This window comes from Heteronotia binoei, chromosome 1 (assembly GCF_032191835.1).
Source record: "Heteronotia binoei isolate CCM8104 ecotype False Entrance Well chromosome 1, APGP_CSIRO_Hbin_v1, whole genome shotgun sequence".
NCBI classification, from domain to species: domain Eukaryota; kingdom Metazoa; phylum Chordata; class Lepidosauria; order Squamata; family Gekkonidae; genus Heteronotia; species Heteronotia binoei.
Window position 1 is genome coordinate 32,975,402 of NC_083223.1, and position 142,072 is coordinate 33,117,473.

Here is a 142,072-nt window from a genome sequence, read left to right on the forward strand (position 1 = left end):
ACAGAAACTACCTGCTCGATTTAAATTGTCCTATCAAGTTCCTAATGCCAGGAAAGACAGAAGGCAAAAGAAGAAGGAGATGGCAAAAGATGAAGTGGCTGGACAGCGTTATTGATGAAACAAACACAAACTTGAGCAGACTTCGGACGATGGTGGAAGACAGGAGGGCCTGGCGTGACTTTGTCCATGGGGTCGCAAAGTGTCGAACTCGACTGTGCAACAGAACAACAACAAATCAAGTTCCTGGTTTTGAGCACAGATTCTTCTTCGTAGCTAAGAAACTAGATGGAATTTGCTGAAGCATCCTCTGTTATAAGGAAGGAGATCGAGACACAACAGTGCTCGACCCCCTTCCAGCCTTCGTCCCATCCCAACGGTGACAGGTAGTGGGGCCAGGTTGAATTACTCGCCTCCGTCACTGGTGTTATGCAACGCCAGGTCCATTAATAATAAGACCTCTGTCCTGCAGGAGTTCCTGATTGAACAGGATATGGACCTGGCTTGCGTGACCGAGACCTGGGTGCGCGAAGGGGAGACGGTAGCTCTCTCCCAGACCGTTCCCCCGGGATACTCGGTCTTTCACCAGTCACGGACTAGCGGGCGGGGGGGCGGGGTGGCACTCTTCATACGAGAGGCTTACTCCTTTAGGGCTCTTCCGGCCCCAGAGATCCCGGGCGTTGAATGTGTTGGCCTGATGTGGGATGTTGGGGAGGGGTTGGCGATCTGGCTGGTGTACCGACCGCCTAACGCACCGGCCGGCGCCTTACCATCCCTGGTGGAGGCCGCGGCGGGCTGGGCGTTGGAGCACCCAAGGCTTCTGGTCTTGGGTGACTTCAATGTCCATGCCGATGACGCGGCATCCAGCCAGGCGATGGACCTGGTGTCATCCATGGCGACACTAGGACTCTCCCAGGTTGTTACAACACCCACTCATCAGGCGGGACACATGTTAGACCTGGTCTTTGCGGCCGGAATATCAGTGACTGATATTGCTATGGAAGCAGTGCCATGGTCAGATCACTTTGCCCTCAAGGCCCGTATGGAGGTATCACCCAAAACCCGTTTAGGCGGAGAGCGTATTTTAGCTCACCCGCGGAGCCTGATGGACCCGGAACGGTTCCTAACGGCTCTACGGGATACCTGGCCCACTGGTGATTCCCTGGATGGTCTGGTAGAGTCCTGGAACAATGGGCTCTCCAGGGCCATTGAGGAGATCGCACCCAGGCGCCCTCTGCGCCCCCGCCCGAAACCGTCACCCTGGTTTAACCGGGAGCTGCGGCAACAAAAGCGGGGGCTCAGATGACTAGAGAGGCAATGGCGGCGTACTTGAGACGAAGTGACCCGAGCATCTTATAGAGAGAGTTTGAAGGCCTATGAGATGGCAATCAAATCCGCAAAGAGAGCATTCTTTGCGGCTAAGATTGCATCCGCAACTTCGCGCCCGGCACAATTATTTGACGTAATTAGAGGACTTACCACGCTGCCGCAAGGCAGGTTAAATTCTATTGAATTGGAAATAGGCTGTGAGGCTTTTGCGAAATTTTTTGCGGATAAAGTCGCATCACTCCGCCCCGACTCCCCTGCCAGTTTGGAGACAGTTAGCGAACCTGAGGCCCCGAGCCTGTCCTCGGATTATATACTGGATGGCTTTGACCCCCTCAGTCTGGAGGAAGTTGACAGGATTCTTGTATCTGCTCGCCCAACAACTTGTAAATTAGACCCATGCCCTTCCTGGCTTATTAAATCTTGCAAGGGGGACCTTAGATATCCCGTGCGGGATATCATAAATAGATCCCTAACGGAAGGGCACTTTCCAACGCCACTTAAAGAGGCTGTGGTCCGACCCCTCTTAAAAAAGCCATCTTTAGATCCGGCCCAATTGACACACTATCGGCCGGTTTCAAATTTGCCCTTTCTGGGTAAACTTATTGAGAGGGCAGTGGCGAAGCAGTTACAGACCTTCCTGGATGACACTTCCGTCCTCGACCCATTTCAGTCCGGCTTTCGCCCAGGACACGGGACGGAGACAGTGTTGGTTGCCTTAGTGGATGACCTTCAACGGCATCTGGATCGGGGTGGCTCGGCGGTGCTGATGTTGTTAGACCTGTCGGCGGCGTTCGACACGGTCGACCATCGGCTACTGACGTGCCGCCTCGCCGACGCAGGGATTCAGGGGTTGGCCTTACAGTGGCTTTCCTCTTTCCTGGAAGGTCGGGGACAAAGGGTCGCAATTGGGGGGGAGCTGTCTCGGAGGCGCTCACTTGATTGTGGTGTGCCCCAAGGGGCGGTTCTCTCCCCGATGTTATTTAACATCTACATGCGGCCTCTTGCCCAGATTGCCCGAAGGTATGGGTTGGGGTGTCACCAGTATGCTGATGACACCCAGCTCTATCTGCTGATGGATGGCCAGCCTGTCTGCGCCCCAGAAAACCTTGACCAGGCATTACGGGCCGTGGCTGAGTGGCTCAGACTGAGTGGGCTGAAGTTAAATCCTACGAAGACAGAGGTCCTTTGCTTGGGCCGCCGCGGCCCGGGGAGGGGGATCCCCCTGCCGGCTTTTGATGGTGCGCCGCTTATGGCGGCGGACAGGGTCAGGAGCTTGGGGGTGCTATTGGAGCCTTCTTTAAAGATGGAGGCTCAGATAGCAGCCACTGCCAAGTCCGCATTTTTTCATCTTAGACGGGCAAGGCAGCTGGCCCCCTTTCTGGAGCGCGACGACCTAGCAACAGTGATCCATGCTACGGTCACCTCAAGGTTGGACTACTGCAACGCCCTCTACATGGGGCTGCCCTTGTCTCGGACCCGGAAACTGCAGCTGGTGCAGAATGCCGCGGCCCGGCTGTTATTGGGTCTCCCAAAGTGGGAACACATCCAGCCGGGTCTCCGGACTCTGCACTGGCTTCCAGTGATATACCGAGTCCGGTACAAGGTGCTGGTTATTACCTTTAAAGCCCTATATGGCCTGGGACCTGCCTACCTGAAGGACCGTCTCTCCCCACATGTTCCCCAGAGAGCACTGAGGTCAGGAACACAAAATCTCCTCACTATCCCCGGGCCAAAAGAAGCCCGTCTGAAAGCCACCAGGGAAAGGGCTTTCTCCGTTATGGCCCCTGTATGGTGGAATCAGCTGCCGGAAGAGGTGCGGGCCCTGCGGGACTTAGCGCAGTTCCGCAGGGCCTGTAAGACGACCCTCTTCCAGCTAGCTTATACCTAGCTTACATTTAGCTAGGATAACAACTTGAGGAAACTGGCCAGCCATCTGTTCATAGGAAACTGAATTACTCTGTTTTAATGTTTTAACCGCTTAAATTATTTAACTGTTTTATATCTGAAATTGTTTACTTTTAAGTCTGATTAATTGTTGGAAGCCGCCCTGAGCCATTCGTGGGAAGGGCGGGATATAAATCCCAAATAAATAAATAAATAAATACAGAAATTTGTGATTCACTAGGGTCATAAGAGACAGAATGCTAACAAAATTTCTCAAGGGATATTCATATCTCCCTTAGTTTTGACAATATAATTGTCAAATTGTATTGACAAATAGCAACATTCACTTGAAAGCAAGTGAATCCATTCTGTCAGCTTGAACACTTCATTACTTCCAGTTTATAGTGATAGTGAGCCGATGTAAGAAATGGAGCAAGTGTAAATGTAGCACCTATACAATGATTCTTCCGCATGTATATAGTACACAAGAGCAAGCTGTTCTGCAGAAAAAGTGCTCTATTGCTCAAGCTATTAAATGCAAAGAAAAAGCAGAGGCATACAGTGACAGACATGAGGATCAGAGTGGTTAGTGCAGGAGTCTTTAGTGCAGTGTCCATGGGCCCCATGGTGCCGGCTGACACCTTTCCTGGTGCCAACCTAGTGTGTTTAAAAAGTGGGTGGGGGTTTGCCCAACAAGGCTTCTGATTTGATTAGCTGTGCAGGATTTCAAAGACATCACATTGGTGGCAGCTACCACTGCAACATAAGGATCTTCATGGTGTGACTGAAGGAAAGCTGCAGAAGCCATTTTATGGCTGGTTCCACCTCTTGCGATAGCCATTTTGTGCTAGAATTTCAAAGATGCCCACAGGTGTTGAATGTGCCCTATCACCTCTCCTGTTCCCCCTCAACACCCCCTTCTCCCTCCTGGGAGCCTTCCAGCCTGGGGTGACAACCATGCTTGCCTGCATACCTGGGATTAGTAGGAAAGTAGGGGTGGGGCCTCCAGCTAGGGAAGTAGTGGGGAGGCCTCCGCCTAGGTATGGCTCAGCTGCTGCTAGTCCCAGAGCCATGTTGGGACTGCTAGAAGCTAAGTGAGGTGGCTGGCAGGGCACAAAGCCCGCAGCTCTTGCTCGTGCTCACTTTGCCTTGCCTGATGGGCTCTCCTCCTTCTGACTCCCAGCATGGAGAAGGCAGGAGGGCAGGGCAGCAGGTGAACTCAGGCAGAGAAGGCAGGCAGAGCAAAGGGCCACATCCACATAGGAAAGAGAATGGTGGAGGGCGGAGTCAGGCAGCCAGGGCAAAATGGCCCACCTTGGTGCCTCACTGTGCCTGCACCAGAGTGGCCTCATTGCGCCTGCATCAAGGCAGCAGGGGAGCGGTTTGCTGCTGGCATCATGTGACCTGGTCAACTTCGGCTGGGCAGGGAAGGCAAGTGGTCATGCAACTTTTCTTTCCAGCACTTTTGGGCCAAAAGGAAGCTGGGTGCCTCCTTTGGCATCAATATTATCATGTGTAAAAATACAGTGAAAGGAGACGACCAGCCAGCTCTCTGTGGCCAATCATCCAGTCACTACCAGGTGATGTCAGAAATGATGTCACAACATTGGAGGGGCGAGAGTAAGTGCCCCCAAGAAAAATGTTTGGGCTATGGGCTCAGAAAGGTCAGGAACTTCCAGGTTAATGGTAGAGAAAAGGCTTTGAAGTATACTCTGGACTTGCAGAAAAAACAGGTGCAAAACTAAGATCACCTTAATATGCATCAGCAGTTAATCAGCAGGAACAAAGGCTGACACTTGTACTAACATGAAATATGAACTTTAAAAAAAATGCTGCCTAAACATGGCTTGTGGACATGTCACGTGGAAGGGACAAGAAAGAGGTTACTTAGAGAAATAGTGTTTTGTAATGGTGGGATCTTTATGTTTCTATGACAGGGAACAGCTTGCAGACACAGGCAAGAGGGAGGGGATGACGCTGCAGTTTAGCTGGCAGCCACTCCTATGACAGGCTGATAAGATCACAATCAGTTCTTCTAGTAAATGTTAAAGTAGTCTGCAAAGTAGTGTTTTCGTTAGCGTATCTTTCCATACTGTAAAGAACTACAGAAAAATCTGCCTTTGGCAAAAGAGCCAGCATGGTATAGTGTTCACACATGACACTGCCTTATACTGAATCCGTCAAGGTCAGTATTCTTCACTCAGAATGGCAGCACTTCTCCAGGGTCTCAGGTAGAGGTCATTCACATCACCTCCTGCCTAGTTCTTTTCATTGAAGGTACTTGGGATTGAACCTGGGACTTTCTGTTTGGAGAGCCAGTTTGGTGTTGTGGTTAAGTGCACGGACTCTTATCTGGGAGAACCAGGTTTGATTCCCCACTCCTCCACTTGCAGCTGCTGGAATTGCCTTGGGGTAGCCATGGCTATCACAAGAGTTGTCCTTGAAAGGGCAGCTGCTGTGAGAGCCCTCTCAGCCCCACCCACCTCACCGGGTGTCTGTTGTGGGGGAGGAAGGTAAAGGAGATTGTGAGCCGCTCTGAGACTCTGAAATTCGAAGTGGAGGGCAGGATATAAATCCAATATTTTCTTCTTCTGCATGCAAAATTCAGAGTGATAAACTAGCTGGGATCTGGGAAACCCAAATTTGAATCTCCACTCTGCTCATGAAAGCTCATGGGGTGACTTTGGGCCAGTCACTCTCGCTCAGCCTAACTGAGGTTTGTGGCTGCAAGAATGAAATGGAGGAAGTGAGAATGACAAAAGGGGGTATACATATGTAAAGATTTTACAGTACTAGGTGAACACCTAAGAAAAGGCTTCTGTGTTGATGCAACCAACAGATGTTGAAGAATTTGCATATTATATGGGCACACCTGTTTCAGAGTGAGGAATGGCTATAGTTCCCCACTGAGTGGTCATACATTGGTAACCCAGAGTTGTTGCTGTGCTAATAATTTCACACTGTGTATTTTAACTGCTGAAAGGTGCAACTATGGTTCCTGAACCAAAGTTGTGCCTCATCTAGCATTATTTAAATACATCCAGATAGCCTGTCCCACCCCACTTGCCATTAACACACAAAGAGAAGCCAATATGGAAGAGCTCTCTGAATGGCTTAAATCCAGACGGATCCCTTGTTTCTAACTGGATTCCATCAAGGAGAGCTCTACAAGCACATCAGTGCACTGAAAGTAGTAGCTGCTTTACAGACTAAATGGGAGGGGGGGGGATCGAGCAAAACTGGAAAGGTTAATTTAAGTCCTAACATGCAAACAACTGGCACAAAAAATACTCCTACACCCAGCTTCAGAGCAGACACCCAAAGGGGAGCTGCCATCGCTTCTGAGGCAGCAAAGAGGGTGACTGAGCAGGCAGGTGAGTGAGCACTTGCCTCCATCACCGTCAAGGTGGTATAGTAGCCAGGTGGGCAGCCACCACTACTGCTGAGGCGCCAAAGTGGTCAGGAGCTTGGGTGAGCCATCACCTCTGCCACTGTTGAGGAGAGGGAAGAGGGCAGCTCAGGTGGGAGAGAAGAAGCCTCTTTGCCCAACTGCCTGCCTGCCAAGCTGGTGACTGAATCCTAGTGCTCAGTAGCTGACGGGAGCACTGGAGACAGCAGCTCTCATTGTATTGCCTGAGCCACCCGCCCTGACTCTCCCCTCAGCACTGAGCCAGAAGGGACACCCCTGCAGGCAGTGGGTAGAGGCAGGGAAGGGGGCATGTGGCTGGGTGACCACAGTAGGTGGGGGAGAGAGGGAGGCATCAACACAGCAGGAGGATCCACACCTCAGTGTGCACAAAACCATTCAGAAGAAACTTCAACATAATCAGTAAGATTTTGTGCAGATCACCACTTACATGTTCTAACTGTTAACCTGGCCATATCTAAGGACACTTAGATCGAGATAGCGTAATAGTTTTAAACTGATAAATGTATTATGGTTTTATATGTTTTATGGAATGATTGTTTTTATGATACTGTAAGCCGCCCTGAGTCCGCTTGCGGAGAGGGCGGGATATAAATGCAAAGTAATAAATAAATAAATAAATAAACTTGAATCTGGAGACTGGAGTTGTGAGCAGACAAGATAGATCTTTTGACTACCCTGAAAAATGCCTCAGGTTTGCAGAAAAATCTGAAATCTACTCTCTCTCTCTCTCTCTCTCTCTCTCTCTATATATATATATATATATATATGTGGCAGTTATAACCCCTCCCCCAACAGTCACATAGTCTCCTTTCACAACAAATCAGATGCAGACAGTTATGTGGACACTAGACTTTAAAAGCAGCTGCTAGAGCTGTATTTAGGTTTCCTGCAACTGGGTCCCTTGTCAATTCCTCAGCTGAACTGCCTGGATCCATATGCTTAGAAGGAGGCATCTCATCAGGGACAATTTACAAGACCAGAAGTTGCGCTTCAGAAAAAGGCAGAGGATTTTAAATTGACTGACTTACATGCTTTGAAAGAGGCAGTTTTCATTTCAGCATTTTTATTATTTGTAAAGGACCTACCTAACAACGGTAGCAGAACAAAACGTTAAATTCAGCCACATTCGATCTGGGGATTACATTGAGAATTAAAAACAAGTTACAACAACCAGCCATTTAAAAACACACGCACGCACGCCCTGCCAGAGAGGCAAGAGGAACGGAACAGTTAAAGTCTCCAACCATGCCCCAGAACACCAACCCTAGCAAATCCCTAAAGGTGGCACTGCCATTGCTGACCCACCTGCAAGCCCCATGCCACTCCCATACACAGGCATGCTACCTGCAACTAATTTAAGTCACTGCTTTGGATGGGTCACTGGCAATGCTTGGGGGCTAGATAGCTAGCATAGTCATTTCGAAATCACTTGCAAACAAGGATTACTCTTGACTCTGCAATAGGAAATACAGGACTTTGTCTGCATTTCTTTCCCCTGCTCCCTCCCCCCTGCCTGTACCATTTACTAGAATGCAATTACAAATGATGCCTTTTTTCCTGTTAAACAGCAGCAGCAGCTGCCCAGATCTTTCATGGCAGAGCTTGCAATTCAAGTGTCTGTTCAACAGCGCTTCATCACAAAACACAGACTAGAGGAATTCTCTGCTTTCTGCCTCATCTCAGAAGAGAAGTTAAAGCCTCTTCAGGCTAAGTTGCAGAAGACGGCTCCTCCACACCAGACTCCTCCACACCAGACCTCATGGGTCAACGCAGAACACAAAGACTATAAAAACTGCACTGCACACATTTTCCAGACAAATTCCAAACAGCTGAACAGTGCCAGATTGTACAGTTGTTTTTTTTTTTTTAAAAACAACCACCTTCTGTAGTTTGAGAACAAAGAGAAGTAGAGTATTTTTGTGCAAGAGTTCATGCTGGTTCCAGAAGATCACTTGGGTAACCATCCAGAGGTATTGAAAGTTCTCCCTTATCGGTCATCACAGAGAACTGCATTATCTTCTGCAGGGGATTCTGTATTAGTCATCCCTTCTTCAGTCATCCCTTCTTCAGTTCACAGAGTTGTTTTAAGTTTCATTGGCATATCAAGATACCACAGGTGTCATATCCCACAGCTGTCAAAAGACAAAGGCAGGTAAGTAAGGAAGAAAAAAAACCCCATTCCCTACCAAATGGTTTACTGCTGATATTGGTCCCTTCCCTTCACCAATAACAATTAAAAAAGGGACTTCCCAGCAGGGAAAAAATGAGATATCATTCAAAGGGGTTGTAACCAGTATACCTGTAATTACTATCCAGAACTCTTACCTTAATAATCCTGTCTGTCCCAGAAGTCAGCAACCACACTCGGGTTGCATCAAAGTGTACATGGGTGACGTTGTGCTTGCTGTCATGGAAAGTGGCTGTTGGAGCACGCCTTGGGGGAGGAAAGAACAGGAGTGAAACAAAAGATCCACATAATTGAGTAAAGGGTGGAAACTGTCTAAAGCAAGCATCACAATTTGCATCTAGACTGCTTGAAAGGAGCAACTTCATCCTTTCCCTAGGGCTAGGGGTCACATAGGGTTAGTTTTGGGGCCCTGGTCCAGGATGGAGCCCCAGAATCCCTCACAGCCAGCAGGCACAAATGGCTGCCTCTGTGAACAAGTAGCCCAAACCCCAAATAAGCCAGTGCTGGTGGCAGCAGCAGAAGCCTGCTCTTTTTCTTCTCCCTCTCACTGAGGGAGAAGCCATGGGCAATTCGCACCCCGCCCCACTGGCCAAGACTGCCTCAGAAGACATGTTGCAACAGTTTTTAAAAAGTTTCTAAAATAATTTATTTTCAAAATTTAGTCTCTAGTAATACTTGGGTTTCCCCTCAGAAACTGGAATATTTTGAGGGGAGGGTGGGTGGACGTGGGCCATAAACAAAAAAGGTGGGAAAAGGTAGGCCGAGAGTCCAGAACAATAACTTACTCTTCATCTGTTATTGACTCATAGCAACTGTCGCAGACTCTCACTTCAAATTCAAAGCCCATGAGCGGTATGGAAGAACGCTTCGAACTGCATTTGCCACAGACTGCTTTCCCACACTTTCGGCAATGATGCTGAAGTTAAAAGCAAAGAAGGATGAGTTGGAGTCAGGATGGATATCAGCTTACATTTATAGCAAACCCTACTGGCGGAATCAGTGTGCAACATGTGCATTTCTACTGTGCTTTCCTCCACAAAATTCCACCAATGTAGATCAATCAAGAATTAGTAACCTATTCAGGGAAGAAGGAAAAGCAACTGAAGATGAAAGAATTTAGAACCCACCCTCCGTCTCCAAACTAATGCTTCATTAACAAAATACAAAACCATTAAAAAGATTTCTACAGAACACATTTGATTAACAAACACCGCTTTTTCACCTTCCTGACAGGAGAATACAAATAATCACTGAAAGCCAATACAAGAACAAATTATAAAGACAAAAGCATCAGTTTGGATCCTATAGGAGTGTTCTGTCAACACAGCAGCATCTCCAACAAAACACCATTTCCATTAGCAGAGGATTATTTTTGCTAATTCCTCCCTCCTTGTTGGGCAGAGAGACTCCCTCTATCTGCCCACCAAACCCGTCCTTTGTTTCAACCTGCCTGAAAGAGCATGAGTTGGGAGGCAATGGTAGCTTCAGTAAAAGAGGGGGGCCGAAAGATTTTGCCTTTCGCACACTGCTTAGGATCTAACAAACAATAATTAAATTTTAGAATTGTCAAATAAATTTATTTTATCAGAAAGGATAACTGCAACTTAAGAGACAAGCTTCTACTGAATATAGTATGTTTAGTAGATAAAATATTTCACTGCTTCCTCTATATCTATCTGAGGTTGTGGCCATCTTTTACATATAGAGCAATTGCTGATGAACTTTTTCAAGGTTACCCCCGACTGCTGTGAAATTACTGCACTGTGGTTCAAAAGGATCCATTGTTTTAAAGAAGAGGCCAGTGAGAAATCACTGCCCTATTAGGGCAGTCTCCTTTTTATTTATCCATCCATAAAACAGTCCTACAAAAACCAACCTAGAACTGTCAACGTAAGTTTCCCATGAAAACAGGATTATGTTTGGAAATTAGTTCACAGAACACAGAAGTCAAAAGTAGCATTAAGATGCTGCATTCAGTGGCATAGAATGATCTAAGAAATGCATATCACAAACCTGTCTAAGGCCTATTTTCTTACTATCCCACATTTGTTTGAAGTTCCAGAAGAAAGGCTGGTCGCACTTTTGACAGGAGTCACTGTCTAACCATTCAGGTGTCTAAATGTAAGAATGGAGGGAAAAGGCCATGAGCAGAAACATGCAGGACAAAAAGCTAGACTTAAACTCTAGCTTTGCTAATACTATGCACCACCCCATAAATATTGTTCAACAAACTCAGTACAAAAATCTGTATTCCATATTATGCACAAATGAATCTGCATTATACTGAATCAGATCCTTGGTCCATTAAAGTCAGAACTGTCTACTCAGATTGGCAGCACCTCTCTAGGGTCTCAGGCTGATGGCTTTCATGCCTACTGTGTGTACACATTATGTGTTCATTGCTTTTGACTTATGGTGACCTTACAAATTAATTATGAATCAATTCTGACTTATGGTGACCTTATGTATTAATAACCTTGAAAACTTCTTATCATTAACAGTCTTGGAAACTAAGGGTTATGGCTTAAAGCATACTCCTGGGAACATTCATTTATTCACAGAACAGGGAGTCCTATCTCGAGCTTTGGCTGTGTTGTTAGGAATGACGGACCAATATGTTTGCAGGTAGAGCTGTCCTCAAATGAAATTATATATTGATTGAACTATTTAAACTCATTTATAGATTATCAAATTTCACTGAATTCCCCTCCTTTGGTGGGGGGAGGGAGGAGAGAGAACATTTTACAAGTCAACAAAAGCAACGTCGTTCAGTTAGAACAAAATGTTCATCATGAAAGCAAAAAACTGTTTTTAAAGACTATTAGTTTTTCCAGTTTGTATTCAAGGTTAGCATAAACACTATATGGCTATCTGCACAACAGCAGCTTTGTCACAATGGAGCCTTTATTTGACCCTCACCAATCAGGAAGGAAGTTTTCATCTAATTAAAGTTTAATAGCCAGCAGCTTTGTTATGGGTCCTTAATTGGAGAAAGATGAGTTAGAAAGGCCCTAAATAAATAATGGGTAAATTTTGAGTAAAAGGAATGTATGGCTATAGCAACATCAAGGGCATGTTCAGAGAAAGACATTTGGAGACGTCTGTAGGTGCTTTCTGAAAATTTTCAACAGCAACTCTACAAAGAAACTTACAAAGCACCCACACACAACATTAGAATTTTTAAGAAACTAGGTTCTCTGACCAGTATTAAGATTCCATGCAAATTTAAAAGACTTCAACAAAACTATACCTATCATTCCAATACTGCTAAAGTATAATTAACATGTTATATATAATACATATAATTGCATCACCATAAATTCTGCTTGTGCTAATCTAGGCTGGACTTATAGACTAATGTTTTTATTCATAATTAATGTTTTGCTCACTGTGTTCTGTGCAGTCCTCTATTAGGACTTCCAAGCAGGCCTCTAAAAAGTCCTCCAGAGGGTGCTCCTCTTCCTTATCACCACCGTGAGACATCCTTTTCCTGCCACTCCCTCAATTCTGCCTGAGCTGCCACAAGTACCAGAAGAAAAACTGTCCTCTGAGAGCCCACAGTGGGGCAGGTGGAGGGGAATATGTGCCTGCACAGAAGACACTCAATGAACAACGGTTACAGGTAGGAGCAACCTCATTTTCATCTTCAGTCTTCTGTGCAGTCCCCCATTGGGATGTTATCAAGCTACCAGTCTAGGAGGTGGGGTGAGGTTCTCACCTGAATAAGTCACTTGAACAGAGTGTAGGATGGCCTTGCCAACCTCTTCTTCAAATCTTGCCTGCAGGTCCAGAGCATAGTGTTTTGCAAACATCTCCAAAGACAACCAAGTAGCTGATTGGCAGATCTCCAGCAGTAGGGCACTTCTCTGCATCACATCCGAAGCCCTGGGCCTTGGGTTCAGTGGGCTCAAATATGTAGAGGAGATGGTAACCCCGCTTGTCTATAACATGTCTGAATGGCTGAAACAATCCCCTTAACAGTGTCTGAGATGTTGCTGGTCTGCCTTTGTTATACCACGTATATGAACTAAACAGACTAACACACTTCCAAAAGGGTTTGGCTCTTTGAAGATAAAAAGCAGAGCTCTCCTAAACATCTAGCATGTGAAGTGCTCTTCCAGCTTCTGTGTAGGGAAGAAAACAGGTAACATAATGTTCTGTAACCTATGGAATATAAAAAGTACTTTGGGCAAAAACTCCCAATTGGGTCTGAAAGACTACTCATTCAGCAACCCCCCCCCCACAAAACTCTTCAAAATTGGTGGGTCAATGCAGAATGCAGCTGGCTTGCTACCTCACTGGACCGAGGTTATAGCCACCAAAAACCACGCTTTAATAGAAAGCAGATTTAAAGGGTAGGTCGCCAGTGGTTTAAAAGGTTCCAACATTAATTGTGAAAGTACCAATGAGAAGGACCATTGCAGTATCAAAGCAGGACATGGGGGATACGTATTTAACAATCCCTTCAAAAACTGTTTAGAATGATGATGTAAGAAGACAGTTAGGCCTCTGACAAGAGAGTGGAAACTGATATGGTTGCTAAATGCACTCTGATCAATGAGTTTGTGCCCTTAAAGGTGAACAAATACTGCAGCACCACCAAAATAGGGCAGGAGGTAGGAGAATGGCCTTCAGAACATGTCCACAGCTCAAAATGACTCTATTTGCAACTGTAAGACCTTCAGGTAGAAGCCTTATGTGAACTGAGCAAAACCTCTTCATCAGTTTCCAAGCTGTGAGGCAGAGGTATGGAATGTTCAGTTTGAACATTCCAAAAGGTAGATGAATATACACCCCCTTGATCTTTGAAGAAGGAGGGCAAATCATGCCTGGTGTGGCCAAAAAGGTGCTATCAGGATAGCCTCTGTGTGGTCCTCAAAGCAACTTTGCTACTACTCTTGTGAGGAGCAAGAAAAGAGGAAATAGGTAAAAGGTGGTGCCTGTCCAAATGAACTGGAAAGCATCCCCCATGGGCAGGAGGTGGTTGCCTGCCAAGGAACAGAAATACAGTGCCTCACTGTTCCAGCATGTTGTGAACAAATCTATCCTGGGTTTGAAAACAGGCTGGATATACCATTGTGCTAGAGGACTTTCAAGCTCAGGAATATACTTTTCCACAGCAGGCCTGCTCAGAAGTAGTCCCAGTGGGGGACTGCACAGAAGATTGAAGATGACATTTTTCTGTTAGAATTTAGAAATAACTTTTCAAGGTGTCCCAAGAGTTCTGTTTGTTTTTTCTACAACACACTAATGTTCATCTCTCTAAAATAAGCACAGGGTATACTCAGACTACAAACTAGAATGAACCTATCCAATTTAGCAAGCAGCAATCACAGGTAAGTAGAACAATACAGAGTACATGATATAAAACAAAAAGCTTTGTTTCTAAATTTCCCCTACCCCTTGATCTTCCATCCAAGGAATAACTGTGAACAGCTAATGTGCCCAAGTGAGTAATTCAGATAGGCAGAGTTAGATCTGCTATCTGGGATGAGACAATAATTTTTCCACTGGAAAAGTTTGATATGTTGTTCTCTGATTAACAGACTGATTGAGAGATAATGGAATCAGTGCTTGTATTTAATTCACAGAAATGATATATGTCATATACAGCCACAAGGAGTTCAGTGACCTGGCTGATCTACTCATTGTCAAGCAGTAAGATTTTCTACTCACGTAGTGGACTGGTACTGCCCATGTAAGACTTAATTTCCCAGAGGGCACACAAGGCAGCAGTTTCCCCAGATCTTTGCTTATAGCATCTTATGTGTTCAGCATTGCTGTACAGGCAATGCTAGGGTCATGCTTTGTGCCCTCTTCCCCCGCCAACCAGAGCCAGACTGCATTTAGAGTAAGCTAAACAAGGGGCTGGCTTTTAATTTATGCCAGGCTACATCAAAACCTCTGAGAAGTTCTAGTTACTGGTCTACACAGGCATATCTCTTCCTAGGAAATTCTGCTTTGTTAGACATTATTAGCATTTCCCAGGACGGAGAGATACACTGCAGGCTACCTGCTACCTCTAAGCTTTGGAGTCTTGTGAGCAAAAATTCTCTCTTCTCAGAATTTCTCTGAATGCAGTGCTGCAAGTTTATAGAATTATGCCAGGAAGAAAAATAAAGTTTCCCATGTTCTTGTAACACCTGGATCTCATGAAACTAACAAGCAGTAGAATTAAGACAAGCAAAAAAGGGTTTTCACCCAAATGCAGTTAATTCATGGGATCTGTTGCCATGATATGCAGTGATGGCCACAGACTCAAAGGGGTTGAAAGGAGCCTTAGAGAAACAGCTACTAACCACAATAGCTAAATGGAACCTCACTATTAAGAGGCAGTCCATCATTACATTGAAACTCTGGTTGTGGGATTTACAGAGACAGGATCCTGCCTCAGGCAGGTCTAACCTGACAGGGTTTTTTAGGCAAGAGCCTGGGAATTTCTTCTTCTCCTGTTAATCTGAAGAAGTGAGCAGTGATTCACAAAAACTCATACTATGCCACAAATGTTAAGGTGCTGCTGGACTCTTGCTCTTTTCTACTGCTGCAGAGAGACTAACACAGCTACCCATCTTGATCTATTCCTGTGTTAATGTTGAACAGGCACTGTATTTTTGGCACAGCGCAAGAAAAGCCAATCACCTGATCACTTCCTTGCTCATGATTTATCTGGATGTCACAAACAGCCACTGCAATCCCATTGTTAAAAAGAGACATATAATTTAGCTAAATGTACGCAGAAGAGGGTGTCTAAGGTGATAGCTGGAAGGCAAAATTCTCTGCTAAAACAGATCTGTGGGATATTACAAAGCCTCTCAAGAAAAGTCAAGGTGAAAAGCTCATGATTTCGCCTGGAATTTCTCCTCAGTGTAGTAATGGAAGGGTTCTGTTGTTGTTCATTCAGTACTCTTCCATTCCAACTAGTATTGAGACAGAAAAGGTCAAACAGAGAAGCCTCCAAGAGGTAAACATAACATACAAACCTAAAATGTGATAGACTTTTAAAGCAACCCTTTGAAAGGTTGAGCCTTCAATGAACCCTTCAAAGGCTTAAAATTAAATGTTGCCATTTCTCTGGCTAGCTAAAAGAAGAACTGAGTATGCACCTCCTGTCTCTCAACATCCATATTCCAGACAACAATCCCTCCATCAGCTCCACAGGAGATAAGCTGGCGTGTATGATGCGCATAGGAGAGCGACTGAATTTTATCACTGCAGAGGGCAAACAAAAATAAACAGATTTCAGCAAAGTTCATGACAAGGAACAGCAACTTGAACTGTTCAATTCTCTTTCATTTCAGACAAGGTATCCACAGAGCATATCTTGGAAGGAGTCAAATTCTACAGTAAAGGCCCAAATCTATAGGTTTACCAAAAGCTATATATACCCCATGCAGGGCTTTTTTCTGGAAAAAGAAGTGCTGGAACTCTCAAGAGGGGACTGAATGAGAAACTCCTGAACTTTTAAACATTTTTTGAGTTTTGTTTCCACAAAGATGTTCCAGAACTCCATTCCACCATGTTCCCCCAGGGGAAAAAAAGCCCTGACCCCTGTATTAAAAGTGCTGTCTGAGAGAAAATGTTGTCCATGAAGCAACAAGACATACCTCTGTAATCAAACAACAGTTCCTCTAAGCAATATACTCTAACACAGTTGAATGTCTCAATATAGCTGCAGATTACTGTTGAGAGCATTTCAGATCCCAGAAGTCTAGATTTCCACACATTTGCCAGCCTGTGGGTCCAAGTGGGCTGCAAAGCCTGTGAAAGCGGGTCCCAGGGTTTCGCAGTTGTACTAATTTGTGGATGCTCCGTTTTTCCATGTAAATTTGGATTTGTGGGTCACTATACTGAAAAATTTGTGAATCACTGTTCTAAAGTACATTGCTGAGCTACCCAACCGTTCATCACTCATTAAAACCAAGACTTGAAAATCAGGATTCTGGTTTTGGAAAGAGTTGGAATGGAGCAGAAAGTTATCTCAAAAATTTACTCCTACTCTATTTAAAAATAAAAGCCCTCAGTGGAATTCTTGGTCTTCAGAACAAAAAAATCTATTTAATATTTTCATCCCACTTTAGGGCGGCCTATATGTTGTTATATCTTAGAATACCCCTTATACCATTTTGCTTTCAAAACCATCTCAAAAGGTAAATTATGTCTGAGCAATATTGACTAAATATTGACATTTATGACTAAATGTTTCATGATGAATCCACTCCAATCTCTGTGGGGGATATATTTTGCTTTTACTACACAAAGACACAGGCAAGCACACACAAACACAAAAAGATTCAGGGAGAGCCATGACAATCTTTCAGTCCTGAAGGATATGGTGAGTCAAAGTTTCAAGTGAAACTGGACTCTTCTTAAACCCTACGTGTCAAACACAAGTTTCTCATAGAGTACCTTGACTTAAGGATTGTTTTGTAAATACACTGTGAAAAATTCAGTGGCACAATAACATATTTTATTGAATGAAATAAGATTCTCTTGTGGGTGCAATATATTGGGCAAGAAGCTTGTGTTTTCAATAAATTGGTTTTATTAGTTGTAAGCTTGGAGAAACGTTGACTGAGGGGTGACATGATAGAAGTTTATAAGATTATGCGTGGGACAGAGAAGGTACAGAAAGAAGTACTTTTCTCCCTTTCTCATAATACAAGAACTCGAGGACACTCAATTAAATTGCTGAGCAGTTGAGTTAGAATGGATAAAAGTAAGTACTTCTTGACCCAAAGGGTGATTAACATGTGGAATTCACTGCAACAGGAGGTGGTGGTGACTACAAGCACAGACAGTTTCAAGAGGGGATTGGATAAACATATGGTGCAGGGGTCCATCTGTGGCTATTAGCCACAGTGCAATGATGGAGCTCTTTGTCTGGGGCAGTGATGCTCTGTATTCTTGGTGCTTGGTGCCCCACTGATGGACCTCCTGATGGTACTTGGTTTTTTTGGCCACTGTATGTGTTGGACTGGATGGGCCATTGGCCTGATTCAACATGGCTTCTCTTATGTTGTTATGTTAAGCTGTCATGAGCAGGTCTCTGAAGAGGTGGCATATGCATTTTCTAAATAAATGCAAGGAGAGAAGCATTTGATTAGCATATCGTACTTGTGACCTTGCAATTCTATGGCCGTTCCTTTTCTTCCTCCAATGTCCCACATGATAATAGAATGATCAGAACTGCCTGAAAACAACACACGCTGCACAGGATCCCAACAGAGGGCAGTGATTCCTCCTGAATATTTTAGGGCAGAAAGGATAGGGGCAAGGGGGAAAGAAGAAACAGTTCATTGTCAAAACACTAGCAGATCATGTAGCGGATTTCTATCTGTTCTTTGAGAATACAAGCTTGCTCTGAGTCTTGCCCTACCTCAGCCTTTGATTATTCTCCCTCACCCAACCTGGAATGGCATCCTGAACTTTCTGAACATCCTTTTACACTCAGAATCAAACTACCATTTCAGAGGAAAATTTAGCTGTTTCAAAACTACCATGAAGACCTGATCAGGTCTGTGGTGCACTGGCAACGAGATCTCGTTTCCACCCCCACCCCCCAGCTATTTTGGCTCTTAAAAAGGCACAGGGAGGACAAAATTGCCAGTGCCACCATGCTTACTGATTTTATCTGTAACTAATTATTTTTCTTATATTTTAATCTATTATATGTTATTATATGTAACAATGTACACTGCCCTGAGCCTATCAAATAAATACTAATAACAATAATACAAACATACCTGTATGTCCCCTAAATGTTGTGATTAGGTTGCAGTTTTCTTGCTCCAGTTTAAGGATGGTCACTTGTCCAGAATGATCACCAATAAAAACGTGCCGCGTGTCCACATCAAATCTGGCAGCAAACAGCTCAGGAATTTTGCAGTGTTCCAAGACAGGATTCCCTGTGAATCTACAGAGCAACTGCTGGGGAAAAAGGATTAAAAATCCAGAGAGGTACCTAAAGAACTCATCTGGCAAGTACAGAACTGGACATCATTATAACCCTTTAACCATCAGTCCTGTTCTAGGTGAAGGGTACATTTTTATCTATTTAATGTATTTATATGTTACTTTCCCTCCTGGAATACAGGACTCAAAACTGCTTAAAGGTAAAGGTAGTCCCCTGTGCAAGCACCAATCGTTTCTGACTCTGAATCACAACGTTTTCACGACAGGCTTTTTATGGGTGGTCTGCCATTGCCTTCCCCAGTCATCTTCACTGGGCACTCATTTTACCGACCTCAGAAGGATGGAAGGCTGAGTCAACCTTGAGCCGGCTACCTGAACCCAGCTTCTGCTGGGATCAAACTCAGGTTGTGAGCAGAGCTTGGACTGCAGTACTGCAGCTTACCACTCTGCTTACAAACATCAAAAACACAGAAAATCTAACATGCATATAACCATTTAAAAGTCTAATACATTAAAACATATATTGGTCACACTCATTATCAAAAAATTCAAAACTGGAGAAAATCACTATTACCATGAAAAATCACTCAAAGAGACAAAAAGATCATATATGAAACGCAGAACATTAAGAACAAGACATTAAGAACAGACATTAAGAAAAGGTGTCAATCTGCAGGTCAAAGTAATAAGCACCCTCTCTCTTCTCCATTCCAGACCTTTAGAGCATCTCTAGGCAGGGGTGGAGCTGCAGCTCTTCAGGTGTTATCAGGACCTGGCAATCTGCAAGGCAAGGTGGTAAGCCTGTCTATGCATGCCAAAAAAGTGCGTGGGCACATGAAAACCATTGAAAGTCTCACAGGGAACAGGAGACAACTACATGTACCCCGTATCTGTTCACATTTGGCTGTAATTTTGCACTTGAGGTGCTCTATTGAACAGTCTGGCTTTTGATCTAAAGCCACATCACTGTTTCGGTCTAGGGGACAGCGTAGAAACTCCCCCCATACAAACGAAGGAGAGCAGCCAAAAAGGAGGAGGAGGAAGAGGAAGAGGAGGAGGGAGATGGACAGGCATGGAGAGGTGGGCAATCAAGCAAGCTGGTGTAAATCCAAGTGAGACTTTTGCAAAGGGGTGGGGGGGAGAAGAGAGGAGAGGAGCAGCTTCAGCAGCCCTGACCTGCCCGTGCAGCTGAGCCAAGCCAGCAAAGAGAAGCAAGCAAGTACTTTCATAACTTCATCTGTTTTAAAGTGTGGGCTCCACCAGTCTGTCTGCTTTGCTGGCACGGTTAATTTCTACTGCTACAGCCGTGGGGGAGATGATGACTCAAGAAGGGAGGGAGAAAGGGAATGGGAGTTGGAATATATGCCCAGTTAGAGGAAAGAGGCAAAGGGAAGGAGTTGTCAGCAATGTAAGCCGCTTCTTTTTTAGAAGAGGAGGGTGCAGTACTCACACACACACACAGAGGAAACACCATCTTCCCCAGCATGTGCAACCTTTACAGTTGCTTCAGACAAGATGGAAAGAGAAGCATTCGCCCCCTCCCCCAACCCCAGGAAATGTGTGAAAGAGGCAAGTGTCTGCAGATGTAGCAAGAAGATGGCTCTGGAACCCTACAAGCTGGCATCTCCATTCCTAAGGGGAAAATAGGGGGGCACTGCAAAATGGTATGGAAAGACCCATCTTTTGCTCCAGACACCTTCTCTCTAGTCCTGGGGCTCAATCATAGCACATTTGCTCCACAGATAAAAGCCTGCCTGCAATGGGCGTGGCTTCTCCGCCCCCACCAGCATTGCTGCCTCCTTATTCTCCCTTCCACCTCCCAGGATCTCACCTCTCCAATGCTGCAGGGACTGGCTCAGGGTGGGAGAAGCAGCTGCCCACCAAGCTTCCTCTCCCCTGTAGGGTTGCCAAGCCCCAGGTGGGGGCAGGGGATCCCCCGGTTTGGAGGCCCTCCCCCCCGCTTCAGGGTCATCAGAAAGCGGGGGGAGGGGAGGGAAATGTCTTCTGGGAACTCTGTTATTCCCTATGGAGATTTATTCCCATAGAAAATCATGGAGAATTGATCCACGGGTATCTGGGGCTCTGGGGGGGGGCTGTTTTTTGGGGTAGAGGCACCAAATTTTCAGTATAGCATCTAGTGCCTCTCCCCAAAATATCCCCCAAGTTTCAAAAAGATTGGACAAGGGGTCCAATTCTATGAGCCCCAAAAGAAGGTGCCCCTATCCATTATTTCCTATGGAAGGAAGGCATTGAAAAGGTGTGCCGTCCCTTTAAATGTGATGGCCAGAACTCCCTTTGGAGTTCAATTATGCTTGTCACAGCCTTGATGTTGGCTCCACCCCCAAAGTCTCCTGGCTCCACCCCCAAAGTCACCAGATATTTCTTGAATTGGACTTGGCAACCCTACTCCCCTGGCCATGCTGACCCTGTGCTCCAGCAACGCAAAGTGCCACCAAATCTGCAGCAACCAACCAGAGCACGAGGGGTGGGATTTGTGTGGGAAGGGAGTGGTTTTTGGCCCCATCTACTTCAAGAGGGGAGGACAGAAGACAGCCAAAAAGTGCAAACTCCACTTGGCAGCTGAAATGGTGGTTCCCTCCACTTCTCTCTCTCCCTCTCCTCCCTCCCTCCCCATTTGCTTGGGGGACGGATCTGGGCAGGCCAGCTCTGTCCCGCGGGCCATGCATTTGACACCTCTGCCTTAGGGCACCTGTATTTCTATATTCACACACACCCTGATCAAGTATCTGAAAAGAGTGCCAACCAATTTAATTCAAAACCAGTTTCAATTATTCTGATCTCATAATTAGAATGGCAGCAGCCATGCCTGCCTCACTGTCACTCAGTACTGCAAACAGTTCCCTAAAGGGCACCACCTATCAACTTTCAACAAGAACCCCTCTTGCAGAGACGGCCTTCAACTACAACAAAATATGGGGAGAAATGTGACTGAAAACCCTGACTTTTCCCTTCCAGGAGATTAGCACAATTACTTCCAAAGGAGGAGGTTTAGATCTGGGATAACCTCAAGAGGCCATTTACAAACTGCCTGACTCAGCAGCACTAAGATATTCCCACTTTTTATAGAGATGGAAATTGGCCTAGGCCAATTAGAAGAACAAAGATTTCTACTCAAGTGATGCATGAAATGGACCAGAATGATACATTTTTGGCTAAACAAAGACAATGGACAAGAGGGCTCCAAATCTGCATCTTGCAAATGGCAAAGGGATCATCAATCAATTCTACCTTTTCCTATTTGCTTTCTGAATTTCACGCAGTTTGGATGAAAGGCATTTAAGCTTGGACGGGAATATCTGAAAGCATGGTGGGAAACAGCTCCATCTAGTCCGCAATGCTTAGGCCCAGTGTACCTTTAGGAACACCATGGACTTCCACACAGAAATATGTAAACTTCTTGCTCCGGTTGGACTCCCAAATGCTGGAGATTATTTCCCAAGCTTGCACACAGTTTCATTACCCATCCATCTTCTTTCCACATTTTCCCTGTTCTTTTTTCAAGCCATCTTTGCTCTGTTGTTTCCTCCTGACACATGTTTCCTTTCCAGCTGGAAGATATGCTATGTTTCAAAAGGTACTGGCCACAAACTGTATCAGGAAGCAGTTTGTTTAGTGTGGATAAAAGAATGGATAATGTTGTTAAATAAAAAACTTTTAGCGTTGGAAGGTCAAAGAAATAAATTTGGCTGGCATGCATATTTGTATTATGGAAAAAAGAAGATGGACGGTTTTTTCTCTCACCATTATATAAGAAATAATTTGTTAAATACATGGATGAAATATAAGAAATATGGAGATGAGAGAAGACTGTTATGGATAGTGCCAGCTGAAGTAATAAAAATAACGGCCGAGATAGGTGAAGAAAAGTGGTTGTCATATAATCAATTATTAAAAATACAAAGTGGCAAAATAGAATTGAAAACTGCTGAAGAGCTGAATAATAAATATGATTGGTTCCAACTGCAACAAATAAAAAGTTTGGTGGATAATGATATCAAAACTGAAGAAATAAGAAAAGAACAAACAGAAATGGAAAAAGTTCTGCTTGGAGACAATGAAAAATTAATTTCAAAAATATATAAATTACTTTTAAAATGGTCTACGGAGGATGAAGTAGTGAAATCTCAAATGATCAAATGGGCAATTAATGTAAATAAACAAATACAGATGGAAACTTGGGAATACTTGTGGAAGAATTCTATGAAGCTTTCGACATGTCATAGTATTAAAGAGAACTGTTTTAAAATGATGTATAGATGGTATACGACTCCTAAAAAATTGGCAAAGATGAACAACAAGATGCCAGATAGATGTTGGAAATGTAAAAAACATGAAGGTTCTTTTTACCATATGTGGTGGACTTGTGAAAGAGCAAAAAAGTATTGGCAGATGATTCAAGAAGAAATTTCTAAGATCTTGGGATATGAATTTAAGAAAGTTGCAGAGACTTTTCTGTTGGGATTACAAATGGAAAAATTTCCAAAAGAAGATAGAACTATAATTTGGTACTTGCTTTCAGCTGCTAGGACATTATATGTGCAGTTGTGGAAGCAAGAAAAAATACCAGAGAAATGGGATTGGATTGTAAAAGTTATGACATGGAGTAAAATGGACAAATTAACAAGAATCTTAAGAGACTATGATTTAGAAGTTTTTAAGATGGAGTGGAAAAAGTTCAGAAGATATGTAGAAAAAGAGTGGAAAATAAAAGGACATTGGACAATTTTTGATGATGATTAAGTTTTAGAAAAAAGAAGAATATTAATTTTTGTTTTTATTAGTTAAATATTAGTATTTTAAGTATTTTAAGTATTTAAGTATTTAAGTATATTAAATATTAGTATTTTAAGTAAACAGCACCGGCGGGGGTCAAGTAACGGGGGGGAGGGGTGGGTAGAAAGTAATATATGGGATAGATAAAAGAAGTTATTAATGATGCAAGAAATATAATCTGTTACCATATGTTACCAAATAAAATTGTTTTAAACAGAAAAAAGGTACTGGCCACACTTCAGCTCCACCATTTTGTGCTGTGGTTGGGTTACTGAAGCTTCTTTGAAAAGCTATACATATGAAGTGATTTGATGGTCTGTCTGGAATTTTTACATTTGCAGAATCTGTTATTTCATTTACTAAATGAAATTTACCTAATTCTGATTTGTTGTTTACTCTTACCGTCAGTTACTTGTTACTACCTATTTTTTTGAGATGGACAGATTAGAGTTCTATTGAAGATCAACGTCTCTTCTCTCTGAAAATATATTCTAGGGGGGAGAGGTGTTGACATTTTCGGCACATGATGAACAGCCAACAAGAAGCTGACCAACTGGGGATGGTTCTCAGCCATTTCACAGTGAGACTACTGCTAAAATCCATGATTATGACACCAGAACAAAAGGTTCTATAAAACACTGAAGAACTGAAGAAAGAAGAAGCCTGGTATATGATTTCTGTAAAGGATACTGCAGCCCACAAGGACCTCCAGTGATGCGGTAGGTGCCAAGCCGTTGTCCACTTTCCGAGCAATGCCATGTGAAGAGCTTATCCTGCCCTATGCTCAGTAACCATTCCATTTCCAGAACAAACAGAACCATCAAAACCCTGCTCTGGTGAGCTGGAAAAAGAAAAAAAATAGAATGGTATTAATATAACATGAGAGAGTTTCTCACTCTCCTTTCTTCATCCTTCCCTCTGCTTCCCCTACAAGAAACAAAACCCTCAAGCATAACTTCCCCACAGCCATAATCAGGGCTACCTCTGTGTATTCTTATCAATGTGGGAGAAACGGTGGGAAACCAGAATTAAAAGTCTGCAGGGTCAAGCCAATCCAGGTGGGGAACAGCAAAGTGGAGGAGGTCCCTTGGAAGCAGAGGGGGGCAGATTTCCTCCTCATCAAGTTGCAGTGAACTTAAGGAAACCCCGCAGGTTGTTCAAGACAAGAGACATTCAGAGGTTGCACAACTCTGGTATTCCTTGGAAATCTCCCATACAGATAATGACAAGGGCTGACCCTGCTTAGCTTCTGAGATCTGACAAGATCAGGCTAGCCTGGGCCATCCAGATCAGGGCAGAGTGCAAACAGTCCAATAAAATCTCTGTTCAGCGCAGACTACAAGCACCAGAGGTAGAGAAACTTGTGTCAAAGACAAAAGAAATGTAACACTAATGTACTCTCAGCAGTCAGTTTTAATCAAGACATTCACTGTTTGTAGGGATGTCCCTTATATCCCCCAATATAGAGTACAGATTGAACTGTTAGTTATTTATTCCTCATTTTCATACCTTCAGGATCTGATGAACATATGGAATGCCTGATACCAAATCAGACCATCTAGCTCAGTGTTGTCTCCTCTGACAGGCAACAGTTCTCCAGAGTCTCTAGCAAAGGAAGTCCTACCTGCCCACTCTCAGTTCTGCTATGTGAAATCTCTCTAATCGGAGAAGCCAGGGATTGAACCTAGGACCTTTGGCAGACCAAAAAAGGTGCAATATATAACAGAGCAAGGCCCTTCTCAAAACAGAGCTGCCTTATAACTTAGACCACTTAGATCTACCTTACAGTCTGACTTGCATCAGTTTTTCAAGGTCTCAGGCAGTGGCATTTTAGAAAGGAAAAAATGTTTCTTACTATTCCTAAATGGGGGAGGCGAGTTCAGTTATCTGGCTGTTAAGTGTGATACGTAAATCAATGAATTACAATTTTGAACCCTGGCTACCCTGTTACCTCATATCACAGCAGAACATTAATGCAATTTATGCTGACTCCTCTTTCAGAGATTTTTGTACAATTCAAAGCTCATTTTAATTACTATAACCATAGGCGGCAGGGGTATCTGTGGAGAGACCCATGACCCAAGGACAGCTAGTGTAAATAACCCATGGCACATGCCAGATGGTTGCATTTTATGGTGGTGGTGGTGGGGGGGTGGGAATTGGCTTTCCATGCCTTCTGCCTGCCAGGGGTACATTGCCAAGGGGCAACAGTTACCCCAATGGTAACAGACTTCTTTATCCTATACTTCTAATGGAGTTTGTTAGACCAAAGCCCACCGTAAATATATAGTACGTGTAGATGCTGTTGATAAGGCCCAGGTTATGCAAGGTAACCCTTTCCAAATAAAATAGTAGGAAATGTTTTAAGTAAAAAAGAGCCAAAACTTGGCTGAATTTTCAATCAGATAACTCATTTGGGGGGATCTGAAGCAAAAATTTGTGAAAGCAAGTAAGAGCTTCCAGTAATATTGCCCATTCTATAAAGAAAAAATGAAATGCTCTCCAAAGAATAAAAATACTGATCTGGGATTTTGAGGAAGCATTTCTAGCAGCAAGACTGAACATACGGGCTTCAGCAAAATATATTAATTAAGAACCAAGAAGGTTAATTGGATATAAAGTAAGGGGCACAATATTAATTTTGATAAGTTTAAAACATCAGTACATAAATAATGCAAATTAAACAAAGATATATGATTTTAAAAAGGGTATAATGACAGAGTCCACCCTGCAAAGCAGCCATTATCTCAAGGGGAAGCTATCTCTGCCATCTGCAGAACAGTTGTAATTCTGAGTGAACTCCACCCCTCACCTGGAGATTGGCAACAATGGTTCCCCAGGGGGAAATGGCTGGTTTGGAGGGTGGAGTCTATGGCATGGCATCTGTCTGAGGTCCCACACCTCCTCAAACCCCACTCTCTCCAGACTCCACCCCTCATATCTCCAGGAGTTAGCAACTCCAGTCCTTCCCAGCCAACCATCAGCCTACCTTTATCTTTCCCTCTGACTTCATCTTTTTATCTCCTCTCTCCTCGCTGCAGCCTCTACCTAGGAAAAGGACAGTCTTTCTCCACAGTGAGGACCAAGGTAGCTTACATAATTTTCTTCTCCCCTTTTGATCTGCACAACAACCCTGTGAGGTAGGTTAGGCTGAAAGTCTGTGATTGGTCCAAAATCACCCAGTCATTTCCCACAGCAAGAATCTGGGCCTGGCAGACCCTGCTCTGAAGCGCTAACTGCTACACCACATTGGCTATCATAAGGGGACTGCTGCTCAACCAGAGTAAGCAACCAAGCCTAATTAAGTCATGCCAGTCAGGTGGCATCAAGTCACCCAGAGGGTGCTGCCAGGCCTAGGGTAGCCAACCTCCAGGTGGAGCCTGAAGATCTCCTGGGATCACAACTGAACTCCAGATCTCTCTCCCCCTGGAGAAAATAACTGCCTTGGAGGGTGGACTCTACAGCATTATATTCAGCTGAAGCCTATCCCCTCTCCAAACTTCTGTAGACTCCACCACAAAAACGCCAAGAATTTCCGAGTCTGGAGCAGGCAACCCCAGTCAGGACTGGCCCCAATGAGTGGAATGGAAAAGGCCTCCTCCCCCTGCCTTTTACTGATAAAACCAAGCTTGGAATACTATGGTTGCCTAGCAACAGCCACTGAAGGAAAAATGGAGGATTCAGTGGGACGGGCCAATATGATGCGAAGGAAACTTCCCCAGTGGACCAATCTTCAACTGTCCTGACACACAGCTCAACCAAAGGGAGAGTAGGTTAGTCGTCACCAGTAAAGCTTGGCTTTTATATCTATAGGATTAAAACCGTATGTGATCCTAAATGTGTTTTTGCCTACCAGCCTTCTTCAGTGCTCAAGCATAAATGTTACACATAGGCTCAATTACTACAATAATAATATTAGAAAATACAGGACCAAGTGTGACAAAGTGAGAAATATGTTGATAGATATCAGCAACTAAAGGCAATGCTTTTCAAATTGATTCTTTTGGACCAAAGTAGGAAGGTATGTAATTGTAATATCATTTGGATTCCATGTATCTGATTTGGACACAAGGTGATATGAGGCCTTTAAAGTACTTCCTTGCCTTCAGTCACTGATATTTATCAGAACATAATTCTCACTTATTTTGTATCCAATTAACCTTTTTGATCCGTAATTCAGTTTTTTTCTGGGGGGAGGGGGTTAAGTTTTTGTTTCCCTCCTTTTTCCTTCTATTCCTTGGACAAAATATACACACACCAGTGTGGCATAGTAGCTAGAGTGTTAGACTAAGATCTGAGAGACCTAGGTTTGAATCCCTATTCTGTCAATGGAATCTTGCTGGGTGACCTTCGGCCAGTTACACCTAATCTCCCTCACAGGATGTGAGCCATTCTAAATTATTGCAATAATAATATTAGAAAATACAGGGCTAAGTGTGACAAAGTGAGAATTATGTTCTGATAGATAGCAGTGACTTAAGGCAATGCTTTTCGAGTTGATTCTGGGTCCCCACTGAGGAGAAAGGTGGGGAATAAGTGAAGTGAATAAATAATATTTAGAATAATTTGGTTTCTTCTAATAGGAATTTATGAATGCTATCATATTGAATTAATGAAAAAACTCATATTTCTTCCATCCTTCAACCAATTTTGGGCTGTGTCAACAGAAGTATAGTGTTCAGGTCAAGGGAAGTGATGGTATTGCTTTGCTCTGCTCTGGTTAGGTCTCACCTAGAGTATTGTGTTCAGTTTTGGTTACCACAATTTAAGAAGTATATAGACAAGCTGGAACTTGTTCAGAGGAGGGCAACAAAGATGGTGAGGGGTCTGGAGACCAAGTTCTATGAGGAAAGGTTGAAGGTGCTGGGTATGTTTAGCTTTGAGAGGAGACAATTAAGAGGGGTACATTTAGCCTGGAGAGGAGATGACTGAAAATATGATCACCATTTTCAAGTACCTGAAGGGCTGTCATATAGATGATGGTGCAGAATTATTTTCTGTTGCCTCAGAAGGTCAGACCAGAACCAAAGAGTTGAAATTAAATCAAAAGAGTTTTCAACTAAACATTTGGAAGGGCTTCCTGACAGTTAGACCAGTTCCTCAGTGGAACAGACTTCCTTGGGAGGTAGTTGGCTCTCTTTCCTTGGAGGTTTTTAAATAGAGGCTAGATGGCCATCTGATAGCAATGCTGATTCTGTCAATTAGTGACCATGAGAAGGAGGTCAGGAGGGGTCTGTGTGGGGGAGGTATTTGTGAAGTTCCTGCACTGTGCAGAGGGTTGGACTAGATGACCGTGGAGGTCCCTTCCAACTCTATGATTCCATGACTTTCAGTCTGGCCTTGTGAACATACACTGAGGGAGGCTCTGATTTGAACATAGCAAACTGTCTCCCCCTTCTCCCCCAAATACCTGCCTCTGAATCTCAAGTCTACCAATGGTAAGACTCGGGAGGAAGGTTTCACTTTTCACTATAAATGAAGTTTCAGACAAAAGGAGGACTGAGCAGTCATAAAACTTGTTTAACATATTCCATTTAATCAAACTAAATGATTGAACAAAAATCAAGTTCCTGTATAAAAAGCAATGGACCTTTTTTGCGCAATAGTAGCCAGTTTTACAACACATGTGAAAGAACAGATTCAGCATTCAGATATTTGAAAAAACCTTTAAAATATGCATCCTTCTAGTAAATGCCTGAATTACAACCAGCAGGTCTGAGAGATTATTAAATCTGCTCTGTATTTACTTCTGAAGACCTATGTGGTAAGAAAGTGAGATCCAAAGTAAATTTTTGTTCTACAAATATTGACTACATTTCTTACCCTGGTAACTTTTAACAGGTGTCATCTTGTTGTAATCTTCTGATAAAATAAATTCCTGGAAAATAACAAAGCAGCCGCTTTAGAGATATGACGTACGAAATGTCTGAGAATTGGTTTGCAATGTAGTATATATGTTCTTGTTAAAATCCAAGAATTTATCATTTGCGCTGGATTTCAGTCTCCCCATTCTAAGTTTCTGCTTATCACTCTTAGCTGCCTAATAAACAATACTGTAGGGCAAAATCAGGGGGTTTCTGTAGAGTTTTCCCACTTATCTCTGCCTCTGCCTTTTGGTATCCACAGAACGGCTTACTTATCTGAACAACTTTTGCAATCCTCCCCCCATGAATAAGCAGTTGAGCAACTTAATGTACATTATACTGGCAGATCAGCACATGTGTGTTGATGAATTGTGGTGGGGTCAGCCCCAGCGCTAGGGGTTCTGCCACCTCAGGTAGAACCCCCTGCCTTCGTCCCCCATGGACTCCAATCGTTTGTGCAAAACGCGTACAGAGCGATGACATCACTCGGAAGTGACATCACTGCAGCGGCGCACAGCACACCCCTTGCCCAGGCCTCTCCCACTTCAAAGGGAGCTGGGCAGGGGCCACGTCTTTTCTTTGCTCTGATTGCTTGGGGTGAAGAAAGAAGGATGCAACCCCTGCTCAGCTCCCTCTGAAGTGGGGGAGGGTTAGGCAGGAGTCATGTTGTTCTTTCTTCCCTCCACTTGCAATCGGAGAGAAGAAAGAATGATGGGAGTATCAGGGTCAGCGGGGAGGGGGCACCTGCCCCCACCCCTGCAGCGAAGTGGCACACTTGGTGGCCGCCTACCTTGTCTACTCCCATGTGCCAGCCCTGGGTGGGGTGTACACTGGGATACATATTCCAAAGAGAGTAATACAATGCTGAACACACACAAACACACACACAAAGTTGATTTATACTGAATCAGATCAAGTCAGTACTGTCTACTCAGATTAGCAACAGTGCTCCAGGGTCTCAAAGAGTGGTCTTTTACATCACCTACTTTTTCTATTCCTTCTGATGCCAGGGACTGAACACAGGACCTTCTGAATGACAAGCAGAACATGCTCCACCACTGAGCCACTGTCCCTCTGGCAAAAACACCAGATCTCAGATATACACTCACCTTCTCCCATCCCCCTTTGCCTACACACATCCAGATGTGTGTGTGTGTGTGGGAGTTTAACAACTCCCCCCCACACACACACACAAGTAAATCAGATACAATAAGATATAAGGAAGTCTTGGGAAAACCTTCCATTCCACACCAGCAGTTCAATAATATCTGCTTCGAAAGCCAAACCTGATAGATTGTCACAGAGACCCTATTGACAAAACTGACTACTAACAGTGATTATGGAGTAGGGTGATAGACAAAGTGTTGGACAAGGATCTGGGAGACCAGAGTTTGAATTCCCTCTCTGCCATGAGATGTTGCTGGATGACCTTAGATAAGTCACACACACTCTGCCTAACCTACCTCACACAGCTGTTGTGAAAGTCCAAATGGAGAATAGCTTAATCTGCTTTGAATCCTATTTTGGGATAAAGGTGAGATATAAACGAAGTAAATAAATTAGTAAATCTCTCACTCTGACTTCAGAGTGACGGGGAGGGATGGTAGCTAAGTGGTAGAGCATCTGCTTGGTAAGCAGAAGGTCCCAGGTTCAATCCCTGGCATCTCCAAAAAAAGGGTCCAGGCAAATTGGTGTGAAAAATCTCCGCTTGAGACCCTGGAGAGCCGCTGCCAGTCTGAGTAGACAATACTGACTTTGATGGACCAAGAGTCTGATTCAGTATAAGGCAGCTTCATATGTTCATATATGTTCATTTAACTTGGAGATTGGGGCACCAGGTTTCTGGAGCACATGGATAACATAGTGACATCAGCATTCCTTTCTGTATGTTTTTATACATACTTTGCTTTAAATGCTGTTTGAATGTCAAAATATTTTAATGTTTTGATGTTTGCTGCCTTGGGAGACCTATTTGGGTGGAAAGGCAGCACAGAAAAGTTGAAAATGAATAAAATAGATAAGTATAATGTTCAAACAGTTTTTTTTTTAAAAAAAACAAAACAGAATGAGGTCAAGCAAAATGTTCTGCCCAAGCAAAATGCACTGTTTTGGTAATATTAGTTTCATCATCCTTTCACTGAATTACCTAAACTATTAGGTTACCCTATGAAGCTTTCTTGTTATGCAGGGGATAGCAAATCTACCGCACGCTAAATATTACCATGACGTATTCAAATCTCACAGACAATGAGTGACTTCACCCTGGTGTGATCCGCACCACTGGCCAGCTGGTGTGCAAGAGAATTAATATCAAAACCATGTAGGTGGACCAGCTTACTACACTTTCTCCTTACCAGGTCTCGTAGTAGACTCATGCAGTCAAACCTGCCCCTGTGGTTGCCACCCATGAATAAACAAGTGTGGTGTTGTACCAGAGGGAGCAGTTTGTGCATGTGCTTCTGAGAAGGGGGAGGAACCTGTCCTTATCACCCCCATTTATATTACCTATTACAGCCAACTGCAATGCAGAAGATAGGCCAATCAGCAGTCATGCCCCCCCTTTTGTGGTCCAATTAGATCCCGTGCCTTACTTTAATAGAATATAAAACATGAGTCCAGTAGCACTGTAAAGACTAAACAGAACTGATTCCAGCACAAGGTTCTGTGAATTAAAGCCCACTTCATGAGATGCAATGGACTGTAAAATCCATACACAACCAAAAGGGAAAGGGGAAAATACAAAGAGAGGCTGGCTTAAAACAGGATCTGATCAAAAGAGCAATCTTTCACTGTTCACTCAATGTGGCTGTAAACATTCTGAACTAATCGGTGTATCCAAACATGGCACACTGCTTTTCTTTCACAAAGAGGCCCCGGCAAGCCATGATTTAAAGCCGGTAAGAGAAGGCAGGCAGAAGGGTCAATAACCCCTGATCCGTACTCTGCCCTCACTCCGCAGTCCCCCTCTCCCAGATGAATGTTTACTTCACACCAATCCAGAAATCAGGATGGAGAAAAGAGTCCAGAGAGAAGCTGCAGAGAAAAAGGTTTACTCTAATGCTGTTCTGGGCTCTGTACAGATTTTTTTTAGAAGCCACAATTAAAGCCCAGCATGCTCTAATACATTGGAACTATTCTAAGACACACATCATCTCACTGAGCAACAGAAATAAATTGACATCTTATAGGAATAAAGTTATTTATAAACAGTCACTGGAACTGAGCCCATCTAACAGAATCAATCTGCCACCCACTCAGCATATAAAGGAACTCATTATGAGTATAGATCAGCAGCTAACTCTGACCTGTGCTGAAATAATTCACTGATCTTAGCTATTTCACTTGCCTGCTTCTCATCTGCATTCCCATTTGCTCCAGCATGGCCAACGGCCGCTTTCTGTCTACAGACTGCAAAATGCAGGTGACTTTTCTGCATTTCAAACCTCATCCCTGCCCTGCAATTTAGGCCTGGAGAAAGTTAGGAGTACAGCCAGAGAAGTATTTGATTTCCAAATTCTTACCTTTAATAGCCTCACAATTTTTCCATTCTGGGAACACCTAGCATGTGAGGGTTTTTTTTTAAAAAAACTATTTAGCAAAATCTCATCCTCTTTAGAGATAGAGGGGCACACAAATTGATTTTAAGATTAGAAGAGGATAAAGGTTTTAAACAGAAACAGTTTATTAATTAAAACGTATGAAGCAGTCTGCTCAAAATTAAGAGGGAGAGAGCCAGTATGAAGCAATGGTTGAGTGGCAGACTTTAATCTGGAGAACTGAATTGGATTCCCTGCTCCTCCACATGAAGCCTTATTAGTGCCCTTGGGCCAGTCACAGTTTTCTCAGAACTAGGGATGGGCATGAACTGGGAAAATGTGCTTCATGTCGATTCATGGCCGAACCACAAACTGAATCGAATCAGTTTGCAGCCTTGCAAACCCCCCTGAAAGGGACCACAGTCCCTTTGTAAATGCAAAAAGCCCCCAAAACAGCTGAGTCGATCAGCTGTTTGGGGCTGTTTTGTGCAGTCACTTTAAAGGGACTGCACAAGACAGCCCCAAACAGCTGAGCAGTGGGGAACAGACTTCCCCCCACTGCTCAGCTGTGTTATGGGGAACACAAAGCAGCGTTTTAAAGGAACTCAGAGTCTCTTTAAAAGTCCACTTTCTGCTCCATCCAAAAACTGCTTTAAAAGTCTGTGGAAGTTCATGACAGTAGACCTGTCATGAACTTCAGTTTGTAAACCACAAACAGGGCAAAATTAATAACAAATTTTGCTTTGTGATTCGATTTGTCCCATCTGTGATGGACCATCAAGGAATAATGCCTAACAGAGTCAGAGAAGCTTTGTGTAACAGGTGGTTCAAAATGGAATTCTATTGTGAGAGTTGAGCCAATTCCGCACTAGCCTTGCTCCGGTCCTGCATTCCTTTTTCCTGTGGTGGTTCTGCCTGATTTTGCACATGCTGCTGCAGAGTTACGACTTGCCCCTCTGTGGCTGTAGGATTCTCTGAAAACCAAATTTTGAAGCCACGGAGAGAACTATCTAGGACACTAGTTTTCTACTATTAACAGCGAATTTATATTACCACCTCTGTAACTTGCTTGAGGCAGCTCATAAAGGTAAAAAATCACAATAATAGAAACACAACAGTGATAAAATTATTAATATTTAAACAAGCCATAAACACCACCACAACCACCCAACTGCTTAAAGAGTGATCCATAAAACAGTTCTTGGGCTAGGTGAAGACCTTAAAAACAACTTTAAAATATGTAAAAGTCTATAATTTAAAAGGGTAAAGAGAAATATCTTGGATTGGTGCCTAAAGGACCATTAAGCAGGTGCCAGTGGGGAATGTGTCCAGATTCACATATATAAAAGCTACTGTTCTTAACACTTAATCAGTTCACTTCTACAGTATTTCTGAGCATGCCCACACAGTTCGGAATTCAGACTGACCAAAATGTTTTTTGGGTCAAGGTGGGAGTTTCTCCTTTGTTGTCTTGATCTCCAACTATTCTTTCTCCTTATTTTCATCAGCTTTGGCAAATATCTCACCACAGTTTTAATTCTTCATGAAGCCTGCAGCAAATTAAGCACTGAGTACTTGTGTTCCTTTTGGTCTTCACCCAGCATGAGGATCTGGACTATAAATTCAGTTTGACGTGCAGAGGAAAGGCCTGTACAGAGGCTGTCTTGTCTGTGTAGAAGCCATTTTTGAGGCACACTGCCTCATGCTTCCAACTAACATGCCACAGTTCCTTTAAGTACAAACTACAAACACTGCCATTACAAGGACATCACGAGATTGCATTCGGATGTTCATCTCAAAAGAGCTACTACTTATCAAAATGATGAAGCCATTTTACCATTTATGCCAGAGTGCCACAAAGCCTTGGAGAAGACATACTGTCATCTTGCACTAACAGCAGACCTCCAGTAGCTCCTCCAAAAACTTCTACTAAACTGTTTCATTTTATTTAAAAATTGTACACTGCTAACCCTCTTGCTGGGAGAAATCAGCTTGGCACCACAACTATAAAAGTTGTCCTCATTTACCGGAATGGAAGACTTTCCCCCAATATGTGCTGTCAAGAAAAAGAGAGGGCCTTCTTCAATTCATATACAAGTTACAGTTACATACAATAATTTCAAAATATTTTTTGTATACAATGTTTTTAGGGGACCACCTTCCATTCAGGCTCACCTTCCTTTCTGGTAAATACAATACTAAAAGATTAGAACACATGTACCAAGTCAAAAAGCTCTTATTTGTTTTCTTATGGAGTTCTATTTTCAGATAGTTAGAATAAAATGAGAACAAGTGAAGCATTTCTTTCTAGCTGAACATCACAGAAACTGACTATGCACCACAGTTTTTGACCTACTCCTGTTGCAATCAAAGAGATGTGTTTTAAAGGGAAACACCTCACCCAGCCCTAAAGTCACTTAATATACTGAATAAAATCAGCCAGGAAAGGATGCTACTGAGATGGAGTCCCTGTCTCTGTACAGGAAGACAAAGCAGTCTGCATGGTGAACTTTACCACTTGTCCTGGCTCTGTTCAGAGACACTTACTGAACAACAGAAAGTGCAGCCAAGCTCTTTCTGATAAGCTCCAATCTTAGTCAGACCAGGATGTTCAGTACTGTCTACTCTGACAAGCAGTCGCCCTCTAGGGACTCAGATAAAGAAAAATCTTCTCTCACCTCTGCTGCTTGAGATCTTTTAGTTGGACATGGCAGAGATTGAAACTCGGACCTTCTGGATGAAAAGTGTATGTTCAAACACTGAGCAATGATCCTTCTACAGCTTGGCCAACAATGCCCCCCTTTTGTCCCAAAGGGACAGAGGAAGAGGGAATTGCTATACAAGAGCAATTGTATTGTAGTGGTTAAAGTGACTGCCAAGAACCTGGGAGACCAAGGTTTGAATCCTTACCCTGTCATGCAAGCTTGTTGGGTAACTTTAGTCCAGTCACTCTCTCTCAGCCCTAACGTACCTGAGAGGGCGATGGTTGTGAGAATAACAGTGAGGCGGGAAGAATGGTATTGGAAACTGATTTGGGTACCCACAGAGGAAAACGAGAAAAATTCATTCAATCAGAATCCTTGGTACTTACTGAAATTGTACCATTGTCTAGACCTACGGACAGCCTTCTTGTTTCTGGGTTAATGCACATGCACGAACATGGAGCTGGAAAACAAAAATGAACATGCTGATAAATTAAGGTGTTACACTCATCAATCTTGAAAGTCATCTAGTCAGTTTTATGCTGTTTGGAGAGAGAGAATTTGGTATGTGGTTGTCTTTACCCTAAAATCGGGGTGGGGGGTGGGGTTGATCTGGATGACCCAGACTAACTGGATCTCATCAGATCTCAGAAACTAAGCAGGGTTGGCCTTGGTCGGTATTTTGGATGGGAGACTTCCAAAATACTGGAAGTCTCCCATCCAAAATGCTTCCAATTTCTTGTTTTACAATCCCCTCCCCAAATTAGATTTACACACAATCTACGCAGTATATATCTGGTAATGCAGAACCCTTGGCTTTCCCTCCACTTTTTGGTCTGATCACACATCACTACTATCAAGAGTTGACATCCACTTTTTCACCACTGAAGCTATATCTTTATATCCCGCCCTAAAATGAGACTAAAATTAATCGTGACCAAGAGCTGAACACTCAGGGTCTCCCTTGTCTCATCTTCAGGGACAATAAACTAAAAGTTTTAAAACAGGGGATAAGAAACACAACATAAGCAACTGGTGTTTGTAGTCATCCACTGATCAGATCAAGTTACTACATGTCATGCAGAAGTATGCAAACACAGTTACACAGTATGAAAAAGGCAAGCTGTCCAAAGGCCAAACCCAATTTAAACACATGGTGGAACAGACAAGTTTCTTTTTCACACGTTTGCACAATCCATGTGTGTGTGCGTGTGTGTGCGATGGAGTCTTACAGTGCAATCCCAAGCAGAGTTGTGCCCTTTAAAAAACTACTGACTGTAATGTACTTTGAAGAGTATAACTCATTTTAGGATTGCACCATGGAAGAGAGAGGTTCTGTTGACAGAGCAAGTTGCCCTACTTAGTATACTAATAGGGCAGATACATAAACAACAGTCCCATTATCTCTGGTTTGGCCTGAAATATTATATATATATATATATATATACACACAAATTCTCAGTAGTTCCTAACTCTAAATCCTGAAATTAAACTGCACTTTTGTCAATAGAGAGATTAGCATGTTTTCTCTCAGTCTTTTGAAGAGACTTGTGAGTTCTGTTTGAGGCTGAAGAGACATCTACTGGCTTTAGTATTCTCAAATAAAAGTAGCCATCTTCTTTTCTTCTAAAATGCAATCTGATACCAGCTCTCCACAATTTACCTGCTTACACATCCTGAGTGAGACACAAAACAGATTCCATAACAATGGAAAAATCTTTTTCTCATCCCCCTTTTGCTACTTACCACCAGCCTGATATTAATTTAATAACAGCTATGAACTGTTTGGAAATCAAAAGATACTCCTAATGTAAATGAGTGGTTAGAATAGGTAAAGGAGATATGTCTGATGATTAAGTCCACATCCTTCTAAAAGAATAAAAATCTTGAAGAACAGATCTGAGTGGTTAAAGATCATTAATCATATTCAGATCAAAACTGTTGAGTTATAGTGAGCAGTCTGATAAGCATTTATTGGGGGGGTGGTCTGAAATTATGTTTGTAAGTTTGTGAGTAATTAATAAAAATTGTTTTACAAACAGCCTGATGAGGAGTTCTGGGAAACTCAAAAGGTTGCACACTACTGTGCTACATTTCGGTTGGCCCTAATAATCTTATATTCTAATAACAAAGTCAGCCAATATTTGGTTCCTTAAATCCGATGACTGTAGCTGTAAATGGGCAAGACAAATATTTCACAAACCTAAAAAGGGCCTCAGGGTTACAGAAAAATGCTAAATTTAAAAGATTAAAAACTGAGAAGTTATCAAATGTTATTTGATAAGATAATAGTCCAGTAATGATAAGATAATAGTCTGGGCTACATGACCAAGCCTAAGAAGCTTTTAGAGGCTTAAAGATACCAGCTGGAAATCTATGCACATGGATAAATAGTGTGATCTGTTTTTAATCTATGCTGTTTTAAAGTGTTTTAAACTATTACATAATTTATATTTGACACATACTGCAATTTCTATGATATGTTTTAGATTTTGCTCTGTGATGTGCCCTGAGCCCACTTTGTGGGGAGGGCGGAATAGCAATTGAAACAAACAAATGAACAACCAAAAACAACAACAGCACCTGCAGCTTTAAGCAACAGATTCCCTCAGTGACAGTTGCTAGGCAATCACAGTATTCCAGTCTAGGTTTTTGTGAATGAGACGGGGAGGAGGGGGCAGGGCCCTTTCCAGGTCTATTTTTTGCCTTTAGAGGATTTATTTGGGCCAGGTCTGACTCCAGTGCCAGTTTGGAAAGTTCTTGAAGATTTTGGGGTGGAGTCTGAGGAGGGCAAGGTTTGGGAAGGGGAGAGGAAAGGCCTCAGCATAGTATAATGCTGCTGAATCCACCCTCCAAAGCAGCCATTTTTTCTAGGGAGACAGGCAGAAAGAAAGAGGGGCAGAAAGAGTGATTGGGGGGGGAAGGCAGAAAAAGGGAGTGATGGGTGGGGAGGGGAGGGAAAGGAAGCAAAAGTGACAAATATGGAGGAGAAAGTAAGAAAAGCGGTGGCAGGAGGGAGAAAGAATGAGAGACTGAGAGAAGTAGGAGGTAAAGGAGGGAATGGGAGAGCCACTCCTGCTAGTTTCTTGTGGGTCCCCCCACTTGCAAATGATAAATATCCTGACTTGGATATCCCCGGCTAGCCTTTGTTCATCAGATCTTGGAAGCTAAGCAGGATCAGCCCTGGTTAGTATTTAGATGGGAGACCACCAGGGAAGTCCAAGGTTGCTATGCAAAGGCAGGCAGTGGCAAAACCACCTCTGAATATCTCTTGCCTTGAAAATTCCAAGGGGTGCCATAAATCAGCTGTGACTTGATAGCAAACAAGAAAAAAAATATTGCACCATTCTGGATTTCAGAAATTTTCCTATGTGTTATCTATTACTGTTCATTCTTAGTTCAAAATGATCTAAAGACAGCATCCTAGCAAGAGATTTTATAGCACAGTTCCTTCGTTCTCTTTAATCTTGTTTCACTGAAGCACTACTGAAGCTGAACTACTGAAGTTGCACTACTGAAATAAGGCAATACACCCTAAATCATAGTTTAATAGGCTGTATGAATTTCCTCTGCAAGAGGATAAAGCACACCCTGCCATTTAGTTACAATCTCTCCTGGGTTTAATTTTAGTCTGCAGGGTTTAATCAACTTAAATTGGTACCTTTACAGATTAAGTTATTCAATTGGAGCCAATTTGGAACAGTGGGTAAAGGCACATTTCTAAGGAGATTTAATTCTAGCCCGTTACTGAAAGAAAAAAAAAATAAAGATACTTTTCTGTACATTAATATACTCCCTGAAAAAGGTTCCTGTACTACTATTTTAATAACAAGGAAGTTTAGAGCTAACTGACTGACTGAGCAGGAAGGATTAAAGGAAATACTCCTTTACACAGAGCATGATTAAAATGTGGAATTTGCTGCCAGAGGATGCAGTGGTCAAAGGAACAAACAGCTTTCAAAGACAGATATGTGGAGGCTAAGTCTATCAGTGTTTACTATTCATGGTGACTTGAGGGGAACCTCAACATTCAGAAGCACTAAACCTCTGCATCCAAGAGCCAGGAGGCAACATCACGAGAAGGTCTCAGCTGCCATGCTCTGTTGCTGGCCCTCCAGAGGAACTGGTTGGCCACTGTGTGAGACAGGATGCTGGACTAGATGGACCACAGGTCTAATCCAACAGGGTTCTTCCTATGTTCTTATGCTTTTATTAAATCAACTAGAAATCATGTTGCCATCTTCAGTTTCATTTAATGGGGTGATTGTGGGAAACAAAATGAACATCCAAGGTTCTTCACTATTCTGGAAGTAAAATAAGTTAGTCATTTTTGCCCAGAGAAGCTAGCATGGGTCCATCAAAGAAGTAAGCCTGGTCTAAAACAACTTGTCTTTAAAATGGGCCATAAGACTGCTGAGAAGCTGGCAGCATTTACAGTATGCAAACCATGCATGCCTGCATAGAGTCACTTTCTACTATGAGTATTTAACTTGTTTATTGCATTTATTCAAAATATTTTTAAATATACTCATCCTGCAATAGCACACCCTTACAAGCCAAAATCAATTTAAGAACTCTATTTTTATGCACTCACAAATGGAAACTATATCATCAACAATAAGAGACTAAAAGGCTCTTTAGAAAACTCAAGCATGAGAGATTTGTTGCTTCCCTCTGCGTGAACAAGCTAGTTACAGTCTGTCTGGCACTCTTTTGGGAAACATCTGCATCATGTCTCACATCTCAAATATTGATGCAGGGTTAAGAACTGACACAGCTTATTTTCATGGAGAGAATCTGTTTCTACATGCAGTTAGTAGAGAAAAATATGCTTCTCCCATCGCTTTTATCACTACCTGTTGTGGGTTAAGTGTACAAAACAAGGCTGTATCTCCATAACACACCACCCACAGGGGAAACCCCACCACCTCCAGCATGCACATGTACACACATACACAGTGGTGGGATTCAAATAAATTAACAACAGGTTCTATGTCCTAATGACCATTTTAACTATATCAAAAGATATACTGAAAGGTAGTTTAATAATTCACGCATTAAATACTGCAATAAGAACAGTAAAAGAGGTAAAGACAACTAGATTATGTTTAAAGAAAGATTTATTGAAGATATTTCCATATTGGGAGTTCTGGCCCTCACATTTAAAGGGATGGCACACCTTTTCAATGCCTTCCTTTCATAGGAAATAATGAAGGATAAGGGCACCTTCTTTTGGGGCTCATAGAATTGGACCCCCTGGTCCAATCTTTTTGAAACTGGGAGGGTATTTTGGGGAGAGGCACTACCGTCCTCCACTGCGAAGACTGCCCATTTATACTCACTCTCTGTTTCCTATTACTCAGCCAGTTTTTGATCCATAAGAGGACCTGTCCTTTTACTCCATGACTCTCAAGCTTTCTAAGGAGCCTTTGATGAGGAACTTTATCAAAAGCTTTCTGGAAGTCAAGGTAAACAACATCTATTGGGTCCCCTTTGTCCACCCCCTCAAACAACTGTAACAGGTTAGTGAGGCAAGATCTTCCCTTACAGAACCCATCCTGAGTCTTCCTCAATAACCCGTGTTCATCAATGTGCCTGCTCATTCTGTCCTTGATAATGGTTTCTAACAACTTTCCCGGTATTGAAGTCAGACTGACTGGCCTGTAATTTCCCGGAAATCCTCTGGAACCCTTTTTAAAGATGGGGGTGACATTTGCTACCTTCCAGTTTTCAGGAACGGAGGCAGATTTTAATGAAAGATTACATATTTTTGTCAGAAGATCAACAAGTTCAACTTTGAGTTCTTTCAGAACTCTCGGATGTATGCCATCCGGACCTGGTGACTTATTAGTTTTTAATTTGTCTATCAGTTGTAGGACCTCCTCTCTTGTCACCTCATTCTGACTCAGGACTTTCAACACCCCTTCCAAAATTAGTGGTTCTGGAGCGGGCAAACACTTCTCGTCTTCCACAGTGAAGGCAAAAAATGCATTCAACTTCTCAGCCATTTCCCTACCCCTGATGTAGCCCATCTTTGTATTCAGGTACTCATGATGTTATACATGGTTTACTAGCCTTCCCCTTTAAATCCGCACAACCTTGTGCAGTAGGTGGGGCTGACAGACACAGCACCATCCTTAGGAGATCTAACTCAGACTCTCACACAGGTCTATGCAACTGGGCTGCATAGGGAAATGGCTTTAGGATTGCACTGATAGTGACTGATTGAAATCAGCCTGTGAGTTTTGCAGGAATTTGACCTTCAGTCTTCCCAGTCCAGAATTCTGATTGCAACAAATCTTGGCTTCTTCTTCTGGCCAATTAAATAAAACACGATTGCTCCTAACTTTGAACAATTTAAACAATTGCTTTGAACAATTTTGAGGAAGAGAAGAAGAAGAAAAAGAAGACCATAGATTTATACCCCACTCTTCTCTCTGAATCAGTCTCAGAGTGGCTTACAATTTCCATTATCTTCTTCCCCCACAACTGACTCCCTGTGAGGTAGGTGGAGCTGAGAGAGCTCTTCCAGAAGCTGCTCTTTCAAAGACAACCTCTGCAAGAACTATAGCTGATCCAAGGCCATTCCAGCAGCTGCAAGTGGAGGAGTGGGGAATAAAACCCAGTTTTTCCAGACAAGAGTCCGCACACTTCACCACCACAACAAACTGGCTCTTGATAGAAAGGATAAACAGGATAGAAACCTGGTAAACTAGTCACTAACTGCTGTTAATACACCTATGTCCTTAGTAATGTTTGATTTTTTCCCTCTTCAGTGTTGGATCCAACCATTTTCTCGCCATAAATACCAACAACTGTCCATAACAATATAATTCCCAGGGTCCTGGGTGGGACGTGCCAAAAAAGTACCTTTTCAGGTTCAGGTATATTGGACTGGGAATATATTGGTAATTCCCCCCCCCATTTCCAGTTTTTTCAGGACCATTATTCTGTATGGGGAATGGCTGGGGAAATGGAACAGTTGTTTTGAAAGATTTCCAGGTGGCCGGGGGAGTTGTTTTTAGAAGAAGAAGAAGAAGAAGAAGAAGAAGAAGAAGAAGAAGAAGAAGAAGATGATGATATTGGATTTATTTCCCGCCCTCCACTCCGAAGAGTCTCAGAGGGGCTCACAATCTCCTTTCCCTTCCTCCCCCACAAAAAACACCCTGCAAGGTGGGTGGGGCTGGAGAGGGCTCTCCCAGCAGCTGCCCTTTCAAGGACAACCTCTGCCAGAGCTATGGCTGACCGAAGACCATTTCAGCAGGTGCAAGTGGAGGAGTGGGGAATCAAATCCGGTTCTCCCAGATAAGAGTCCGCACACTTAACCACTACACCAAACTGGCTTTTAGAGGCACAAGCACCACAATCGCAGGGAAGCTGCTGGTGCCTGTCCTTTCAATCAGTGGCTCCCAACCTTTTTGGCACCAGGGACCAGTTTTGTAGCAGACAATTTTTCCACGGACTGTGGGGGGTGGTGCAGGGGTTCTTGCTGCCCCAGGCCACCCTGCTCCCATGTCCCTGCCCCCATGGGGGTCTTTAAATACGGGGGAGACTGGGGCTGCTTCTGGCCACCTCCCCTGGAAGGGGAGGCAGCCTCAGAGTGAGGCCACACTGCCTCTTTCGTCCACCACCGTCTTTGGAGTGAGGCTGTGTGGGTGGGCAAAAGGGGTGGTGGAGCAAGCCTGCTCTCCTCTATGCCTGGGAAGCAGGGCTTGGAGGAGAGCACACGCCGCTGATCCATCCCACCGCTCTCAGCTTCCCAGATCTGTGACCCAGGAAGCCAAGAGTGCTGTCCCTGTGCAGCCTGGATGCTAACACACCACGGACCGGGACCGGTCCATGGCCTGGGGGTTGGGGACCCCTGCTTTAAATAACCCCCAAGTTTCAAGTCGATTGGACCAAGGAGTGAGTCCAATTTTATGGGCCTCTGAACATTATTTCCAGTGGAAGGGGGGACAGAAAACCCTGCAAGCTGCTTCCAGGGCAAACCCCCCCCCCCAATGTCTGCAAGTAGGAATCACTGACAGACAGCGAGTTCAGCAGAACTTCTACAGAACTCAGTAATCCCAGAGGAACCACAAGCCAATGTGTCAAGCCAGAGAACCAAAATCAAACCAGAGAATCTTGCAGTGGAACCTGAAGCGGGGTGGGGGTGGGAGGTTCAAGCCCGTTACAACCAGTGTACAGACTGCTATGGAAGTGTCAAACTCATTTTGTTATGAGGGCCGAATCTGACATAAAGGAGACCTTGTCTGGCTGGGCCATGTCAGGCTGGGCCATGTGTGTTCCTATTTAAAGATTAGGTAGCAAAGATACAAACTTTATAAAGGACACAAACACAAATATATTTCCTAAAAAACTTAAAACATGCTAAAAGCATTAGCACTTGTTGGTCTTAAAGGTGCTTTCTTTGTATTTCTCCCACGGGATCCAAGGAACTGGGCAAAGGAAGCTCTGGCTCTTTCCTTCCTTCCCCAGGGGACTGGGGGGGGGGGAGCCTCAGCAAATAGAAGGAAGAGAGGCTTCACTCAGTATCTCTGCTGTGCGATTGAGGGAGCCTGGCAAAGCAAGCTATTCCTCCTCCTTCCTCCCCAAGGGAGGAGCCTCAGCCAATGGAGAAAATAGAAGTTTTGCTCTGCAGTTCCTGTGCAATTGAGGGAGCCTTGCAAAGCAAGCTGTTATGCAGAAAGGAGAAAGAAGGAAGCAGATGACAGTCAGTTGCTCAGGGGCCTGATAGGAGCCCTCCGAGGGCCTGATTCGGCCCCCAGGTCAGATGTTTGACACCCTGGCTTTGCAGAACGAAGTGTCACTCTGGCAATGTGAGCTTAAAAGGCTGGCCTCCCTAAAAAAGCAGTGTGCCAACCAAAGCTGGTTATACAAGCTTGAGCAAACACGGGTGGAGGACTCACATGTCCAGGCAGAGGTTTTTTTTTACCATCACCTGAAAGCTACTACAGTTGGAGCACCCAAACGCATGCCACAGAACCCATCTGAACAGATCAACCGTTGGCTGGGGAAAAGCCCGGCTATCAAGCCTTGTTTTGCATACATGGCAACACGCTCCAATATTTATCTCTCTGCAAAAAGAAAAATCTGTCACCTAATTTGACTGCCATTTGCAAAAAAAGCCAAACAAGCCCGACGCCCCCACAAGCGTTTGCAGCCCACAGACCTTCGCCTACTCATCCTTCCAGGAATGAAAGTGGGCAGGGCTTCCTGACTCCGCGAGCGCACACGAGCGAGCGGAGCCCTTCTTTGCCGAGGGGCATGCCGGGTCTGGTAGTCTTTCAAGCCTCCTGCCTGCTGCGCTACCGAGCGCAAGGACTACGAGTCCCAGAAGGCGCCGCGGTGGTTAGCTTGAGCTGCTTTTTCCTCGGCGCCTGGGTTTTAATCACACGTGGGAGTGGTGAAGCTGGAAGGGGCTGGAGGGAGTGAGACGCAATTCCTGGCAGGGCGTGCGTCTAACTTGTTCGCTTGGGCTTTTTTGCAGTCTGGTGGGGAAAAGAAACTGGTGAGTTTTAGGCACTTAGAGGGGAAAGTCCCCGTTGATCCGAGGGTGCCCGACCAACAAACGGTTCTATAGAACCGATAGCACATTAGGTAACGGTTCCATAGAACTGGTGCGAACCTGCTGAATCCCACCACTGCACATACACGCACATGTGCGCGCACACACACACACACAGAGGAAGTCTGATATCAATAGAAACTGTACTCCATTGCAAAGTAACCCCATCTTCAGCAGTAATCAAAAATTCCCTTCATAATTAAACTAACACTAGAGTTAATAAATCAATGTGATATGCTGAGAAATCCTATCAACACAAGGTATCTGTCACATTTCTATCCCACCTTTGAGGGTCTGAGGACAGTCCTGATGGCAAGGTGTGCCTTGGCATGCTGTATTTAAAGATGTGTGAAGAACAAGGATAGAAGGAACATTAGATGCTCCAGTGTAAACCCTAGATGTGTAAATCAACCTTCCAACATTTTCAAGTTGGCTTTGCTCCTCTGGCAGTCATTTTGTAGTGATGCTGCTACCCTTTCCCAAATTCCAGAGGTGCCTGCAGGCACCACAAGGTTGGGAACATCTGGCATAGACAAACTTGTGCCCAGATAAGTCACTAATGGCTTCAGTGAAATTTGATACAAATCTAAAAACGTAAATGTAAAAACTGTGCCAATATGTAATTCTATAATGAAACAATATGCTGTTGTATGAAAAAGATATGTTATTTAATAGGATCCTCCGATACACACACAGTGACACAACTTCCACAGTTGCAAGGAAGGTGCCATCTGAACATCCAAGGACAAAATCGTGTCTTTTTGGTGCCAGGAAAATATGATCTTCATCCAACAAGCAGCATGACCTGGAGTCAAGACTACAGGATACAACACATAGTAAATAATTGTGGATCAGCTAAGCAGCAAGGCATTTTTTTTTAGCAGGAACACACAGGAACGCAGTTCCAGCTGGCTTGGTGTCAGGGGCTGTGGCCTAATATGCAAATGAGTTGCTGCTGGGCTTTTTCTACCAAAAAAGCCCTGTGGGAAACAATGGTGATGTCAGGGGTATGCGGCCTAATACACAAATGAGTTCCTGCTGGGTTTCTTCAAAAACAACAAGAAGCCCTGCTAAGAAGTAAAATCAGAAGGTGCCTCTGCCTGTGCAGGAACTTCATGAATTACAACAAACCACATATTGCAGAAATTGAACAAAGCACCTTTTACTGCATCCTGACTGAAGACCACACTAGTCTCATGCCCACATACATAGGGCCAAATTATAGTGACCAGACAGTGCAGCTACCAATTTGGGACAGTATATCTGGATGTGGATCCCATTCTCCTAAAACTGTTGTGTGTGCAATGTACCATCTTTCTAAAAACCACAAAGAAATTCAACATTGTCAGATTTGTGTTAAAGAACCGTTTCAAGATGCAGGCTATACTGAAAAGGAAACTGTTTCCCCTTCTTCTTGCTTTTGAAGATTTTCCCTTTACTGGATTATTGGAACTTTAAATTATTTCCATACATTGTGTAGCATTTAGATGTTAGAAGTGCTGTAGGAATGAGGTTAATCTTGTTTTTAAACCACCCCATAGTGGGTTGCAGGACTGGATTAATGAGAATCACAAACATGCTGGCAACACATCAAGGTCAACACAGTCCAGAGAGTTGCCACTTCTAAGGTGTTTCTGCAGACTTGCCATTTAAACTCAGAGATATATACTTTCCAACCTTGCAAAATGAATGAGATGCTAACTTATTCAAGGAATCCTGATCCCTTCCACTATTAAATGCTATTGTTCCATACACTGTATTACTCACTTTTATACTCAAAAACACCTGCACATCTGAACTCTATGGAAAGGTCATCAGTTTCTTATGTTCATCCTCCCACATTCAGGAGCCTACACATTTCCCATTTTTAATCACCTATGCCTCTCAAACTGTGCTACATCAGGTCTCCACAGTTTACCATCTCTCATAAGAGTACTGAATGTGAGAAGAGTCTGGCTAGAACAGATCAGTGGTCCATCTAATCCAGAACCCTGTTTTGCAATTACAGCCCAAGCAGTTGCCCCAGAGCAGGGGTGGCCAAACTTGCTTAAATGTAAGAACCACATAGAATGTCAGATGTTTGAGAGCTGCAAGACATGAACAAATATTACACAAATGTCTTTATTAAAACTCAATACTTTATTTGCACAGAAAGATAAAATACATATGTGTGCACTTGACAACAAGACCATGCTAAAAGAAAACTTTTTAAAAAAACAAAAGCTGGGAATAACAGTCCCAATAAGACCAGCATTGGGAAAGATTAGGGAATTATTTTTTGGCCCCAGTGGGAGAAGGAAACACATATGTACCATATAAATAACTAACAACTGTTTGCATCATTATGCATCTCTCTTTGCTGTGGTACCAAGGTTAGTAAACACAGCTCCTACAACAGCTTTGAAACTCGGGGGGAACCCTGTGTCACCCTCTTTAATTCTGTCCCTCCTTGAGTGGCTCCCTCGGCTCTTGTACTCTCTTTCCCAGCTCTAGGTCTCAGGGCAACCTCTGTGGTGCTGGAGAAGAGCTTGCAAGCCCACCTGTTTCCCTTTCCTTCCCCACTTCATTCATGGCAGAAATAGTCAACTACCTATGGGTCAGCTCTCAGAGGCTGACTGAGATCCGGATGCGAAGGATGCTTACTTGAGAGTAATCCTGCATTAAGTTTCTCCTCAGCCTCCAGGAACTGCAGAATATATGTAAAAGAGCTCGTGTGGCTCCCAAGCTGCAGCATGGCCACCCCTGCCCTGGGTGGAGAGACCAGGATAGAGAGACCAAGATCTTTCCCTGATGCTGGCTCCCAGTGCTCATATTCAGAGGTCTGCTGCCTCTGGAAGTTTCCTAGCAGCTTTAAAGGACTGATCCTCTATGAATGAGTCTAATGTTCTTTTAAATCCATCTAATGTTCATGACCATCTTTGTGCACTGGCAGCAAATTCCATGATTCAACTACTTGTTAAGAAGTACGTTGGCTGGTGGTGGCAGGTCACACAGCCAACACACCTCGCTCCTAGACCCTTCAGCCATTTCTACCTATTGCAGATTGTGAAAGGAGCAGCTAGTGGGGTGACCTGCTGGAATGTGGGATATGTTGCTTGGGGAACACAGTGCAGTCCTACTTTAGGATTGTCTGTTTGATCATGCAGGCCAAATACCAGCCTTGGTGTTTAAGGCAGAATTTCCAGCATCCTCAGGCAATTGCTTCTGCACAGCTGCTTTGATAGCAGGTTCATGTTAGAATGCTGCAGCCACCCTAACTGGCATTTGCTTCTGAAATCTGAAGTTTGAAATTTACACATCATCATAATGCAGCAACACAGATGAATATACAAAAACTGCTTATAATTAAGTCTCGCTAGTAAGGGAAAGGCTTCAGTTGGCTGGTCATCTGGCTTTTCATTATTCTGTTTAAGTATAAAGCTATTCTTACCCAAACCTTGAGCACTTTTTACTTGGTATATTAATTAAAGCTTACAGCCTTGCATCAAAGGGAACACACAGCCAAGACTGTCCATGCAAGACTATATTTTGGCCTAAGTGAACATCATGAGAACCTAATGAAAGCCAGAGCTTTCCGATATATGGCCTGGGCTCACTCAGTCAAGAGATGTTCTTGTCGTATGCAATAGGTAACCTTCAACCCAAATACAAGTGGGTGGAAGAACATGTGACAACTGTGCAATACTTTTCAATGGGGGAGGTAATACAGGGTCCACAACACACACACAGTTTCTTCTTCTGAATGGACTGAGTGAGATAGCAGACTGCTAAGCAATTTTTCTGCCTTTCCCCTCCTACTGAGGCTTTCCATCAAATTAGAATATGAAGACAATGGACTATATTTTAGGAGGTGAATAAAACAGGGTTGCTCTTATGCGTAACTGTTGCTCATTGATTATCTTCTGTGCAGGCACACACAGGGACTGAGCATGAGCAGGCCTGCCATTGGAGAGGTTTTTACAGCTAAAAGCCTCCAGGGGGTGCTGCAAGCTGGAGCTAAAGTCTTAGTTTCCACTCAGGAAAGATGCATTCCTGTGCCGTGGCACCCCCACCCTCAGTGCTTCTAGCACTACCAAAGCAAGAGCATGCAGCAGGGCAGGAGGGAAAGCATGTGTGCCTGCACAGAAAATACTCAATGAACAGTTCCATTTAAGTGCAAACCTGTTTTCACCATCAATCTTCTGTGCAGTCCCATTTTCATGGGCAAGCACACTTACTCAGATACACTGAAATGGAAGTTACTCTCCATATTGGTAACTCTACCTATATCTATGGGCCGGTAACTTCCATTTCAATGTATCTAAGGAAGTGTTCATGCACACAAAAGCCCGTACCTTGAATTTTGTTGGTCTTAAAGGTGCCACTGGACTCAAACTTTGTTTGAAATATATCTCAAAAGGGCATAGTATATGGAGTCACGACTCTCAAAACACACCATTTTGAAAACCTTCTCCATTTATAAAGACAGGATTTCCCGGGTGTTCATGAATTTAAAAGAACATTGTTAGCATCCTGCAAGACTATTATGTCCTTGTTCCAAGCCTCCATACAGTGAGGTTGAGATGATCCAGATTGTGGTGGAAAACTTGGTCTATGCTGATCAGTCTAGTTGTTTGGGTAGCAGAATATATCGTCTGTGGGAAACCTCCATCAGACCTGGAAACAGATCTGGCAAGGCCAAAAAGGAGTCACTAAGATCCTGTCTGAGTTCTCTCTCCTGGCCTGATAAGTATTGGGAATGGAGGGAAAGAATACAACAAAGTCCCCTCCCAACACAGTTGGAATGCATAATCCCCTAGAGAGCCTATGCCACCTCCCTGCTTGGAAGCAAAATTGTGCAGCTTTTGAATAGATTGATCTGTGGAGTTCCCCAAAGGACAAAAAATGGTTCCAGATACACCAGATTTAGGGACCATTCATATGATAATGTCCCTGTTGTGCTTAACCTGTCTGCCTCTACATTCATACTTCCAAGGATGCGTATAGTCTGGATGGAAGCACTGAGCTTCTAAACTGCTAGCCAGATTGGAATGGCCTCCTGCATAGATCTCTGGATCCTGTGCCACCCTGTTTGTTCATATAAAACACAGTGACAATACAGACTGATCCCAAAGGATATCTGAGAAGGAGCTAAGTGCATAATGAACTGTGTGCAACTCCAGTAAGTCAACATGACACTGTTTCTCATCCTCTATCCACCCACCTTGGGCTCCACAATGAGCCCTCCAATTTAGTAGTGAAGCATTTGTGGGGATAACTACATCATGTCCTGGCATCTCAAAGGACACGTTCCTAAGGCCAAAGACTGGATAACTTGTCTAGGAATGGATAAACTTCTGCCAGTGAGGATGCAGCTCAGCACTATATAAAGACCAAAAACAGAGTTTTAGAGGTCTCAAATGCAGTCTGGCAAGATGCAGAACTGTCACAGTCAAGCCTTTGGCAAGGTTTGCAAAACTAGGGAATAGTGTGTCATTAACTGATCTTTAGAGTTAGCAACCACCAGCCCATCATCCAGATACAGAAAAATATGGCAACCCTGTAGCCGTAAATGAGCTACTACTGGAGCCATATATTTAGAAAATACTCTGGGTGCCACTGCCAGACCAAAAGGCAACACCGTAAACTGCAGCACGATTCCTGCAGGGAACCTTAAGAATTTATAGTATTGCTGATGAACAGAAATATGAAAATAACTATTGTTCAAATTGATAACAATAAACCAACGATTTAACTTTAATAATTTCAAAATTGAAGGGATCAAAACCATGCAAAATTTGGAAACATTAAGAAAAACATTTAACTTTTAGAACTAGTATAGGTCTTACTCCTTCATCTTTTTTGTCGACCAGAAACATTCTGTAGAGAAAACCCTCTTCCCAGAGGTTCTGACAGCCCCTCAGCAGCACACTCTTCAATTGAAGCACCCAGTGCACACCCAACAATGAGGCACAGCTCTTTGTTTGTCCTTGTCAGGATGTGTCCTGCCATGAGATGTTTTATTGCATTCTGTTGCTGCATGCTCAATATAACTCTGCTGCCTGATGGCTATCCTGTGTCAAGGGGGTGGGGGGGAGGTGATGTTTTTCACTTTGTAGTTTAGAAGCCATCTTTTCATTGTTTAGATTTGACATCTTGTTGCCATGAAAAAAAGGACTTGGTGCCTGCCTCAACCTAGGCTACAGGATTGGCTTTGGGAAGGTGCAAACCGAAAGGATTATGTCAGGGGTGACCAAACTGCAGATCGAGAGCCACATATAGCTCTTTCGCATATATTGTGCGGCTCTCAAAGCCCCTACCACTCCATCGGCCAACTTGGAGAGGGCATTTCTCTCTTTAAATCACTTCTCCAAACCAAGCCAGTTGGTGGCTTGGAGAATGCATTTAAAGTTAAAGTTGCTTTATTTATTACCTCTCCTTCCCCCCAATCTTCCTTCCTTCCGGCTCACAAACATCTGACGTTCATGTCTTGCAGCTCTCAAACATCTAGCATTTATTCTATGTGACTCTTACGTTAAGCAAGTTTGGCCACCCCTGGACTATGCTGTCTCCAGCTGATATACAACTTGCTGTGAAAAAGAGGGGGGGGAGCCATATTTGCCCAAGCATTTTGACTATAATTTTGTAACCATTAGCCTCATTCATGAAAACCCCCAAGCAGAGGGTTGACCCCTGTGTCAAAACTATTAAACTCTACCTTTATTCCGTAAGAGAGAGTCTACTTGGTTGATACCTGGTCGATCCTCACAATCCTTCCATTTGGTCTTAGCCTTCTTGGCTGGTGGCTCTGAGGATGCATGCTGAACCCGAGAAAAGCACAATTCCAAACAGACCTGTTGGAACATGGATCCAGGGGACAGAGCCGACGGTGTCAAGTCCAGTGCCAACTCTGCTGAAGCCAAACTGGACGCAAAGTCTGAGGCTTTAAATGCCTTTTCCCAAAATGTTGCCTTTAATTTGGAAGAGGGGTGAATTTTTGGCAGCTCGTACAAGCTTGGGAGCCCTTTCCTTTTCCAGATCAACCATGGTTCAGTGTTCCCCTTGCAATGCTTGGCCAGAAGAATTTAAGGACAGCCCAAGGATTCTGGGTACCCATGTCAATGAGTGCACGGTCACCAACCACCCCACCGCCAGTTCTGCTCCCTCAATAGAGGGTGAGGATCAATGTCACTGCAAGCCACCTACTAGGACCAGGAGTGCTTTCAGGTGCTGCCAGCTACTGCAGGTAGATGAATGGGGTCATGACAGGGCTGGTTTTGGGGCCTTAGGCAATTGCCTGGGTCCACCTAATGGGTGGGCTGGCATTGAAAGCACTTTGCAAGAAGCCAGCCCAGAGCAGCACACAACATGCATACTTAGTATGCTAAGCTCTGAGCTCCCAACAAAAAACTGCAAAAAGGGGCAGTGAAGACTTAGAAGAGGGAAGGGAGATCATTATATCTAATATTAAACTGGACAGCCTGTTTGAATAATAAAAAGGCATGAAATTGAACCACCCATAAATAAGATAGGGGATACTACCTAGCTGGGGACCTCTAGATGCAGAGAAAATTCTAGTCATGCTCAGAAGAGAGGGAATGATGAGAACAACTGTCAGTTAAAGAGGAGGGAGAAGGAAGATGAAACTGATCAACCTCCTGAAATTCAGAATACTCTTGGGGGGGATCTGTAATGGGAGCTAGGATTTTCAAACTGCCCCCCCCCCATTTCTATTAGGACCCCCAGGTTGCATGAAAAAATTCAAAAATAAATGAAAAATTCTAAAATGCATGAAAAAATTCAAAATACTTACATGACATTGTATGATATATGCTAGGCCAATATTGACCATTGTCTCTCTTCAGCCATACACGAACCGTTCTGTAAAAAAGGGGGAAAGCATCTTTAGCATTTCCCCATCATCATCAGATCACCTTTTTAAAATCAACACAACCACACAGATTTGGGCAACAGGGATTCTTAAATGTAACCGGTCATTATGATCTAACCGCAGGAGTTCAGGTAGACTTAAAAGAAAGGGGACCTATTGGCTGAAAACTACTCCCAGGGCAGCTTGAGTGTAGCCTAGCAACCCTTTGCAAGTCTATGTCCAGACTTGTGAGATTGGAGTTTCTTGACATGGAGGCAAATAATATAGAAGTGCAGACCAGGAACCTTGGAATAAGATCAGGAAGGAACTTTAAAGTTACTTGATGGACTGATATTCCCAGGTTGAGGTGCAGGAAAAGGAAAAGGGGGTGGGAATGGTACAACTGGGAAAATTACAGTGTTAGGACAAAAGAAAGGTTAGTATGGCATCAGCTGCCACACTGCCATACTGTTCCTGAAACATTAGGCAAAATAAAAAGTCAGGACATAAAAAAAGATGTTACAATGCACAAGTAGCTCTAGGAAATATGTAAGCTAGAGTCTTTGCTTCAGAAGTTTTAGCTATACTCAGACACTATTGCATTCAGGTCGGATTTCTCTATATAAAACAGAGGTTGGTTTCCTCACAGGAAACTGGAACTGAAAACAGGGACTGCTGTTTGGTTTAGAATCCCATTTTGTGATCCAGGTGGGGGAGGGGATATCAATCAGCCCAGATGAACACATCTGAACCGCTCCAGAAATTAAGGGCTTCTTTGAAGGTTTCTGAAACCAGAAAGCCCTCAACAGCACTCCACACCTGACAGGAGGGAGTACACAAACATGGCAATAACCCACATCAGTCACCAAAGTCAGCTGTGAATGATGGCAGAACACAGCTTCTCTTATTCCTAAATGGATTTAGACAGTCTTATCACATCCCAGCTGGTATTTTCTTACATCACAGGTAAGGAAAGTTTGAGTCAGTGGCACCTTTTAAGTTCAACAAAATTTTATTCTGTGTATGAACTTCCATATGCAAGCACACTTCTTGAAGAAGTGTGTGCATGTACACAAAAACTTCTGATCAGAATAAAACTTTGTTGGTCTTAAAGGTGCCACAGGACTCAAATCTGTTATGCATACATGTTTGCATCACTAATGTTAATGTACTCCGGATTTGTTAAATGTATCCTTCTATGTTTTAGATTTTTTTTTAAAGTTACTTACAGCCTGCCTTTCTCACAAGGACTCAAGGCGGATTATACCTAGTGAGTCAGGATAACCAACAAAATAAGACATTCAATAACTAAACGCATTGGGATTTTAAGTCTGGAACCAGCAGAAGGAACTGAAGCATTAGCATGATATATTAAGCAGTACAGAAACTATATAATAGGATCCTACTTACAATAAGCTATATACAGCTGTATAGAACACAGTCCCAATCATTTATCAGGCCCAATCATTTATATGAATGATTTTGTACAGTGCAACCCTGCTATAAATGGTACTCAAAAAACTCTACAAATATAAAATGTGTGCACACAGAGGATTATGGCTAGGAGGAAGGGAAGCTAGTTGCCTCTCTTAGAAGCTCTAGGGAAAAAGCAATTAGAAACAGAAAGAAGCTTTCTGGGTAGATTTAATATAAAGATATCCTAGCTCAGGCTAATATTTTACACAAGAAGACATTAGTTCTTCAATACATGTTTGATACGCTGTTTACAGCTCAAGGTCCATATGTTGTGCCAGACACAATTATACATTTGAGCTGATTTCATTTAGCTGCATTATGTGCTTGTTTTAAGAGAGTGGTAAAGCTGCAGTACTGCAGTCTGAGCTCCCTGATCACGACTTGACTTCAATCCCAGTAGAAGCTGGGTTCAGGTAGCCGGCTCCAGGTTGACTCAGCCTTCCATCCTTCCGAGGTCAGTAAAATGGGGGGAAAGTGTAGATGACTGGGAGAAGCAATGGCAAACCACCCCATAAAAAGTCTGCCGTGAAAACGTTGTGAAAGCAACGTCACCCCAGAGTCGAAAACGATTGGTGCTTGTACAGGGGACCTTTCCTTTACCTTTTTTAAACTTCAGGCTGTGTCTGAGTCTAAATTTGCAACTAACAGTTTTTTACTATCCTGTGTAAAGCAATCCATTCAACTCTGCATGTACTTACACTGAAACTGGGCTAATAACTATAGTTATTGAACGACGGGGTCCAATTTGAAGCCATTCCTGGCAGGAGAGCTTGATGCAACACAAAACATGTGCAGAACAATGGAATGAAGAGGGTTTGAGGGGTCAAAATTACTGGTATGCAATCAGTTCTGATGACCGACTGGGGAAGATATATAGAAATAAAAGGAAATTAGCAGTGGAAAAACATCTTTAATCCAAGCACCTCTTAAACCATGATAATTATTAACAATCTGTGAAGGCATGTGCACCCACACCAATGAAGCCACGTTACAGCATCTATTTAATTCCCCTTTCACAGTGGCACAGTTCTCTCACAGATTCAATGTGGGGTATCAACTATTGGCTAATGAATCATCAGTCACCATCTCTGGCCTCCCATTGGTTGACTCCTCTGCCCCCACCTACTGCAGACCCAGGAATGTTGAACAAATTGCCAAAACAATCTAACTTCAGAGACATCTCCGATACTTCTCTGTCTACTGGCCTCAGAAAGGACTGCTGCTCTACTGTGGCCTCACAAAAGGCATCACTGCTGCTGCCAGCAACAGACCTCTGCTGCCCCATCAATGGCCCACACAGACACAGCCTCTAAAAGTCACCAAAATAGCCAGGGAACCTCTGCCTCAATGCAACTAGGTAGCAAGGCCTGGCACCACTGGGAGTGTTTCCTCAGAGGACATGGCTGTCCCACCTTAACTGTCTTTTTAGCCTCTTTCCTGTAACTCCCTCACTCTCTCCTCCCCTCAGCCTCACCCCAGGACGGTTAGCAGAGAAGGAGATAGGGTTGCCAACTCCAGGTTGGGAAATTCCTGGAGATTTGAGGGGCAGAACCTGGAGAAGGTTGAGTTTGAGAAGGGGTACAATGCCATAGACTCCAAACCAACAATTTCCTCCTGGGGAACCACTGTTGCCAGTCTCCAGGTGAGGGCTGGAGATCACTCAGAATTACAACTAACCTACAGATGGCAGAGATCACTTCCCCTGGAGAAAATGGCTACTTTGCAGAGCAGACAGATAAGTAGGGTGCTTAAGAGCAACAACGTTATCAGAGACAGACTGTTGGTCACTAAAGGCCTCTGAGGCAGAACTCATTGGGGCCAGTCCTGACTCGTGGAAAATTCCTGGAGATTTTGTGGTGGAGCCTGAGGAGCGCATAGGAGTTAGGGCTTCAGAATGCAGTTTGCCAGACAGTTTCTTGTTGCAGAAGCTGACTGGGTGATTTTGGACCAGCCACAGACTTCCAGACTAACCTGGCTCACAAGATTGTTGTTCAGATCAAAGGGGGCAAAGAAGAATGATGTAAGCTGCTTTGATCCCCACCCCACACTGTGGAAAAAGACTGTCCTTTTCTTATGTAGAGGCTGCAGGGAGGGGGAAGGCAATGGAAAGCTGAAGTCAGAGGGGCAGATAAAGGGAAGAAAGGGTTGGTAACACCAGATTAGGAAATTCCTGGAGATTTAAGGGGTGGAGCTTGGAGAGGGTGGGGTTTGATGAGGTGTGGGACCTCAGACAGGTACAATGCCATTTCCTCCTGGGGAACCACTGTTGCCAAGCTCCAGGTTAGGGCTGGAGATCACTCAGAATTACAACTGCTCTCCAGATGGCAGAGATCAACTCCCCTTGAGGTGGGGGGGAGTGAATGCCCTCACTTGAGTGGGTAGAAAGACAACAAGGGGATGCCACTCAGCCAGAGCCTCTTTCTAGAGCCCGTTGTATTCCCCCCCCCCTCCACAATGGGCTTTATTCCTAGTCTCTAATATAAGACTTGAGTGGGGAATAGAGAATACAAAGAAGGGTTGGTTTATAAACAGAATTCTGAGGACAAAACAGAATCACTGAACAGTAGTACTTTTAGAGCTAACTCAGAGGGTTTTTTGGGTTTTTAAATCAAATTCTAAGGTCTTCCCAAACTTACTACAAAACACATGATTGTTCTTAAGATATCATGATGGGCCTCCCTTGGTACTTTACCCACAGGTAGAACATGGAGTGCAGGGACATCACATTTTTAAAGCAACAGATACAGCAATTCAAAGCTGGAACATTAACTGATTTTTTGTTTTGTTCACATACTAGGCAGTTGCTGCAATTTAAGTGCTATGTCAACTATTACAGACACCTACTGGATAATACCCCTACGATTATTACTGATGAGCAACAATTATTACAGATGATGGGACTGGCCAATCCCAACTGCATCCCTAGCCAAAGCACTGTCCATCTAAGTTCTTCAGCCTATAAAATAAAAACAAACCAAGACCAGCAAGCTACTTTACACTTCCTGCAGAAACTGCCACACACTTTTATTGTTCTTTCCACATTCAACTGATTTTTCCCCTGAATGTACGTAAACATGTCCCTCTTTTGTGGCACAGGGTGCACCTTCCCAGATTTAAAATGTGTATGTATTTATATATAAGGTCAAAGATTCTTGCAAATTTCACTTGCCTAGCTTTGACAACACATGTGATATTGACTCAGCTCCCATTAAAGCCGTCAAGGCTGTCTAGTCTTCTGCAATGCATTCTTCTCAGTTCCTTCATCTACCTCCTATCATGTGGAGATGGGATGTAACACTAAGACACACTGCAGACATACAAAGTCTTTGAATTGAGCTCAAAGAGTAGGATAAAGGAAGGAGAGGATTCAGTGTTATGGCGTGATCAAAAACTAAAGCAGGGGAACCAACATCTTTTAAGCAAGCCCAGCTGAAAAAACAGTAGTCAGAAGAGGGGGGACATTACCTCCCCTTTAATGCCTTAAATGACCTCCCTGCTCCCCAGTCCCTACTTCACACAGATTCATACTTAGATCTGGGCCTGCAACAGCTATCCAAAGTACTTTGGGCCTAACTTTTCCCAGCTCTGCTGATCAGAAAGATATTAAGGAGACAATTGAGTTGGAAAGCTGGCTCCCAAATTCATTCCAGCTAGAGAAAGTACATAAAAAGAGGCCTGTTGGATCAGACATTCATCTTTTTAAGTATCCCGACTCACACAGCACCCACCCTCTGAAGGTCCAGCAACATGGCACAGAAGCCAAGGTCTTCAATGATACTGCCTCCTGGTGCTGCTATTCAGGGAGCATACATGTGCAATATCTAATACACAAAGAGAATGTGGAAAGTTTCAGAGAAGAGCTTTTAGGCAGCGTTTGCATTCTCTCGCCCCTAAAACATACCACTCAGGATACACATTTCACACAAAATTCCTATACAAAGACAATTCTTGGTGAGAATACATGTGCACAAGCTTCACATGCAACAACCATGCCCAAGGATAAACTGACATGTACGCAATCCTAAAAATCTGCTCCAGATGCCAAAGACTCTTTCTGATCTGAACAGCAAACAGATTGGTTAATCCCATTGTATGCTGAAACCATGCCACGCTGTGCAGCACTGACTACAAAAGAGAAGACAGCAAGAAGTATAGTAGGCAAAGAGCTTCCAGCTAGAGGGGTTATGACTGCTTGTTGTAGCTAATGAACTGATGCAAGAGCACTTCATGTTAGTTCTAGTTCAGTGGAGCGCTACTAAGAACTCAGTGCTGGATTTTTGCTTCTTTCTTCAGCCAGATTTGAAACAAAGCAATTTTGAATCAACATCTACTTGATTCAATGCAACAAAGACCAAACAAGACGACGCAAGGCCTGAAAAATAAGTTTCAGAAAAATGCATTATTAAGCAGAGGCTGAATCAGCTTCCTAATGTTTGAGAATGCACAAGTCAAAGAATTCCCTTTATATTTCCATCATCCCAGAATGCTTTAAGCATTCTTCCTGAAAAGGAGAGTGACCTAGGGATCAACTGAAATGGCCAGAAAATGATGCTGTTCTCTAAGGCAAGGGGACCCAGCTCTTATACTTGAGATTTAGAACACAATCCTATGAACAATTACTCTGTCTGAACCCAGCTGGCCTGGATCATATACCTTTGCTCTTTTCACATTTCTCTCTGGTCACTGGAGGAAGTTGTCCACTGCAAAATTTGGAGCTCACTGAAAAACATCAGAATTGCACAGAAGGGATATGTCTAGTGCCAGCAAAAGCAAGTTCCATGGCAAAAGACTACTCTCACAGCTCCTGCAGGGAAGCATGCACAGACCCAAGGTACAAGATTGTACACTTCCTCAAGTTACAAAGATGTGCATTGCACATGTGAGAGATGTAGCTCAGGGACTGTATTTACCTCGTAGTTTTGCATTTCTGCAGCCAAAATCTCAATGTCATGCTACTCATAAGCAGTACTCTGCATGCTCAAATGTAACTTGCAAACCACAGCTGGCCAAGTATTTTTTATCCTGCCAACAGTGTACAAGAGAATTGTTCAAGAGGGCATTTTTATAAAAGGAACAGGGCTAAAGTATAATGGAATAGTTCAGGAAGGCACTGTATAAAGGGAAGAGAACTGTAGTCTGTGCCACTGTTTATAACATGTATTATATTACTCTTATGGAACTGTTTTCTACTTTCGTAACGTCACCTTTTTGCACTGTCTGACACTTTCATCATGCTCGAGTCTTTTTGCATTGTTTATAATTTTTGTAATCCTATTGCATTATTGGATCACTCATAGTACTGGCTGTATTGTTTTACACCATGCAGTCCACTGAGTCTCAGAGAGAAAGGCAGTCTGTAAGTAAAGCAAATACATTTTATGCAATACATTCTTCACACCCACAAAAGCAGCCCTAGGTATTAGTGTAGCTGAGCCAATATGAACAAGGTGGTCATGGACATGATCAGCAACAGTTTCCACAACTGCAGTGTTTCCATGTTCCTAGGAACTGTAACTAACCCTACTTTTTTGTCTATCCATGCAAATGAGTTCTAAAGGACAGCTAGAATGAGAAATAGGTTGTATGAATCAACTCTAGCAGAGGGAGCAAAATACAAATATAGCTTCAGTATGCAAGCACCATTTAAAACTCATTAATCCAGAGAAGAATGAACAGTTCTGCAGTAACAAACTTTTAAGCAGGTCTTGTAGCAGCCAGCCTAGCCTAATCTTCTCAGAGCCTGGAAGTTAAGCAGGGTTTACCATGGAGACCACCAAGGAAGACTGTGGTTGCTTTAAAGAAGAAAGGCAATGGCAAATCACCTCTGCTCCTTCTGGCTTTGAAAATCCAATGGAGTGGAACTTCATGGGGTTGCATGAATCAGCTGTGACTTGATGGCCCAGTTCACTATACTGAGGACTGTGACAAGGAGAACTTGAGTCCAGCACCTGCACCTGGTACAGCATCTCACAGACATTCAAAAATAACCAGGGCCATATTGTAGGATAAGGATTAGACATGGGCACGAACCGAACCATGAACCAGGATATGTGCTCAAATCAGGCTGGTTCGTGGTTTGCAAACCAATGGTTCAGAACCATGCCTCCCACAAACTGCCCCGAACTTCCCAAACCTACTATGGGAGGTTCAGAAGGTTCAGGGTCAGTTCCTGCCCATTTGGCTTCCCCAAGCACCAAGTGGTTGCAGGGGGCCTGAGGAAGCAATGGGAAACAGTTTAAACTGCCTCCCCTCCGAGCCCCAGCTGAGCCCACAGGGAGAGGTCTCCCCACAGGATCAGCTGCTTTGCTGGCTCTGCTGAGCTGCCCAGTTTCAACCAGGCAGCCCAGCAGAGCTGGCAAAGCAGCTGATACTGCAGGGAGTGGTCTTCCTACAGTATCAGCTGTTCTGCAAGCTGTCTGGTTTCAACCAGGCAGCACAGGAAAGCCCCAGCTGAGCCCATGGGAAGACTTCTCCCCCCACAGAATCAGATCTTTTGCAGGCTCTGCTGGGCTGCCTGATTTCTACTGGGCAAAGAGCCCATGGGGAGAGGTCTCCCCAGTCTTTCTTCACTTCCCCAGCTAGCCTGCTAGGGTTGGCTGGCTGGCTGGGAAAGGGAATAAAGGTTGGGGAGATATGGACCCATAGGATACAGTTGAGAGCCATGAGCCTCCCTCCCCCTCCCTCGAGCCATAACAAACCACAAAACCCTGAACCATGAATGATTTGGGGAAAACGTGGTTTGGTTAGCCTGTGGTTCATTTCATTTTTAAAAATCAAAAACTACGAACCGAAATGAACCACCCTTTTCTCCAGTTTGTGCCCATCCTCAATAAGAATCCAGTGCTATGTTTCAGACTTTTAACTGCAGGGTAGTTGGGAAGATAAAATGGAACAGGAGAGAACCCAAACACCACTTTAAGCAAGCTGAACCCCAAGTAAACACACTGCAGAGGAGATCCAGCAACTCCCCATGTTTTTATCCATCTACATCAGAAAGCAATATAAAGCATTCTTGGATTATTATCTTACCACAAAGTGGCTCCTTAAAAAGCTGCCAATCATCAAACTAAACTGGGCGAATCATCAAACTAAACTGTCTATTTGTTGGGACCATGACCCTACATCAAGTTAAGCATGATTAAGCCCATTATAAGCAGCACTCTAACCACCAATCAGGTGTCTACCAACCTGTGTGATATGCAGCCAATATTAGAATAGACAATCCCAGCAATTTCAAATATAACTTGCATAGATCCGATAATTTGCAGGGCAGTGGGAAGAAATTTTGATCAAAATCACCTGGTATCTGGGTGGAATTTGATGCCAAACCCACAACCATGCTTGTTACTGGTGGGCCACACTGCAGGGCAGAACAAGAAAATTCACCCACAGATAACACTGAATGACAACTGCAAGCCAAAGGGTGCTGGCAATTCAGTTCTGCAAAAAGCAGTGTTGCTAATCTGCCGTAGAAAATGCTCTACATGTTTCATGATCGCATATATGGCTTAGGCAAAGCTACATAACTTCATAAACAAGATAATGTGAAAACCAAATATGTAATCCTGCCTGGTAGAGTGTACCTAACTGGTTGCAAATAACAGTACTGACCTCCACAAATATCAAAAGTATGTGAAGTGCACAAATTCTATCTTTTTTTTAAAAAAAAACTGGCTTCTTCCCTGATCTCCTCATATTAAATATTTTCAAGTACTATGCAGATCTATGTGCAGCTTGGCTCCTTCTGTTGTGACTTTCACACAATAGCAGGAGAGAAATTTTATCAAATTTTAATAGCAGGAGAGAGGACAGGTCACCAGTTTTTTCTACCGTTTTAATAAAAACAGCTCATAACAAGGCTTAATGTTTTATTCATTAGTGATGGCCTGTAAGTAAAAAGAAACCATGACTAGACAGCCACTGAGTAATCCTGCATACTGTGCAAATTACTTGCTCACTATTTAGGATTATCCCAGTATATTTAGCATAACAAGAAACACCATATTATTCAGCACAACTGGACATGATCCTTAACCTCTCCCCACAAAACTATGCAATCATAGTAAAATTGTGCAAGCTTTTACACACACATTTATTTCACACACTTTAATAAGACAGAGCTCACGATACAGCACCTTTACTGTAAGTAAGGAGGCCTGGGGCTGACCGGGGCCTGAACAGGATTCCTCCTCAACTGCCCCAAGTTTGATGATGGAAGAATGATGGGATATATAAATACATAAATCTATCCATATAGCATATTTTTCTCTCTCCTTCTCCAAAGAGCACAGAGTAGTATTAACAGGTCTTCGCCTCCATTTTATTCTAACAACTCAAGTTAGGCTGAGAGGTCACCTCACATGGTTTAAAAAAACTTGCAGGGCTTTTTTTGTAACAGGAACTCCTTTGCATATTAGGCCACACACCCCTGATGTAGCCAATCCTCCGAGAGCTTACAGGGCTCTTCTTATAGGGCCTTCTGTAAGCTCTTGGACGATTGGCTACATCAGAGGTATGTGGTTTAATATACAAAGGAGTTCCTGCTACAAAAAAATCCCTGGACACTTGAATCTAGGTCTTCCAAGTCCTAGCCAGACATGCTAATTGTACCACCATATTGTAAATAAACCACAGCTCTACTCCCCCACTTAAGTCTTGCATTCCTCCATTAAGTCTGGGCAATAACTGCTTTTTTGGTTCATTCTGTGGAAGTATGTACCTGTTTTGACAGCATGGTCAGACAGAAAAATCAAAAGAAAAGAAATACAATGAATGGCTGCTAAGCAGTCTCCACAGATTTCTCCAGGCTAGCTTCAGATGCAGTGTTTAAATGCTTGACATAACACCAGGTTGGTCTCCCTCACAGTCAAAATGGCTACCACTTTACTAGTACAATACAGATATTATTTCTACATGCAACATGAACATATGGTCATATGTTCCAAGATATTCAAACATCACACTGATAAAAGATATTTCATCTCACAGTTTCTTCCTAGCTACTCAGAAAGGGAACTCATATCCACTAGAAGACAGAGAAAAGCTAATGGAGGCAGACATCCACTCAACTGCAAGCATCCTGTCCAAAACAGTAAGTCCTGTCATAATAAAGCCCCATCTCCTAAGCCAAGGGGCTGTTACCACAAACTGTCTTGTCTGTTTGGGGCAGATAGAGGGGAAAAGCATAGCCCATGACCACATCCAGTTAGTCTACCATGTAGCTAAACTGGGATGACAGGAGTATTTCCACCACAAACATGACTTTTCAAGCATCACTGAACAACAGATCAAGTGTCACAGTGAGTACAATTCAAGCCTTTGGAAGGAGATCCCTCCCTACTCACAGGACAAAGTGACTGTCAGTCAGCCTGAAGTTGGACTTTTTCCTTTCTTCCCTTTTCTGCTCAGCATCAGTTTCCATTTCTTTCTCCACTTACCCCCCTCTTCCCTCTCTGTGATTCCTTTTCTTCATTTAATTCTGAATCATTGCCCTTCACATTTAACCCTACCCCTCACAAACGGCTAAATTTTATGGGAACCCATGTGCAAATGCGTTATGCACAGTTCAGGTCATTTCATCAGAGATGCTCACGATCATTCAGACTCTTCCTATTCCCTTTATAAAGCTGGCTTTTAGCAAATGACGCAAAATAGAGCAGCACATGCCACTTCAGTGGGAATGCCCACAAAACAAGTCCTTCCTGTTTTTAAGCTCATACCGGAAGGCTAAGCAAGTTCATATCAGATGAGCTGCAGATTCTGATGTCTTGGGTTTTCTAGGCTTTCCCATACTAGATGAAATCCAAAAGTTTAATGCCCCTAACAAATAACAGCAATAGATCCAAGTGGGCAGCCATGTTGGTCTGAAGCAGTAGAACAAAATAGGAGACAAGTTGCACCTTTATGACCAACAGAGTTTTATTCAGAATATAAGCTTTCGTGTGCTCTAAGCTAATTCTAAGATGAAGTGTGCTTAGAGCACATGAAAGCTTACATTCTGAATAAAACTTTGTTGGTCTTAAAGGTGCAACTTGACTCCAAATAAGGACAATGTAGTCCCTTAAAGCTAAACAATATGTTATGGATGGGGCATAGGACAATCTATGGCTGCTGATGCCATTTTAGATGAGAATTTAGCAGAAATTTCCAAATAGGGCTGATTCTGTTTGGGCAACACCATACATCTTGTCCCTCCACACATTTTCAAGTGCCAAAACACCCCACACCCTGGTGATTATTGCAGCACATTAAAAGGCACTGGGAATAATGAGGTCACAAAGTGTTGCCACAATGTGATAGCCGTGTTGGTTTGAAGCAACAGAGCAAAGTTAGATAGAGTCCAGTGGTACCTCTAAGACCAACAAGGTTTATTCAAGCTATGGGCTGAAGAAGTGTGCGTGCATGCACATGAAACAAGTATTTTGAATAAAACTTTGCTGATCTTAAAGGTGCCACTGGACTCTAACTTACAAAGCTGCTGGTGGGATATAATCAATACTGTGTGGGAGCTTGTGCCCATTTACATCTGCACTGTAGCAGAGAGAGAAAGCGAAAGAGGGAGGGAGAGAGAGAGAGAAAGAAAGAAGGGGGGAACAAACACAGATTGGAATTTTTTACAAATTAGACCATCTCTTCCATTCCATTCAGTTAACTTACTCAGATTCCTCAAAGCATTAACCTTCCACTGGGTAACATTTCCATTTTTCTGCAGCTCTAAGCATTCAGGAAACAGATGACACTATGTGGCAATTTTTCACACTGCCTGACAACTCACTTTTAAAAGAAAACAATTTGCCATTTAAAAAAAGGCAGAAAATGATAAGGCAATGCTTCCAGACAGCGGTAGGAACGCAACCTGTGTCAGCAGGCCAAGTCTGTCTCCTCCACACCCATACAGATATATGTCAGAGTGCTTTATTCCTGAAGAAAAACAGTTATTGATCTTTAAGCAGAGAGCAGAATTACAAATCTAGTCTCCCCCCCCCCCCCCGTAATACTGGCTCAGTATGAAAAACTGAGAGCCACACATCTACAGAGGAGTGCCAGTGGGCAAGTATTCCATTTGAATCTGTGTGCAAACCATACCACTATTTTCCTTTCATCCATTCAACAATCAAGCACATGAAAAAGGCTTACAGGGAAGTCACAGTATTATTGTGTTTGCGTTATTGTCCCTGGGCAGGAATGCAAGGCAGAGAATGCAACAGCCTTGCTGAAACAAAAGAAATCTGGTGTCTGGATGGATGGGGAAGCTCTTAGGAACCAAACACTTGTCCCATTGACTCTAGTCAAAGAAGAAAGGAATGGGCTAAATAAACAGTACTGTGTACCTAATGATCTGTGTATTGGGGCTTTTAAAACATCCCCTCCCACTGAGCCATCCACCCAATTTTGTTTCTGGAGGTCAGCAGATACTTGAGAACACCACAGGGGCAAGACGGGAATGGACAATGGGAGCAAGGAATATGGCAGAAATTGCCACCTTCTCTTCCAAAGATGCAACAAGTCTTCACTGGATATATAATATGCATTTGCTCTATATTCTCCAAGAGAGTGCTGAAGAAAATCAACTAGAAACCTGACCGGCCACCTTGCTCCCACCTGTAACAGCCCACGGACTCAAGTCAAGACACAGGCTGGAAGAGAATGCCGTTCACATCACCTGGTTCAAAGAATTTTGATTAGATGGCCAACATGCAGTTTACTTAGAATATAAACAGCACACTGTCTTGAGAGCTATCAAGAGTTTCCGGGCACAGAAGCAACATACTTCATACCATATGTAGCTGGTCATTATTATTATTGGTAGCATGAAGTATCCCAGCTCTGGCTTCCTAATACAGGCTTCATGCCATAGCTAGTTCCAGAATATAACAGTGGGCTGTTGACTGTTCCATTGCTGAAGCCACAGAGTTTTGCCTGGTCTGCTGGAAAGCGATGCAAGAGACTGTCCAAGTTCCTTCCTTGGCAGGTTCTGGCCTTCCAAAAACATTACAGGAAATAGTATAATGATGCTGGAGGTGGAGAAGAAGCCACACAGTTGCAGCTTATAAAGCACACTAAATGAATAACCAAGAGCCCTAGCCACTTGCATGATACCCTGCAGCTCCATGTCAGTCCCCCCCCATGAGCATGTGGCCAGCAGTCCAAGAGCAGTTTGGCAGGAGCAAGAGACCTCAGAACCAACCTTGGACTTTGCAATTCAGAGGATTCATCTATTTTGCAATTCACGGGAATGATACACACTGCAAGCAGGCAAGCACAACAAAAACCAAGATAATGGTGGTGAATAAATTATCATATTACCAACTCAGGAGGAATTGCCAGTTTGGTGCAGTAATTAGAGCACCAGCCTAGGATCTGGGAGATGCAGGTTCAAATCCCCAGCCTGCCATGGAAGTTCACTGACTTTGGGCCAGTCATACTCTTGCAGCCTAACGTATCTCCACCTGGGCTGCTGTTGTGAGGAGAAAAATAGAAGAGAACAATGTTGTAAGCCACTTCAGGGAGAAAAATGGAGTGTATAAATGGATTCATGAGTCTATCGTCCATGCTGTTGGTAGCCCTAAGAAACCAGCTAGCAGCCAAACAGTGCATAGTGGACACCACTAGCCCAAAGTTAAACTGACAACCGCTTAAGAAGAAGAAAGTTTCAAGCACAATTACATTACCAACTCTCATTACACACTGAACACAAGTTTCTTGTCCACCTCCAGGCAGCAGAGTCAAAGAAGAGGCTGTTATCAACCATCTCATAAACAGCTTTCATTCAGTGAACCCCTGATACTGGCACGGAATCCCAAAAGGTTCCTAAATTAAAAAAAGGTAAAGGTTGGAAAGCAGCCCACCATTATAAGGTCTGAGTTAAGTGTTGACAGAGTGTATATGCTGGACCACTGCACTGGGCAGACTATGTACCCTTGGGTGCTTCCCCAGAATGCTCTGCAATACATGGAGATTCTATTGAAGACATCCTGAAGTATGAAGGCTTTGCCTCTGCTTGTTGTTGTTCAGTTGCACAGTTGAGTCCAACTCTTTACAACCCCATGGACCAAGTCTTACCAGGCCCTCCTGACTTCCACCATCCTCCAAAGTCCGCTCAAATTCATGTTCGTTACATCAGTAACGCTGTCTAACCATCTCATCTTTTGCCATCCCCTTTTTCTTTTGCCTCCTGTCTTTCCCAGCATCTGGATCTTCTCCAGTGAGTGCTCCCTTCTCGTTTGGTGGCCAAAGTATTTGATTTCCCTTAGGACCGCCTGATTTGATCTTCTTGCAGTCCAAGGACTCTCAAGAGTCTTCTCCAGCACTACAATTCAAAAGCAGAATGGCCTCTGCTAAGACTAATTCAAATCAGCCAATTCCTATATTTTAGAACCCAGATAAGAATGTTCAGATCTGAAAGAAATGTTTAATTTTCCACATAATCATCCTATCTGTTCTCCAGTGATTCTTGCCTCCTCCCTTTTATGAACATATGAAGCTGCCTTATACTGAATCAGACCCTGGGTCCATCAAAGTCAGTATTGTCTACTCAGACTGGCAGCGGCTCTCCAGGGTCTCAAGCTGAGGTTTTTCACACCTATTTGCCTGGACCCTTTTTATTTGGAGATGCCAGGGATTGAACGTGGGACCTTCTGCTTACCAAGCAGATGCTCTACCACTGAGCCACAGTCCCTCCCCATAATAGCCCTCACAATAGCCCTGCTAGGATTAGCTTGTGAGAAAATGACAGGGCCAGTCAACTAGTGAATCTCGCAGGAAGAGAGTATTTGAACTGGGGCCTCCCCAAGTCTTGTCCAACACTATAACCATTTCACCATTCTTACAGTAACCACATACTATGGATTGTGAACTATTTTCCTTCTTAATTCCTTCCCTCTTAATTTGTGGATGGATTATTAGTTAGAGAGGGGTAGTATAGATTGGGTTTATTTTAGGATGTATAATCAATATATTGCCAGAAGGGAAACACACACATTCCACCAACCTAATTCCATAAACAGATGAACTGCTTTTTCCAATTCCACACTGCCCAAAACACAGCCAACTTGAATATCCTCTCCAGTAGTGAGCAAAACATATATGAAACATTGTTAATGCTTCTGCATTTTCAAAGCAAGGGAAACTGTTTTCATCTGGGGCCATAATGCAAAATTTGGGGTGGGAAGGGTGTGTGTGCTTGCACCATCAATCAGTACAAGCCAGAAGAGAACAAAATGCTTACTTTACCATTCAAGTATATTTCTTGGTGGATGCAAGTGGAATAAAAGGATATCGTAAAACGGATTTGTTAGCATTAAACACTGCTAAACATAATACTGCTGTCTACAGAAGCCCCTTTTTAATGCCTTGAAATCCAATTCAAGTAAGCTCTTCTAGTTATCTGTTTGCAAAGCTAGACAAGCAATGAATTACCAAAACCCTACACGCTCAGGATTCTTTTTGGGTTTGCAGTGATTCAAGACAGACGCAGGTTTCTAAGCAGGACGATTTAATGTTCAGGCAAATTGTACAGAATGTACAATTTGAGTGATGGTGGTGCAGTAGAAGACAACAATAAGAGTTGCGTGCATCTGTTGCTGTCTTCCAAACCTGTCTTGCTGACATCTGGGGAAAAGGTGACCCAATATCACCACTCAGGACCTGCTGGCAGTAAAATATCTCTAAGAGATTTTTCCTGGAACATAAAAAGCAGTGGAGACAGGCAGAAGTGTCCCATTGAAAAGGAACTGCTTATATCTCAGTTTTACAGTGAGCACTATTTTTATTTTCATTTTTCAGCTCTCTATTCTAAGCACCCAGTCCCTTGGTTCTTCCAGACAACAGGAAATGGCATCCAAGCAACTATTGTATTCAAGGCAATTCAGACAATTTAAAAGTTAGTTTCTGTAACTGTGAAAATTTAGGAAAGTTATGAGCTCCCATTCATTAACTTCTCCCAAATGCAGTCACAGATTATAATGATTACAAATTTTGGACCCAAGAGGCAAGAAGGTCAAGTGAATTTCAAGGAGTTTCACTGTCCAATTAACGGGGTTACAAACTCCATCCATTAACTGATGCAAGTAAAAACAAGGGATTAGAAGTAGGCATTTGTTGCTTGCCTTTAATCTACTTATTTTTAACTGAACCTCCTGATCCAAGTCTATTTTTTAAAAAGCTTCATTGAAAACTGTTACATAAAAGCAATCTTTTGAAGTCTTTTGGGAATTGAGTTAAGGTTTTTTCTCCCATTGTTTACCAAGTTTGAAACCAGATATTGTATTAATTTATTCATTGAAGTATTTATATTTCAGCTTTCCTCTTGGTTCAGATTAGGCTTCAAGAAAGCATGTTCCTACAACAAGCACAGATGGAGTCTGAAAAGCTTCATTCATGTATGGTTCAGCCAATGATGCAAAAGGAACAGGAATCAGAAAGCATCTGCCAACACACTGAGCAGCATCTAAGAAAAACACAGACCATCACATGAGCTGCTGAAGCAAGAAGAATTTTTCTTTCCATCTGTAAAACTACACAGAGAAAAATACAATTCATTGACAAAGTCTCAAAGAATGTTAGCTTAGCCACTAGGAATATGGCATTTCTACAGACCAAAATCCCACAGACAGACTACAAGCCATCAGGAGCATTATCCTTGATAATACCACAACCCTTATCACTAAATTCAGTCTTCTTCTCTCATAATTGCTTCAGATCTGTACCTTCAGGTCAGTGGCACAGCTGTGTATCCACTGACTGCAAAGTATGCAAGCATGTTCACAGCCAGCTTAGAACTGAGTCTCTTCAACTCCTGCATACAAACAACTCCTTTATTTTCCAGTACCATAATTTCATTATCTATACCAAGGGGGGGCCAAATTGCAGCTCAAGAGCCACATGTGGCTCTTTCACGCATATTGTGTGACTACTGAAGCCCCCCCACCGCCAGCTGGGAGAAGGCACTTGGCTGGCTTGGTGAATGCATTTAAAGTTAAAGTTGCTTTCTTTCCACTTATTCCCCCATCTATTTGCCTTCCTTCCTCCCTGTCTCAAACATCTAACGTTCATGTCTTGCGGCTCTCAGACATTTATTCTAAGTGGCTCTTACATTAAGCATTACCCCTGATCTATACATATGAGAAAGAAGCTCTTTAAAGGTTCTATCCAGATTTCAACAGCTTTTACCTTAATATCAGCCATAACCTAGACCAATCCACATAACAGCCTCATTTTCTGAACACCACTGTGTGACTATATGAGGAGCAGCTCAACAAAGCCAGAATGGTACCCAGAAAGTGCCCCAAAAGGCAGGCCCAAAAGAAAGAACCACAGGATATCACTGGTTGTCATCTATAGCTCTCAGTTCAAAGAAGCTGAATGCATCATCAGCTGTTATTCTGGATAATACTTCTCTCTCATAAGACTTAGGTGGAAGATAGCCCCCTAACCTAAAACAGCTTCTCACAAACAACCATGGACTAACCAAGTAGAAACAAAAACCCAGGATCAGACTCCACAACAAACCAAGACAATAACTTTCCCCCCATATACAAATAACTTTCTATAATAGCATTGATGGTGGAAAGTGCTGTCAAGTCACATCTTATTTATGGCAATCCATGAGATTTTCATGGCAAGAGAAGTTCAGAGGTGATATGCCATTCCTTGCCTCCACATCATGACCCTGGTTTTTGAGTAGTAGTATGACAGAGGAGAACCAGGATACTGAAATAAGCAAGCCTCATGAAAGGATGGGAGAGACAGAGGGAACACGTATGCATGGAGGAGAGAAACCGGAAATAAAATTAAACAAGGTGAAAAGCACCCCCCCAAAGAACAGCAGGTGCAGAAATGTAATCCATTATTAAGTTTCTCATCAAAGAAATGGCACTGTTCAATTTGTCACAGATTATGACTCTGTAACCAGGTACCCCCCCCCCCATTTCAAATGAAGCTATACAAACTAAGAAACTTATTCCTATTCTAGCAGAAATTATGCACCCTTATACCTTTCCTGAAGTCCCTTCAATAAAGGCATTTTAACCCACTTCTGATGGGTAATAGATTTTTAAAAACACACCTTAAGGATAAACTCCTCCCACCACTAATGAAACTTGAACAGTGCAACCCTAACCATGTATACTTGGAAGTAAATCCCATTAAGCTCAATGGGGTTTGCTCCCTAGTAAGAGCACCTAAGACTGCAGCCTAATTTAGGTTTTCCAAAATCTGTTTTTCTCTGATGTTTCTGTGTTTTACAGCTCCATGGCGCAAAGCGGTAAAGCTGCAGTACTGCAGTCCTAAGCTCTGCTCACGACCTGAGTTTGATCCCGGCGGAAGCTGGGTTTCAGGTAGCCGTCTCGAGGTTGACTCAGTCTTCCATCCTTCCGAGGTTGGTAGAATGAGTACCCAGCTTGCTGGGGGGAAAGTGTAGATGACTGGGGAAGGCAATGGCAAACCACCCCATAAAAAGTTTGCCATTAAAACGTTGTGAAAGCAACGTCACCCCAGAGTCAAAAACGACTGGTGCTTGCACAGGGGACTACCTATTCCCCCCGTGTTTTATCTTTAAAATGTGTATATGAAACCTGCCCCCCAAAATCTGTTTATCTTCAAAAGCCAAAATAGGTTTAAAGAGCCCATACGAAAAAGACCTCTCTCCCACATCATGAAAAACCAGCCTGCCTCCTGCACAACCTATTTAATCAAAAGAGGACACACTACCTTCCTTTAATCAAAATCCTGCACAACCTTCCTTTAATCAAAACAGGACTTTTATCTTTGTGTAGGACAGGGCTATATTTTGCAAACAGAATGGCAGGCCAGCTCTGTGCAGCTCAGGAGAAGCAACAATGGCAAAGCCCAGTCTGTTATGAGAATGCCAGTTGTTTCATACCTTCTTTGAGCTGACCTCAGCCATGACGCAGACAACAATGGACACACAGGCCTATCTAGCTAGACATTCCAGAAAGGGTGAAGTAGCTGGTAATAACTAGCCTCTGGTTATGCTGAAGAACAGCTTTCTCTGCGCACATGGCTGAAAACAATATAATGCCTTCATAACATGAATCCCACAAACTACCTTCTGTATTGCTAGTTCTCACCGGCCTCATCTTCGGCCAACTGCAATCCTCACCCTCCGGCAAAGTTTGTATGTTCAACAAAGAGCAGAGTTTAAACTTGCATTCTAACACCATTATCCCAAGTATACTTACCTAAACACAACCTAGCTGAAATCAAGGAGCAGAAATCAGTATGTTAACAGTTAAGGTGGTGCAATGTGTTTAGGAATATCTAAGAGCCCCGTGGCACACAGTGATAAAGCTGCAATACTGCAGTCCAAGCTCTACTCACAATCTGAGTTCAATCCCAGCGTAAGCTGGGTTCAGGTAGCTGACTCAAGGTTGACTCAGCCTTCCATCCTTTCAAGGTCAGTAAAATGAGTACCCAGTTTGCTGGGGGGGGGGGAAGTGTAGATGACTGGGGAAGGCAATGGCAAACCACCCCGTAAAAAGTCTGCCAAGAAAATGTTGTGATGTGACGTCACCCCATGGGTCGGTAATGACTCAATGCTTGCACAGGGGACTAGCTTTACCTTTTTTAGACCAATATATCCTCCTAGGGCCAGTTCTCCCACTAGGCAAACTAGGCGGTTGCCTAGGGCGCCGGGAGGTTGGGGCAGAAAATTCGGCTCCCCGCCCCCCCCCCCGGTGTCCCAGGCAAGCACTTAGTTTGCCTGCCTCTTCACCCCCCGCCACCCTTCCCTTCCCTTCACCTGCACGCTACGCCTCCCCCCTGCGCCGCCTCCTCCTCCCTCCCTTCCCCACATGTCAATTGCAATGCTGGAACCGGCTCTAACGCCACGGTCTGGTGATCTAAACCCCACCCGGCCGGCAATGACTCACTCGGCTGGTAAAACTACGCTGCGGGGTCCCGCTTGCACTCTGTCCAGACCTGCGTCCTGAAAGGGCAGCCTCGCTGTCGCTGACTCCTCCCCCCCATCCAGGAAGTGAGGAGGGGTGGAGACAGTGACTCCACCCTTTCAGGATGCCAGTCCGCCAGGACTTCCGGGATCGGAAAATGGCGAGCTGAGCTGCTTTCCTTAACGGGAGCAGGCTGGCACTTCTGTTCGGGTTAGTAAAAGGCAAATTAATGCCTTCTGCCTACTTTTCCCAGCTAGAGAATCGTCCAAGATATGCACAGATACTTTGAGGAGACTTACCTTGGCTGAAAGGGAGTCCCGGAGGGGGCTCTTTTGAGGCTTTGAGGGATCTCCGGAGAAAAGTTGCATATTCATCATCTGCAGAAGTTTCCAGAGTCATTAATTTGACTTAAGCTCGACAGGATCCGAATCTTCTTTTACAACTTTAAACATCTATTCTACAAAAGACTGGTGTCAATTTGGATAAACTACAAAAAAAAGGTATCGATTGCTATCTCTTCACTCCGGGACTATTCAAAGCTAAACAAAATGAAATTAAAACGTGGGAGTTGGATATAATGGAAGCTTGAGAGGAGGAGAAAAAAAGGGGCTAAATATGAACTTTGTAAATTTAAGAGACAGTGGTAAAAGGAGAAAGGAATTTATTGTTTAGTCTATCTGTGGTTGAGGAAGTAGCCCCATCATCATAGATTTGCAGCACTCACAGTCAACACAGGAAGTACGTCAGACATCGCGAGATTTCTCTACCAGTGAAACAAGACTTGGTGGCAGGAAAAGCAGGAAGTACCAGAGGAAGAAGAAGGAAGCAGGAGAAGATAATAGCCTACTTTAAAAGAAGAAGTTATTGGATTTATATCCCACCCTCCACTCCGAAGAGTCTCAGAGCGGCTCACAATCTCCTTTACCTTCCTCCCCCACAACAGACACCCTGTGAGGTGGGTGGGGCTGGAGAGGGCTCTCACAGCAGCTGCCCTTTCAAGCACAACCTCTGCCAGAGCTATGGCTGACCCAAGGCCATGCTAGCAGGTGCAAGTGGAGGAGTGGGGAAATCAAACCCGGTTCTCCCAGATAAGAGTCCGCACACTTAACCACTACACCAAACTGGCTCTACTTTAGGATTATAATATCAGAGAGATTGCTGGGAGGATAAAGTTTTAACGTTTTTAAAGTGACTGGGACAAAAAAAATTGGCGGAGTTAATTGAGTTGGTAATTTTAAAATAAGGACTATTGGACAGTGGTGAAGAAAATTTTAATTGGTTTAATTTTAATTTAATTTAAGTAAAACAAAAGTTGTGACCGCCATTTTGGGGAAAATAAAAAAATTAAATATTAATATCTGAGCCTGGGAGGCTCAGAGGACGGCGAAATTGGGTTCATTGGAAAGGGCAAGCTTCACTTTATTAAATCTGATGGTCCAAATTTAATTTGGTGAGATAAAAATTTTCGATCTTTTTTACATGTCAGATCTGAAGCAAACCCGTATTAGGCCTGCTTCAATGGAGAAAATGCAAGCTCAGCTAGATGCAATGGAGGCCAGGATAATGGAAGGGGTGAAAGAAATGATAACTGCCTCCAAAAAAGAAATAAGAAAAATTATTGAGGACTCAAAAAAAGAATTAAGAAATAGAGAATTTCAGAAACGAGACTGTAATAATAAAAAAAAGTACAAGAGGTGGAAGAGAGAGTGAAAATACCTGACTCCACCTTGTTAAAGCTACAAGAAAAGGTGATAATACATGACTGTAAGTTGATGGAGACACATTCATTTGAGAGGTGTACCAGAGGATGAAGATTCTGATTTGAAAGACTATATAATTGAAATAATTGCAGAATTTTTGGAGGAAGATCCTGAAGGGAATAGAAATATGTATGATTATATGCATGGGTGAATTCACTCTATGCAAAGAAGAATAATCTGCCAAGAGATGTGGTGATAAGATTTATGACAAAAGAAATGGTGGGAAAGATCATAAACAAAAATTTTGAAAAGACATTGTTAGTGGGAGGTAGCAGAATAAGAATTATGAAAGAGTTGCCAAGACAAGTGTTAAGTGACAGGAATGTATACAAAAAATTGACAGAAAAATTACGTGACAACAGAATAAGGTACAGATGGATAATACCTGAAGGTTTGAGCTTTGAACTTCAAGGGAAAAGGATTACAATTACAAGCACACAGGAACTGCGTAGATTTTATGGAGAAAATAAAGAATTTGCACCATGATGGATTACAAATTGATATCTTGGAATGTAAATGGACTAAACTCACCACAAAAAAGAAGGGCAACATTTCAATGGATAAAAACCCAAAATTGTAATGTAGTTTGTTTACAAGAAGTGCACATTAGACAAAAGGATTATAAATTTTTATGGAATAAGCAATTGGGACTAGAATTTTATACACTGGCTGAACAGAAGAAGAGAGGAGTAATTTTTTATATTAAAAAAAAAAAGACCCGAAATTGTTTTTTAAAGATAAAGATGGAAGATATATAGTGGTGGAAATTACATTGATTGCTAAAAAACCTTTATTGTTGGGACTTTCTGCTCCAAATGGTGCAAAGGACATTTTCTTTAAAAATATTACACAACATTTGGATGAAGTGACTTATGAGCAAATTTTGTTGATGGGGGATTTTAATGGAACAATTCAGAACACAATAGATCTGGGAAGAAAAAAATTGATAAAGAAGAAAAATTGCCAAAATCTTTTTTTGAGTTGGTTAAGCAAGAAAATTTGGAGGATATATGGAAAGTTCAATCCTGAAGTAAGGGACTATACCTTTTTTTTAGCCAGACATAATTCTTCTTCTAGAATTGACATGTTGTGGGGTACCAAAGATTTGGGACTTTGTTATAAGATAGAAATTTTACCCAAAACAGGAGCCGATCATAACCCAATAATGTGGATTACAAAACTGTCTAAAAAGTCGAGAAGATGGACATTAAATGAAGATTTACTACAAAATAAAGAAATAGTGGCATCTCTAGAAAAGGAAACTAAAGCTTACTTTCAACTCAATGATAGAGTAGAATTTCAGACGGTATGGGATGCCTACAAAGCAGTAATGAGAGGAATACTAATAATATTGAATAACAGAGATAAAAGAGCAAAAGATAAACAGATGTTGGACATTCAAAATAAAATTAAGAAAAAAGAAAGTGAATTAAGAAAAAGGCCAGGAAAAAAGAAAATTATAAGGGAGATTACAATACTACAAACAAAAATGAGACATTTGCTAAATAAGGAAATGGAATGGAATTTGAAAAAATTACAACAGCAATCCTTGGAGGGAGCAAACAAACCTGGAAAGTATTTGGCCTGGCAATTGAAGAAAAAGAGAGAAAGTAAAATTATTAATAAAATTGTGGCTGATGGAAAACGCTGGTAGATCAAGAAGGAATAAAGAGAGATTTTTTTAAGTATTATGCTAAATTATTTAAGGATGTTAAAGTAAAGAAAGAAGAGATTGAAGCGCATTTGCAAAAGATCAAAACAGCACCCTTAACTGAATACATGGAGAAAGTTTTGAATGATCCAAGTGAAATAATAGAAATTGAAGCAGCGATTAATGCAATGAAAATCGGAAAGGCTCCTGGACCAGATGGATACACGGCAAAATGTTTTAAAATGCTTAAAGAAGAATTAGTACTGAAACTTCAAAAACTAATGAATACGATAAGATTAAATGGGAAAATACCTAATACATGGAAAGAAGCTGTAATTTCATTGATTCCAAAGGAAGATAAGAGATGTCACGAATGTAAATAATTATAGACCAATTTCATTATTAAATAACGAGTATAAGATTTATACAAGAATCCTGGCAGAAGGTCTCACAATATGAGAGGTTTCTGAATAAGGAACAAAGAAGAAAGACAAATCACCTCCATCTAAACCCACAGCCACCAATCACCCAAGCTCAGACAAAGCATACTATCATCTGTTAGTATGAGTGACAGAGAAAACAGGCAGGAAGATCTGATGCCACTCCACTGATACCTGGCATAGCTCAGGGCTTAATCATATCACCGTCTAGACCTACTTTGTGTACATATCTCTGCTAACCAAACACTTCACACATCTGATGAAGCAGACTCAGGCTGTGATCACATACATTAAATAATGCACTTTCAATCCACTTCCAGGGCACTTTACAACTGGATTTTACTGTGTGAACTGGCAAAATCCAGTTGGAAAGTGCCATGGGCGTGGATTGAAAGTGCATTATTTAGTGTGTGTGATCACAGCCTCAGTATATTTGTTAGCCTTCCAGGTTCCACAAGACAATCCACTACAATAAAAACAGTAGTCATTAACAACTTACACTGCATTTAAGGATATGTAATGGAATTCAGTAGACTCTGTAGATTTATAAAACAGCAAAGAAAATTAAGAGGAATAACACTGTGGTAATTCAAATCCCCATTAATCCAAATTAATGTAATGCAGGTATGTCTTTTCTAACCTTTCATCACTGACTTATCACCAGAACTTCCATAGTCACATAAGGTCTCACTGTTGAGAGTTTTGCTGTAAAGTTAATTTGTAATAAGCAATTAGGAATAGGTACAAACTCCAAAAATGTGATTCGGTTCACAGTCAAACCACAATCCAAACCCTGAACCGAACCGGTTCGCTCTCTGACAAACCAGCTCAGCTTGTGGGCAAATCAAACCTCATTTAAAGGGACCACAGTCACTTTAAACAGAGTTTTCAGAAAGCAGCAAAAACAGCTATGGGGTGGGAGCACTCCCAGATATTCAGCTGTTTTGAGCCTTCTTATGCAGTCCCTTTTACATTTTAAAGGGACTGCAAAAGAAAACCAGGAAATAGGGAGCAGCCTGTTTGGGGTCAGGTGCCACTTCAATAGGGAAAGCCTCCGCCCATTGCCTGGCAATCCAGGAGACCTAAGGTGCTTGCCCACATTCCCCCATCGCCTGATGATGCCACCCCCTGACTTCCCATTGGGAACTCACCCAGGAAACCAGTGGAGGTGGAGGCTGGCAGACAAGAGGTGGCCAGCTAAGGTGATTGGCAAAAGAGATAGCCGTGGTGAACCGCACAATGGCAGCAGGACTGTGACAGCAGTACAGCAGCTGAGCACATCCTGGGATCCCTGGATGGGGGAGATGGAACCAGTAGGGAAGGAGGCCACTCTACCCCAGGGACCAAGTGGCTGACCCATTTTTTGCTGGGCCTAGCCTTGCTGTCACTGCCAGACTCCCAACTCACATGATTCCTGGGCTGGAGCAGCCTTATTCCCTGCTGGCACCACCTCCCCCACTCCCACCCGGGGTGACCTGGATGCTGTATTGCTACTATGGCCCTGCTGCCACAACCCTGCTGCCTCCTCAATGAGTTCTCAATGGGAGGTCTGAGGGGCATCCTTTGGTGACTGGGGAGGGTGGGTGTGCACCAGGGCTCTCCCAGCTTAACAGGCAACAGATGATGACTTCCCCTGGTGAAGTGGCACCCAGCCCCTGATAGGCTGCTCCCCAATTCCCAACTTTCTTACGCAGTCCCTTTAAAGGAGCAGGAACCAGTTTTAAAGGAACTCAAAGTCCCTTTAAATCCCTGCTTTCTGCCATGGCCCAGAAATGGCACCAGTGCAGAAATGCACTGCACTGGCCCAGAAATGGCACAAGCCCTACAAACTGCCTCAAAAGTTCATGGAAGTGGACCCATCATGAACTTTGGTTCCTGAACCATGGACAGGGCAAAATTTGTCAAAAATTTTGCTTCATGGGTCAGTTCATGCCCATCCCTAGTTGTAGCACAGGCCACTCCTGTCCTCTGCAAGAATTATTGCCACTTCAGCAGAAGCCCAGAAGGGGGGCTGAAATCTGTCATTTGACATACTACCGTGTTTTATACAAACAACCAACAAAACATATTTCGGGGGCTCTGCCTCTGAGGTTTCATTGTTTGAATAAAATTCATACTGAAAGAGGAATAGGAAGGCAGCTGATTATTCTGCAAGTTCAGAAAGTTCATCTCACTGGAAACAGAGGTCATTAAGATGGGAACTCAAATCCCTCATGTGCCAAAATGCTAAATTCTCAAAATGAGCATGCAGTCATAAAATCCTGAGTAGAAAAAGAAGCCATCACTGTACTGGGAACCATTACTGTTCTTACCACCACTGGTTAAGGACTCACATTTACAAATCCCAGTTGCCAGATCACCATGGTATCTAGAAATTCCATTATGGCATCTAGTCTTTTCAACAGCTACAAACTCTTGTTGTTGTTTAGATTTTGTGTCACTGCCCCTGAAAGCTCTGGTTCATTCCCCATTGCTTCTCCCTAGCCACAAACGGAGGAGGGACTGTGCTAGGTTCAAAAAACTCTACTTGATCCAAAGCAATAAGCAAGGGGTGGAACTTTTCAAAGCTTGACAAATTCCGCCTTTAATTATGGTAAGACGGGAGGTATAACAGATGAAAGCTTTTGATAGCAGCAGTACCAAAGCTAAGAAACGAGGGTGGGGGGGTGTTTAAAAGCATACATCATTAGCTTGGCTGCTACTACACCACTCATTTCCCCAGACATAACTGGAAGAGGGACTCTGCTAGCTTTGGAAAGCACCACCCCATCCTGATTGTTAGGGGCATAGCAAATACTTGTTGCATGAAAAGATATAATTAAACATTCATAATGCATTAATGCCGTTTATAATGGAAGATGAAACTCTAGAGGGGTATCTATACAGAAACTGGATTCACAAAGATCCTTTCAGGCTGTGGCTTTGTGGTAGAGCATCTACTTGGCACATAGAAGATCCCTGGTACAATCCTCAGCAAGCCCACCTAAAAGGCTCAGGTAGCAGGTGGTGTGAAAGACCTCTGCCAGAGACCCTGTAGGGCTGCTGCCAGTCTGAGTAAGCATTACTGATCAGAGGTCTGACTCAGTCTAACGCAGCATTCATATGAAGCTTTTAGGGTATTTTAAAAAAAGCAATCCTGTAGTTCTTAAAATATGAATGTTTTAGATACAAGTTAGAGCAGGGGTCCTCACTGTGGTTCCCATGGGTGGCATGGCACCTGTCAACACCTTTACCAGCACCCACAAAGTGTTTTAGGAAGTGGGTGGGACCAGGTTGTGCTGTGCCGAGCAAGGCTTCTGACTGGCTGTGCAGATTTTTTTTTTAAAAAAAATTTCTTTGGCAGCAGCTGCCACCACAGTACAAGGCTCTACACTGTGTCACTGAAATTAAGCTGTGGCCATCACTCTGTGGCTGGCTCTGCTTCCCGTGGCAGCCATTTTGTTGCCATACCTATCATGTTGGGTCCGATTTTCAAATGTGCTTGCAGTCTCAATAAGGTTGGGGACCTCTGAGTTAGAGGTTAAGTTTGAATTGTAATGACGAGTCGACAACTAAGTTTATCCTATATAGAATACTTTTGCTATAGCACTAATACAATTATGAGAAACAGTGAAAAGAAGTTAGGGCTAGTTTTTTGTTTAGGAAAATGTGATGAGTAAATCATGGCTATCCTGACCTGGATGGTCCAGGCTAGCCTGATTTCATCAGATCTCAGAAGCTAAGCAGGGTTGGCCCTAGTTAATATTTGGGTGGGAGACCACCAAGGAAGTTCAGGGTCGTTATACAGAAGCAGGAAATAGAAAACCACTTCCATCTGCCTCTTGCCTTGAAAACCCTACAGGGCTTCCATAAGTCAGCTGCAGCTTGCCTGTACTTTCCAGCACCAAAACATGCCTCCTAGATCCAAAGAAAATTTGTCACCCACAAGGAATATCAAGATGCTGAATACATTATGGCAACAAAGGAGATCATCAGCAAAAGTTACTGGCCACATGCTGCCATTTCAGCCTAGGAATAAACATTAATAATAATAATAAAATTTTATTTATAGCCCGCCCTCCCCGCCGAGGCAGGCTCAGGGCGGCTCACAAGGCATGGCAAAAGCCACAAAGCTGCTTCTAGTAATAAAGTTTCTGATGACCACGGACGATGGCCAGTCTGCTCCACTGAGGGCTTGTGGTCCCCTCGGAGCGAAGTCAGAGGCCCAAATCTTTTTCCTTGAACGTGATACTACTGCCTATTCCTTGAGCTCATTAACCCGATGAGTAAAAATAACATGAGGCGCAGAGTGACAAATACAGACTATTTGGTGCTACAAACCTTCCCAAGTTGAGTGTTTCATTCCTAGCACACTTGCCAAAACAGGTCGGCCATTACTGGACTAGGCTTTACTCAAGACCTATTACAATAAATTAGTTTCAATGCCTTTTTAAAAGAATCCTCTGTTTGCAAGCAAGGGGAAGAAAAGCACTATACACAGTGGTTGGTCATTTACAATCAACGTCTGAATGAACCTTTTCAAAACATCACTAAATTACATGGGACACAATAGAAGCCCTTTAACTGAGGACAGGTAAGCTGTGCTCTCTCTCTCATTTCCGTAGCTTTGATCTTGCGTAAATTGGCCCTCAAGATCAACAGGCATGTTCTGATCAGCCTAGCAAATAAATAATTTCAAAGGCATTAGAATCACATTCAACCCAGACCCTTGATGACTGACACACCCAACTGCAAATCCAAATCTGATTTTGTGTGGGCATTTAAAAAACATATGTTGTTATCTGAAAACAATGTTCTGGGTCAACATAAAAACAAAGCAGCAAATTATATACCTAAGACAGAGCCAATAAGAAGTCCATAACAAAGAGCACAGGGAGAGAGAGGAACAGGGAAAATATTGGACCAAGTATGGCATTACACTGGTAACTATAAGTACAAAAGCAGATCAGGTGGCAACCAAGGAGGAGTGTGGCTGATCAGAAAGTGGATCTATAACAGTATTACTGCATTTCCATCAATCACACAATGGGGAGGTGCCAAAGAAACACTGGCTACAATCCTAAAAATAGGGCCCTGGGACTAAGCTCCACTTAATAACACTTGTGTGCAGACCTGTTTATGATTACTTGCTCTGTCTACCAAGGACCAAATGTCTTTCAGCTCTAATCCTTCTACATCTCCCTCCTGCATGTAAGAAGGGTGCTCTCAGACCTCCTGCATGCCAACTGTGTCATTCTAAACTGACACACACCCCAGTCCCACTGATTTCAGCAGAATGGTGGTGTAACTCTGGCTAAAATGGCACAGTTAGTGTCGAGGTTTTTTCTACGTGGCACATCCACCCAGCTACTTAAAGATAACAGATCAGATCAGGGCTGTCTTAATGCATGGGCCTGATGGGCCCCACAAGCATAGGGGCTCCATACTAATCTATGCATGATGCAGTACTAATAACCAGGTATTGATAGTTTGTGAATGTATCAGGGGTGGCCAACAGTAGCTCTCCAGATGTTTTTGCCTACAACTCCCATCAGCCCCAGCCATTGGCCATGCTGGCTGGGGCTGATGGGAGTTGTAGGCAAAAAACATCTGGAGAGCTACCATTGACCACCCCTGGAATATATGAATGGATGAGCTTTTTATTTCTGCAAGTTGAGAAAATGTTGAATGTAGTCTTGTAGACCTATACAAAGATCCTGACCATTTACATTTTTATTCCTGTGAGTAGTTGTCGTAAGGACCCAGTGCACTGCTTTGCCCGGAGCCCATAATGCTGTTAAGACAGCCCTGGATCAGATAGTTGTTTTTCTTTGTTGCACGAACACTGTTGCACAGCAATAGGATAAAATAAGAAGGTCAACAAAAACAGAAAAAGTTTGGTTATATTTCCTAATAGAGAGTTATGTTTTAATGACTCAGCCTGAGTAATTTTCGGGGATAAAGTACATGTGCATTTGAGGAAGATGACAACCACTAAACTGTCCTGCTGCATAAGACTGCGAGGCCAGCCAGATTGCATTCAGCAACCGCAAGGCATGGGTTAGATTACCAGCACCAACTCCCCAAGCAATAGTGCATAAGGAGCAGTAAAGAGAGAGAGGTATTAGCACACACACCACACCCATACATTTTTAAAAGAGAGACAGCAGCTATATCAAATTGCACTTGCATTGACACAGCATGTTCATTATTTGGAGTTCAACCTCTAAGAGGAAAGGGGACCAGGTAAACTTGGCTGGGATTAAAACCTCAGGCAGGCCCTAATACTGCAAGAAGAATGCAGTAAAACTAAAAAGGACACAGATCCCAGAAGCAAAGAGAGCAAAAGATGCCTGTTAGGTACCCAATGGACTACAAAGCAAGAACTGGAGATTTAACTGACCATTACACAAAGGTCCACCTAAACAACCCTTCAGAACAACCTTTTAAAAAAAGTTGGCAAGGGTGAAATTTAGAGGAAAAGTGATAGAATCCTTCCTGTACCCACCACTCTGTTACAAGTCATTTTCCCCAAGCTGTTCCAAAGATGTGTTTAAACTCTACTCATATATTACAGGCATCCGGAACCCAATAAGAGTATAAGAAATAGGCAGGGAGAGGCTGGAGTGGTAAATTGGGAAGCATGCAAAGGGTTAAACAATCCTCATTGCCCCACCTTAAATTGCCCCTTCCCCAAAATGTTTTGCTTCTCTTCAGTGATACAACAATATTTAGTTATATGCATCTTGCAATGCCTGATAACCCCAACAGCAAACACACTTGCACAGAAGGGGATGTCTGCCCACTGACACCTTCTCCAGCCACTGCAGCATTGTGGTCAGGCAATCCAGAGACTGCAATGACAGCCAGAAAGCTGTGAGTGAAGGGATCCAATTTCACCTGTACCTAGGAAGAAAACAGTCAACTCCTTGCCTGCAGGGCTTCTAGTTCAATTAGTTGGCACTACTGGCAGAAAACAAGACACCTAAGTAGGTAAAGCAATACTTTTCCTTGGATCAGGCTCAGTTACAAGGCTTTGAACTTGAGAATGAGTGAGGGAAGAAGGCTATAAAAACTCTGATAGTCCACCCCCCCAAAAAAAATTATTTTACCCACCCACCCTTTTTGTGTCTTAACAAGAAAGGTAGATTATAAATGAATAAAATTGGGGGCAGGCTTTGGATTCTCTCTCCTCTTCTATCCTATGTTCATTTGGACTGTTTCTCTCTCCTTATACTCATATATGGACACAAGTATGTTTCAACTGCATACATCAGGAGTCCCCAATGGGGTTCCTGTGGGTGCCATGGAAACTACCAATACTTTTTGTGGCCCTTGGCAAGTGTTTTTAGCAATAGCAGGGGCCCAGGCAGGGCTTCTGACCAGTAAGGTTTCTGGTTTATCGGAGATTTGATTGACTATGCAGATTTTTTTAAAATGTTGCTTTGGCATCAGCTGTCACCACAGCACAAGATCTGCACTGTGTGACTGAAATTAAATTGTGGCAATCATTCTGTGGCTGGCTCCACCTCCTGAAGCAACCATTTTGCTGCCACACCCACCAACCTCCAGCAGAATTCCAAATATGCCCACAGGCTTTAAAAGGTTGGGAATGCTGGCATCCATTTTTATCCTGCACTTCCTCCAAGGAGTTCAAAGTGGCACACATGGTTCTCACTTCCCATTTTATCTTCACAACCACCTTGTGAGGCAAGTCAGCCTGAGGGAGTGTGGCTTGCCCAAGGGCAACCAGTATGCTTCACAACAGTGGGGGGATTTGAACCCAGAACATAAGAGAAGCCATGTTGGATCAGGCCAACGGCCCATCCAGTCCAACACTCTGTGTCACACAGTGGCAAAAATTTTTATATATACACACACACTGTGGCTAATAGCCACTGATGGACCCGTGCTCCATATTTTTATCTAAACCCCTCTTGAAGGTGCTATACTTGTGGCCGCCACCACCTCCTGTGGCAGTGAACTCCACATGTTAATCACCCTTTGGGTGAAGAAGTACTTCCTTTTATCCATTTTAACCTGTCTGCTCAGCAATTTCATCGAATGCCCACGAGTTCTTGTATTGGGAGAAAGGGAGAAAAGTACTTCTTTCTCTACTTTCTCCATCCCATGCATTATCTTGTAAACCTCTATCATGTCACCCCGCAGTCGACGTTTCTCCAAGCTAAAGAGTCCCAAGCGTTTCAACCTTTCTTCATAGGGAAAGTGCTCCAGCCCTTTAATCATTCTAGTTGCCCTTTTCTGGACTTTCTCCAATGCTATAATATCCTTTTTGAGGTGCGGCGACCAGAACTGCACACAGTACTCCAAAGGAGACCGCACCATCGGTCCCAGGACCGCACCCAGGTTTCCAATCTCTTTCGTTCAACCCACTAAACATTATGCCACACGGGTCACCATGATGTATTGAAGTTTGAAACCTGATGTGTAAGCTCAGACGCCCACCCCCTCCAGAACATCAAGCTTGAAGAAGAACTCTGCAAAACTCCAAAGCTCCCCCACTGTTTGGCATCATTTTGGTTGGTCCAAATAAAAGGTACCACATTTACCTGAAAGGAAGATGACCCTAAATGTAAATTAACTCTCCCCCAAAACAGTTATATACAAAAAGTTTTTTTATTGCTGTACATATTTGTAATTTGTATAAGAACATAAGACAATCCCTTCTCATTGAAACACACCTGGGGAGGAAATCTGGTCTTTTAACAGTGTTACCTGGATTCTTCTTGAAGATTTTGCTTCACTTCCTTCTCTTAAATTTGATAGGAAAACATCTGCCACACATCTGTGACTGCACTGCTCCTAGGAATGCCCTCCCGCGCCTGCAGCCCTGCACCATCACCCCAATACATGGTCCTACAGTTGCCCCGAATCAGGATACTCTGCATCCCAGGACAAGTAGCTCCCCAGGCAGGCGGTCTGGTGTGCATGCAGCGGAATTCTCCAGAGCGACACAACCTTCCATGCTCGTGCACACTAGGGAGGCAGCTGCCCGCGCTCCCTCCCTCCCTCCCCGCGCAACTTCAGCGCCCTGGGCAGAGAGAAAGAGCTGCGCCGCACGCACCCGAGGTCTTGCCAAGTCCCCAAGGCGAGAGCAGAGCCAAGCGCCCGGCCAACTTGCGCAACTCCACCCGCTGCACGAGCCCTCGCGGGCCTCTCCAAACTTTGCGCGAAGCTGGCGCCGGGCAGGGCGCGAGACTTTGCAAGCCCCCTCCCTCCTCTGCCGCCGCCGCCAGGTGCGCTCCGCCCGCCTCACCTGTCCTCCGAGACACTGATGAGCCCGTCTTCCTTGGGCACAATGGCCGCCATGCTCACCACGTCCTGGGCGCCCTCCACCTGGCCGAGCAGGAGAGGCCGCCGGGTGAGCAGCTCCGCGGGCAAGGGCTGAGCAGCCATCGGGAGCGCCGGGGAGACGCGTGCCGCCCGCCCAGCCGCAGCTTCGGCAACCACAAGCCCCGCGCACCCGGCCAGCCCCCACTACGCATGTGTGTCAGCTGGGAGGGGACGGAAGCAACCCGGAGGGAGGAGAGAGGCTGAACGGCGGCGAGCACGACTTCCGGACCCTGGTGGGTGTGCTCGGAAGTCTCCATATGCGGGGAAAGAGCCGAAGGGCGGAAAGGAAAGGAAAGGAAAGGAAAGGGATGCAGGGTTAGAGATTGGGCCGCTAGGTGAGATTTGGGGATGGAGCCGGGGAGAGCAGGGGCAATACAGTGTTCAGTCTCCAAAGCAGCCATTTTCTCCAGGGGAGCTGGATACGAGGTGTCATTCGGCTGGATCCCCAGGTCCCACCTGGAAGCTGGCATCCGTAGAAGCGCTCATGGCATCCGCTCCAATTTTTAAGGAACTAAGGATGGTTTGTTGCCAACCTCCGGAGGTAGAAAAACAACAACTGGGATCCATATTACAGGAAATACAAACAAACACACACTGATGTGTTGGCTAACACATTCAGTAAAACTTTCTTTCAAGAATCATGCAGATCTTTTGTCACATTATAAAGAAGTAAACCCTAACAATGTTACAAAGAAAAGTCCATCCAGCGGCTGGGGCAGGTCTGGGGTGGTTTGGTCTGATCTCCAGGGATGGGTGCATTGATCAGATTTCTCAAATCTCCAGGAATTTTTTAACCCAGAGGTGACAACTCTTCTAAAGCCCTGATTCTCTGAACGGATGCTGAGATTAACACACTCACCAATCAAACGTGCTACCGTCAAACTCCTCCAATTTTGGGGGAGAGAATAGAAACCGGAGCAGGCATTAAAAAAACAATCATTCCACATACAAAAAAGCGAGATGCATTACAGATACTTGAGATCAGTACCATACCATACCAAACCTTTAATGGCATAATAGATTCAGATAAAAATACACAGAATATAAAAATTTAAACATTGGAGATAAAATCAAAATAAAACCGAGCTTACAGATACATTCAAACATGGTCAGAATTAAATTTAAGGATGTCAGCCAGAAATTTTGCCACAGCCTCACTAACCACCCCCTCAGTATCACTCAATAATTAATAACAGGGTGGCAGAATAGACAAATCTGGAGAAAAAGAAAGCTTGCCAAATAAATCTTTACGGAGGTTATGGTAAAAAGAACAATCAAGCAATATATGCTGGATTGAGTCAAGGGTATTCGCTCCACAGGAGCAAAGTCTGTCGGCTAAAGGGACTCGCTGATATCTCCCTTGTAAAACTTTGGAGGGAAACGCGTTTAGTCTGGCCAACATAAATGCCCTGCGATGACTTGGAGTGGTTAGGTCTGATAGATAATTGGGCATTTTGCCACAAAAAGCATAAAGACCTAAGGAAGCTGGAGAGCAAGTATAAGGGAGAGTTGGCCGTAATTTCGTTTCCTCCAATTCCCACAATTCCCACAGTCTCAGCTTCGGCAGCGTTTAGTCTGGCCAACATAAATGCCCTGCGATGACTTGGAGTGGTTAGGTCTGATAGATAATTGGGCATTTTGCCACAAAAAGCATAAAGACCTAAGGAAGCTGGAGAGCAAGTATAAGGGAGAGTTGGCCGTAATTTCGTTTCCTCCAATTCCCACAATTCCCACAGTCTCAGCTTCGGCAGCACATATACTAAAATTGGAACTTGAGATCAGTATTTTAGAAAGGAAATCTGGAATTCTTGCACTTTTATTAACCCTTTCTAGGCCAAAATGCCTATAGAACACACTAAAACAGGCCAGAATGGGCATTAAACAAACAATACGTCCTTTAAAAACAATGGGATCTATTCAGACACTCAAGAACAATAGTTTAGAAATGAGAACATGGAACTCTCATGCTTTTGTGAACTATTTCCCAGCTAAAATGCCTCTGGAAACCCCAGAACAGACCGAAATGAGCATTAAATGAACAATAGTACCACAAAGAACAGTGGGATGCATTACAGACACTCGAGAACAATATTTACAAATGAACACTGGCTACTTATTGCTTACCGGATTCGCTTCAAGGTGCTGGTTATTACCTTTAAAGCACTATATGGCCAGGGACCTACATACCTTATGGACCGCCTTTCCCCACATATACCCCAGAAAGCACTTCAGTCAGGGTCACAAAACCTACTCTTGATCCCCAGCATTAAAGAGACCAGGCTCAAAATGACCCGAGCCAGGGCCTTTTCTGTTGCGGCTCCTGGCTGGTGGAATGAGCTTCCAGAGGAGGTTAGGGCCCTGCAAGAGTTTTCACAGTTCCACAGGGCCTGAAAAATGGTGCTCTTCTGCCAGGCATTTTTGAATTAAAATCTACGACAACTAGGATTGCCAAGTCCAATTCAAAAAATATCTGGGGACTTTGGGGGTGGAGCCAGGAGACATTAGGGGTGGAGCCAAGATCAAGGCTGTGACAATCATAATTGAAGTCCAAAGGGAGTTCTGGCCATCACATTTAAAGGGACAGCACACCTTTTCAATTCCTTCCTTCCATAGGAAATAATGAAGGATAGGGGCACCTTCTTTTGGGGCTCATAGAATTGGACCCCCTGGTCCAATCTTTTTGAAACTTGGGGGGTATTCTGGGGAGAGGCACTAGATGCGATACTGACAATTTGGTGCCTCTACCCCCCCCCCAAACAGCCCTCCCCAGAGCCCCAGATACCTGCAGATCAATTCTCCATTATTTTCTATGGGAATAAATCTCCATAGGGAATAATAGAGTTCCCAGCAGACATTTCCCTCCCCTCCCCCTGCTTTCTGACAACCCTGAAGCGGGGGGAGGGTCTCCAAACCGGGGGATCCCCTGCCCCCACCTGGGGATTGGCAACCCTAACAACAACAGAAAAAAACAGATATTAAACCATCTGGCCCCAAAAGAAACAGACACTATTTGGCCCACCTTGAACACTACCATGACCTGGAACTGTTAGATCAAATAGCACCTTCCGTTGTTTTATGATATTGTTTTATATGTTTTTATCTATGATGCACTTTAAATTTTTATGTAACGACTTATTAATACTGATTTTTATGACCTTTCAATGTGAGCCGCCCTGAGCTTGCTTCGGCAGGGAGGGCAGGATATAAGTCGAATAAATAATAAACATGTGGAACTCTCAATCTTTATGCTAGGCAAATGCATCCAGAACACCCCGGAACAGGCTGGAATGGGCATTAAACAAACAAACAGAAAGAGCCAGTTTGGTATAATGGTTAAGTGTGCGGACTCTTATCTGGGAGAACGGGGTTTGAGTCCCCACTCCTCCACTTGCACCTGTGATTCACCCCTGATGCAGCTTCTCACAGAGCTCCTCTGCTCACGAGCAGTTATGGAAGAGCTCACTCAGCCCCACCCACCTCACAACCTCACAGGATGTCTGTTGTGGGGAAGGGGAGTAAAGCAACTCAGCATGCCTGAAAATTTGGGGTTGTTACACTGCTCTACATGTGTATCTGTTTATACATGTTATGTTCTTAATGAACAGGATGCTTTCCTTTGTCTAACCTGGGAGCTTCTTTCTGACTCTTCTTTCTCTTCCCGTACCCTTTTCTTTCTATTAGAATACCATTTCTGCTCTGCAGGTGTTTTGGTAGACAAAACAATTAAAAACAACATTTAAAATTGTAAAATAATTCCATGAAATAATTCAATTTTAAAAACTGTTTTTAGGGATTCTAAAAAGAGGAGACAGCTTCATTAAGTGAGCAATAGATGGGGGGGAGCTTAATTATTTCAAAGAGAATTTCTAAATCTCTTCTGTTCTTCTAGAACTCTTGTTCTGCTGCTGGAGGAATCCAATCAGAACCGGAAGTGAGGACTGAGTGGAATTCCTTTTGTGTATATCTCTTTTGTGGTGGGAGGGCAGTGTTGCTGGCAGCAGCTTCATTCAATTGTACTGCCTTTGTGGAAGGATCGGTGGGTAGCCGTGTTGGTCTGAAGCAGTAGAACAAAGTAGGAGTCGAGTGCATCTTTAAGACAGACAAAGTTTTATTCAGAACGTAAGCTTTTGTGTGCTCCAAGCACACTTCATCAGATGAAGGTTCTTTTATTTTAATGGTACAGAGAATATAGGGAAAGTTTTCTTTGCTGGACTCAGATAATGAGGTGCAAAACTGGAAATATGACTGTTTCTTGAGCAGGCTTCTGCTGAAGAAAGGTGGCAGCGTTGTTAACAAGAAGCTATTTCTTATCTACTGTTTATCAAACAGAGCATGAAGAATCAGCCCACTTTAACAGCTCGATCCTCTGCAACTCAAACATTTTTCTTCTTTTATTGTTGTAGCTGTCAAGTCACAGCAGACTGAGGGGTGCCCAATATGGTTTTCAACAGAGGTGGTTTGCCATTGCCTTGCCTTGCTCTAGCAACCCTGGCATCCCAATACTGACCAGGCCAGTGCTGCTGAGCTTCTAATATCTGATGAGACTGGGCTATTCTGGTGAGGGCTTACTCTTTAACTGTGTTTTTAAAAATTGTATTCTGCTTTGTCATCTGAACTTGGTTCAGTGTTTTTGTGTTGATTATTAGAGTCAAACACCAAAGTCTGTTGACATAAGTAAAGCAGCCTTCTTATCATCAGAGTGTAGTTAACCTTTCCTGATCCTTTCCAGTTCAGTTTATACCAGTCTGTCCTCAATAAAATAGTCCATAAATAAGGTTGCAGGCTCTCAATTGGGAAATACCTGGAGATTTTGGAGGTGAAGCATCTGGAGGGCAGTGTTTGAAGAGGGGAGGGACTTCAGTGAGATATAATGCCGGAGAGTATACCTTCAAAAGCTGCCATTTTCTTCAGGGGAACTGATCTCTGTTGCCTGGAGATCAGTTGTAATAGCAGGAGATTTCCAGCCACCACCTGGAGGTCGGCAACCCTTTTAAAGCACAGCAGTTTCTTGGACTTAGGCTACGTAGGCTTAATACAGACATTCAGGGAAAATGCACACATTTGAAATTCATAAATTTATATAATAGAGGATGGAACTAATACATTTTGGAAGCTAAATAAATATTAATAAGCCCACTATCAAAATTAGATCAATCCCTTTAACCCAGCACGTGCAGGCTAAGGAGAACAGCCTACAACAGGGGTGGCCAAACTTGCTTAATGTAGGAGCCACATAGAATAAACATCAGATGTTTAAGAGCCACAAGACATGACGGTCAGATGTTTGAAAACTGCAAGGAAGGAAAACAAATAGATGGGAGGAGGGAGGGAGAGGTGAAAAGAAAGCAACTAATTTTAAATGCATTCTCCAAGCTGCCAGGCAAGCCTGTGGTGGAGGCCACAGTTTGGCCACCCCTGGCCTGCAATAAGCAGGAGCGGTAAGACAGGATAAGCAGTTATTGTAGGAAAAGGGAATTGAAGACACAACCCCCAGATAAATAGAGGAGCAGACTCACTTGGTATCAGCATTTGCCAGTCTAGCACTTCAAGCTTTGCAAGGAACAAGTGACACACACACCCCCTTCTCCAGAGTCAGTCAGGATTAATAGAACTTGCTTTCTTACAAAATAGTAGCAGTAACACCTGTGGGTCTTTAGGTGTGTCTTATCTCTGTGGAGGTTCAGTTGGAGTCTGAGGAGAAGTGAGGAGCAGGATTCAAGTGGGAGAATTTCATATTAACAGAAATATTGAGTGCTAATTAAAGGAACTTTCTGATTGGTTATAGTTGTGGGGGGAGGAAATGAGACCTTTAGCCCCTATAACTGTGAAAAGCCATTAGGCAATGGGACCACCACCCTTCACTTGGAACTTGACCTGTCAGAATGCCAGAACTACCAATGTATGGAGATGGTAATTAAAGAACTATATTTTGTCTGTGTTTAGTGTTGCTAGACTAAAGAGAAGTTTAAAGTATTAGTTAGTCTGTAGGACTTTATTTGTTTTTGAGCAAAGTGTATCCTGATCAAATTTTGAATTTTATTAAGTTTTAATAAATATCAGTTGTAATTTTGCAGCTTGTGTTGTGTGTGTCTGACAGCTGCTCATGATAACTCAGCTGCTCATGATAACTCAGAGAGGCGTGTTTGTGTAAGTTTTAGGGAGTACCATGCTGTGCTGCTCCCCCTCTCAGCCCCTTCCCCACTGCCTTCCCCGGGTGAGTACAGAGGTAGCAGGTGCACCATGGCAAGGGAGGGCCAGCTCCAAGCACTTCTGAGCACACATGCTGCCCTGCTCAGCCTTACCAGGTCTGTGCTGCCTCTGCTAAGCCCCATTTCCCACCACCTTCTGGGGCAGCTGCAAGGGCTGCAGTGGTGGGGTGCATAGCAAGGGGGGGGGCAGGTCTGAGTGTCTCCGAGCGCGTGCACTGACCCGCCCCTGCTCAGAGCCAGTTTGGTGTAGTGGTTAAGTGTGTGGACTCTTATCTGGGAGCACCGGGTTTGATTCCCCACTCCTCCTCTTGCAGCTGCTGGAATGGCCTTGGGTCAGCCATAGCTCTGGCAGAGGTTGTCCTTGAAAGGGCAGCTGCTGTGAGAGCCCTCTCCAGCCCCACCCACCTCACAGGGTGTCTGTTGTGGGGGAGGAAGGTAAAGGAGATTGTGAGCCATTCTGAGACTCCTTGGAGTGGAGGGCAGGATATAAATCCAATATCTTCCTCTTCATCTTCTGCTCAGCCTTCCTGGCTCTGAAGCACAGACCCAGGGAGGCTGAGCAGGGGTGGGGCAGTGGGTGCGCTCAGAGGTGCTTGGAGCCAGCCCTCCCTTGCTGCGGCACACACACCGCCATACTGACTCATTGCCCCTGCTCAGCCCCTTCCCCATCACTGCCCGGGAAGGTGGCAAGATGGTAAGGCAAGCGTGGCAGCAGGGAGGAAGGGGCCCCAAGGTGGCAGGGCACCTGAGGTCAGGTGGCACCCTAGGCAGCTGCCTGCCTCCCTGGCCTACTGGGTCACACTGGTCCTGCCTGTTTACTTCCAGGTAAAAATGAAGGTGCTGATTGTGATCTATAAAATCCCTAATGCCCCTTTCGTTCTCCATGGGATGGCTTGTTTTTGACATTGGGGAGGATACTGGAATACAAAGAAAGTAATAAAATTAAGATAAAGTGAAACCGCTTTAGGCAGCTTCTGTTCAGGTGTTAGGATGCAGAACATTTTCAGTGGGGGCTACGGCCCCCTAGTACCAGCATCTGAGATAGCCTTGCTAGTATTGTGCAAGTGATGTAGACAGTCTCATTCTGACATACTTTGGAGGAATTTTATGGAGTTGTTTTGGCTTCTAGAGTGTGACATATGGCTCTGTTACTGGTTTGTTGTTGCTGCTTTATTGGCAGAAGCACTCATAAACTGCAGTAGACAGAAGTGTAATAAACATATTGTGATATTCCTTGTTTATAATGATGTTTCAAATTAAATCTTGCATTGACAAGATGTTTGCAAAATATACTTATGTGTGACTTGAAGATACATGAAACAGATGAATTTGTATTAGGAACTCAAAAGCAAATGCAAGCAGTCATGCTGAGGCAATATATAAAGGATAAATTTTAAAAAGCCAATGCCATTATTATGGAGGCAGGCTGTAAATTCCCCTTCTTGTGGGCTAGTATGTCAAAGGTCAGATCCTGCCTAATGGGGTGGTTGCCAAGAGCTCAGGAGAAACAGGAGCAATAGAGAAGGGGAACAGGAAGGTGATCCTATTACAATGCAGGCGGAAGAGGGGGGCAAGGATTCAACCCTGAGAGCTTGAAGGGGAAGGCTCAGGAGGGCCTGGGCCAACGGGTGGAGAGACTCTCAAAAATCAAAGGGGGGAGGAGGTAGCAGCAGGAGAAATGGAAGGGAAGTCCCTTTTGGAGGAAGGAGGGGATGGGCAACCCCTGCCCTGTGCATGTAGAGGGGCTTCAGGAGTTGGAATCTGACCAACCAGGCAGGTGCCAACAGCCTGGGAGAGCCCCCAAGATCCCAGTGGTTTTGGAGGCAGGACTTGGGGAAAGGGATGAGAAATACTTTTTGGTAGGAGAAGGTGGGTCAATCCCTAGATCTGACTGAGGGCTACCAGAAGTCGAATTGTGCCCAACTGGGTGTTGCCAGCAGCCCAGGAGCAACCAGGAAGGTGGTCCTGTTGCAATGGAGGTAGAGAGGGTGCCAAACCTTGCCAGTTGCTAATCAAAAACACTCTGTCTTATGAAAGTATAATAGAAGTGTTAATGAAATGGCACAGTACAAGGAGGCGTTTTGCCCGGAATGACACTACCAGTTCAAACAGTCACTAGAATACATAAAAGATGCAGGTGTTTGCTCTTGCCCCTCCCTTTCCCACAGAGTAACACAAACATATTAAATCAACCCATAGACAGCCATAGGTTAGCATCTCTTCCTCGATTTGTTTCTGCTAGATGTGGAGATTGGGTGTGAAATTTACACCTTCCTTGGAATTCTATGCTTATTACCCATGACAACCAGATAAGAGTTTATTACTTCCTGAATTACAAAGCCTTCTATTTCAAATAGCTAAACATTTGCCAGGTTACCTAATCAAAGCACTGAAAAAAGAATACAAGTAATTATACATGTCTAAAGCACTGGGAAGTCCAAGAGTACATAGTACAGTACCAATCATGGCAGGAACAGAATACAGTGCCAATCATGGCAGGACTCTGGCAGAGGGGACCAGGATCCAACCCCAGGAGCATGAAGGTGAAGGCTTGAGAAGGCCAGCTCCCACTCCCCCCCCCACCACCACTAAAACCAGCACAAAGGTAAACGGTGCTCTCTGACAGAGGTCTGTCCATGGTAGTGATATCCTGGTGACACACAAGAATAGCTGCTTACAGTAAATGGAGTAAAACTGCTGAATGGTTTTGCAGGTAGGTTAATCCCACCCACCTGCTGCCACCTTCCTCCATGCTTTTGAAGAAACTGAAAGGGGGGGGTACCTAACTTTCCACCATTATCTTGTCCCCCACAACCACTCAGAGAGACCCCCCAGCAGCAACTAATGGGAGGGGGGATACAAAAGCAGAATTTTAATTTTAAAAAATAAAACCACACACACCTCAGCACAGCCAGCCTGCTCCCTCTCCCACAGCCTGCCCTCTCCCAGCACTTGCTCCTGCCCAGCTGCAAAAGGGTGGGCATAATTTTTTTTAACTGGACATCACCACCCCCACATCACAAGTCACTGGCTGAGAGGTGAGATGATCACCATCTTCAAGTACTTGAAGGGCTGTCATAGAGGATGGTGTGGAATTGTTTTCTGTGGCCCCAGAAGGTAGGACCAGAACCAATGGGTTGAATTTAAATCAAAACAGTTTCCTGACCATTAGAGCAGTTCCTCAGTGGAACAGGCTTCCTTGGGAGGTGGTGGGCTCTCCTCTCCTTTTAAACAGAGGCTAGATGGCCATCTGACAGCAAAGAAGATCCTGTGAATTTAGGGGGAAGTATTTGTAAGTTTCGCATTGTGCAGGGGGTTGGACTAGATGACCCTGGATGACCCTTCCAACTCTACGAGTCTATGATTCTATGTTCCAGCCGATTTAGAAAAGAGCATTTTTAAAATTGTAGCTGCAGAATCAATGCACCAGATGGTATAAGACTGGTGTGAGTGGCAGGCACAGAAATCCAAAGTCAATTTTAAAGGCTTAACTGCTGGGATACTCTGCAGTAAGTTGTGAGTGCAGAAAGGGCCATTCTGAATTAACTCTGCCCCTCCCATTTGCTAGCTCATCCTTTAGAACTTTGTCAGAAAAGCTGACTGATACATGGGGAGGGGGGTGTAGAAAAAGCCCAGCAGGAACTAATTTGCATATTGGGTCACACACCCTGACATCACCATTGTTTTGCACAGGGCTTTTTTGTAGAAAAAGCCCAGCAGGAACCCATTTGCATATTAGACCATACCCCCTGCTGCTAAGCCAGCCGGAACTGCGTTCCTGCTAAAAAAAAAAAAAAAAAGGCCCTGCTGATACATGTATTCAAAAGAACTGTAGCCTTACCTTACATGAGTTTTGGGGGTTTGTTGAAGAAGGGACAGGGTGTGGATGTTGTCTGTCACAAGAGGCAGAAGAACCTGCCCACCCTCAAGCCAACCACTACAGCTTCCTCAGCAGCCTTTACCACCCCCATATTGAAAGAGCTCTATAGATAACACCAGGGCTTTGGGGGGGGGGGTAGAAAAAGCCCAGCAGGAACTCATTTGCATATTAGGCCACATCCCCTGACACCACACCTGCTAGAACTGTGTTTATATTCGTTCCTGCTCAAAAAAAGCCCTGAACAAAACCATCTCTTTCATGATGGCCACCATTTGTTGATATATAAATTGTTAACTCTATGAAATGTTTTATGCAGTTCCCCAAACTAAGACTATTTCTGAAGACTGTAACTGTTGTAACAAACAAAAGCGCTATGCAACTGGGTGAGCGGGGGACCAGTTTTTATTTACAGTCTCAGATTACTCACAACTTCCTTTTGATATAAACAACACTTTAAGGTTACATTTTAAATCTTCGCGGTATGCTTTAATCTGAATATGGGTGCGTTCATACACTAAATAATGCGCTTTGCAACTGAATGTTTACTGTGTAAAAATAGCAAAATCCACTTGCAAACAGTTGCCTTGTGAAAGCACCCTATGAGAATGCTGATTGTGGAAGAAAGCGTGGATCTGACAAGCTTATTCTGTGGGATTCATAAGTCTTCCTATGAAGAGAATGGAACCTATAAAGAAAACAGAGTATTAAGTTTGCATTTGTTATGGATATATTCAAACTACCTAGTTAATTCTTATTGTACAGCAGAATAAATATGTCCTGGTGGATCACAGTGCTACAGTAACAGCATGTTTACATTTGGCTATCAGCAACATTTAGAAGTTGGGAACTCATGACTTAATTGCTAGAACGTTGTTATTTATGTATTATGGCTGATAGAAATAAGAGACACTCAAAGTAAGAAAAGAGGTAATTTTAAGGGCTAAACTAGATCCATATGGTGTTGATCAGGAGTGTCAAACGTGCAGCCCGAGGGCCAGATCCCCAAGCAACTCACTGTCATCTGCTGCTTTCTCTCTCTCTTGCTTCCTTCTGCATCACAGCTTGCTTTGCCAGGCTTGCTCAATCACACAGAAGCTACAGAGCAAAGCCTCTATTTTCTTCAGTGGCTGACCAGCACATGAAGCAGCTTACAAAAGCTCACAATGCTCAGCCATTTCATGTTTCCCTCTGGGTTTTAGGCTCAAAGCACTGACCATGAGATTCTATAATGAAAGTCAATAAATCAAAAGTAGGTTGCAACTTACAGACGCATACCTGAACAACACCTGAACAGCATACTCAAGATTGCTACAGCATAGATCTTGTTTCCAGTTTTTGATGCAATAATTTAGTGCAAGGGGTGTCAGTTATCAGAGACTGTTAAATAAACAAAATATTGCAAGAGTGCTAATCTTTTAAGCATGTTTTATTTAAAGTTTTAAAAAAATCTTTAATTGTGTTTATCTGTGTCCTCTATAAAGTTTATATCTCTGCTTCCTGGCATTACATTTTTTGACACACATGGTCCGCCCAACAAGGTGTCATTTATGTTAGATCCGTCCCTTATAACAAATGAGTTTGACACCCCTGGTAGTTTCTCCATTTCCCTGTCATCACCTCCCTGAATACTGTGTCTACACAAGAGTTGTGTGCATATTTTCTTCCATCCACTGCCATTTCCCCTCCATTTTTGCCCTGCATCATCTGAGGGCAGGGATATGTTAGCTGTGAGGGGCTGAAGAAGGAAATGGTGCTGATCTAGGTAAGCCCTTCAAAAACATACACCTTACTTTGAGTGCAATCTTACCCAAAAGATTATATCAAACCTGGATTGGGAAAATTGGAGGAACTCAGACAATGGTTAATTAGGGGACAACAGCATGTGAATGCTTAAAAAAATCTCACTGCAGTTTAGATGCCAGAGCAAATCCTCTGTGTGGAAGCAAACCTAGATGCAATGGGAACAGCCATGTTTATTGCAGGAGCAAGGGGCAGGGAATCTGGGCTGCTCCCATACCAGGGCGATTTTCAATGGTAATCTGGTTGCAGATAAGCAGGGCTTTTTTTGCGCAGGAATGCGCAGGCTTGGTGTCAGGGGGTGTGGCCTAATATGCAAACAAGTTCCTGCTGGACTTTTTCTACAAAAACAGCCCTGCAGATAAGATTCTGCATGAAATCGCCCTTGTCACAGAGATTCCAAATAGCCCAAGGTAATTGGTTTTATCTCCATTTTCGTGGCGGTTTCCCTTTCACACTGGATGTGCTTTGATGTGCACCATGATGTGCACCCTGAGGATTCTTCACCCATCCCATTTCGATTTCTTTTTATTTGAGGAGCATGGGTAATGCAGCACTGCACAGAGAAATAGTGCAAAACCCTTTTTAAAATCCTCTGCATCTTTGCAGACACCTCAGACAATCCTCTCCTCTATCCCTAAAAGGCAGGCAGTCCTGCGGGTGATTCTCTTCAGTTTAAAAAAAATGCTGGTGAGTAACACTGGATATGAATAACACAAAACCTTTATCTGGTGTCTGATGTTGGGAGCTTTGATGCTTGAAAGCACATACCCCAAAAATCTTCTTAGTCTCTAGGTGTTACTGGAATCAAATCTAGCTACCTTTAAAAAGGTAAAGGCAGTCCCCTTTGCAAGCACCAGTCGTTTTGGACTCTGGGGTGATGTTGCTTTCATGTTTTCATGGCAGACTTTCTATGGGGTGGTTTGCCATTGCCTTCCCCAGTCATCTATACTTTCCCCCCAGCAAGCTGGGTACTCATTTTACCAACCTCAGAAGGATGGAAGGCTGAGAACCTTGAGCCGGCTACCTGAACCCAGCTTTCGCTGGGATCGAACTCAGGTCAGCTACCTTTAGCAACTGTTTAAAACTCCTATTTGCAGAGCCTCCAACAATCCCCTCCCCTTTTCCTAAAAGGCAAACAACTCTCTTTTGCTATGCTAACTGTTGCCAAGGCCCAGCCCCTTGTGGTCACCAACCAATTACAAGAGTAACTGATGAGTCTGACTATTTACCAAAGTCCTGCAATTGTACTATTTACCCTTCAGACACAAAACACAACTCGTACAATAGCGTCCTGCACAGGAAATCCCAGGGTTTTTTACAGGTTTAAAATAAAGCAGATTTTATTTGTGGAAAGAATGGACTGTTAATGGACTGTGCACAAATATAGGCTGTCATGTGGAAATATGGAAAAACAATGCACACCAGTCAGGTGTCTGAAATGTGGGAAGCTTCATCAACATCTCTCAAATTAGTCAGATCTCATGATTAAGCCCTCCTCAATACCACCGAGTCAAAAATTACCTACTGCTCGTCTGTGTTCCCCGTGGCGCAGAGTGTGAAAGCTGCAGGACTGCAGTCCTAAGCTCTGCACACGACCTGAGTTCGATCCCGGTAAAAGCTGGGTTTTCAGGTAGCCGGCTCGAGGTTGACTCAGCTTTCCATCCTTCCTAGGTCGGTAAAATGAGTACCCAGCTTGCTGGGGGGAAAGTGTAGATGACTGGGGAAGGCAATGGCAAACCACTCTGTAAAAAGTCTGCCATGAAAACGTTGTGAAAGCAACGTCACCCCAGAGTCAGAAACGACTGGTGCTTGCACAGGGAACCTTTCCTTTCCGTCTGTGTTCTGTTAGTATTTGTGCAAAATTTTGTCCAGTGCTGCTATTATTATTGTTATTAATTTCTTCTATATTGCCCACAGCCAAAGGTCTCTGAGCAGTTTACTAGTTTGAAACAGTAAAGTACAATAAATACAATAAATAGGCATTAAAATTAAAAATGCATATAAGATAACATAAGAATATTAAAACAGTAGAAATAGTAAAGAACAATTGACAGAGGCATCAAGCTAATCATAACAGGCCCCTGAATTACCAAGGAGCTCTTTAAAGAGGGGTGTCTTAATTTGGCACCGAAAAGATGGCGGATTAGGTGTCAGGCAGGCTGTAGCAGGGAGGTTGTTCCAAAGATGAGGAGAAATCACTGAAAAGACCCCCCCTTCCTCTAGTTGCCACCCTCCAAGCCTTTCAAGGAGTTGGCACCCGGAAGAAGGCCCCAGAGGCTGATCACAATGTCTGGATAGCTTGAGAGGCACTCCAAAAGGTACTGTGTACTGTTCCATATAGGACTTTGTAGGTTAAAACCCAAACCTTGAATTCGGACTTGAGACCTATAGGCAGTCAATGCAGGTGGGCCAGAATTGGTCTTATGCATTTAGACTGCATTCTGCAGCAGCTGTAGCATCCAAACTGTCATCAAGGGCAGCCCCACATAAAGTGCATTGCAGAAATCCAATCTGGAGATTACTAGAGTATAAATTATTGAAACCAAGCTATCTGTGTCCTGACAACTGAGCAACCAGCCAAAGCTGAGAGAAAGCACTCTGAGCCACTGATGCCACCTGAGCCTCAAGTGACAGAGTTGGAAGCCCCCTGAACTATGAACCTGCTCCTTCAGGGGGAGTGTGACCCTGTCTAGGATAGGTTTTACACCCCCAATCCAGTCAAAGGAATCACCTACTAACAGCATCTCAGTCTCATCTGGCCTGAGCTTTAGTTTGTTAGCCTTCATCCAGTTTGTTATCATAGGCAGACACCGGTTTAGTACATCCACAGCCTTACTTTCTGATGACAAAAAGGAGAAATATAGCTGTGTGCCATCAGCATACTGAAGGTAACACAGTTCAAAACTCTGGATGACCCCACTCAGCAGTTTCATATAGATGTTAAATAGCATAGGAGACGGAACAAACCTCTGAGGAACACCCTACTGGAGAATCCACAGGGCTGAACAATATTCCCCAAGCACCACCTCCTGGAGATGGTCCTCCAAGTAGGATCAGAATCACTGCAATGCAGTGTGTCCATTCCCCTCTCCACCAGCTGCTCCAGGTCAATGGCACTGAAAGCTTCCAGGAGGGCCAGCAGTATCAACAGGGTTGCATTCCTCCTGTCTCACTCCCAGCATAGGTCAAAATACAGGGCAACCAAGGCTGCTTCTGTGGCAAAGCCAGGCTGAACCCCAATTAAAATGGATCCAGATAATCAGTTTCATCCAAGATTGCCTGGAGTTGGCTGGCAACCATCCTCTCCAGAACCTTGCCCAGGAAGGGAATATTTGCTGCCAGCCTACAGTTATTAAAATCTTCTTGGTCAAGTGAGGATTTCTAAAGAAGTGGTCTCACCACTGCCTATTTAAGGCAGGATGGGGCCACTGTGAGGTCCAGCCAAGTACCGATCAAATGACTCGCTTCTGAAAACATAGAGTTTATTAGAATTGATACAAGAGTTGCATCTGTGGCCTAAGGCCAGTCTTGCCAGGTATGAAATTAATGGCTACAAGCAGTGATAAAATAGTCAAATTGCACAGGCAAATTGTAACTCCTTCCCTGCTCCTATCAGTTTGCTCAGCATGTTGTATATCATCCAGACACAGTATATTCCTTTCCCTTCACACCTTAAAGGATGTGGAGGTGGAGGGGAATCCTTTCCCATGCCCATCTCCTTGACAACCAGATGGTATAGGGTTATAGACAGCACAATTTTAACTACAAAGGGAAAGAGCATCTTCTCCCACCCCCTCTTTTACAACTCCTAGATGTCACTCCACCACAAATGGTTGGAACCTCAGGAAATTAAACCTATAAACCTGTGGCAGCAAAGGAAAATAAAGATGATAGGATCTCATCCTGACAACCACTCCCTCTCACAAAGAGGCATGGATAACCTCTCTGGCCCAGCCAGTTATTTCTCCCTTGCTGGCTTTTAAGAGCCAAGGGGAGCAAGGACCCAGTACTGAGATAGTTGCATGTCCTGACACCTTGTCCACATCCTTGAGCTGTACCAACTGAAACTCATCCAATAAAACTGGAGTAAAGCAAAGTTCTGCGGCAGCTCTTGTGCAACAGATTACGCAAGTGGATGCACATCTTGATGTTTAATTGGATTTTCTCATGCAAGGCATCAAACACCCCTGCCAAGATTAGAAAGGTGAAGAAGAGCACCTTAAGATCCAGTGCATTATATCTTGCTCCATTAAAAAAGTAGAGAGAGGGATGTACCTGTATATATTACAAAAAAAAAAAGAAAACTGGAGCATGAAGGACAAACCACCGTTTTATGGATTTTCAAGCTGTGTTTTAAATAAGTGAATGGTATTTTTTTTTTATCCTGCTCCTATCTTCTATGGGAAAGTGACTGTGCTTACCTGTACTGGCTTGCTTAAGGAGAAAATTAAAAGGTCTGTCAGCTTTGAAGACAGGAGCCCGGGATCGTTTTAGCAACACCATAGCTGTGGTATAAAACATCAGTTCATTATTTCCCTTTGTCCAATTCTAGGAAGTCTTATAAAGAAGTTCCAATCTAGCATCTCAACTAATTTGTGTCCTAATTGCAAGAAGGATATTTTACTGCATAAGAGCATCTCCAGATAAGTTATTTTGCACCTGTTTGATAGGTGTTTTTTTTTTTCATCCATACGTTTATGCTGCTATCCTGCAAATACTTTTCTGGGAGTAAGCCCCCCTGAGTAACCTTGAGTAGGATTCTGAATATTCCTATTGAGGGTTCCACTGTTCCTACACCCTGAAAGCTGCCAGCTATTTGCATCTTGACTAGTGTCTTGATTAGAGGATAAGGTAAATTTGAGTGTTAAAGCCATGCTTTTTGTAGTTGAGATACGATCACATCACACATTGGGTAAGAAGTCTACAAATGGATCCTCTGACATTTTGTTTAATATTAGGAAGCAGCCATGAAGAGGACCTGATGTGGATTGGTGAAGCAATAAGTGGAGGCAGGTTGGCAGTGGTAGCTCTGTTCACAAAAAAGTGTGTGTGTGTGTGTGTGTTCTCTGCTTTAAATCAGAGTGCTCAGTTATCTTCTTAAGACACTTGGTTTCTTTAAAGAGCATCCACACACCAAGACTTTTGTTATCTGGCCATCAGACATAAGATGTAAAGTTCCAGGAAAGAAAATTTCAGATTCAAAAGAATATGTGTGCAGCTCAGAAATGCATTCGTGTTCTGCATTAGTGCTAACCAGTCTGAGAATGTGCTCCCCATCTATGTATACTTCTGAATGTCATGGAATATGACTCCGTTGGCATACACATAAGGAAAATGCACAGATATGCTGCATTGTTTTAATGACTCCATTTTGCTTTCTGAGCTTCCTCAAGGTGCTTTCTGAAGAGGGGGTAGCTACATGTTCTAAAGTAAATTAATAGTTATGTTTGCTACACATGAAAGTTACAATCACATATTATAAATTGGCTTAGCGGAACTTATTTTTATAGGCTCTTCACCACTGAGTTATACTAACACTATCCAGAACTGTGGGAAGATATCCCCCAAAGGAAACAAATATTGTGGAGTATTGTGGATTTGCCCTAAACCAATGTGAACTGCTTGAACTGCTGGCTCAGTTGTGAGCATCTGCCAGATCCCAGTTGAAAAGGCTGGGTAGTAGATGCTGCAGGAGACCTCTCCTTTAAGCCGCTGGAGAGCCACTCACTGCTGGTGGGAGTAGGCAAGACTGACCTTATTAGAAAAATGGCCCACCTCAGTCAAGTAAGGAAGCCTTTTCTGTTTGTAGTAACTGAACTAAGGCTGCAAGTGTATATACTTGAAAGTAACCCACATCAGGTTCAATGGACTTCCTTGGAAGTAAACTGTGCTGTGAGATATATTGAAGTTTGGATTGGTGCAATCCCTCTCTTGGTATTGGGGTACCAAACTCACACTGGGGCAGACAGGTCTCCCAAAATGACAAACAATCACCAGGCAAAAGAGATCAGGTCCCCTGGAGGAAAGGGCACTTCAAAGGCCAGAAAAAGAAGTTGTGAAAAGACACTGAGCTCCCCCATCCCCAGACCCCACTCTCTCCAGGCACTGCCCCTAATTTCCCAAATCAGAATTGGCAACCCTAGCTTTGTGGCTTACAAGTGTTGGATGCTACCCCTAGACCAGGCCTCATTTTGGGCAGGAGCTCACAGGAGCAGAGCTCCAGAACCTCTAAATTTTATTATGCTCTTTCTTTCTTACGCTCCCCCCCCCCACCAAATTCTTGTTTCTAGGCTCCATTGTTCAAACCCCCCGTGAGAATTTTGCTGACTAACTTATTATAACTCAAGAAGCATTTTAAGGCTGATGCTGAGCTGATATAATTTACTACACCATCCGGTGATGTCAGGGGTATGTGGCATAGGCAAATGGGTTGTGCTAATGAACTCCGGCACCTCTTTTTCTATGAAATGATCCCCGCCCTAGACTATCCTGTTGGCAAAAGTGCCTGCCTTGGAGTCAATTTGTCTCAGTCCTTTCAGCTACTGCATCAAAAAAATAAGGAATAAGAGTCTTCTGCTGCTCAGGATTTGTGAGTCAATGAGCTTCTAAGGGGAGAAAGGAAAGCAAAGGAAGAGTTAAGTTTGTGGGACTGAAGAGACTGATTGTTTCATGAATGGAGAATAATTTAAATAAAAAGCTTGTGTGTTTTTAAAAAATCTTTTTTTAACCTGTAGCTCCTGATGCCTTTGTACCATCTTCTGTCACTTCAATCTTTGCTTTGTGGAAGGCTTCTGAGATAAACAGGCTCCCCTGTTCTAGGAAATAAAACTACAAATCACATTTGCCATCAAAAAGGGAAGACAGCTTTGCATATTAAAGAAGAAATATGTCTAGAGAAGTGTGAAGCAGGTCAGATATGCTTTAGACAATGGGTATCACAATGCCTGCTTAAAAATAACCTCATTTTACCTGTGCTATCCTAAACAGAGTTACACACTGTTGACTTCAAATGTAACTCTGCTTAGGACTTCACTGTTAACAGAATGCAGTAGGCCAAGGGTGGCCAATGGTAGCTCTCCAGATGTTTTTGCCTACAACGCCCATCATCCCCAGACATTGGCCATGCTGGCTGGGGCTGATGGGAGTTGTAGGCAAAAAAACATCTGGAGAGCTACCACTGGCCAACCCTGCAGTAGGCATTCGAAGTTGTAAAATTTCCTTCTGGAAGTTTTAGGAGACCAGAGCAGGAATGAGAGACCTGCTATTACTGTGTCCCAACAGAACTGCAAGATTTCCAGAAATTCTGAAGCCATGGGGAGAGAACGGTTTTCATTTTTTTTAATTTTAAAAAATATTTTAGGAAAAACTAAAAACATATTAAATACTTTCTATATCACACCTAGAGTTATTTAGTACTTTAACAACATAAAAATTCATAATTTAAAATGTAGCATACAAAATGGTTTGATTTGACATCTTTATGTATAAAGCATAGATGTCTTAGTTTTCTAGAAACAAAACTGAAAATTTGCCCACTACTGCTGCAACTGCCTGTCCTACCTTAGCACATGTATTCCACTGGTGGTGGAAAGTGCCACCAAATTGCAGCAATCTTATGGCAACCTCATAAGGTTTTCAAGGCAAGAGACAAGCAGAGGTTGTTGCCATTGCCTGCCTCTGCACAGCAACCCTGGACTTCCTTGGTGGTCTTCCAACCCCGCTTAGCTTCTAAGATCTGAAGCCTCACCCATCCAGAGCAGGCTGTATCATTAGAATGTAATGGAAACTAATGTAAAATGAACCGTTGGACTGATAAAGCAGCTTTGACAAAGGATTACGCTTACCTGAAATACCTGTAAAATCTGCCAGAGTTGGATCAAACATATCTGTAATTCCTAATGCAGGCAAAACCATTTTTAGGTCCAAATGGTTTTGAATTCTGAACCTGAAAAGAGGGTTGGTAGAAATGTTACAATACCACTTACAAAGTTCTCCTATTTCAGTTTACTCTTTATTGTTACCCTGCTGCTTGTGCAAATCAAACTGTGATGTTATACGCTTAGAGAAAATCTTCTGTACACTTTGCATTTTGTGTGCATCGTTAACACGAGGTAAGTCAGTTCTGGAGGGCCTCCTTTTTTATTACCAGGGTGCCTGTTATATCCAGATAGTTTAATTTTTTTTTTAAATCTCCAAAACCCATTCTTGCAAACTTGTATTTGTTACAAGACTGGTCATACCAGCTCCTTAAATCCCTGTGCCCCCAGTTATATTTTTATTCCTTCGTATTCTCATGAGTATTATAGCCCAGTCTTCAACAATGAACTTCTAAGCAGAGTCATGGCCATCTAAGACCACTGAAGTTAATAGGCTGAAAAGTGTGTAACTCCGTTTAAGATTGCAGTGCAAATTACCAAGGCACATAGGAGAAGGATTAGGCCAATGGCTCATCCAGTCCAATGCTTTGTGTCACACAGTGGCCCATACCTAGGGTTGCCAAGTCCAATTCAAGAAATATCTGCGGACTTTGGGGGTGGAGCCAGGATACTTTGGGGGTGGAGCCAGAAGCAAGGGTGCGACAAGCATAATTGAACTTCAGGGGAGTTCTGGCCATCACATTTAAAGGGCAGCACACCTTTTTAAATGTCTTCCTTCCACAGGAAATAATGAAGGATAGGGGCACCTACTTTTGGGGCTCATAGAATTGGACCCCCTGGTCCAATCTTTTTGAAACATGGGGGATATTTTGGGGAGAGACACTGGATACTATACTGAAATTTTGGTGTGTCTACCTCAAAAAACAGGCTTGCCCCAGATACCCGCGGATCAATTTTCCATTATTTCCTATGGGAATAATACTCCATACAGAATAATAGAGTTCCCAGCAGACATTTCCCTCCCCTCCCCCAGCTTTCTGATGACCCTGAAGCATGGGGGAGGGCCTCCAAACTGGGGAATCCCCTGCCCCCACCTGGAGATTGGTGCTGCTCTCTCTCACACACACACACACTCATACTCACCCACTTACTTGCTCTAAAACAAAAGCAAAACAAATGGATGGGCTGTGCTCTGAAGAGCTTTTGCTACTGACCCTTCCCCATGAAGTACTTCCTGCTTCCTACTTCCTGCTAACTTTAAAGGCACATACACACACAGACATTTTGAAATGGGACCTGTTTGCAGGTTTCTAAACCTGCCTGAGATCTAGAGGTACACGGTGACTGTGGGGGTGGGGCTTCCCCCTGCTGGCCAGCTGACTGGGGGCAGGGAGAAGCCTGTAAAACCAGGGGGATCCCCCACTGGGACCTGGGGATTGGGAAGCTTACCCAAACCCAGGCACCATCAGAAGGTCCACCAATGGGGCCAGAACTTCAGAAGCCTTCCCAGTGTTGCCCCCCAAGCACCAAGAATACAAAGCATCACTGCCCCTGACATAACGTTCCATCTATACATTGTAGCTATAGCCACTGATGGACCTCTGCTCCATATGTTTATCCGATCCCCTCTTGAAGCTGTAGTCGCCACCACTTCCCACACTAGTTACTCTTTTGGGTGAATAAATACTCCCTTCTATCCATTCTAAGTCTACTGCTAATTGATTTAATCAAATGCCCACAAGTTCTTGTATTGTGAAAGAAGGAGAAAAGTACTTCTTTCTCTACCTTCTCTATCCCATGAATAATCTTGTAAACCTCTTATCATGTCACCCCTCAATCGTCCTTTCTCCAAGCCAAACAGCCCTAACCTCTTTAACCTTTCTTCATAAGGAAGGTGTTCCAACCTCTTAATCATTTTAGTTAAATCATAGGGGAGGGATGGTGGCTCAGTGGTAGAGCATCTGCTTGGTAAGCAGAAGGCCCCAGGTTCAATCCTGGGCATCTCCAATAAAAAAGGGCCCAGGCAAATAGGTATGAAAAACCTCAGCTTGAGACCCTGGAGAGCCGCTGCCAGTCTGATGGATCGAGGGTCTGATTCAGTATAAGGCAGCTTCACATGTTCATATAGTTTCCTTTTTTTGCACCTTTTCCAATGCTTTAATATCTTTTTTGAGGTTTGGTAACCAGAACATACAAAGTATTCCAAATGAGGCCATGCCACAGATTTATACAGGGGCATTATGATGCAGAATGATTTGTTTAATTCCCCTTTCAAATAATCCCCAGCACGGCATTTGTCTTTTTTATTGCAATCACACACTGAGATAACATCTTCAGTGAGTTATCTACCACAACTCCAAGGTCTTTCTCCTGGTCAGTTACTGCCAGTTCAGATCCCATCAACATGTATTTACAGTAAGGAATTTTTTTCCTCCCATTTGCATTACTTTGCACTTGCCTATGTTGCCATTCTGATAAAGAGATCCTCTACTGGGATGACATTTCCATACCAAACTTTTCTCTAGGGAAAAATTGCCCCATTTGATGGGACCTAATATGTCTTCTCTCTAATCATGGCTCTGTTGCTCTGTTCTCCTGCTGGAGGAATCCAGGAGGCCTGCTGGATTCTCATTTCCGAAAGGCCCCACTCAAGGCTTTAGAATGGATCTTTGCAACTTTTCTGCCTCCTTTTATAACTTAAAATGGAGAAGAGGAACTAACTCACTAATATAGAATTAAAGTAACTAATTGTTTTGTACAGTATGTCCTTTTTAAAAGATTGCATCTACTTCTCTCTCTCTTTAAAAGAAACATCCTTTTTGTTGAACAAATCTTGACTTTGAATATTGAGGAGACGTTGTTCTTCTTCCAGCAGAGACCTCATGGCACAGTTTACAAGGACCTTGATGCTCAGGCTCAGCTAAACCTAGGCTCCTGGCCCCACAGATTCTTCCCACAATTTCTTCAAATGGTGACTGCATCTTTTTAATCTAGGTTAACAAATGTCGACAAAGCCCTGCTTTAGATTGTGTGTGCTTAATTCTAGCAGATTTTTCATATATTTTAAAAGGCTTTTTGTCACAGCTGTCAACTTGGAAACACCTGCATTACTGTACCCATCTCAACATTTAACACATAATGATAGCAAACTGTGGCAATCTGCTACCCTGTATGAACTAATGAAATATTATCCAGCATGGCCTACTAGAACACCTGTAACACCATATACATATGCAGTAGAACAGGCAAACAATCTCTCACAAAACTAGTCACACAGCATGGAGTATTTGAACCATGAGTTTCCATAAGGCACTAAGCCTACTCTCATTACTGTTAAGGTGAGACTTGTATGCCATGTGACTTTGATACCAGTTTGTCTATTGCTGTCTATGCCTCACCTAGCCAGTCGGGGATCTCTGCATATTTTTGTTGCTGTTCTCAGAATCTGCTAACATTTCCACTCTAACATTTATAGACCTTTTCCTAACCCATAGTCTTGCATGTCTGTTGAAATGGCCTTGAAGGCTTAGACAGGTTAAAGGCTGTGTTCTTTTCCATCCTAACTCCAAGAAAAACCACTTTTCCTTTATCCTTTTTCTTCTGCTCTCTAGCAGTCCAGCCATGACTCAAACATTCAGTATTTGGCATGCAACCTCTCATTCCTCCATCCAAAACAATTGTTAAGTCAGAAGAGGCCATGCAAATCTAGGTACAGTTATCTTTTACCTTGGGAGAAATATATCCATCCTTGTTCTCCTCAGGCTGCTGGACCACACTGAGAAGATTTTGGCTGTGAGGTGCCTCTCAGTCTGGGCTAGTGATGCTCTCTTGTCAGATGGTAGCATCACAAACATGCTGACATCCTCCCCCAAATAGGGCAATTCCACCACACTGATCCATTCCAGATGGTCTGTCAGGAACTCCCCTGGCATTCAGAAAACAAACTGAGCATTCAGTAGTCTTCAAGCAAGGGAGCAGCTATGTTGAAATGGCTAGTACATTTTGTAGTTATTAAAGGAGGCAGGGCTTTTTTGTAGCAGGAACTCCTTTGCATATTAAGCCACACACCCCTGATGTAGCCAGTCTTCCTGGAGCTTACAGTAGGCTCTGTACTAAGAGCCCTGTAAGCTCATGGAGGATTGGCTACATCAGGGGGTGTGGCCTAATATGCAAAGGAGTTCCTGCTACAAAAAAAGCCCTGGAAAGAGGTACAGAATGTCAAGAGTGCCTCTTGCCATGATTTCAGTCACAGCATTGTAAATGACTCCATGTAACCTCTCAAAAGAATAGATGCTTTCAAATTGTGGTGCTGGAGAAGACTCTTGAGAGTCCCTTGGACTGCAAGAAGATCAAATCAGTCAGTCCTAAGGGAAATCAACCCTGACAGTTCCCTGGAAGCTGAAGCTCAAATACTTTGGCCACCAAATGAGAAGGGAGCACTCACTGGGGAAGACCCTGATGCTGGGAAAGACAGAAGGCAAAAGAAGAAGGGGATGGCAAAAGATGAGATGGCTGGACAGCGTTATTGATATAACCAACATAAATTTGAGTGGACTTCAGAGGATGGTGGAAGACAGGGGGGCCTAGCGGGATCTGGTTCATGAGGTCACAAAGAGTCAGACCCGACTGTGCAACTGAACAACAACAAACCTCTCAGGGTCTTTGCTTCTTACCAGCCTGCTCTGCCTGTTATGTCTGTACCATACTAAGTGACCATTGGGAAAGGGAACGAAATGGCACCAAGGCCAACTCATGTTATCTGACTGCCAGAGAATGTATACTTTTGTTTCTTTCATACTGAGGGGCTTGGAATGCTAGTGAGGGATGGAGGGGAATATAATTTTGGCACTTTGCATTTGAATGTATGACGAATGGACCCAAACCTATACATGCAGGGGGGGGGGGCCCTATCCCTTTACTACCCAACATGCCTGGCGGAACTCATCGTGTCACATGGATGGTATTCTTCAGATGGAGTGATTGCATCCAACTTGATGTAAGTACAATTAGTAATTACCATAATTCACTTCAGCTCTGAGATACATAGTTGGCACTTTCAGGGTGAAACCCTCTGTGATGGTAAAAGTCAAAGGCTGAGTATCTGTAAAGGTGAACTTCCTTTGCCAAGTGCTTTTGAAGTACATGGTGCTCACCAAAGCTATCTGGTTAAGAGGGGAATCAATAGTTTCCAAGGACAGGGAGTTTGTGTCTCCATCTACAAAGGAAAACGAGTACAATAATTAAGTATTGCCAAAGCAAAACTGGATGCAACCCATTCATCTAGGGTTGCCAACTCTGGGTTGGGAAATTCCTGGAGCCTTGGGAGAGTGTGGTTTGCAGAGGGGAGTAACCCCAACAGGGTCCAATGCCACAGAGTCCACCTTCCAAAGCAGCCATTTTCTCCAGGGAAACTGATCTTTGTAATCTGGAGTAGGGAGGGAGAGATGAAAAAGGTAAAAAGCAGGAGAAAGGAAGGTAAAGCTGGAGGGTAGAGGAGCAAAAAAAAGAGAAAGGGAATGCTGAGAAGGGGTGGAAAAGGTAGGTAGGTAGGTAATTTTATTTATATCCCGCCCTCCCCGCCGGAGCAGGCTCAGGGCGGCTAACAACATCATTCAGTTATACAAAAAACAAAGTTACATTTAACATTAAAATTCTGATAAATTTAAATTTAATTAATTAATTAATAATAAAAGTGCTAGTGCTGCTTGTTCTTTTTTATGATGGCGGTAATCATTAGCAACTACTTTCTTCGTCAGCGAAAGCCAGTCGAAAGAGGAAAGTTTTGCAGGCCCTGCGGAATTGATCAAGGTCCCGCAGGGCCCGCAGGAAAGGAGGGAGGGGCCAGAGCCTTCCAGGGGAAGAAACAGAGAAGACTAGGTAACTGAGTAGAAGAAAAGGAAAGTGGAGAGGCTGCACAACTGTCAAGGGGAGGCAAGGAGGATCAGCAAGAGAGAATATGGAAAAGACATTCCCCCTCCCATGAGTCACACACTCAACCATCAAGGTTGTCGCAAAGATAAAAATAAGGAGTGGAGGAATAATTTGTGCAAAACGAATAAGACAGACAGACAGGCAAATATACAGGTGACGGGGAATACTCTCTTATTTCCTAGGCTTTGTCCTTTACCTGTTCACTTCAACAAGCTCCAACGCAAAAGTCAGTGGAAGTAGTGATGAGGGTTGCAGAGGCAGACTGAGAAGTTTTAATGGTCCAGGAACAAGACCAGCTGAGTGGCCCCTGAGGTGCTGCAAACCAGCGTTACAAGGGCCCCTCAGTTCAGACCCTTCCAGCAGTGCCTTGCGATGGTCTTTAGCTTGCTTAGGGTTTCCTGCAGGTAGCACAGGAGGAGGCAACCAGTGATTGACATTGGTAACTTTTGCCACTGAAAGGTCTGGACCCAGCATCTCTTGCAGTGGAGGTGGAGTTGCTGGGGCTTGGGTCTACTTGTTCCTGCCTGCCAACAGCCCTTCAAGACAATGGCCCACAAGAAACTATCCCAATAAATTAAATGACCAATCCGCCCCTAGAGGGTGTGACCCTCTTCTACAATGGCTCCCGGTGCTGTTTTGTTTCGCTATGAATACCAGTAAAAGCCAAGACATGCTACGTAATAACCATCAACAAAAATTAATAACTTTAGACTATATTGCAACATTATGTTAGTCAATAAAGTTGGTGGTAAACAACCCAGAGACAATAGTCAACAGCGACCAATTTTCCCATAGAGGATACCTCAAAAGGATAGTGGATAAGGCTCAGAAGAGGGCAGAATGTGTAAATAGACAACAACTTTTGCAATATAGAAATAGGGAAGATAAAAATAGAATGATATGTGCATTTCAGCATTCTGATTTATCTAATCAAATTAAACATTATCCATAGAAATTGGGACATAGTATCCCACTCCCCTGACTGCAAAATTCCACCAGACATTAGCTTCAGAAGGGAGCCCAATTTTAAAAACTTTTTGGTTCAAGCTGAATTTTCAGAAAGTGGTAATGAGGATAGGATAGACAAGCCATGAGGATTTTTTCAGTGTAAAAGGTGTTCAGCTTGCAAATATACATTGGAGGGGTATCATTTCAAAAACACAAATGGAAGAATTAGGTCTCAAATGTTCAATGAAAAATATCATTTATCTTTCTGTGCTTGTGGCTTTTGTTATATTGGCACATCCATATGTTTAATTCATACACATGTGTTAGAGCACCACTCCCAAATTTCTTAATCTCATAGCTAATGCCCTGATGATGGAACACTATTCAAGTGCAGGCCATAATATTGAGGAGATTAAATTTTGTATAATTTTTGTAACATCAAACAAGACAAATCAGTGTTTTCTTTTATACAAGAAAGCAAGAGTTATCTATGATTTTAAGACCTATGAACCTTATGGAACCTCTGAGGAAGACCAATCTAGGTCGAAACGCGTCAGGTCAAGTTGAGTGGGTTCCCATTGAGGCTTTATGATTTTACATGGGATAGAGGCTTATGATGGGCCCTTAAATGGTTTTAGGTTTTTACAATAAATACATGTATGTTGATTTATGATTTTTTTACACTTTGTTTTTAATGTTCAGCCCTTTACTTGCATATTAACCTTTTTAGGTTTCTTGCTTTAAGAGTTTAACATAACACCTGTGCATGATTTGTTACTGAGACCTTATCATATGGTTTAACTGGGGATGCATTTACAAGAGAACCTGGGGATTCTATACTTATGCTATGAACTCTATGTAGGGCATTAATATTGAAATTGGGGTGAGTGTTTTATATTGGAGTTTCTGTAACTATTTCGTAATTATTTTGTAAGCATATACTTGATTCTTCACTATCCTTGTAAACTTTATGTATTTATATTCTGATATAGGAGTACTGATTTTATATTACAGTTCCAAAGAAGCAGCTGGTTAAACTGAAACAGATGAAGAATGTCTGGAATTGGTGTTTTGCCTATTGCTGCTATTGTTGAAGTCTTTCACTGTATTCTCTTTGGAAATACTTAGAGACCATCAGATTTTTTTTCATTTGCAATTATTAAGGATTACACTATATTTCTGCTAGCACCCATGTGAAGTTGTCTGCAACTGAATTTGTTGAAATCTTGCTGCCTGTGAGCACACGCTACATATTACTGTTGACTAGTGTCTCTGGGTTGTTTACCACCAACTTTACTGACTAATATAATACTGCAATATAGTTAGTCTAAAGATATTAATGTTTGTTGATGGTTATTACTTGGTGTGCCTTTGGCTTTTACTTGTTGAGACTTCTTACACTAAGACCCCTTTCAAATACATTGCACATCAGAAGAGGGCAAGGTGGGTTCTAGATACGTTACCTCTGGTGTTTGCGGCAATCCATTCATTTATCTGAGCTGCAGTTCTGTTAGGCTCACTGAAGTTAGCATGTCGCAATGTGTCATTTGCCCAAAGTGCAGCATATCGAACAAACTGAGGTGAAAGACATGTTCCCGTATGAATAAAGAGGGCACAGGCCAGCTGGGCTACAGTCTCTCGGCTTGAGTTGGTCCCATCTTTATATAGCGTGGGCACACGTTGATCTGCTGTGAGCAAAAAACACCTCTGGGGCAATTGCTCTCTTCCAGAAGAGAGAAAATACAATACTACATGCAAGGCCAACATTCAGTTTTCATGCCAGCCTTATGATCATCCAAAGGCCATTGCAAAGGATAAAAAAGGGAGAATTATATTTCCCCCATCACTTACCTGCTATGACTTTCCCCCCAACTCGTTGAGTTTCTCATCCTTAATCTAATGTCTATGTGTCTAAAACCAAAAGCTGATTGCTTATATTTAAAAAGTGTTTGGAAGAAACTCTTTTAAAATGTTGATTCCAGAATGAAGCTTTCTAAGAACCAACACAATTTTTGACATGAGTTGGCCACAGAGACTTGCACCCATTCTGCAGCTGCTTACCTCACTGGCAACTCCTCTGTCAAAAGTGTAGTCAGGCCCAATTCCGATTGGAATACGGTGCAGTATGAAGGGAGGGGCTCTTGCCTTTCCCCTGGGCTGTTTTCAGTAGCTGAAACAACCCAAGGGGAGTGTTATATCTGGAGGCTGCCTGTGTTCTGAGCTCTTGCACTTGCAGCCTCTTGATGGGGCAAAAAATGACATGGATCTCCCAGGTCGAGTCTGCTGTGAAAAACAGCACGGGGGTGGAATGGGAGGGGGTGGAGGCAGGAACCCCTCCCCACACTGCAGTCCCAATCAGAATTGGACCTGTCTACACTTTTTACAAAAGTGCCACTGAGGTAAGCAGCTGCAGTGTGGTTGCAAGTCCCCGTGGCTAAATCATGTCAAAAGTGGTTTGTGTGGTAATTAGAGACATGGAGAGGAATAGTTACCACACCTATCAAGGTCTCACTTTTAGGACTAAAAATACCATCTTCCACACAAAGAACAATACCTCAAAAATTTTAAAATATCTATATGTGATTTCTGTTTATCTCCCTATGTCTACATTTGATGCTAAAAACATAGAACTAAAGCAATAGTCTTTTGATGTTATGCCCTTGATGAAACTTGAATTGGGTCCCCATTCCCAGTTCCCAAGCCTTTCTCAGTCTCCTTCGCTGTTGCAACCAACTTCCACCTGCCAGCATGTTGCCAGTCTTTGAGTCCCCCACCTGTCAGGCCAAGCACTGCCCCCCTGGTGGTGCACCACTTCCAGTGTGGCCATGTTTCTTTCCTACTGGACCATCAGAAGTACCCTGTTGCCATCCTGACTCTGTAGAGCAGGCTACAGATGTATTTCTGTTCTGGCTCCAGTTTCCCAAGCAACTTCCTTATTAGTTGGAGCAAACAATAGGGTGTATAGCCTCCCTACTCTTGTCAGCCTCTTTATGGTAGGATAATGTGACTCCTCTGTTCTATCAACTTATCTTACAGGCAGCGGCGTCACTAGGGCGGGGCCAAGGGGGCCATCGGCCCTCCCCCAGAGCGTTCTCATTGGCCCCAGTTTGCAGAAGGCCGGGCCGAGGAGCGAATGTCAAAGGTGCAAACGTAAAGCGTGCTCTTGTCTCTTAACAAACATCGTACCCCTATTTAGGATTTAAGTAGCGTTATGCATTTGCATTCTTTTTTTTTTAGAACAGTTTTCAATAAATATCGTAACCCACCCGCAGTCTTCTGGATACGCTAGGGGGGGATTATTGAATCTAAATGCAATATCATATTTTCAGGGGGGGAAACCCTCCAGAGACGCCGCTAACAACTTTGCATGCTGCTTTCTCTTCCCCCCCACTCCCTCCTTGCTCCCGCTCCCTGCGAGGACTTGCACAGGCTCTGTGTTGGGGAGCACCAGCTCCCGCAGGCTGCTGCTGCTGCACGAACAGTGCATGGAGAGAAAGGAAGCGGATCAGCTCCACACCAGTCCCAAAGGCGAAAAGGAAACTGAGGAGGGCCGGAACCAGCAACAAGAAGGGCAGAGGGGGTGACACAGCCCTCCAAAAGGGGTGATGCCCAATGGGGGGGGGGTGACTTGAATCAGTTACACCCCAGGGTGAAACCCACCCTAGTGACGCCTCTGCTTACAGGACCAGAAAATAAAAATGAGTTGACAGGGGAACCACATGAAATATGTAATCAGACCCTTGGGTTCAAATCCCCACTCAGCCATGTAAGACTGCTGAGTAATCCTGGGCCAGTCACTCTCTCAGCCTAAATTACCTCACACTGGTGTCAGTGTGAGGATAAAATTGGAGAGGGAGGAGGAGGAATAAAGCTGTAAGCTGCTTTGGGTCCCTGCTAGAGATAAAAGTGGGGTAAATATCTAAATAAATAAGCATCCAGTCTGCTGAAATGTTCTGGAGAACCTGGAAACTTGAAGGTCATTTGGGGGTGTTTTCGTTGATCCTAGTAAGAATCATTGCATGACATTTGTTTTCAGCTGGTACATTACCACGAGGGTTGTTGTATCCCAGAGCATGCTCCAGTTGTGCAGAAGTGTTCCCTCTGGCTCCAAGCTGAAGAAGTCCCAGGGCAAGTGAGATGCTTGCTGGGGAAATGAGAAGGTCAGTTCTATTCTCCAGCTCTGCTAAGTGCTGGTACAGAGTGAAGGAAAACTCCGCTTTCATGTGCTTTGGGTGCTCATTGTGCTCATAGCTTCCAGCATTTAAGGAACAAAACACCAAGAGGAAAGTAGTGATGAAAATGGACTGCATGAAGGCTGAGTGCTGGTTTGCCAAAGGGTGTCACACCTGGCAATGGGGAAACTCAAGTTACTAACAAAATGGAGAATGCGCAGTAGCAAAAAATCTCCCACATCCAATTTATGTGTCAGACATAAGAAAAGCCTTTTAGTCTGTTCAGGTGGTCAGGTAATATTTTATTATTTACTTCTTTTATAGCCCACTTTCTCACAGAGGTTCAAGGTACATTACAAATTAAAAACAAATACATACCGTAAACAATGCAATTAAATCTCTTTGATAAAGACTGCTAACTGTCAGCAGTGTGTTATAGTTGTTAGAATGTTAGCTTGGGATTGGGAGACCCAGGTTCAAATCCCACTCTGCCAAATCCCCACTTAGTGACACTTGACTAATCACTCTCACAGCGTAACCTATTTTGCAGGATTGTTACAAAGATAAAATGAGGGGGGGGGGGGGGGAATCACACATGCCATCCTGACTTCCGGGACAGTGTGGGAGAGAATGTAACAGTAACGAGCACTATGAAAAGGAAGATGACTATTTGGGCAAATTATTTCTCAGTCTCAGGGACCTGTTCTTAGAACATATAATATAGGATATAATAGATACAAACCTCTATGAACATTGACTTTTAAATCTAGAGCAAAAAAGAAACAAAGGTATAGCCAGACAAATCTGATAAATATTATTTAAGTAGTAAGTAATCCATTAGACCCAGTTAGTAATCGATGGCCTTATTTTAAGGACATTTACCCAAGTAATACCTACAAAACCCACTGAGACTTTTTCCCAAGTAAGTCTACTTAGGACTTCTGCTCATTTTCTTCGTTACTAATTGCACTGAACAATTTGGGATGGGCTGTGTTATTAACACACTAATGTCAGCTTGTCCTTTTGAAATGTTTTGAAATAAAATTGTTAAACCTATGCACAGTAGGAAAGGAAAGGAAAGTTCCCCTGTGCAAGCACCAGTCATTTCCGACTCTGGGGTGACGTTGCTTTCACAACATTTTCATGGCAGACTTTTTACGGGGTGGTTTGCCATTGCCTTCCCCAGTCATCTACACTTTCCCCCCAGCAAGCTGGGTACTCATTTTACCGACCTCAGAAGGATGGAAGGCTGAGTCAACCTGGAGCCGGCTACCTGAAACCAGCTTCCGCCGGGGATTGAACTCAGGTCGTGAGCAGAGCTTAGGACAGCAGTACTGCAGCAGTAACAGGAGGTTAAAAGAATTTTTTACTTTTTTTAGAATAAAACATATGCACTGAGATTTTAAAGGCTTCAGCGGTTCTTTCTGCGCAGTACAAAGAAATGTGTTGAGAAATGTACATTTCAGAACTGTCCACACACTTCTGTCCCTTCTGTCTTTTGCTCTAAAGAGCAAGTGAGTTCCTACAAGTTACTTACCATAAACTGAATGGGGTTGCTTTGTGCTGTCCTGTCGTGTCCAGCAGCTCTTCCTATGTTCAAATCCAGGTCTCTCCCCTTCTTTAATATGTAGCAGAGTGGGGTCTTAGTCATAAGACTGCACTGAAAGGGATAGTCAAGGATCATGGTCTCTGTCGGCGATGTCCGTACCACTCTGTCCAAATTCCTGTCGGGCTGTATATGGAGCCAGGCAAAGAGGCACACAGCGTTAGCCAGCAAATCCCAAGCAGAGAACAAGAAGGTACTGATGGAGAAAGAGCCAGCAGGTACGGTTCAAGGAGGCGTGTGACCTACTGCTACTAATAGAAAGGATCACCTGCTGGTATCTATTCCCTCCCCCTCTTTTTTACACATTCCTTAGATTTCTTGTTCACAAACAGAAGGAGAATAGTGTAATAGCCCAAGTAGTCCAGGCACAAAGTTTATTTGACATATTTCTCTCCAGCTATCCCGGACAGGATTAGCCCCAGAGATCCTCACCCCAATTCCAGTTTTTAGTCCATGTATTAGGGAACACTAGGAAACAGATTATCCACCTGACTGACCATTACTGGTCTTCACCTCCGGCTAATCATTTTTTTAAAAGATAAAAAAATAGTTGAGGATTCATGTCAGATAGATGCTAAGCTACCTTGTCAAATGTCTTCATGGGATAGACTGGGTGGCATCAAAGCAAACATCAATAGGAGCTAGCTGCATGAAAGGGTCCAACTGCCCCATCCTCTCCATACTCCATCCTTTTAATTAATTTTAATTTAATTAGGGGGATTTGTCACCTTCACTCAGAAGCTTGTTGGTTGGTGCTCATATGATAAATATATGTTTCAAATGGAGGTACTTAGTGGATTGTCAAGCAGGACAAATGTGGAAGAAATTCCCTTACAGCTGTGATGGGGAGAGCTGTGGCTCTGGGTAGAGCATCAGCTTGACATGCAGAAAGTCCCAGGTTCAATCCCCAGCATTTCAAGTAGAAAGGATCAGGTAGCAGGTGATTTGAAAGACTTGGAGAGCCATGGCAGTCTGGCCATAGACAATACTGACTTAATGGACTACAGGTCTGATTCAGTATAAGGCAGCTTCAGTTATGATTCTGGGTCTTTTTAATCATTACAGGGTACACAGGTTGAGTCTGGGGTCCTGTAGAACAGCACATGTGATTTATAGGTTCTCTTCATTGGTCCTGGAGGTGTGCTCTTTGGCCTATGGGTGAAACCCATAAGTACACCCATATATCACATGAATATGTGAGGACATAGATTTCCCCTATAGGCCCAAACAGTACCCTTTCTGACCATTTCAGGGAAATGGTGTGAGGGGGAGCTGAAGTCCCTTCTCCACACATGACATAGTCATTATCTGAATCGGGCAGTTCATGCCATGTGCCTCAGATAAAGCATATTTAAAAGTAGTGTAGCTGCAGGAGTCCTACAGAAACAAGATACCTCAGAATGCCAGGTAGAGACACACAAAAAGTATTTCTTCACTTAGACTGAACTCATGGTGACTTATCCTGTCTCATCAGATCTCGGAAGCTAAGCAAGGCTGGCCTGGTTAGCACTTGGAGGGAGACCACCAAGGAAGACCATGCCATGCAGAGGCAGGCAATGGAAACCACCTCTGATTGTATCTTACCTTAAAAATCCTATGAGGTCACCATAAGTTCGTTGTGATTAGATGATACTTTTAACCACCACCACCGTGCTAACTTAGGCAGCTCAAAGGCATACACTGGCTAAAGCTAACCAGGATTCTGTTTTTACTCCACAGCAAACTGACACCACAGTAACAGAGGTGAAAGTATAATGAAGAGAACAACCATGACTTTTTATAGCAATTACACAATAGCTGTTCATCTAATCAAAAATGGTTTTCCTGGGACCTTCACCCAGGAATTTCACAGAAGCATCACCACTCTGTGGCTAGAGGAGGAGGGGATTGGATATATACCCTGCGCTTCACTCACAGTCTCAGAGCAGTTTACAATCTCCTCCCCTTCCAAGCCCCCCCGCCAGGGTAGTATGAGTGGAGGAGAAAGCTTCCCTTCAGTGCAGAGGTGGGAGGAAGGCAGCAGCTTCCCTGTGGTTCAAGGTACTGGAAATTCATTTGCCTTGAACTGAGCACAAAAAATCCGCAGTCCGTCCCTGGCTCTCTCATCCTCTCATCCCCTATGAAGCTCATTTATGCCCTTGCTGTAATGATGTCATAGAGTCATTAGTTCATGTCTTTTATGATTGCACGGTGTACAGTAAGCATATAGGGAATCCCTCCTGCCTTCCATGATTACTCCCCCTACTAGCAGTCAAAAAAATATGTAAATTTAAAGAACTCCTAGAGGGCAAATATCCTGCAGTTACTCTTAAAATAGCTAAATTTGGTTGGTTCACCTTTAGGACAAGAAAATTACTAGTAGCCTAAAATGCTGGAGTACGTTTGTTTTAATGACCATTGCTGTATATTTTTCAATTTTAATAATATTATAATACTTTTATCATGTTTTACAGATATCTTATGGATATGTATAGTTTCCCTGTCTTTCTCCTTCCTGATCTGCAAATTCACAGTCCTAGAAGAGCAGAGACAGAATGGGATGTAGTCCTTTGCTGGACCCATGGAGTAGCCCTTGTCCCATGTGTCCCCTGCTGGACCAGAAGACTAGGCTACTTATTATCTAGCTTGGTCAGATACTAGTAAGTTAAGGGCAAAAGTTGGTATTGTTGTTAACATTAAAAAGGAAACTAACAAAGACAGAAAATAAGGGTGAGCCAGAAGTAATGTTTTATTACATAAAACATATGAAATCCCAGTTGAGATGACTGCACTGTTGCTCTTTAGAGAGTTTTTAATGGTGTGTGCTGGGTTCTGACATCAAAAGGATGTGATCTTCTTTTGGCCCTGCAGTTCTGTGATCCAGAATCCCAATTTGTCTTGGCTCAACTGAAATCATAACATGCTGTTACCTTTGGGATGCTGTTGAGCAGGGCTTTTTTTGGTAGAAAAAGCTCAGCAGACACTTATTTGCATATTAGGCACCACCCCTGACACCACCATTGTTTTATGCACGGCTTTTTCTCATCAGGAACTCATTTGCATATTAGGCACCTGACACCAAGCCAGCCAGAACTGCATTCCTGTTCAAAAAAAGCCCTGCTGTTAAGCAAAAATGGATCCAGTCTACAACTATTTGCTAATCCGCATAGCTGAACAATGCATGGCCTGAGATTCATCCCAGCTCAAACGCTTGCAATGGTGCAGAGGATACTAGACTGCATTTTTCAAATGAAATGGCACTACTTCATTGGTACCCCTAAAAACAGTATCCTCTTCAACCAGCTGCTTGGGATTGCTACTCAGCTTGGTTGGCCATATGCAACTGCCATATAATCAAAGGAAAACTAAAAAGAATCACAGCCCAAAGACAGTATCAAAATGACAAGAAACTGTGATGACGACACAATAAAGCTATATTGAAATTTATTAACATTTATCTGTTTAATTTTTTATTATTATACTAAAGGATATCAAACTCTTTCTATAGAAAACATATGCAGAATAAAGAGCTTATGAATCACATAGTTCAATCCAACAAGCAATACAGAGCTCAATAAAATTCATTAGCTAGTTCATTAGCTAGTAATCTCTTATGTTCCCCAAAAAACCAGGAGACTCCCAGCAGATCCCAGAATGTCGTGCCTGGATTCCCTTGAAGGGTTTCCTTGAAGAATGCTTCTTCCTGAGTCTATCCACTAAATTCCAAGGAACTCTGGAGAACTTTGGCCAAATGGGCAAGATCAACCACATTCTCTGCTGCTTCCTCTCACTGAATGGAATGGCAGGAAGGCCTCCCGCTCCCCTGGCTTTCCATAATCTACACAACACTGAGATATCTAAGGGGGCATTTTTGCAAAGCTAAGAGGGCTATATTATAATGCAGTGGTTCAGGAAGATGCTTTAATAAAGGGAAAAGGACCATGGACCATACTGCTGCATATAGTATATTTTATTTTATGTATTTTATCCTACAGATTCAGGTGGGCGGCCGTATTGGTCTGAAGTGAGATACAGATCCAGCACATTCTGATATTTTATTCTGATATTTCCTATCACTACCTATAGACCAGCTATGATAATCTTGATTTGTAGCAATAGTTAGTAGCAATGCATGTAAAAATACAGGAAAATAGGTGAGGTGGAATGCTTAGGCAAATAGTTCCTTTTAAAAATCTTTCTTCAGAAGCTGGCCTCTGGTTGGAGAGAAAGGGGGGTGGGGTGGAATTCCACCTTTGGCACCAAGGCTCTGAGTTTCCTAGCAACACCATAAAGGAAGGCATATGTCCTGAGAAACAGGGCAATTTAAAGATACAGAACATCCTTGCAATACATTGATGTGGGCATCTATCTGCGAGCCTGGACTGTCACCAAATGGCCCAGAATATCAAAAAGCAGGAAAACAGGAAACCAGTATATTTTATTGCCTCTTCTAGGGTATCAGAGCATCCCTTCTGGATGGGTAAACAAGATCTGGTTTCACCAAACTCCCCAAATAAGTCCTGCCAATGAAGAGGTGCCAGGACTATGAGGCCTTATTTTGGGTCCAATAGTGTTTGTTTAAACGTTTAATGTATTCATGCATCATTGGTAGAACAAGAGGGTCTGCAACCCTTTGTTCATCTGAGGAGTTTGGAATGTCCTTGAGTCCTTTGTGTTCTGTGGGCTCAGACTTCTCCTATCAGTACTGGTATATATTCTTATTAATAAAGCTTTTAGATGTTTTTCTCTCCGTCAGGATCTGTCCGTGTGTTCCTTGATTGGGCTGGGGAAACACAATGAAACAGAGACTTTCTGTGTATCAGAAGCAATAGAATAAAGTCTGAGTCCAGTGGCACCTTTAAGACCGCACAAAGTGCATTGACATTAAGTGAGCATGCACACAAAAGCTTATATCCAGAATTAAACTATGCAGTTTTTGTATTGTTTAACATATGTTAACACTTATGCTTTGTTTCAGATTTCTGCTGTCCTAATCCTATTTCATTGCTGATGGACTGTCCCATCCTGTTGACGGCATTGATTTGCACTGAGGAATCTGCCTTGAGTCTCAGTGAGAAAAGCAGTCTATAAATAATGTAAATTAAAATAAAGAAATAGGTATCCAGAACCATACTGAAAATGCAATATCCTTATAATAACACTGGTAAATAAAGGAAACATGGCTGGATTCCATGCCACTAAAAGAACTAATGGCATGGGCCTTTTGTATCAATGCACACACACACATACCTCATTTGGGAGTGCTGCAAGTCTGTACTAGAAATCAGCATATGACTTTTTCACAATATACACAGAGAAAGTCAATCACTTGTCAATTAAAGGGCATATCCTGGCAGCAAATGTTAGCGTGTGACATTTAGCATTGGAATAAATAGCAGAGAAAGTGGTCTCATCAACAACAACAATTACCTATCTGTGACTTATTCTGCATTTTATAGAGTTCATTGGGGAGGGATGGTGACTCAGTGGTAGAGCATCTGCTTGGTAAGCAGAAGGTCCCTGGCATCTCCAAAAAAGGGTCCAGGCAAATAGGTGTGAAAAACCTCAGCTTGAGACCCTGGAGAGCCGCTGCCAGTCTGAGAAGACAATACTGACTTGGATGGACCGAGGGTCTGACTCAGTATACGGCAGCTTCACATGTTCATATATACCTGGGACCCAGAACAAATGACTGCAGGGATTTTGCCTTGAGGGTGCCATTCTCTCATAGCCACAGGGTTTCTTGGGAAACTATGGTGAACTTTTGAAAACAAATCTAGATATTAAAGCTGTTGTTTTCATAAAGGAAATGCAATTTTTTTTAAAAAAATTCAGAGCACTTTTTAACAGACCTAACCAACAAAGCAGGCCCACAAAGGAAATAAATACAACCCACGGAAACAGCACAGAAAATAACAAAAACAGTTCTAAATTATCCATGGACAATTTATCAACAATGGAAAATTTATCAACAATGGCAAAATAACAATAGAAATATCCATTAAAATCCTGTTATCATGAAACAATTAGCTGAGTTGCTTTGAAGTACTTCTTATATAACCTGTTTGTTTACATGTTTCTTTCAATCTGTATAAAGTGATTGTGTTTCTTAATTTATGGCTGACAACCAAATCTTCCATTTTGCTCAAAATCACTTCCAAGGACATGAAAGAGAAAAGGGCATATTTGTAAATCAGAAATTAGTAACAGTTGTAGGAGGGATGAAGCCTTCCTTCTGTTGTTTTCCAAGGATAAAATGTTCCTTGGGCCTGTTCCAGCATAAGCCATGCACCCTTCTCATACTTCCCCCCATGGAGACATACCTGGCACTAGCATTCAGTGGAGTTGTAATAGATGGACAGAAGGATCTAGTGCCACTGCTTGCCATTTATGTCACTTGGCAGTGGTGTGAATGCCTAATTTTGCCTGTCTAAAAATCAGCCCCTGACAGCACAGTGGCCAAGAACAAGCTAGCCGTGCGACTGCAGAGAAGGATAGGAATCAAAGTGTTGAGGGCACGGGGAGAGTTGTGTTGTGGGGAAAAGATTTTACAGCCATCCCAACTGGTGGCTGATTTTCTGCTGCCGTCTCTTACAGGATTTAGTGGGCAGAGTGTGCATACGGCCTCTTCCGTCGTGACCAGAAACATTCACGCCAAAGCCAGCTCTTGATTCTTTGGAGCTGATTTGCTCCCATGGCTTAGGCCCCCCTCTAAGGAATAATCCTTCATTGGATCACTGCAGTGACCAGAATGATGTCACCAAAAAAGCAGATTATGGCCCAGTATGAGAAATTCCTGAGAAACTTCCAAAGAACAAATATTTTGTAATTATGCAAATGTCTAATAATTATATAAATGCATTAAAAAGAGAATTTCAGAAATTGTTGATGATGTACTTTTGAAAAAAAGGATTTAGACACAATGCTACAGTTCTGGCATGCAGATGAAAATCCACATATTTCCCCACAGAATTATAGCCTCCCAGACATTGGGGAGGGACGGTGGCTCAGTGGTAGAGCATCTGCTTGGTAAGCAGAAGGTCCCACGTTCAATCCTTTGCATCTCCAAAAAAGGGTCCAGGCAAATAGGTGTGAAAAACCTCAGCTTGAGGCCCTGGAGAGCCACTGCTAGTCTGAGAAGACAATACTGACTTTGATGGACCAAAGGTCTGATTCTGTATGAGGTAGCTTCATATGTGCTTTTAACCATGGCAAAAATACTTAGAGAGATAACATTACCCCATACTCTATTTACATGAAAGTATTTCAAGGCTCAGCAGTATTCAAACATAGACAAATGCATCATGTACTCCATTGGTTTTTGTTTGTTTTTTTGACACAGAAAAGCTTTATTGGTATAAAGTTCAAGGTACAAAGGTGGTAGTACATCAGCAGATGCATAGCATATACCAATATATAGTGAGAAAGTGGATACATACAATGTTAAGTGTATTCAGAGACTAAATTATAATAAATGATGAAAAAGTACACAAGGATCTGCCATGTCTTTTTTGCCCGTACTCTCTCCTGCCCTGGCAGAACTGACCCATACATGAACACATAACACTCTTATACTGAACGAGAGCATTTTTCTACTCTGACTGGCAGCAGCTCTCCAGGTTTTCAGGCAGAGGTCTTTTACAACATCTCCTTTTCTTCTCATCTTTATAGCAGTAGATGCCAGGGACTGAACAGGGGACCATCTGCATGCCAAACAGATGCTCTTCCATTGAACCACAACCTCTCCAGGGTTGCCAACAAGGGATAGAACCTGGGAAGAGCAGAGAATTGGGGAGGGGAGGGATCTCAATATACAATACCATAGAGTCCACTCTCCAAGCAGGCATTTGCTCCAGGGGAACTGATCCCTGAAGTGCAGAGATCAGCTGTAATTCCAGGAGGTGTCCAGTCACTACCTGGAGGCTGGCAGCCCTAAGCTACTTGTAAATCTCCTGTTTCAACATGAAAGGCAAAAATCTGGGATGGAAGTTCTGTCCTTCAGATGTTTCAGCATTTATATAAGGAATTAATCATAAATGTTAATAGTCTCACTATGGTTGCAGTTCTCAAGGATGCTTCTTCCTGTCTATCCATTAAATTCAAAGGACTTCCAGAGAACTTTGGCCATTAACTTGAGTGTTATGGGTGAATCAGTACTGAAGACAGTCCAGCAGTTCAGCTACCTGGGGTGCATCATCTCCTCAGATGCCAAGATCGACAAAGAGATTGACAACAGGCTGGCAAAGGCAAACCGTGCATTTGGCCGACTGCACAAAAGAGTGTGGAGCAACAAGCATCTGAAAAAAGGCACAAAGATAAATGTTTACAAAGCGGTTGTGATGACAACCCTCATCTACGGCTCCAAATCATGGGTTTTATACCGTCAACACCTGCGACTCCTTGAGCGCTTTCATCAGTGCTGCCTTCGCACCATCCTCAACATCCACTGGAGTGACTTTGTGTCCAACACTGAAGTCCTCAAGAGGACGGAGGTTACAAGCATCGAAGCACTGCTGTTGAAGACGCAGCTGCGCTGGGCAGGGCATATTTCTAGGATGGAAAACCACCGCCTTCCCAAGATTGCTCTGTATGGCGAACTTTCCACCGGCCATCGAAATAGAGGGGCACCAAAGAAGAGGTACAAGGACTCCTTGAAGAAATCCCTTGGCACCTGTCGCATCAACCATCACCAGTGGTCTGACCTAGCCTCAGATCGCAAAGCATGGAGGCACACCATCCACCAGGCTGTCTCTTCCTTTGAGAACGCACGCATAGCTGGTCTTGAGGACAAAAGGAGATTGAGGAAGAATCGCACTGCTACAGCACCAACCCCAAATCAGACTTTTCCCTGCAGCCACTGTGGCCAGATCTGCCTGTCTCGCATTGGTCTTGTCAGCCACCAGCGAGCCTGCAGGAGACGTGGACTACTGCACCCTTCTTGAATCTTCGTTCGCGAAGTCAAACCGAGAGAGAGAGAGAGAAGAAAGGCTGGGCATTTGTGTAAGTGATGGTGAGTGGACCAATTAATGTGCAATCTAAATAAAATTACTCAGAAAATATACCTATTGTAGTATCTTACATTGCTATCCCTTCTGCCTTCCATTTTATCCTCACAACAATCCTGTGAGGTAAGTTAGGCTGACAGAGCGACTGGTAGAAAATCACTGGGAACATCCCACCATGCCATTGGGAAGAGCAGACTGAGAGGAGGAGCCACTGCAACATCCGCTGGGCAGGCAAGTAGCCGACAAGGCAGGTGGGTGAGCAAACATGGGGAGGAGGAAGGTGGGATCTCTCCCTATTAATTTTGTAGGTCATTTGTAACATTATAATTATCATTAATCTTCTTTATTCAATAGAGAAGACATCTGAGCTTGAACCTAAAGGTTATTTCCATTGGTTTTTTCTTTTAAGAAATGTTGCTGAAAAGTATCCCCATAGCTGCTAGACCTGATAATTTTTCCAGTGAGCAATCAATTATAGCTCCTTTACAAGCTTGCCTAACTGAGAGCCCATGTGGCTGTTGCAACCCATTCAGCTTTTGGCTTTGTCCTAACTGTGGGTCTAATTTCAAAAATACCAAGATGCTATTATTGAAAATGAAGACTCTTGATTCATTTAAATTTACCTGTCACTGGCCTGCCCTAAGATCAGTCTAGAAACCTATGAGGGGGGAAGGAACCCCTTTTCTTCCTCCTTGTGTTTTTTACCATGCATGATAAATACTTAAGATGAGGGAAAGTGCAGACACAATGAACTCTCTACCACCCTGCAAGGCAACAGCCTCCCTGATCCAAGATACCTTTTGCCTGGTGGGGGGGGAATCCTGGCCAGAAAATTTCTGACAAGCTGTGAAAGATGCAGGTATAATCTTTGGTAACCAGTCAAGTATGAACATAGCCTGACTTATCTAAAGTGTGGAGCAAGATGCAAAGTAGATTAGGTAGAGTTGTGCTTTCGTTTCTGCCACATCTTTGTAGATTTCAGCCTGTTAACTAGAACTGACTTTTGTAAAGGTAAAAAGTTCTCACAGATTATTCCGGAATAAGTAGTGTACTAGCATTACCATACCTGTTTAGCTTTCAAGTAGATCATTAGATTTCTATTGTACCAGAGAAATTATAAAAAGGATCAGAATGGCTGTTGATTCTCAGATCTGAGGGACCGACTGAGAGTCAACTTTCGAAAATTATCAGCCTGTATCCTGGCAAAGATCATGTGCAGGTCTGCTTCTGAGCTGACAGGAGACAAAATTCAGCAAAAGGCACTTGTCTCTGAAACAGCCGTGATCAAAGAATTATCATTATAGCCATGCTAAAACAGTGAGTTTCCTGAACAAAATAGGAGTCAATTGCACCTTTAAGACCAACTTAGTTTTATTCAGAACGTAAGCTTTCATGTGCATGCACACTTCTTCAGACGAGGAATGAGATACGGTAAGCAGAGCCACATATAGCTGGTGGGGTTTGGAATGCAAAGTGGTACAAAGCTAAAATCCAATAGCAGAATAGCAAAATTAACAAATTCAGAAAACCTTTGATCTGGGTTCCATTAGCATGGGAAACCATAAAACAGTAACATGTCAAAATGTGAGAATGCCTGTTAATTATTCTATTGCTAATAAACCTGGGTCAAAAAGAGGGCATTTCTTTCCCAGAAGTTTTTCCTGTCCAACTAATTTACCTTTTAACATATAACATAAATATATACATCATTCTAGTTTGCCATTAGGAAAAAAAATAAATTAAAGTATAGTGGAAGATGGGTTTAGTATATGTAATGAGATAAACAGCCAATATCCCTTGTTTGAGTATGTCAATACAAAAGCATTATTCTGATACACCAGGGGTGGCCAACGGTAGCTCTCCAGATGTTTTTTGCCTACATCTCCCATCAGCCCCAGCCAGCATGGCCAATAGTTGGGACTGATGGGAGTTGTAGGCAGAAAATATCTGGAGAGCTACCGTTGGCCACCACTGTGATACACTATCCTAAAAGAGAAATACATTGGAATACTGTGGATATATCGCCATACTTGGTGAAAGTGGGTTTAGCATGCGTAATGAGATAAAAAAACAAAACAACATCTTTGTTCAGTCCTGGGGAGGTGTTTGTTCCAAATTTTATAATAGTTTGTAATTCAGCAATTCCCCTCTCCATTCTGTTCTTGAAGTTCTGAGAGTGGGTTTAGCATCTGTAATGAGATAAAAAACCAATATCCCTGTTCAGTCCTGGGGAGGTGTTTGTTCCAAGTTTCATAATAATTTGCAATTCAGCAATTTCTCTCTCCATTCTGTTCTTGAAGTTCCTTTGCAGTAAAACAGCTACTTTGAGGTCACCCATTGAATGCTTTGGAAGGTTAAAGTGTTCCCCCACAGGTTTCTCAGTTCTGTAATTCCTGATGTCAGATTTGTGTCCATTTATCCTTTGGCGGGTTTGTCCTGTTTGCCCTGTGTAGAGAACTGAAGGGCATTGTTGGCATTTAATGGCATATATAATGTTTCCTGCTTAGTTAAAGAAGAGATTAAGTTGGAGGCTTCTAAATGGACTACCCAATTTTCCCTAACCCTCCCACATTATGCAAGAAGACCTTTAAGTACTTAGTACTTTCTGACCTCTAGCGCCCTATTTACACAGAGACAGGCAGTCAGCTTGCATTAATCCGACTCTAATTAAACCACTCGCTCTTCTGATACTTGCTCATTGTAGAGTAGCTTGCTACCAGGTACGCAGAGGTAAAGTGAGCTGGATTAACTGCCAATGCATGTGCTTTCCAGGGAGAGGTCTAATTTCCCTTTGTGGGTGAGTTATAGTTTAGTTTTAAAAGTGAGGGCATAAAAATTGTTTGTGTAAAGCCGTAGCTTCAGTAACACACGAACCATTTCTCTCTGCCTTCTGACACTTAATGTATGAAGTCTGGGTTTTCCTGTTCTGTCCAGGACACACAGAAACCAGGAAAAAATAATTTGTTGTATTCTCCTGCACATTCTTAAGGATAATATATATAATTTTCTTAATTTTTAAGGGCTTTGCTTAGTATGACAGCCTATGTTATATTTCCATTAAGTCATAAGTTGGAACAAGAGTAAAATGATCCTGCATCTGGCTCTGTCACGCTCCTGCAGCACCAGTTTGCCTCAGGGCCATGCAGGAAAATACTTGCTCATTGTAGTGTCATTTGCTACCAGCTACACAGAGGTAAAGTGAATTGGATTAACTCCCAATGCATGTGCTTCCCAGAGAGAGGTCTAAATTGCTCTTTGTGGGAACCCTTTAACTCCAAGTCAGTTTCACTACCCAAAATCAGGGTCCCTAGTTTCCTATTTGGGTTTTAAAGGAAAAGTATGTTTATAAAGGACAATCTTGCCTTCTTTAAAATGCAGAAAGCATAATTTCAAACAGTGAAACTAAATGGAGGTTGATGGATTAAACAGTTCTCCCTTTCCTGCATGAACTCAAGGAAAACTGATGAGTTCATAACTTTCCATAAATTAAATGCATGGATCTTCATCTTGTGTATATTACTTTGATCCCAGGTTTCCAGATTTCACCTTGTTGCAAAGAATCTGATGTATGATTCAGTAGAAAGTAATTGATTTGCTTGGATGTCACCTTGCAGCTGGGTAGGCAGGAATATCATAGACTTTCTGGATAGCATTGGTTGAGCTACTGTGATGTCACAGTAGGGTTATTCAGAATAGATCCAGGCAAGTGAGATATTAACCACATAATCCTAATCAACACTATATTCTTTCTAAATCAATTGAAGTCAATGTAACTCAGAAGGCTGTAACTCTTTTAAGGACAGCACTGTAAAGAAAATGGGGAGTTGTATGCATCTTGCATGAATTTTATAGCTGATAAGCATTTTTTTGTAAACGGCCTACATGCCTCACAGGGATAGCAGAGCAGCTGAACCACTGGCATAAAGAAGAGCTATGGTGTTTTTGCCTGCTGAGTTCTGATATGCTGTAACATGGCAGCCAATGGCAAGATCAGAGGACAAGGAAGACAATATAGGAACACCAAGGGAAGGTTCAAAATGCAATTGCTTTCTAGGCTTGCCAATTCAGATGTCATGAATATGGACACTTGTGACTGATTCATACAAAATTAACTCTGTGTTTATCTGTGAATGTGCTGACATGAACAGTGCAAAGTAAATAACTATACTGACTTCCAATCTTCAGGGTGGATAATGCAGTTATTAAATGATAATTAGGATAAAAATATCCCTTATGGATTTTAGGTGCAGTAAGTAGTGGGTAGGTAGTGAGAGCTTTCAGCAAGATGGAAAGCTACACATCAGCATTTCTGAAACAGACAAAGGCCACAAGATGGCACCAGCCACTTGCTCAGATCAGTTTCCACTCTTAAAAGTACAACAGCCATGATTTCTCTATCTTCCACACAAAACTCCAGTCAGTGCACCCAAGCAGTATGGAAGCATCTAATGGAAGGTCAGGGGGTCTTACTAGGCCCTCTGGAAGCTGAAAATTCAGCCTGAAGGAGAGTTCTGGAGAATACAAAAATTTGCACATTGTCATTCGGTTTGTCCTAATAAGGGGTATTATGTGGATCATGTCACTAGAAGTCTCCAGGGCAAGCCGTTGCACCCCTGACCCCATTTCATGCCAACTATTGATCAATCCATCTTTAGACTTAGGAAGATGATGCCTTTAGCATCAGCATGCTCTCTCCTTCTCTACTCCCTGTACATTGGAAGAGAACTGTTATGTATCGGTACAGGAATGTTCCTGGGTGTGCTACCAGAGACTTTGCTGAGCTTGAGGCTCCAGAGCAATAGCCACCTGGACTCTGGGAGTCCATGGGTCAGTACTTGTATCTATGGTTGAGAGTCATTGGGTTTTGGGTAGGGTTATTTGCATGCATTTAAGCAGGGCCATTGGCCCTAGGTTTCAGTCTTGTTGCTGATTTAACTAAATAAAGCTGATCCAGGTGGCTAGTTGGTCTGAAGCAATAGAACAAAGTAGGAGTCCAGTAGCACCTTTAAGACCAACAAAGTTTTATTCAGAATGTAAGCTTTCGTATGCATGCAAACTTCATCAGACAAAGGAATGGTGTACAGTGAACAGAGTTACATATAGCTGGTGCGCAGTGGTTAAGCCTCCAAAATGGTACAAAGTTATAATACAATAGCAAAACAGTGAAATTAACAAATTGAAAAGACATTTGGTCAAATTCAAAGGACATGATGAAGTCTGCATGCATACGAAAGCTTACATTCTGAATAAAACTTGGTTGGTCTTAAAGGTGCTACTGGACTCCAACTTTGTTCTAAAGCAGAGCTGTTTCTCTGCAATGTGTCTTGAATCCAGTATTTAATGCTGGCAATGAGGATGGGATCCTGTTGAGTCAGCCTATTGCTCAGCCACACCACACCATGCACCCAGCTCCAGGAGAACTCATGTCAGAATCATGCATGGGCAGGGGTCATTTTGTAGAAAAATAGGTGGCAGAGCTTATTAGCATAACTCATTAATATATGCTGCCCCCTCCTTCTCTGTAGTCTGGAGCTGAAGTGTAATTCTGGAGAAATCCTTAAGTCCCACCTGGAGGTTGGCATCCCTAATTGGTTGTAATAAGTCAGCTGCAACTTGACGGCACTTTCCCACACCAGCACCCACTGCTAGTGACGGAAAGAGGGAGGTTTCTTTGAGCACACAGGCAGCCAACTTTTTATTTTAAAACTCACCTTCTACTTTCGTGCTTCTAAGAGTCACTTGAAGCACAGATATTAGCTGGAGGTAGCTTGAACTCCCAAAAGCTTCAGCTGTTGATTGATGCAGCTCAAAAAGGCAGAAGAGTAGCCTGTGCTGTTCTTTTCTTCATTGCGGACTGGTTGGTAACCTAACTGAGATATTATTTACGCAAGGGATTGGGTATCTAAAGGTAAAACCTTGAAATCTCCCACATTTTAAGCTCTTTCCGTGTAGTACAGGCTAGGATGTGCAGCGCTAGAATTCCATACCCATACATGATTCTGATAGTTCTCCTGAGTAGGGTGAGCAGCTGGAATTTTGGATTGAGGTATGTCTGTGATGAGAAAGGCAGTGGAGGTATTTGCCTTCTGAGGTGTACATATTTTGTCTAAAAGTATCTATGTCCCTAGAAGCCTGGTTTTCAAAGCCAAGAAAAAATAAGGGATTTTTTTGCTGGTTCAGCATAACAAGTAATTACTGCTGCTCAAGTTTTGTACAGTATTTAGCTCCTAGGAGAATATCAAGATTGGGCTAGCAATCCCCTCTTGTAAATTTGGGCTGTGGCCTATGAACCACAGAGGTTAACAGAATCATAACATCTAAGAGAAATTCAGATGTGAGTTTTTCATTTTGCTTCCCCCCCTTTGTGTTTGCGATGCAAATGTGCAACGTGCTGTGCCTAAAATCTGCATGAGTGATGTCCGCAGGCCCATGCAGATCTGTACACTGGTTCTCAGGAATCAATCCCATAGAACTCCATGGGATTGTCTTGCACAAAAACATCTTCAGGATAAACCACAACTGTTTGGGAGTGAACCCCACAGAATACAGGATAATTTAATTTCAACATAGAAAAGAACAAGAGTTCACTTATTCTGCCTAAAGTCTGGCAAAGGCACGTTTGGCAACACAGAGTCAGAAGGAGCTTTGCGGGGCGCTGGGGGCTCAGAGTTTCCTCCCTGCATGTCCTTCACTCCTCTCACTCCCTGCTGCCTGGCTGCAATTTTTGGCTGAGTAAAGTGCTCTTAAAAACAATAGAAAGAAAAAACAAATCCTTGTTTCTCCCTCCTCATAATTGAGTTTGTACCTACTTTAAACAACAAAAAAAGTATTGCAAAAAGAAAGAAGAGGTTTTGGGTTTGCCTGCCAGGAGGGGAATGAATTTTCTTTGCATTTAATTTTGGTAGCTTTAGAACTGTTGGATCATGGGTTTAGCACAAGGAAAAAAACTCTTCAATCTACTTGTCAATCCACTTAAAAACAAGATCCCTGGCAATTTTTCTTCTTATTCATCTGCTGTGTGGAGGTTTAACAAATCACCTTAAGTGGTTCAGAGACATCTTTCCCACCTCAAAGCTTTCATGTGGCTGACAGAGCGTATCACTCCTCCACTGGCAGCGCCCACCATGGAACTGGAGAGGCAGGCTTGGGAGGCACTGCTGCTACGGGTGTGCCAAGAGGCCATGATCCACCACCACCTCCTCCTCATCCAACTGCGTTGGGTGTTGCTGCCCCTCATAGTGTGCGTGCTCCTGCATTTTCTTTCACCTGGGGTGCAGCAAGGAACCCCCTGCTCCTCTCCTCCCAGTGCAATCCTGGGATTGCAATTCCTCTCCAGGCTACAGAGATCAGTCCTCCTGGAGAAGATGGCTCTTCTGCAGGTGGCATGCTGGTGGGGGGATGCGGGATGGTGACAAGCCTCCGGGGAGTGTCAGCGAAGGTTCATTGAAGCTCCCAAAATAAGCAAGCTTGATTATTTAAAACAAAGTTGCATTTATTGTATACGCCAAAGTTACTTCAGCATGATAGGCATTGGAACTGATGGCAAGCAGTTCGAGTCATTGGTATTTAACATTCTACATCAAAGCAATTACAACTACCCCCCAATTCCCAAAACAAAGGCTGCTTTTGCATGTGAGGCTTTTCACACGGCTCCCCCCTTATCTTCTACAGTTGGTGGTTACATTTCCCGGCAATGTCCTTGCTGCTTCTAGGGAGGAGGTGAGAATCTGCTGCGTATTCCGCACTTCAAAGAATGCTTAACAACCTTTGATGTCCCTGGGAAGCTACTCTCTGGCTATTCCCTACTTGGCCCCCCTCTCCTATTCTACTAGCACATGTTAGTGAGCATATATGTGAATTAATCAATCTGGTTAGTAATCAGCATTCAGCAATAGTATCAATGAACAGAGTCTGACAGGGAGGGCTTCAAGAGCCACATGCTGCGGTTTGGCTGCCCCTGATCTGCATCTAGGGATGTCAGACAAAAGGTACCAATGTTTTTCAATTATATTCCTCAAGCCAGTCATAAGTTAATGGAATGATTATCCTTTCTGTTTTGTTAATGCAAATTTTAAATGTCAATAAGGATTCCCTTGGTGTGTTCTTAGCTTTATAAAAGGCTTGAGAATTTTGGAAGAATAACCTCTACTCTTTAATTGTTCCATTAGAATGTCGGCTTGTCTATAAAAATCTATATCATCGCTGCAATTTCTTCTAATTCTTAACATCTGAGAAAAAGGTAAAAAAATTCTTTAGGTGATAAGGATGGAAACTATCATCCCATTTGTGGGTTTTCTGAAAACATCAATATGTAATTCAATACCTTCAGGGGTGGAATTCTAGCAGGAGCTCATTTGCATATTAGGTCACACACCCCTGATGTAGCCAATCCTCCAAGAGCTGACAAGGCTCTTTTTTTGTAAGCTCTTGGAGGATTGGCTACATCAGGGGTATGTGGCCTAATATGCAAAGGAGCTCTTGCTAGAATTCCATCCCTGAATACTTTCCTTTTTGATCAGATCATCTGAAAAGTTAATCCTAGACCTAGACATACAGCATTTCAAATGTAATACTGTGAAGTATAGTGTTATTATACTGCTCAATCTAAATAAGGAGCTCCTCTGAACCTTTCCAAATGATGAAAAGAGAGTTAAGGCAGTGCTGGAAAATAATGGTGGCCACACAAAATATTGACATTTTGGGCCCCATTTGGACATTATCACTTAGGGGTATACTCACTTTTGTTGCCAGCAGTTTAGACATTAATAGCTGTGTGTTGCATAATTCTGAGGGGACAGCACATTTACACTGTTATACAAGCTGTAAACTCACTACTCTACATTGTAGCCAAGTGTCATTTCTTCAGTGTTGTCACATGAAAAGATATACTTAAATATTTACAAAATGTGAAGGGGTGTACTCACTTCTGTGACATGCTGTACATGGCTTTTGTCCATGCAGGTATCAGGACAATTATTTCGTGTTATTTGAAAGATAACATTAACAACATTGTTTTTTTCATTAGTTATATGATTCCCTGAAGCAGTGACATTGTGGAAAGCAGAATGTTGGAAGAAATATTCTGTCAATATCTGAGTCATTAAGTGGAACACAGAATCGATGTCTAAATAGATTGTATTAGGAACAATGCTGATATAGTTATTGAAAAAGTGCTTTGAAATGATACATTTCAAGATGGTACTACATACATACCTTTATGCTGCAAATTCATTATCAATCAGTTTATATTCTTTGTATTTTTTCATTTTTGACTAATAATAAAGGTTTTTTAAAAGTGAAACTCAGAGCAATTTCCCACTCACCTTATGCCGCTCTCATGCTACTCTTCTCAGCAGGGCGTCTGTCCAATTTCACCCTATCTGCCTGGGGCTGCAACTAGCATTGGCTTTTTTCTGTTTGCCGTGCAAAAAAGTCAATGGTAGTTGCAGCCCTGGGGCAGATAGTGTGAAATCAGAAGGAAGTCATGCTGAGAAGAGGAACATGAGAACGGCATAAGGCGAGTGGGAAATCGGTCAAAGTTTTATCTGAATCCTTTTCTGCCCTGCCCAGTCGTCAACAATTTTGCAAAAACTCCCCTTATACTCAAATTCCACCCTCAAGAAAGGGGCCTCAGGGAATAACAGAACAAACATTTGACAATCTCAAGTACCCTCCTGAAGGAAAGGTCAAAGGTTTGGCACACCAGCCTTGGCCTGGATTCATCTATAGACTTAGAAGGCAGTCTTAAGACTTTGTGTACTTTGCCCTTATGCAAGAGAGCTGATGCTCTTAGAGTGTTACCTTTCACCTCCTTCCTGGAATACACATTTGTGTTAGAGCTAAAGGTAAACATCTGTCTCCTTGTTCTGCATGCTTGTAGTAAATGATTGTGTAAAGAGAAGAGTATAAAATAAACAACCACTGTCAGAGAGACAGACCGGTGAGTAGAACCTCAACCCTGTGTCGTGATTCCTTCACCCCCAAGTCTAAATTTGTTCTTAACCACATCCCCAGGAATACTATAATCCCACAGAGCTTTATATTGGCAAGATAAACAATTTTCCCCTCCTCCAAAGTGACTAGAAGCCAAGGATCAAGATAAGAAATGTAGTTTTATTGAAAAAAGCATTGAAGTAGAGAGGTTTCACAGTTAGAGCCATTAACAGTTGAATTCTCCACACACACACATCCATCACAGGATCTTTAGACTGAATAGCATACTAATGGCAGGACCATAAATACTGGTGTTGACAGGATTTTTTATACTTTTTATACTCAAAAAGCTTTGTATTCTTTTTTTTAAAAAATCCAATAAGATCTTTAACTGCCAGTACAGAATTATCTACTTTCATCTACCAAGCTGTTCTTTTCTTAACTTCATGCCATTTCTGACCTAATCAAACAGGCAGTTAGAATCTGTCCTACAGGATTTCAGTAAAACTACTAGAGAAGCTTTTAAAAGTCTGAACTGAGGCTGCAATCACACACTAAATAATGCATTTTCAATCCACTTTTAGTGCACTTTCTAACTGGATTTTAATGTATGAACTGGCAAAATCCAGTTGGAAAGTGCATTGAGAGTGGATTGAAAGTGTATTATTTAGTGTGTGTGATCACATCCTATGATACTGGTAGACAGGACCTTTAAGTACATACTAAACATATCGCAGGATCACAGTTGACAGAAAAGAAATACCTTTTGAAAATAGGCTACTTTAATTAAAATATTCTTAACATCTCTTATCAAAAATTACATTTTATTGTTAAAAGACAACTGACCAGAAAGGGCGGGGGGGGGGGGAGATCAAAACCAGAAATATAAATTGAAAAGTTCTGAGTAGATACCATAAAAGCTATGGAAAACTCTTTTCGTTATTAAAATTCTTCCATATCTATTAATCTAAGGAAAAATTATTATAAAATACTATTTCTAGTAGGGTAAATAAAGTGCTTAAAATATGGTCTACTCAACAATACTGTTTCAAAGGGTAGTCATATTGTTCTCTACAGTATAATAGTGAGATTCAAGTCTGGGAGCACCTTAAAGACCAACAAGATTTTGGGAGTATGAGCTTTTGGGAGTCAACACTCTGACTCCAAAAATGTTGATCTCTAAGGTACTAACAGACTGGAATCTAGTTGTTTAACAATGAAGAGGCCTGATATACTTGCTGCTCCCTTTGGCACCTGCTGTTCAGCTATACTCTATAAATCGTATCTTATTCTTTGTATGATGGTTTATCAAATGGAATCATACATATGCTGGAGATGTGCAAGTTCAAACACTAGAGGTGTACATCTGTGACAAAGATGTGAGAGGAGTCAGGAGTATTAGAAAGTAGTTAACAGAAACCATTAGAAATATAACATCATATCTTGTATTTTAAATAAGAATGTTATTTGGCTCTCTCAAAACAAAGTAGTACTGAAAGTGCATCAGGAGACTGTTAATCTGATTACTGAAATTTACCCTTGGAGAACTCCTTGTGTAGATTAAAGACGACAATAATTGCATATCTAATATTTTCTTTTTCCTCAGAAATACCGGATGTTACGAAGAAACTGGCAACCTGACATGTTTTATTGTAACAGCTTGCCCAACATGCCAAATATTGGAATAGAAAAAAAGACTTGCTTTATCTTATCCACTAAATACAGACATCCCAGAGCTACAAAGAGGTGAGATCTCTTCATACAAGCAGAACCATTTCGGCAAGAGCTTTCCATCTTCACAGAGGTAATAAAAAGAAAGGCCGAGCAGAGGCACAAGGGATGACTGCTCAGCAGAGTAGTTTGACCTCCCCACTCCAATCTGCCATTTTGTATCAAATTTGGTGATGTCAATTCACTTTTTAAAACACTTTGGACAAATGGCAAGTGCCATCAGGCACAGAACATGAGTTACAGCAAACTGAGGTACTGATAGAGTAAATAACACAGAGTATTTCTTTAGTATTTTCTGAATTCAAAGTGCTTCACATATATTATGAAAGTGATCCATAAAAGTAGTCCTGTAAAGACAGGTCTATATTGTAGGCTGAGCGAGTGATGGCTTCCAGATGAAATTTTCAGTGCAATCCTAAAAAGAATCACATCCTTCTAAGCAGGCCCGTATCTAGGGGCCGCAGAGGGAGGGGACCATTGGAGGCAGGGGCCCTTTAAATTGTGCAGGAGGCTGGTGACTGCTCCTGCCACCCCTCCTGCATAATTTAGGCCAAGTCTGATCTCGCGGCGGGGGAGGGGAAGCGGCTAGCTGGTGTCCCACTGGGCCAAGCGGCCAGTTGCGCCTGCTCTGTCCGCTGAGAGAGCCTGGGGGGGCAGCGGCCGGCCCTTCAGCGCCCGGGATTGTCTGGCTGCAGGCACCCTGGACATGTTGGGGGCTCCCGGATGGCAGTGCGCGGCAGTTGCGTCAAGGAGACAGCAGACATAATAATCACAAAAAAGGTGAGCCGAGGCATGGGGGGAGGGGAGGGGAAATGCACAGATCACAGGGGGGAAACGGGAAGTCACCTCCCCATGGTGCTGCCCTCCAACCTCACTACCTGGTTGCAAAAAACCCAAATTGCGAAAAAGCAAAACCCAAATTGCAAAAAATTAAAATAAAAGTGACTTGCAACTCCTTGGCCCCGTGCTCAGCAACCTGCAGCATCCAGTGCTTGGGGGCTCTGCTCTGACATCACACTGCCATTCCCGCTTCCTCATGCAGCTGAAAGGGACTGAGGGGATGGGAGAAGGAGAGAAATATTAATGAAAGCAGGTGATCCGATTGGGTTGCCCCTCGGCGCTCTCCACTGTTGCCGACACCTCCCCGCCACCGCAGGCTGTAGAGCTGCTTGCGCATCGACAGCAGCAGGCGCTTCATGGTTGCGCCCACCTCAGGCCATTGCGGGCTGCCGGAGGGGGGTCCACTTCATTGCCTGGCAGGGAAGGGAAGCCGACCCAGGAAGGAGGAAGGCGAGGGGCCACCCAAAACTGTCAGGGGGCCAGGCCCCATGGGCCCCTGGTTAGATACAGGCCTGCTTCTAAGTCTAATGAAGTAAACAGATTTAGAAGGGTTTAACTCTGGGTAGAAATGCATTTAGTGACCTTATAGCTGAGGTGTGATTTGAAGTAGCAACTTCCTGGCCTACTGCTCATTTCTCTTAGTCAGAGTGCTATACCAGATTCCATTTCTTCATTTTGCTGCATCCCCAAATACATTCCAGTTATGTTCTCTTTAAAAAAACACAGTAGGGTCTGAAACTTGATACTGACATTGGGCCTGGATTGGCCACCCCTTGTGGTGTCTCCAAGTGCATCATTCCTGGACATGAAATGATGGTTTTCACAACTATAGCAAAACTGTTGTACAAAAATGGAGCTCAGTGTTGTTATGGTGGCAAGTCCAGAAAAAGATCATAAAGCTGAAGACAGTAAGATGCAGAATTATTTAATAGAGAATGCACAATATGTTTCAAGATTTTCATAGTGGCAGAAGCTAGAACTAATTCCTGATGAAGATATGATTGAGAATTCTTTGGTACATAAATATTTCTGCACCTTGTTGGCTTTGCCTGCTGTATTTCTCAAGAATTTGGTTGTTCTTCCCTTTCCTCTTCACACTGCCATGACAAAACCAGGCTTCTGCCCCTGACACTGGTCAGGTTAGGGCCCTTGATGACACCCAAAGGGTGTTGCTTTCTAGTTGTCATTAATAAGCAATTCCTCCTAGGAAACTGCCAGAATAAAGGAATAATAAATAATACTATCACGGGACAGCAGTTTTGGCAATATCTTTGTTGTATTTCTGGAACAAGTCAGTTCAGCTGTGAACAACAGAGGACAGAAGTAGGGTGTCTGCCAGCACAAACAAGCTAAAGATCTTTTGACCCAGAAGGAAAATAGTGTGCAAGTGTGTCTGTTCATCCCCAGGCCTCCTGCAACCCAAGATACATGTTTGTGCTAGCCACAGCTGTCACCATAAGCAAAAGGCAGCACAGAGGTATTAGCCCTTAGAATGCTGGGTCTTGACCTTATGGTGAAAACTGGCAGAATGCCCAAACTC

General features: G+C 43.2%; 2 protein-coding genes across 4 annotated transcripts; both read right to left on the reverse strand.

Annotated features, from left to right (window-relative positions):
• Positions 1–7,686: 7,686 nt before the first annotated feature.
• Positions 7,687–86,800, reverse strand: WDFY2 (WD repeat and FYVE domain containing 2). Of its 2 annotated transcripts, XM_060233311.1 has the most exons (12): positions 86,545–86,800; positions 52,997–53,064; positions 36,026–36,099; positions 29,358–29,412; positions 24,225–24,375; positions 18,572–18,684; positions 17,943–18,069; positions 15,932–16,037; positions 10,842–10,943; positions 9,614–9,744; positions 8,966–9,074; positions 7,687–8,772 (listed from the first exon to the last, which is right to left on the reverse strand). In XM_060233311.1, exons 1-12 carry the CDS (start codon positions 86,682–86,684, stop codon positions 8,743–8,745), a joined length of 1,206 nt encoding a protein of 401 aa, XP_060089294.1. In that variant the 5' UTR covers positions 86,685–86,800; the 3' UTR covers positions 7,687–8,742. The 2 variants fall into 2 exon arrangements, with proteins under 2 accessions (XP_060089294.1, XP_060089299.1); XM_060233316.1 differs by lacking the exon at positions 52,997–53,064 and having other exon boundaries at positions 86,545–86,683.
• Positions 86,801–97,306: 10,506 nt separating this feature from the next.
• SERPINE3 (serpin family E member 3) lies at positions 97,307–117,604 on the reverse strand. Of its 2 annotated transcripts, XM_060258039.1 has the most exons (8): positions 117,315–117,604; positions 114,730–114,951; positions 111,405–111,602; positions 110,114–110,312; positions 106,355–106,455; positions 105,239–105,325; positions 102,932–103,015; positions 97,307–97,395 (listed from the first exon to the last, which is right to left on the reverse strand). In XM_060258039.1, exons 1-8 carry the CDS (start codon positions 117,574–117,576, stop codon positions 97,352–97,354), a joined length of 1,197 nt encoding a protein of 398 aa, XP_060114022.1. In that variant the 5' UTR covers positions 117,577–117,604; the 3' UTR covers positions 97,307–97,351. The 2 variants fall into 2 exon arrangements, with proteins under 2 accessions (XP_060114022.1, XP_060114030.1); XM_060258047.1 differs by lacking the exons at positions 97,307–97,395; positions 102,932–103,015 and having other exon boundaries at positions 105,239–105,320.
• Between the last annotated feature and the right edge of the window lie 24,468 nt (positions 117,605–142,072).

Bases quoted from the DNA above. Each gene is read 5' to 3' on its own strand.
- WDFY2 (XM_060233311.1), bottom strand. From the start codon at position 86,684: ATGGCTGCTCAGCCCTTGCCCGCGGAGCTGCTCACCCGGCGGCCTCTC. The intron at 9,745-10,841 runs GTTTGTGATATG...TTTTAACTTCAG, and splicing joins AGAAAATAGGCCTTAGACAG to CATCATTGCCGAAAGTGTGG. The intron at 9,075-9,613 runs GTAAGTTATTGT...TCCTCCCCCAAG, and splicing joins GAGTCAATAACAGATGAAGA to GCGTGCTCCAACAGCCACTT.
- SERPINE3 (XM_060258039.1), bottom strand. From the start codon at position 117,576: ATGCAGTCCATTTTCATCACTACTTTCCTCTTGGTGTTTTGTTCCTTA. The intron at 114,952-117,314 runs GTAATGTACCAG...TGCTCACAGCAG, and splicing joins GGGATACAACAACCCTCGTG to ATCAACGTGTGCCCACGCTA. The intron at 111,603-114,729 runs GTAACGTATCTA...TTTCCTTTGTAG, and splicing joins GATTGCCGCAAACACCAGAG to ATGGAGACACAAACTCCCTG.